A 130,055-nucleotide genomic window follows, 5' to 3' on the forward strand; every position below is an offset into this window, starting at 1 on the left:
CTTTTGCTGTTGGGTCTCCCGTCTGTAAAGGGAAGTGTGGGGAGTGGGGTGGGCTTCGACTGTGCTTCATATTTTAAACAGCCTTACAAAGAATTTGAACGCAGAGGACATTTGTCCTCTCAACACAAGAGAGGCCAACCACAGCCTGGCTGTCAAAGCAAGAGTTAAACTGCGGGAATCGGACAACTCGCCAAACAGGCCGGGCTCAGCAGTGGAGCAAGCAAATACAAGCACATTGAAAGCCATTGTCAGGAACTGGCATCTTCTGTTCCTTTTAGATGGAGACCACGTCATTTTAAATCCAGCTTCAGCCTGCCGCCCTCACTGTAAAGAGCCCATTTCTGTCTTTGATAAGTGCATAGCTAGGAGGGTTTTTTTTTTTTTAACAGCTTTTCAGATTTCCGAAATCTGATTAAGCTCCAGTTCAGTTTACTGTTGGTAACTCAATCAAGGAACCGACCGCATTCTACAAACAGACCACAGGAATGTCACATGGGTTGATCTGAGACGCCACTGTAAAGGAGACCAGCGTAATTAGGAGACAATGGGTCTGTTCAATTGATCTTAACACCAGCAGAACTGAACACTTCACATTTAAAAAGCAGTCAAATCCTTTCCTGATTTTTTTATTTTTTTTTTTTTAACAGAAAGACTGAGATGAAGTGCTATGTAAACAATGGCAGTAATTAGATCAGGCGCCAGTTAGATCTTATGGAAGAGACCCCAGTGGTTCAGTGCTTATTCTACATGACTCTGTGGAGCGTCAGAGCTGATGCATTGCTATTTTAACATTTTCAATTTGGTCACGGTCATGCATCACACACTGTACAATGTACACTACCCGCATCTGTCCTGTGTTTTGTGTTTAAACCAACAGGATGTTCGAGGGCAGAGAGGGTTTGGTGATGTTTGACAGTTCCACATCGGCTCTCGATTACATCTCCCGCAGGTCTGTCCTAAACCCTGGGCGCTGCATCGGGGCCCTTGTTGTAATGGAATGATATTTAAAAAGCCAGACAGCTCGGACTGGGAGAGCTGCTTTGATTGGCTTGTTGCTGTTCCGCGAGGGTGTGTCAGACTCAGACTGCAGTGCCAGCAGCGTCCCTGGGTGCAATAAGCCATCCAGAGTACAGGGCTTTGGGGGTCCCACAAAAAACACTGAGTCATGTTAAACCAAAACATTCTCTGATCATGCAAAAAAAAAAAAAAAAAAACTGCTATTTGAAGTTCTTCAGTAAAAAAAAAAAAAAAAATCTTTATTTTTATATAGCGCCTTTCATAGTGGACCACCATCACAAAGCGCTTTACCAGATACAAGACTAATGTCAATAGTCAATAGCCATGTCCTTAAGCTGGTGTAGCTGCACGGCTGCCTGTGCTATAATAGCTAACGGCCTTCTTCCTTTGCTTTTTCATTTTATAAATCCTGGTGTATGGATCGTTTTGTAATTGCATTTAAAGAACTCAAAGGAGTGCACTGTGCCTCCAAACCTCACATGTGCCCCTGCATGTTCTTGCATGGGTCTCATCTAAATTATTTAGGGGAACCTGCCCATTACAGTAGCATCACGTATAATTACAAGTTGAGCTGGTGCTGCTGCATGATACGCAGGGTCACCCTTAAAGGTGTCGCAGATTTAGGCTTCAGTAACAGCCTCAGCAACAAGACTCTGTGTGCCTCCGATTGGCAGGTTTCCCTGCCCTGGCCTTAACCAACCAGAAACCAGGAGTGAAGTTCATCACCCTTAGCAACCACTCCCTCTACCTTCCACACACACAGACACAAACAAGCAGATCAGACCTAGCTCCCGGCACACAAACCCGTCGCACCTCTCCTCTCTAGTGTTTATGACGTGCTCGAAACCGGCACTGCCTCAGGGCAGTATCTCTACATAGGGATTGTTGTGAAGGAGGATCAGAGATGCCTTTCGCTCAGACCCTTCCAGAAAGAATGGTTCACATTCATTTGCAATTGTCTGGAGGGGTTTGTGGGTATTGTATGTGTTCATTGTTTTACTTTCCTCGCCTGCATTGTCACAATGAAACAGGTTATAGGTGTTACATTAGGGGATTAGTGATGGGACAGAACAGCTTTTTATATATATGTATAAGAGCACAATAACTAAGAGTGAAGAAAACACTGGCACTGAGAATCGCAAAAACACGTTTTTAAAAACACGTTGCAATGTTTCGTTCTTCGCTACACAAAAGGTTACTATTTTAACCTCCAATACCTCTAATGCATAACAGCATTCTCAGATTTGCTATGCATTTTTGTAAGGTATTACAGGATCTTTAATGCTAAAATGATACCACAGTTCTGCTCGCAACAATAAGGTGTGCCTGTTCTGGCAGAACAGTGTTGCGTTGTATTCAGAGCACTACTTTATCTTTTCCAGTTCATCAACGTCTTGGGCCCTATTCACAAAACTTTACCGTTTTAAGGACTGTTAAAGCCCGTTCTGATTAATTAAATGAAGTTCGCAGGTCATGAAAGCTTTGCCAGCTGTTTTAGACAGGGTGATAAGTCTGATCTGTTTGACTTAAGAGAATGTTTAGAAACAAAAAGAACATTCCTTAAAACAGCATGTTTCAATAGCAGTATTAATTCAAGCTGTCTGAGCAGCCTGCTAGATAAATAAAAACGACCTGCACATGAGGTGCTTGTGCTTTACACTAGAATTTAGAACATTTTTGCACCAGTTTAAAACAACAGCAATGCACAGTGAAGCACGCAGCTGGACTGGTCAGCCCTGACCCTCGTTATCCTCCTAGCTCATACACAGCAGTATGATTGGTAGGATTATTATTTTTTTAATATTATCATTATTTTACTTTTGGCATCAGAGGGATGCCGTGGAGAGTTTTCTGCAGGGAAAGCAATTTGGAGCTGTCCGGTAAAACTGGAGCGAATCCGCAAACAGCAAAGATCCTGCAGCTTGGTTTCACAATCGTATCAGTTTATCGTTTGTGCATGATGTAATGGAGTGGACTTGTAATGTTTCTGGTGTCAGGTGAAGGATGAAAGATGCCTGAGGATACACATGCACCCTTGTATAATATTTCTCTGTGGTTTCTAGCAGGGTGAACTACTGGCTGTTTTGAGCTTTCTTGCAATGAATGATAATGGCAGTATATTTTACAGTGAACCTGCTCTGAATTGCAGGGTGTGATTGCAGAGCTGTGGAATTGCAGGGTGTGATTGCAGAGCTGTGGAATTGCAGGGTGTGATTGCAGAGCTGTGGAATTGCAGAGCTGTGGAATTGCAGGGTGTGATTGCAGAGCTGTGGAATTGCAGAGCTGTGGAATTGCAGGGTGTGATTGCAGAGCTGTGGAATTGCAGGGTGTGATTGCAGAGCTGTGGAATTGCAGGGTGTGATTGCAGAGCTGTGGAATTGCAGGGTGTGATTGCAGAGCTGTGGAATTGAGACCAAAGGGTTTTTAATACTTTTGCAACCTGGTTGGAAAAAATCCACACTGTATAGATTTCGTTTTGAATCATTTCCAGTGCGCCGGCTTTCACTGGAAAGCTGACTCGCATAAGAGCCTCAGGTTGATAGGGATACCGGAGATCTTTGATAGGCACATGATCGTGTCTGGGTGCCTGCTTTGTATTCAGGTAAAACACACATTACACATTGCACAAACACAGCAGCGTTATGGTACCATGTTTAACTCTGCAGCACATCCCACTTCATACCTTAAGGCAAAACCAGGAGCACTTGTGGAGAGGCTGGAGAAACAGGCATTTATGAACATCAGGGGAGCCCATTCAGAGCACTTCCACAGTCATTTCCACAATGGCCTGGAGTGAAACACTTGTGTTGCCAAGCGCTTGTGCTTTTAAACAGTCCCATTGTTACCATGCCTTCCCTTAACACTCTTATTAGGACCTGAATACCGGTTTAAATTATGTTTAATGTGACTCCTGGGAGTCCAGATACAGCAATTAAATGGCCAGTAAAATGGCCATGTTTGACTGCCATTGTAGTGTAGATGTTGCCTAGTAATTGATTGTGATAGCGCAGTGAGCCTAAGTAGCTTTGAGATGGAAGACTGTATTCATTAGTGTGCTGGTAGAAGTAATGCAGTCCTGTGCATTTATGGGTGTACTAAAGTTTTATTGACATGGTCTAAATGTTTTAGTGCATATTTTATGTCAGAAGAATTGTTGGGAACCCTCACAACAGTAACACTCTGGTAAACTGAGAATACGAGGTGTATCTGAAACATCCTCCTCACTCCTGAGACCAGGCTTGTTAAGAGAAAATGAAATTTGCCTGTGAAATGCATTAGATTTGCTTTATTGGTAGCGCAGGCAATTTCAAATGAAAAACGTTTATTATACTGAACCAAAGGACCGATGTGGCTAACTAAATCAAATAAATATTCAGCTACTGGTACAGGTAGATTAAAAGAAAAGTATTCAATTATTAACAAACAGCCTAGCCAAGTGAAATGCAGCAACATAATCTCCTTGGGTTTCCTCAACCATTCCACTGCAGATCAACATTCTTAACAGGATTTGCGGACGTGTGTCTCACCGTGCTTCGAAGGCGGGGTTTTCAAGCGGTTTGCAGGAATGGATTGAATACAATCAGTTTGAATCAAAATCCTACTGCAGCTTGCTGAGGATTACAGCGCTGAAGAATGCTTGATGTGCAGGGGATAGAGAAAGGCCCTTCTTTGGAAATGCAATTACAAAGAAAGAAAGAGATGCTGTTTTCAATAAATCAGCTCCCCAATTCAACATGGACTCCCCAGTTGAGTGAAAGATATAACACCAGTGAAGGGAACACTGTGCGCTCACTTTACTGGTGTATTTGTTATGCTCGATGATCATTTTAATTAAACATCTGTATCTCCAGAGAGTGGATATTTTTATATATATCAGTATATATCGATATCGGTATCCGAGCAGGGTGCGGCTTACCTCACAGACAGGCATAGCAAGCAAGCATATTAAAAACACATTGCAAAGATTGGTAAATGATGATAAATACATGGCAAAATCACAGGGAAAGTGTAAAATGACTGTAAAAAAATACCATGGGTTCACTTCAGCCCAACAAGACCCTCAAATTGGACGATGCTACTGTGTACAGCAAGCAGTGTGCAGAGCAGCACCTGAAGTGACAATGACAGCAGACTGCTATTTACCCAGACAGCAGAACCCCAGCACCACACTGCTTTCTGCAGCTCCCCTACTGCTGTGCCAGGTGCCCTCTCAGTGTACGGCAGACAGAGTTACTGTGCAGCAGCCACTCGTAAATCCAGCACAGAGACACCTCACTTTGATCCTGTAGCGCTCTGTATCCCCAGAGAAAAAAACAGAGCTGTTACACTGGGCTTAGATTTCAGTGCACTGTAAACATTGTGTTGGGGTGAACTTACTTTCTAATCACCCTGTAGATACAGCACGCAAAGATCTGGGAAGACATGCAAGACCGTGAAACCAAGGACTATGCCAGGCCTGCACAAGGATAAGGAAGGATTTTATGCACGCCGTGCTCCAGAATTCCAGGAGTGATGCTCGGATTCTGTACGGGATGCACGGAGCACAGAAGGAATTTCTTTGAACAAAAATGACTGCAGGATTGTTCAACTTTTCCATGTCCTTTGTATCATACTGATAGCGGCGCTGGAATTCGGCAGGCAGTCATTTTGCTGTTCACCTCGCATTGCATTCTGCACACGTGTTCATGCATGATCTTTAATTCAGACGCTTATTTCAACACACCGCAAATCCATTCACCTGCGATCCCAGCAAATCGCTGTGCCTCGCTCTATTTACCGCTGAGGAAATCCATCCTATTCAGAGGAACAGCGATTATCAGTCCTGAGGAAGCCAGGTGGCTTTTGAAGGGTCCTCACACAGTCCTACACGGAACTAAACAGACCCACATTGTAGTCACCATGCCCGGCTTGTTTTGTGCAAATCTGCTAAAAATAAATACAAAGACTGAATTGAAAATGATTTCCCTCAAACTCCAGCAGCCAGCTAATTACTATCTGCAGTTCCATGAAGTACGCAGCGCTTTGGAATATTAAAAAAACACAAAGTGTGCAGATAAATGAGTGAATACATTTATAACGATAAGAATATCATTTTGGTGTGCTTTGCTGGATGATAGATTGACGTCACAACCTGCATTGCATTTGATTAAATTCAAATAATCCATGCTTTAAATGCAAACTACAGTACAGTTTTACAGTGTTTCAGAAGGCATGCGTTTGTAGTCTGACCATCTATTTTATATTCAAAACGATTTTAAACCTCACCTTACTTTCAATCTGGTCTTGTACCTCTTTGGAAAAAGACCATCTTCCTGGCGGGATTCCCCTGTGGAAATCTTTTAAATAGATAAACAAGAATTTCAAAATGAACGGGTGAGAAATGAGGACTGGGTCAACCCTCACATGGCTGTTAAAACTGCCAGCGATACACAGGGCATGCATCAAAGCCAGGATCTGTGCGATTCTTCAGAAGAGTTCAAATGAAAAGTGCTGAGATGACAGCTTTGCGCTCCAAAAGCCGTTTGACCAATAAGGGTCTGTCTGCACATTACCCAGGAAAGTCATTAGCAAGGTTCTGTCAAATACTGGTGCCTCAGTCCGTTACACTGACGCTGTGTTCCTGCGCTGCTGGGGGAGGGCATGGACAGCCAGCGTGCAGAGAGGCAGGGATTTCACCTGGGAGATCACTGTTAGTGGATGTCTGTCTCTCTGTGTATGCAAAAAAAAAAAAAAAAAACACACAGACTCGGCAGTACATTCCATTTAATGCACATGCCTGGTTGGCAGATTGGTTCTTTTTATCCCTCCAAAAAGTTTAAATTGCGAAATTGGATTGTTTACACAGCTTTGTTCTTGCAATGGAAGCACGTGAAAGGAGGTACTGTGATTTACAAGTGGCTGTGTGTGAAACTTCAATACCCCTTCTCCCTCCCTGCTTACTCCCCGTGTTACACAAGCAAGCCACACAGCAAACTTCTGGAGTAATATTTTATTTCAAAACAACAGGTTTGACAAGCAATCGCCATTCAACCGATCATAACCAATTCATCATTCTAAATCAACAGCATAGCCTTACGAATAAATACAATTCACAAGGAGAAATAATACAGGAGAGATCTTTAAACAAAAAAACAAAACACACAACAAAAATTAGAAACAAAATGCTCTGTAAAATATCACCCCCCCCCCCCCTTCCCTTTTTAAGATGTTTTTTGTATAAAACTTCTACCCATAGAAACCACTTACTTCAGTTTTGAAAAATATGGCTACAAAAAATCTTCATTGTTCTCAATTGCTGTAAAATGTTTACTATGATAAAAACAGTAGAGAAAGTGTGCTTTAACTTATATACATCAGTTTATATGTATACACGCACACATACACACACATATATAGAATTATATTAACGTGTTACTCTATTTGCTTATACAGTTCAAATTTTTGCCAGTTGATTAGGACTTCTTCCATCACTCTGTCTGTAAATTCACCTCGCCGATAGGCTGCAAGAACCACAGCAATGTATTTCAGTCCGTGCTTGGAAAAGCAACTAATGCAGTTTACAGGTCCCGGGACTGCTGGACGCTCAACATTATTAATTGTCCTGCGTCTCCCTTTCAGAATCCTGTCCCTGCTCATTAAAGACGCACGTGAATCTGGAAACGGCACGTTCCCCAGCCCCTGCGGGATGTTTCATGGCTTATTTCACACCAGCTTTCTGAGGACTAGACAGCAGAGAGGCAGCTGTGGTTTGTTATGATATTGTTATCCCAACAGAACCATATTATCTTACAATAGCACCTATTATCTCATGTTTTATACACACACACACACATTTCAAATGTAAATGACGTATCTTTGACCTGCTCACATTTTGTATGTTAATCTAAACCATGTACTGATGATACATTACTGTCTAATACTTGGCCGTTTTGTTTTCAGTGTCTTTGTCCAATGTATAAAAAGCACCCCTTTGGACTTCCATGCCTGACATGGCTCTGTCTGTGTGTGCTTGTGTTTCCCTGTATGTATATGTATGTATGTATGTATGTATGTATGTATGTATGTATGTATGTTCACTAACTAGAGTATTCAGATGTTTTATCATTGCTCCTTCTATTCTGTTCAATAAGCTCCAACTGCATAAAATATATCCAGACAACATCAAAATGAAGAGTGGACCACTGTTTAAAAAAAAAAAAAAATTAACCATATTTTTTCCACCGCCCTGTTCCAATGCACATTACTTTTTTTGTACTGGCATGAACAGAAAACAGCAGCACAACTGTGGGCACTGTAGAATCTAGAAGTGTTTCCAGTAAATATCAAACACACACCAGTTCCCTGTGACTGCCACACTCCTCCTCCAGTAAGCTGGTCTCTGTAAACAAACAAACTCAGCTCATCAATATCCAGAAACTGGAGCCTAGAGCTTCAAGTCTAGGTGGATCAGTTTGGAGGACACTGATGTAGGATCTTTTGAGGTACAGAACCAGCATACAAATCTGCCTCTTCTGCTGCCACTCAGAGCTCTGCAAACAGGCTCACCTGCCTATAAGGGTTTGGATTAACATCCTGGGAGGGCTCCCGTGTCTCATCACAGATAGTCCTTCCTGAAATGCAACACAAACTCTCATGCAATGATCTTCTGGGGGATTTCTATGGAAGCTTTGAGGAAGATGGAATTGTCCCGGATGTAGTTCCTCTTCTTGATCTCTTCGTGAGAGATGAACTTGGGGTACCCGAAGCCCAGCATGCTCTCGTCCAGGGAGTTCCTGGTGCTCGGGGGCTTTTGGAAGTTCTTCCAGCTGGGGTCGGGGTTGAAGGTCTCCGTGATGTGCTGGGGCTTAGACAGGGATGGGTCGCTCTGGTCCAGGAGCGAGAAGGTCACCTTGTAGGAGAAGGGCCACTCCAGGAGGTTGTCGTACTCCCCAGGCAGGACTCGGATGTAGATGGAGAGGTGGGTGCCTTCCCCGCTGCCGTTCCCGTTAAGGAAGGTTGACACCTGCAGCTTGTAGCCGTACTTGTGGGTGTAGAAGGGCGGGCTGAAGAACTCAAAGTTGTTCCGTGTCTTGACCTCCTGCAGTTTCCGGGAATAGTCCGCTATCTTCCAGATCAGGACTCCGTCGTGGCTCACGGACAGCTCCTCCACCTCCCTCCGCAGGTCCAAAATCTCCAGGCGCTGCCGGCTCACCAGGCTGCACATCATGGACAGGTGGACCTTCATGGATTCATCCACGTGCCTGCTCAGTCCCACCTTGGGACACTGCGATGAAAGGAAAGGGGGGGGGGGGGGGGGGGGGGGGGGGGGGGGGGGGGGGGACACGACAAAAATAGGAACCTGTTAGACGCTAAGGAACGACATATCAAGGAACTAGCATGATGCCAATTGCCGTAGGCATCATTAGCACGGGTAGAGGGAGCCAAGTGATTAATGGCTAGATCACTGTATTACATACACGCAAGTACTAAAGCAAAGTCATGTCTTTGAGTCACTGATAATGGTCTCTACTTATCCAAGCCTTTTGCGCCACGAAACCTGGCGATGCTACAAAAACGAGAGAAACAACTCAGAAGGTTATTAAAGACTCTCAAGTCAACCCTCTGGATCTGAACCTTTACCAGCGTGCAGTCGGCTCTGGAACCCTGGACAGCTTTTATTATTGAGAGGGTGGGATGGCTCAGAGCCATGCTTACCCTGTGTTTGCAGCCAGCATCTTTAAAGGGGCACAGCACCAGGGCGCTGCCACAGCTGTCCTTCATGTGAGTGCCGAGATCCTCGCGGGCGATGTTGGGGGCTCCGCACTGGTTCGGGCACTGAACTGGGAACCGGGGACAATGGTACTGATGGCTCTGTGGATGACAAACACAAATTATTACAAAATGAAACAACCAAGAAAATATCAGCCGAGTTGCAAGCAAAACAAAGAGTTAATCTAAGAAAAGAATGAACCCACAAGCAATTCTCTGGGTTCAGAACAGTTTCCTCCCCAAGGAAGTTGATGGAAGAAATCAGCCCTTCCCTTTCCCTGTAGCCCTGCCAGTGATGCCTTGCGCTGAATGACTTGGGGCGACTGGCAGCGAGTTTAGTGTAAAAGGCAGTGCGACTCTGTGTAAAGCATTCAGAGCCAGCACAGGTGCTGCTGAAAGTGTGCCAGCGAATGCAAGACAGAGGACCGTTAGAAAGCTACCCCAGTGGACAGGAGCCCTGGCAGAGACCCTGAATGCTGCTTTTCTTTATTTCTTTACCCTCCCCCCTCCCTGTTCTCTGGGCTTGTTGCCACTCTTGTCTATAGTGTAAGCAATAGAAGGGGTCTCTTCATAAAGAAAGTGAATGAACACTAAACCCTTAAATCACTCTGACAAGTCATCCACCGATAGAGGAAAGGCTGGATAATGATCAAGCGGCATGTGCTGCATCATATGACCGGTTTGTTTTCCAACAGCCCTCTGCTTGCTATAAAGCACAATGAACAAACAGAACCTGGGAGGTATATCACAGTCTTCCGTGCATGTGTGTTAATATTACAGAATATATATGGGAAGGGAACCTCAGCACGTTCTTTATAGTAATACACTCCTATTTGACCTTACCTGGATGGTGTCGAATACAAACTCCTTGCCGCAGTACTTGCAGGGCTGGGTGCGCTTGGGGCAGTCGCTGAGACAGTGCTGGGCCAGCAGTCTGCGCATCATCCGAGCCCCACACTTATTCTCACAGTACACGCTCTCCTGAGGACAGATCCCCTGGTGATTCTGAAGAGGGAGGGAGGGGCTTAGATCTCAACTCGAGAGAAACATTCCACAGGGATGGACAGAACACCCTCTTTGCACAGAAGTTTGATCCATTCCTGGTTTTACTAGGAGTCTAAATCAGACACACTGGGGGTGATCGGGCATGTATGAAAACCTGGACTGGGTGAAACTGCTATGCAATAGGAGTCTTATTTACATCTCTGTTTTTGATGCAATACAAATATATTGTAGCATTATCCATGCCGAGTGACCCCAGGCTCTTCGTAATTAAAACTGAAAATGTGCCATCAAAAGCATGTGACTCCACCTTTTTCTAAAAGAAAACACATTCTACATGTCGAGGGTTACAGGACAGCTGAACCTTTTCATTAAACTGAGACGCTTGAGGACAGCCTGGGGCTAAGGAAATCTGGAATGGATGGAGGTATATATTGAGAAAAGAGAAATATATTTTATAGATAGAACTGCTAGAAATAGGTGACTATATCCTAAACAAACCCAATGCACCTGATATACTGTAGATTGCATGTGTTTCTTTTTATAAGCAGAGTTTTGCCTATTGCCAATTTCATGTATAAAAGTGCCCCTTAGCAAAAGCACAGTAAAGTGTGATAAAGCACAGTGAAAGCATGGGGAAGCCTCGGTAAGCATTGCAAAGCACAGAGCGCAACAGTAAAGCGCACACAAAAACAACAACATGATACACTATGGCAACAGCACAGTTAAAACTATGGGAAAGCTGCACAGATACTGTGGTTAACATTTAGAAGGGGTATAACCAGAATAAAAAAGGTTATTCTTGTCAGTACAGCTGTGATTACACTGTAGAGAAAACAGAACACCACCGCTGTGTCTAATTACAGTGTGCAGCCTAAAAACTGCCACTTGGAAAGTAAGAGTAAGTGAGTGTGCCCTATTTTTAAAGCTAGGCTGTTTTTTTGTGAATGAGGGGGAATTGACAACAGGGCTGTGGCTATGCAAGCTTCCTCTCAGAGCTCTATCAATACACCTCAGTAACCCAGCCACTCACCTCGTAAGCCTCTCCAGTGAACTCATTGCCACAAAACTCGCACCTGAGCTGGCGTTTGGGACAGTCGTACTGCAGGTGGTCCGGGAGGTCCCGCCTCGTCAGCTTGATCGGGCAGTGGTTGGGGCACGGGATCACGTTGAACGCACACGTCGAAAAGTGGGACTGGTCACGAGAGAGAAGAGGAACGTGAACATACAGTTCGCCGCCTGCCTTGTTACAAATCAGTCTGCCTCAGTGTATTCATAGTGTACTGATAAGGCCAGCTAACAGTGTGCTCCAGAGTGAACAGGAGCGCTGATGCAGAAGAGTGAGAGTCCTCCTTACCTGCAGCTGTTTCATCTGTCCAGACCAGCGGCAGCCCTCCTCGCTGTGGATACAACGGATCAGGAGACACAGGATCTGCTGCTCCAGCTCAGGGTCAGGGTAGATCTGCAGGGGTAAGAAGCACACACTGGAGTTAGAGAAGGGGATAAGGAACCATGGAGCAGCACCCCTGCCCTTCAATCCACGGCAACGCTCACACGGTCAAGGGGCTCCACGTGGACTTGTGGTAAAGAAATAATAAAATCACAGACTGCCCGAGTTCTGCGAATCAAAAGCTCTCCTCTCCCAGACCCCAAACTCCTTATCCCTGATCCTGCTCTCCCAGGACCCTCCTGACAGGAACCAGACCCCCCCTCACCGCTTTTTAAATGGCAAGAACTAGCCAAACAGAAAGGGAATTGTCCCAACTGCTGCAGACATCAAAACATCAGCTGGGTTTGAAGAAAAGAAGAAAGAAGATGCTTTCCGAGTCTGAATGTCTTGAGCGAGGCTTACAAAACACAAGAGGGTTGAAGGCAGTGAAAACAGGAGGGCAAATTTAGTGAGTCAGTGCCGTGACTGAGGGCTAAAGAAAGAGGGCATTATGTTTAATCAAGTGGCTCTTGGACGCGCCTGCAGGACAAAAGGAAGGGGGAAGGCTAAAGAAAATTAAAAATAAAAAGAAAGTGAATAGACTTTACTTTTTGTATTGAATTGTAAAGGTTGTTGGCATAGCAATTACAGTACAGTAATAGGCATATTTTATATATAACAAACTATTTAGAAATGCAGTTGAGTTTGAAAGCCTTTGATTTCAGTGTTTCAGCACCGTTCCACACATACTAGCACCCCCCTTTGCAAGGTGCAATGAAAGCGCTCTGTATAAAACACACACACACATACGTATTAAACAGGCACCCTTGTTTTAAAGGATCGGTTTCACCGAAATAAGGGCTGTTGCCATTTGAGAAGAGACCAACATGTTCTACTAAGTTCTAATTAAAGGAGGCTTAAAATATGGAGTCCATTCTGAGGAGCTGCTTACTGGCTCAGCCTTGCCAGCATGTCACCGGAGATAATAATACACTCACTCACACACTGAATGCTCTTATACAACCCTTAGCACAACTGCAGCCAAGTTTATGTTAACAGATAAGCCTAATGCCCTTGTGGGTTTTTTTACTTCTCTCTAATGGAAGCTTAGAATGCCTTTTAAGATTTTAGCTGTTAAGATAAATCTAGCCGCAAACGAGTTTGTTTGTTTGTTTGTTTTAAATCTAGCCTCGCACAGGCTATGAAAAGACGATTATACTTAAGACACAAAGAGCTCAGTCCAGTGAAAATCATGCTATGTGCCTGTGTATTTATTTTAGAGGGCTGAACGGGGAACTAGAAATAATTCAATAATGGACGTGCAATATCTCCACAACCTCGAAACTGCAGGGAAGACCTACTCCCAGAGCGATCTCATTATTACAATTACCAGAACTGTGGGGAACGACGTAGTGCCTGCAGCACGAAGGGGAGCGAGCTTCAGGAGCAGGGACAACGTCAAACTGCCTCGGAGAAGAACGAGTCGACAAGGCAACGAGGCACGGGGTGTGGGTCCAGGAGGTTGACATGTTCAGCCCCCTTTTCGGCGACTTTATTTTCATTTCCTTCGTAACCGAGCAATCCAGCAGTGGAGTTTTCAGCATGCAGTGCCGAGCCCAGTGAAAAGGTTAATAATACGAGGAAGGACGTCCCCGTCAGCCCTAGCGTATACCGCGACATCGACCCATTTATTGATTAAAAGCAGGGCCACAGAAATGATGAACTGAACTGATGAATATGTAAAGGTCTGAAGAGGGCTTCGTCTCGTTTCTTACCTTCGCATAATCGAGGGGCAGCTGGTCTTCTGGACATTTAAACACTCCTTCACTGTGAATGAAACAGGAAAACACCATGTTAGGGGTCAAACTGGAAGTGCACAGAACTCAGATACATTATTACACATCTGAAAGGTAAGCACGCTAGCTTTACTATCCTGAAACTAGACACAGCAGGTGGAAACAATATCTATCTATCTATCTATCTATATATATATATATATATATATATATATATATATATATATATATAGATATAGATAGATAGATAGATAGATAGATAGATAGATAGATAGATAGATAGATAGATAGATAGATAGATAGCAAGTGGGAAAGATTTATATATTATATATAGAGCAGGTTGAAAAAAAAAATATATATATAGAGCTAGATAGACACACTGTAACTGACTTAAGATTTTCTGCTGTTTCCCAAGGGAGATTAATAACTTCAAGAATACTGCCATATACACTCCAAGTAACACACAGAGATGAGCAGCACACAAGCCACTGCAGAACTTCACTGCGAACCACAAATCAGTGCTCCATCACATGTCAATTCTACCAGGTGATTTGTTGATGCACTATGATCTGTCCACAACCAAGCAACACCAATCCAGTTTCATCCTCCTCCTGCATCTCACCTGGTTAGCGAGGGCCACACACTAACTGCCGCGGTGGTTTTTAAAGGGATCGACGCAGCGAAGTGCGCCAACAGAAACAGAGGATTCCCGATGCAGTGGCGGCACACCAGAGCAAATCAGAACTGAAAGACTGGGAGGGGAAAGGGTTTGAGTTTGAATTGGATTATTCAAAGTCTTTCCATGGGGCTCCGAGCTACAGACGTCCTCAGTGCCCACTCTCTTCCTAAATCATGACTTCATGGATTTTCCAGGCCACTGGCTTTTATGTTTTTGCCCTTTCCCCTCCTCTCCGAGGATTGATTCCCGCAATTACAGAGTTTTATTATTAAGCAAGCCATTTATAAAAGAAATAAATAGACGGTTTCTTTTCTTCCCTTGAGCGATTTCCAAAGGTTAAAAAATAAAAAGGAAGTGTCATTGGCACTTTGTGTAGCTGCAAGGAGTACTGTGTCTCCACTAACTTGCCATTTGTTGCCTGGTTAATGCGCCACTTTCTAATCTCAAGGAACGAACAGGACTACCTGGAGAGAGGTTATGGGCTTATCTTACAGACCAGTCTGGGTCATTCATAGGGGCTCTCTCTCTGTTATGGTGTAATTTCAAACATCTGGTCATTCTTCAAGGGCTCCCCATCCACTGCCAAGGCTGTCAGTGCATTCCTACAGGGCTCTCGGGTGCACACTTCCACCCTTTGCTTTCCATGCCAGTGCCTCCCCACAGCTGGGGAACGCGTGTCACTTCAGGGCTGTGCAGCTCTTGACAGGACAGCAGCCCGAGCCCGAGCTCTAATTGGATGGAAATGTCTCCTAATTGTCCTTGTCTGACAAAGACTCAAATCATATGGTCTGCAATTGCATTAATTATCTGGGCCAGATTGAACCAAATCTGCTTAGTGCTGCTAATCAGTGAACACACAGCCGCAGTCACAACGCTCCATTCCAGTCATAGCAAATCCGCAAAATACAGCAGCGTGTCCAAGTGGGCTATGGTGTCGAAAAATATATTTATTTTTTATTTGATCACAATGAGCAACAACATTTAGGCTGTTTGAGCTTTCTGCAAGCAAAGTCTCATTCACCCGCTGCGCTCTGCAATGGAATCCGGTGGGATTGCCTGTAATTCTGCAGGAGCTGGGATGCCCTGCAAGAGAAAGCTGGAGGCCTCAGAGCTGGGGATGCTCAGCTGTCGTTTAATCAGGGGCACGATTAGGAGCTTGTTATCTGAAATAAAGCCGGAGAGGTGTTGTTTAAACAGAGTCACGTTACTCTGCCTCTGAGCTCAAAGTATAAACTAAACAGGGTCCTGAAAGCACAAAGGTGTTGTTTCCTTGACCAGATGCGCTAAAAGCTGCAGCTGACCCATTAGAGGTGAGAAAGTTCTCACACTGCCTGCCGGTCGGGGGAGCGCACTGTGCTCTGGAAGCTCAATGACCTGCTGCCTCTCAGCTGCTTGTTACCAAATGGCCTGGAGGCTGGGGCTGCTAGCTCAGCGTCTCAACACTAATCAGCACGCGACCCACACACTGCACCCCCGCTACAAGCTGGCTGTGTTACACTAGTAGCAACGGCAGAGATCAGACAGCGATCCCCCCCCACCCCCCACTTCCATGAACAGGACAGAATTAGGTCTAGATTCTGTTCAAGCATTGATACTAGCAATTCAGCAAGGAATGACCCCTTCTGAGGATTAACACTGGTAGAGCAAAGCCTGGTCTAAAGGCTCCTCTGGAGAGACGGGGGATCGCACAGCAGCAGGGCAGAGGTGGGAAAGCAGCATGACTTGAGCAGAAGGGGATCACCTTGATCAGGGCGGGCCACATTAATTAAGCAGGTAGCCTGCTAGCCAGGATGTTAGTCCTGGAAGCCTGGGTAAACGGCTCTAACACTGGAGAGGCACACAGGGAAGTGCGTTCCATGTAGGTATGTTAGTTGTGAATGTGGATGTTAAGGCAGCGATCCTTTTACCCAGCTCAGACAGTAGGATGCAATGCACTGATGATGCCTGTATTGCGGATGGTAAACAGGGATGTCGGAATTCTCTCAGAGCTGCAGCTCAGAGGATCAAAGAGAACACAAGAGTCTACCCTGCTGGGACTGAACAGAATTAGACAGGTCTGCAAAGTAGGAGTGCTACCAGACTCCTGCACGGGGAATCTAGAACAACAGGAGAGCTTTGTTTAGGGTTATTGTACACTATGTCTTAGCAGGTTATCTGAGAAAGAAGCCAAAGTGTCAGTCACATTTAAAAGAGGTTAAATTAAATAACACAGTCCTGCACAGTGAAGATTCACAGGAGGGCTAATTGAGGCATTGCACTTGGCGCCACCATGGCAATCAACATCTGAAACGCTCTGTCCACAGACCAGCTAAACACTGTTATTATCATCTCCATCCACGACATACTGCTGAGTGACATGCAGCTAAACCCTACTGCTGGAGCGCCTACTGCCCACTGAGTACAGTAGCATATTCACTGCCCTTTACCCAGGTCAACAGCCTTGCCTACATTCACTGGCTCGCTACGCCACCTATGAACTACAGTAACACTGGTGCTTATCAGAAAACTGCAAACCCAGCATGCACCCTTGAAAACATGTTCGGCAAATAAACCCAGCTGCAGCATGCATGCTCCCTTTGTTTCGAGAGAGTGGTTTCTTTGATTATCATGCATGTACATTAGAAACTCTGCAGAAGCGTCACAAACACTGCGTACACTGTATACGCTACACTGGGTTCATTAAACTGTACACTTGGCCCTTTCACTGTAGAACTGGTTTCTCCGATTATAAAACGGGGATGAATAAAAAAGGCAGCCGCTACTGCTTCTCCGCGGACTGGAATATTCCATATTACAAGACACTGTCGTTTCGCAGCCTTGGCGTAGGAATCAATTTACTTCAAACACTGAACAGCAGAGCAGTTTCACTGAGTCGGTTTCACAAGGTAAGAGCAATGCTGGAGGTGCTGGCCTGGGTCCCTGGTCACAGCAGCTCTATTTAACATTTTCAAGCGGTCAGCCCAGAAGTGAACAAATCTGAAATCTGTAACTCTCAAAACAGATTTCCTGGTTTTGAAAAGAACTGGGGTTCAATGCAAATTTCCCCGTCTTTCATTCTCCCCAACGGGCTCCGTCAGACATGAATTACTTCTTATAAAATCACGCCTCCTTCATTAGCACGCATCTGCTGGACTGGCTCGTTCTTGAACACAGAGCTCTCTACACGCTTCATTTCACAACGCACAACGCTTTCCTCCAAGCACAGGACGTTCAAATTGAAATGAATGGAATAGAGACAGACATGCTCAACCCAGTCCCAGACTAACCTTTCTCGCTCTGTGCAAATCACTAGTGCTATGAATTTTTTATGATGCAGTACCAGAATGAGAGGTTTCCTTGCGCAGGGAGGACGTGCTGGAAGACAGACTAGTTCAAGAGCTTTACTGCTTGTAATATTCTATCTTGCTTTGTTTAACTTGTGTTCATCTTACATTGCTACACCTGTACTGTACTAATCTTATCTACATGGGCGTGGAAGCAGAAAATTAAAAAAAAGAAGATCTTTTAGTGTCCCGGGATGGCATACTGAAATCCTGGGACACCTTCCTCAAAACCAGGACGATTCAGGAAAGCAGGGACAGGTGGCAGCCCTACCCACTGCCCAGTTTAGTGATTTGTTATCTGAATCCGCTGTGACTGCTCACTGGAATTGCCTTGGGAAAGACTGCAGTCTTCGTTGCGGTCCTCTCCAGGTGAAATTAAGATACTTCTGTTTCATATTTACAATCATAAAACATTTACACACACACACACCCTGTGAGGCACTGTGCTCCCAATGCAGAGTCTAAGCAAGAATGCGAAGAGTTCCAAAGCCACTCAATCTAGCCTTGTTAGGAGAGAAGACCTTTATACAGCCAGCAGTCAATTCAGCCAGAAAAAAAAAGCAGTACAAAAATAATTCATTCAGCTATAAAAAAAAAAAAGATCCCTCCCCCTCCGGCGACTGCTTGACTAGAAGCGGGTTATAAAAATATCCGTCACTCAAAACGTGGTGCTTGGTGAATGGAAACGTCTCGCCGAGTTCAATGAAAGAAACCTCCTCTTTATTTTGAGGTTTGTTCGCTGGTCCTAGCCTGCCCCCTGTTTTGTAAAGGCCCTCTTGTAAGCTGGAATCCTTATTTCTCGTTTTTCACATGCATTGTTACAGGTCTGTTGTGTTTTTATTTGTTACAGGATCTGGAACTATAGAAAAAGAAATTCCCTCTGGTAACCTGAGGGAACCGTCTGCTCCCGAGATAACAATAGAGGCCCTCAGACACAGGGCTCAGAGTGAGGGTTGCTCGGTAACTAGAGGCCTGGATTTAAAAGGAACTGTAGCCCCCCCACTCGCTACGGACCAGAATCTGGGTGCCAGAATAATAACAGAAACAAAAATATGCATCCGTGTATTTTGGTGAAAATACATACTTCCAGCCTTTCACTCCAGTGAAGACGCGAGAAACTCATTTCTGTGTTACAATACAACACAATCCAGCTGTGTTTAATTCAGAACTTCAGTTCTCAGCCTTGCCGGTCTGGGACGGGGTTTATTTCTGTAACATTTCTGTGGTTTATCCATTCCGTCAGGGGGCGGGCTCCCTCATGCGGGTCCAGGTTTGGGTGTGATTACAGAGAACAGTTTCAGATTAAAAAGCCAGCTCATTCTGAGTAGGAGTAGCAACACCAAGCGCGCTGGCACATTTCAAATCGCGGCTTCGATTCATCGGGCACAGGCGTTTTCTGGAAGGCATTGCTCACAGCAGGCCAGGGGTAGATTACAATTGGAAGAATTCTAAATTAATTGTAATTATAATTACATTTGACCCCAGGTCTGGTTCACAGGTCCTGTTCTGCAAACATGCAGATCAGTATCATTCTCTCTCTCTCTCGCAGACAGTAGTCAGATGGATAAGACCAGCGGTGGCATTGACTGCAAAACCTGTGTTTCTCACTCCTCATCACTCCCACACTTCTCAAACAGGTCATTTAAAAAAAAATAATAGCACACGCAATAAAGATAAATGTGACGGATAAAATAACATTCTTTATGGTTAGCCAGTTCACTTTGTCAACTTTCCAGTTCTGCCACCTGTTCCACAACCTATATAAATAATAATTAAACAAGGCAGATGTTTACTTCTAGACAACACAACGCCCAGAGTGAGTGTGCTCATTAGTCATCATCAGAAAGAGAGAGATTGAGAGCGAGAGCACACCACACAAACGTCAGGAGTCTTTCTACACTTTGATGGCTCACAATCCAGCACCTTCAAAACACCCCCACAAACGTCGTCTTGTACATTCTTTGCAAATTCAAATCAAAGTCTGGCCAGATCAATCCCACTCCTCTCTCTCTCTCTCTCCAAGATGCTCTTCCACCGACACTAGGAAGTGGCTGCTCTGCTCTTCGTAGGTTTTCCATGGCCCTGCCCTCAAAGTCACCCTCCAGGTGAACACCGCCCTGCCCGTCCTCTCAGAGTGCCGGAGACTCGCAACACAGCCCTGTCGAATCTGAAAGCGCCCGGGGACATCTCTCCTGTGGATTTTCTTTAGATTGTAGTGTCCTAGACAAAGCCCATCTCCTTTTTCCTGAGTCACGCGTGGGGTTATTATTCAGGAGAATGGAAAACTTCTCCAACGTCTCTCAAGTTGAAAGAGCTCTTTTGTTTTTGCCTGCTGGTCCTAGCCTGCCCGTGGTCTTGTAAAGGCGCTCTTGTAAATTCAAGCCCTTCTTTCTCGTTTTCTCATGCATGGCTACAGGCCTATTGTGTTTGTTATTTGTTGCAGGACCTGGAACAATGGAAACAGATTGTTTTCTGTCTTTTCATCTCAGGGACCCCTAGAGCACCATTTCTTTTCCTGCGTAATGTGGTTATTATTGGGCAATCAACAGACACAGCGTTGCCCGCAGGCGTTCCAGGACCTGGACTCAACTCCAATAACCAGGACATCATTTAACACACAGACAGGGTTTTTTGTATAGCGACTGCCATTATTTCAGGCAATCCCAAATTCTATTTGCAAATGCAGCAGCTATACAGGTTACTAAATTCAGGCAGACTGCATTCTAGAATGTTGCACCTATATATCACACCCAGCCTCCACCCGGTTACACAATAACAGATAAGGGAGCGTCGAGAAAGAGCACCACCACGGATAAGGGAGCGTTGAGAAACTGGAAGGACCAGGAAAGGGAAATCAGTTCACACAACACACACCAAGTGCCACGGGGATGATCCTGTAATTCAAACAGGGAAGTGAGAACTGGAATAACAGCCTTCCCTCGCAGACTAATAGAGACAGATGTGGGAATCACAGCGACAGAAGCAAATCCCAGATAACATCAGTCATTGTTGCACGTTTTTCCTTGAGCAACTTATTTTTGACCTTGAGGAGAAGTTGATGCACAAAGCAGACAATTGCTCTGACATAAATACATTATTGTTATAAATTCAACTAAAATTCTTTCTTAAACCATAATAAACTGTATTATTCTATGCTCTAGGCGGTCTCGAATTGCTATAGAGACCTAATGAAACAGCATATAAAACATTACTCAGCCTCTAGTCTGCTGAGCGCTGTGGGAACACACAGACAGGCTGACCTTTGTGTTAATCCGCTCTGTTTAAAAAGCTGCTGCAAGCTTGCTGACCAAGTGACCTAGTAGAGATATCAGACTAGCGGCTCTATGGGACAGGAGCACACTATGAATCAAACAGCATCGCATCTTGTTCGTTTGCACCCCCCACGCTGACCTGAACCTCATGATGTTGCCATGCTTTTGATTAAAAGGGAAGTGGGAAATGCTGCTGGAGGCTCCTCCTGTTCAGAGATGAGGAAAGGAATGGGGCTGGAAAGGCTTTTCTGCGAGCGGTGAACTGAAATTGAAAACCCGACCAGCCCTTGGGCTGATAAACACTGAAAAACAGTTAATACACATTAAGGAATGAATCACTTCACCTCTGCTAAACAAGGGGCTGCTTGATCCTGTTCTGCCACAGCCCATCCCTAACCACTAACCCCAAACCCTGCACCCAGCCCTCCCTCCCTCCCTCGCCCGGAGTCCCTGCTCTTTATACAGCAGCACAGCCACTTATCAAGGTGATTAACGAGGCTGCCCTCTTCCACCTGCCTTGCTGATCTGGTTTATCTGACAGCCGCTTGCATTGCTGCTGATGCTCAGATACTCAGGGGGAGCGTGTAACCGATGATCATGCATTTTGCTTCTGCATTTCACACTGAGTCATCCCTTTGTAACCCCCTGCTGTGGTTTGGCATGCGTCGGAACGGTCAAGTCACTTGTATTTTTTTTTTTTTAAGTATATAATTAAAAACTGTGCTACTCTGTTAAGCAGGATTGCTGCTCTACACTGATAAACGCACACTACTGTGGCGTTTCAGTTGATCTCCCTGTGCTTCCACACCTGCTCTCCCCACTCATCTCTCTAGAAAAACTGTGACAGGTAGCCTTCCGTATTGAGAGCCCCCTCTTCCTCTCTCACACCCAGACAGCTGCTCTCCTTCCTGGCCAGGGCTTCCCTGCATGCCTGGGTGATGGTGCAGAGGTGGGGGAGGGTCACTGTATAGCCCCAGCTGTCCCAGCTACTTCACTGATACAGATGCTGGTCACCTGGGTGTTCCTTTGAAGCTGTCACTTGTGCAATTTGATAATCTGCTGTTATTCTGTATAATGCAGTTTAATTAACAAATTATCAACCAACTCCTAACCCCCCCACCCCACTCCCCTCAATGGAAGGGTCTCCAATTTCTTTAAATGTCAGAAGGACTGAATTGAAAAAAGAACATTGAATTGAAGAACATTCTCTATGTTCTGTTCTAGTACTTTCTATATCTTATTATTAGGTTTTCCTTTATAGTTATGGATGACTCTTGCAACTCCCAGGGCAACTGCCTGTAAACATAGAAACCAGAGCAGTTTAGAAGTGGTTCATATATTGTAGAAACAGATATGCATACCCGAGGGCAGGCTGAAAGTGCCGTGAAGCACAGCTGAAATGGTTTCTTTTGTTCTCCTCTGAGGGGTTCAAAATCCTTTTCACTTGTGTAAAGTTTCAATCACAGCACAGAAAGCCTCTCCGGAAAGAGACAAGTTCAGGCTTGTTCAGCTGGAACACACTTTCTTTTTGTTTTCTTCGTCAGACACAAAAGGGCACACACAAACAAACAATCACCCACCCACACAAACACACACACACCTCAAAATGTAGCTCAGAATGACTTTAAAACTACAAGAAACACAGTTATGAAGATGAACGTTACGACTGATGCCTTTATTTTTAAGAAAACCGATCACACTGATAAAGGCATCACTCGAAACTCTCGCGCACAGGACTGTTTTTCTTGTTCTGCCACACTCAGGTAAGGCTGATGGATGTGGCATGGGCTGCTTACATTACCTGAAATTACATCGCAGGTTTGCAGCAGAGTGGAACAGAAGGGAAAGAAACACAAAGTGAGCAGCAGAACTTGAATACAGAACCTCCCAACACTAAACATCGCACCTGGATACACACCACACCTGGATCAGTAACTAGAAACTAGAAAATCCTTAGACTTCATAAGAACCTGATCAGGATGCAGGACTCCACTGAAGATCGTGTGCAGCAATACTATACACATGCTTGCGCCAATTCCTAACTGCCCAAACATTACAACCGCTGCGTTGCCGTAGCATCCTGATTGGGAATCCCAGGACCGACTGGCCCGCAGGAATTTAACCCTTCCCTCTCCATGACCTCGGCACAGGGAGGAGGGGGCGGGCTGGGGGAAGATCACAATAATGTCAGTTCGTTCCCTTCCTAATCAATGATCAATGACTTGCTTTCTGCCTGCCTCAATTCCAACACACAGACACACACACACACGCCTTTGATGGACACGAAAGCACCCCAAGCAAAAAGTTGCGGGGCAGATTTGTTGCCGCTGCCGCTGTAATTAATCATCTAAATGACATTTAGAGTGATGGAAAGGCATGCTAGACTGGATTTTCCCCAGTTCCAAAAAAACAAATGAAGACTTTTTTGGCCGGGCTACAAAACAAGCAGGGCTACAGGGAGGCCAGAGTCATGTAGGCGATCCCTTCCAGACGCAGGCATCGATGCATATGCACATATCCTTCGCCTCGCTGCTTATCTTGCAACGTGCTTCTAAACACAGGAGCGTTCAAGAGGCATTCCATGGGTGTTGAATCCTGCAGAAAACGACGGCAAGAAGCAACATGTGCCCAGTGTTCCAAAACCTCTAGAAATCACACTCCACCACTCAATACTACGACAAAAACAATACAGAACTACACTGAAAAAAACAAAAGAAAATGCTTTTTAAAATCAATTCCCAATTCGTATCATTTGAATTGATATTTTAGAGACATAGCTCTTGGGCTTGTTCAAATGCTTTTGTCTGAAGCCAATTCAATTGACTAACAAACCGCGTCTTCAACTGTTGTCATTTAACAGAATACTGCTCATCGCAATTTTGATCAACGACGTGTTGGAACTGATCAAAAGGGAACTGGAACGGGAGGGATTGATTTTATAAAGGAACTGGGATTGAAGAACACGAACTGACCCCGACCCTGGTTTCAGGTTAGAAAAAAAATAAAAGAACCCAAACAATAAATGTCAACTTGGCTCAAAGTGGCATCTGTGTACAGACTCGAAGGACATGGTCAAGGGCAGTCTCACCAAGCTTTTGAAATAAAAACACTGTGCAAGAGCCAAGGAATTGGAGAATTTATCCAGGACTACAAAACACTAAATCAGAAGAGCGTTATTTAAAAAAAAAAATAGAAAGATACCCTTAATATGCTTATCTGCCTTAACTTTGCTTCCTCGAGTATTAGTGAAGAATCAGGGAGATTGAACCAGCCAGTCAAAGCAAACTTGCAAACCCTTTGCGAAGAGAACACATACAAGAAAAGACCCGCGAGCCACTTAATCATTGCCTCTGAACAAACAGGGAGGTCAATCCCCAAATCTGAGGATGTGAGGATGCGAGGGTCGGGCGAGACAAGCTCATGAGCCCCTGTAACCCCCACCCCGCCCGGGCAGGATGCTGCAGTCATTCCCAGGGTATAACTGCATCAAGGCAGTCCCGGCACCACCTCAACGGAGGGGAAGTGAGCACTTCCACTAGGATTATAAGTAACTAGACAAACAGCCCCTGAAGTGATAGTACAAGGTGAAAGCGAACTGCAGCCGTGGACACCCTCGTGCAATCTAAACGGTGGTCTAGTATTTTCTGTTTGTGTTCTCTCTCCAGCGCTGCCAGAACCACTTGGCTTGAGCTCAGGGCAGGACACCCCCAGCAGATAATTCATCTTCAGAGGAAACGCTTTTCCTCCAAACAGGTCCTTTTGCTTACTCACAGGCCAGAGAGCCCCCACTCAGATAACTTCAAGACATAAAACACACAATGGGACTCTTGTGACAGAAGTCCATTCATTTTCCTTTAATGGACAGCGAGGGGGATGTGTGGGGATTCCCTGTACAATCGAGACAGTGACAGAGCCTTTATCTCCTCTCAATTAACTTCAATCCACCCTTTATTCTTCTAAATGCTTACATCACTCCCCCCATTATAAACTCGAAGTTTACTGCCTGTGAAAATGGGGTATTCTTTTTCAGCTGGTTTAACAAAGCAGAGCGCATTTCTCTAACCTATTCTCTACATGCCCAATGAGATCGAATTGTACAAATGAAACAGACAGACCTAAACACAGTAACAATCTATACTGGTGCCACGGGCTACAGAGCGGGCAAATACCTATAGAACTACATTGTGTTGTCATTTGAGACACACCAAATGCTGTCAGAGAAAAAACATACAGCTCTCCCTGCTTACCTAGTTGTAGGCTAGTCGATAAGGAAGCTATACAGCTTAATCATGTTCAAAATTCATTTTAGGCCATACAGCTCCAATATTGACTTCTAAACCAGTCAATATTTCTCTTTCCAGATTTTCAGCATGCTGGAATAACCCTATCCTTGTTTGTGATGTAGCACCTAGTCATTAGAAAACTACACCCACCGACTGACTTCACCGCTTAAACTCATAGTCCTTTTTTGACGTACATTTCAAACAACAAAAACGGCCGGCAATCTGCAAACCATCCAGTGTAACTTTTTCCAGGTACTGTACAAAAAAAACACACCATTCCCCTGCGTCACAGCCCAGCCCACTAGCAAGCCCGAACGCATCGCTCTCGGTTCAAGCCCTGGCAGGAGAGACAGCTCCTCTCCCAGAGTCGCCCTCTCCCTGCCCTGTGCAGCTGTGTCCTGGCTGCCACGTGAACAGCCTGCCAGCTCCAGCAGGATCATTCATGAGGGGACGATGCAGCTCAAGACAGCGGCACGGGGGCTAAGCAGCTGCATGCCATTCCCTCTGTGGTGCTGACTCCCCTGGTACACGATTAAGTGCAGCTGATCAAATAAAACGCCTTCACTTTAGCTATTCCAAGAGGAAGCTGTTTAACCCTTTACTGACAAGCACTGGTTTGATTAGCTGCCACGGCTGTTGATCAGGACTGACACTTCAGTGTATGATCTTTTCACTGAATGGAGTTCAGAGTTGCGCCACTTTCGCAAGGTTAATGGAGTGACGGTTTTGACCACTGTCCCCCCCGCGATGCAGCTCAGTGAATTAGGAAGCTGCCAAAGTGACAGCACTCCGTGGAGAGAGGAGTGGGTAAGAGCTAGCAAGCATGGTGCTTTTAGAACTTTTGTTCACAAAGCACGGCTCTTTCTGTTTTAAGGCTCTCAGCTGCGTCGCTATTTCACATCGTGTCCTACCCGTTCCAGGGCTGATCCCCACAGCTGTGCGAAGCTGCTCGTTCTCAATGCACCCACACCCGCAGAACAAAGGATTTCACACCAGCGTGGACAAACGCATGCTGATGCTCAGACCTACATAGACCTTTCTTTGAAGCAAAGTCCTTCTGTTCGGGCGATGGGGGAGAAGGGGTACTGTGCATTCTCCTATCTTAACACTAGCGCTGTGTTTATTATTTCAAGAGAACAGTACAGCTGAAAAGGGGTTCCAGTTGTCCTTGAAAGCATGACAGCTACCCCCACAGAAAGCCCGGAGATTTCACCATTCAAATCTTAACAAGTGGAGGTATTGTGCTCTGGCTTTACCCTTGGAGGGTTTCTAAGAATCAGTTCACTGCGGCTTTGTGGTGGTAAAAACCAAACACTAAAGACCTAAAAACGAGAGCATTGAATGGTACTGTCAACTATGGAGTTGAGTCTGCCAGCACAACAGGCACAATCATTTCAAAACATGAACGAAATGCTGTTAATCAGTAACTCGGTATTTCATTTCACAGGTTTATAACAGGGCTCAGTTGGGACAGAAATGTCTTTATTTGACATGGGATGAGACCGCTGCACGCAATGGAGAACGCAGCATGCCGCACGCAATGGAGAACGCAGCATGCCACATGCAATGGAGAACGCAGCATGCCACATGCAATGGAGAACGCAGCATGCTGTATGTAATGGGAAATGGAAATTGTGGCCACGGTACTATTTTTAGCTCTTGAAATAGAACGCATGCCGCGTGTCACTCATCAGTTGAGACAGTTTGTGGATTTAAAGCTACAGCACACCCAGTACAGACCAGTCACTTTTAAACGATCCTGCTTGTAGAATTCCAGCTCCCCACAGATCTGACGCAATTGAGTTACAGCAAATTTTTACAGAGCTCCTGGACAGAGCAACGTCCCTGAGACGATTAGCTGGGGATCATTTGAATATGTGAAACCGATGGGAGAAGTCAGTACCCTCTGATTAAAAAGGGTTCAGCCAGTATTTGCATGTATTCTGGCACCATTTGCATGTATTCGCACAACAGCACGATGAAAACACGATGGAAAAAACCAGCGACATGTTTGCAGTGTAAAACAAAAGAAGTACATTGTAGCAGTCACTGTGGAGATAATTATACGAATTCAGGACCTTCACACTGGACCTCAATTACTGCAGGCAACTGCACTGCAAAACAACCACACAAAGACAGGGGTTTTCAAGCAAAAACAAAGACCCTGCACTGTCCCTTTTACTCCCTACAGAACTGGGGTCCCTCAGGGCAGGCTGGGGCAGTATGACACAGAGACAGGATTCAAACAGGGATACTGTACTCAATAGAGATCAAGGACAGGTACAAGACCCAACCCCACTGCCTGTGCTTTTACAGTATTAGAACGCTTTTACAACAGCACTGTTTACAAGGCTCTGGAAGTAACTGAATGTTATGCAAGAACTTGGTGTCTTTGCAGTTATCCCTTCTGGTGCTCTTAGGCAGGAATGTCCCTAGAATTGTTTAACAGAGTGGGGGGGTGGGGGTCAATGCATTTACATTAGAATGGAGTGACTGGGAAACAGCATTTGCAACCCCCCTATGTTCAACAGGATTGGTAGCTCAGAGTGACTTCATTTCTTTCACACACACACAGCAGCACCACAAACAAGGCGCATAGTGCAAAATGAAGCAATACAACACAGAATGAAACCCTGCACTGCTCAGTGGAGCTCTGGTAACATACGGCTTTATTTGTTTGTTTGTTTGTTTCTGGCTACTCTTGTTGGGTGTCGCTGTGGATAAGAATGTGTGTACATTACATGTCTTCTATATAGAGAGCCAGAGAGAGATACACACACGCTTCGGTGTGTTTAACATACCTTTGTCTAGGCGGGAAAGTGTGCTTGAAAACAAACAGTGCAGGTACTTCTAGGTTTTCGCTGCCAATGGTAACCACTATAATGAATCTCTATTTAAAATCTATGAATGTGCTGGAGATGTGATTTACTGCATCGTTAATAATGTAACAGTCTGCTTTTCGTTTATTTAAACTGCAGGCAGCCTATGTATCCGTTTATTCCTCTATATTGTACATTAGCTTCTAAAACTACACAGGTTAGGTCATTCACATCACAAGCTACCATCCGGGACTCGTTCTTTTGGAAGAAGTTCCAAGATGGAACACGAATTAGAAATCAACCCTGTCCTCCTCTTACAGATGCTTACCTTCGGCCACTTTTTCGTTATTTTGTAAATGAATGAAACGCATTGGTGTGGATAATGAGATGCACACGGGGTGTGTGATCAGGTACGCCTTCGTTTCAAAAGATGCCTTTCATCGCTACGGGTAACCTGCAGCAGGTGGCCTAGACCACACTGAGACACACCTTTCCTGGAAGCGAAGCACCCCCCACCCGTCTGAAGGTCTCCTGGGTCAGACTCGCACAGCAAACAATCCCAGCTTTACTGCCTTGCACATTGGAACGGCCATTGCGCGAACACTCAAGAGCTGGGAGAGGCCGAGGAGACGAGCAGCTCTGCGCATCGAGAAACACGACCGAGCCGGCTACCAGACACCGCAGCATCAGCAATGCTCTCCGGCAGCGCCGCTCCACTCAATACAGCTTTACACGGTACACTTTTTATAGGAAACGAAAAACACACACACACACACACACACAAGTACTGTCCCCCTAGTCTTTAGAGGACATGAGTAGTACTGCTGAGAGAATAAACACAAAGTCTCCTGTAAGTATAAGAATAGATTTACATTGACTTAACACAGTTCTAGTGATAGGACACGACGTTGTATTGCTAAGGTTATATATATATATATATATATATATATATATATATATATATATATATATATATAGGGTATAAATTGCCTCTGATCGCAATATGCATCACTGCAGCCTAGCAGTGCGCGCTCAGGTGAGAATCTTACCTTAGGAATTCTTGCAGGCAGGTATCACAGAACCGGTGTCCGCAGGTGGAAACCTGCACCGGATCCCTCAGCGCCTTGCTGCACAGCGGGCACTGAAACCGCCGCTTGGGCTTCTCCAAAAACTTGTAATCAAACCCGGGCATAGTGGCACAAAAAAGGGATATCAGTCTTGGGTAAAAATCAGTATGTATTTTTTTTCCCAAGCTAACCTAAAAAATAATAATAATAAAAAAAAAAAAAAAAAATGAACAGCGATGTGTATTTTGGTGGGTGTTCTTCCGACAATGCAAATTCCCAGTCCAATGTCCAACGACAGCGGCAGATGGGCACCCGATAAGCCAGTCTCTCCTCTCTCTCTCTCTCTCGCTCTGATTCTCTGTTGCTGTATTTTTTAAGGTGGGCCGGGTCCAGTTACAATCGCTTAGCGTTCAACAGCAAGAGTGGTATTGGGTATGAGAAGCTGTGTAAACGGTGAATAATTCGGGGTTATTACAGAAGGGCGGATAAAGCTTTCACGCTGCCGCCCGCACTGGTTCGAGTGAAACTGGCGTCTTCGATCCCTCCTCGCCGTGCCCATCTGTTTAAGAGCAAGCCCCTCCTGCCCGTTTCTCTGGGGGGAGGGCGGGGAGGGGGGTCCAGACACACTCCAGCACTCCCGCTCCCTGCCGAGTGTGCAGTTCGCTGGGTCCTAGCGCTAGTCCGGTCATGGTTAGGGAGACCCCTATAATTTGATCAAAACGTCACTGTGGGATTGCGGTTTTGGCACTTATAAAAAATAAATAACTTTTTTTTTGTTTGTAAATGCAAAACGCTATTTCATTATTATTATTATTATTATTATTATTATTATTATTATTATTATTATTATTAATAATAATACACATTTTAATAAAGAAAATGATATATCTTGCAGGTACAGGCGTTTAATCTCGGTAATAAATTGAATTAGTGTAATGTTCCCCTTATTAAGTTAAATGCGCAGTGTATTGATTTACTGATTTTTAGTAAGTAAATAATTATATTTCCGTGATGCGAAGGTTTCTAGCAGCGTTATCAGTAATGCGCACAAAAGCGCAACTGCACGGCTGCCCCGGGATCACTGACTGGGACAGAAACGATAGTCACCGATCCTTTGTCTCCCCCTGGCGGACTCCATTAAAACGACGACCCTTTTTTATCATAGCGTATTATTTGTTTGTTAATAGCTATAAGGAATGCTGTTTTGGGCGAATGGTGTTTGTCTTGGTAGATTAACTGCCGGACCCCACTAAAAACGCAGTGAACTGAAACTCAATGGGTAAAGCTATAGAGCAGTTTGTTAAACTATTGAGTTAAACGAGTGAGTAGATTATTAGCAAAACACAGTTTTGTGGAAATAAGGAACGCGGGTGTTTACTGTTTATCTGAATAATAATAATTAACAATAACGAGAAACGCATGACGCTCAGTAACGCGGCGCAGACCAGTGAGCAGCTGTATACAGCAGAGCCTCAATTCAGCATTTCAAGGTCTGCGTTTGAAATCCCACGCAGCCCTTTAACTGGCAGAAGCTCCCGAGAACTCCAGGTAAATACGTTACAATGCCTGGGTGTGAACTGCAAACTAAGAAGGAAGAATACCAAGAACACGTACATGTAATGGTGCAATTAACATTGCTCGTAAGAATCGCTGGCATAGCTTAATTGAAACAAGCACACACACAAAAATGTGCAATATGCAGAGTTTGGTAATAAACTCCGAGAAGGCGCGGTTTAACAGTGTTGCCGAGACCCAGCGGTTGGAACAGCAGATAGACGGCTGGATTCGTGGGGGGGATGTCGTGTCTTGTCGTCGTGCACTGGGGGGGGGGGGGGGGGGGGGGGGGTCTGCAGCACGTGACATCCGTGAAAACCACGATGCAGGCTTTTGCAGTATACGAGCCTCTATTTTTTTCGATCGAGCTTAACTTCAAACTGCAAGACCTTGAGGACGGGACTTTTTCATCCTTCTTAGTCGATTAGACATCTCTTGTCCTGGCCTAGTGCACGTACAAATAGTAGTGGTGGGCGTCCATTGACGAAGTACACATTTAATTGTCTCGTGACATGAGTCACGAAGGTATTCTAAATCCGTCTTATCAGTGAGTACATATTGAATTGTGCAGCGTTTGAGAAGCAGGCAATCACTGTTATAAAAAATAAAATAAAATAAAAACAATTGAAAAGCTGCAAGGCTTCAGTTTTCCTTAAGATTTAAGGCAGGATAGATTTAAATTTACAGGTGGTCTGCAATAACCCTGTCTGAATTATAGACAGCACCTACCCCAGTGAGCTGCCCAGCATTAGCACCTCATCAGCAGGTCCTGTGATGTTGAGTTACAGAAACAAAGTTGCTATGGTGATTGACATTTTATAACCCAATGTAACTGAGCTGGAATAGGGTTGGGGGGAAAGAAAAACCAAGTAACCCCCCCCCCCCCCCCCGACTGAATGAAGTAAACACACACACACATATTTACTAACAAAGTTAAAAGCCACGCAGCGTCAATAAAAACGCTGCCTGCATTAAATTGTACATTTTTTTAATTTCATTTTTTTGCATGACCTTCCCGCTGATTTAAAACTTTAATAGCATAAAATCATGTTTAAAAATAGACTGTATAAAGGTATAACAAGACAGCACTGTAAATCCATGAACACAGGTTTCTACTATATACAATACAGAACTGACTCATCATGTTGTACTGCACGTGTCACTGAGCACAGCAGAGTCCAAAAACAACCAATGTCATGATTAATGTGGTTAACGAGGCAGTACCGAACACGGTAATGAATGGAAACCAATACACAAATACGTTCAGTAATTGAGTAAAAAGAATCTCCCAATTCTATAGTTTTTAGGAGATGCACCACACAAAGGCGGTCGAGTTGTCAGGAATGGAACGGGCACAGATAGATACTGGCAGGTTCACGCTGGGTGTGTCTGCAGATCACAAGTAGCAGGTGGAGCGTGCCAACAGAGATCACACAGGTCTTGGCGGCTCACACAGGGGCCACACACAGGCTGGGAAGAGCATCAGTGAAATTCAAACATCCCACTGAAAATCAACTACATCTCACCTGAGCTTCTCGTACTATGCAGGACACGAAGGCTCATAGGAGAACCTGGAACTGCCTTGCAACTGTAGTCTGTACAAAAGAGCTCTGTGCTCCAAGGACACAGTGTTAGATCCCTTTCGAGTAACTGTGCAGCTGGCATTCTTCAAGGGCTTCCTGCTGTGCAGAGTCTCAAGGCAGGCAAGACTGTGGAGCTTGATAAGGCGATGGGAAAGATCCTGGCTCAAAGTTAAAAGACACTGGCAGCAAGGTCTTGCTACGATGAGTCTAGGGTCACCTGGGAATGGTCTCTTCTAGTAAAGCTGCAAGGAGAACAAAACAGATCTGACAATTCAAATTCCCTTGACATAAAACTACAACAAACCCTAAAAAAAAAAAAAAAAACCTTGACTAAATTACCCCTCGTTTTATTTTTATTATTTTAAAACTTTCACTGCTGTGTATGGGTTTTCTGTTATAAACCCTCAGACATCATGGACAGCATGCAGTCGAAAGGAATACAGAGTTCTGTCTTACTGGCTGGATTCCGTTGTTTATTCTTCACTAAATCTGCTGCTATTTCAAATGGGCTGTGGAGATTTAATGTGGCCCGTGTTTCTGTAAACACTCCTTTCAAAGCTGGAGAGCTGGTTTGTGTGTATCAGGGTTTTCTGTTTGTGATGACGTGTTGATAGACTCCACATGAATGGTGCTCTATCTTTTGGGTTTAATGACTCCTGGTCAATAAAATAGTCCAGTTTTCCCCCCTCAAACACAGCTTTCTTGTATATAATAAAACTACCAATAGTCGGTTGCATTTTGTTTTAATTAAAACTGTGTCTGTGGCTTGTAAAAGACTGTCTAGGAATACTCTGGTCTGCTTGTTTGTCAGGTTTTATGTTACCACCCAGTACCTGATTAGTGCAGAGTTCTAGTCGGACTCCTACTGTGTTCATTTTATTGCTCCTTCAAAAGGAAACTTTGCAGCTTATTTTACTTCTGAGTTAATTACTTTTTCCAATACTAGCCCTTTGATATTGAGGAGAGGGGGAGGGACGGGGCCAGATTCAGTAAACAGACTGGTAGCTGTATGTATGTATGTGTATGTGTGTGTGTATATATATATATATATATATATATATATATATATATATATAGAGAGAGAGAGAGAGAGAGAGAGAGAGAGAGAGAGAGAGAGAGAGAGAGAGAGAGAGACACACACATTTCACACTGAATTAAAATGCATTAATCTCTTCATTAATAAATAGGTAAGGTTTTATGCAGAGTCTGTTTTAAGATGGTTGGTTTATGTAATGAAGATAAATAGATAAAAGATCAATAATTCTTACTCTTGACTGCAAGCAGAGTGTTCCCATGGCAGCACGCCACTGATGTTACAATGTAGGGGTGGCTCTCATCCAGCTGGACTAATTTGGGAATTCCACAGTCCTCCTCCTTTCTTCCCAGCCGACCCCTGGCCCCTTTCCCCCAGGTGTACACCTCACCCTCTGGGGACAAGCACAGTCAGATGCAGTCAGACGCACAGCAAGAACACAGTGCACATCCAATTAGAGTGAGCCCCATGCTGAGAAGCGACCAACACTGCTTCATGCTTTCATGTTGCCAGTTTAACCTGGTCTAACCTCGTTAGACGTTTGGAGATTAACAAAACCGCTAACCTCACATGTTAGTTCCGCTGCGGCTGAATCAACCTCTCTGTTTTTGGGTCACCAGCAAGACAGAGATACAGTGTTTAAAAAGATATTAGAGAGAAGCAGACTTTGCTTTGATATAGTTAATTAACAAGCAATTTTCAGAATAAAAAAAAAAGAATCACAGTGCAGAAATGCTCAGTTGGACAGTGCTGTGTTTGTAAAGTGCCAAGACATCCTACAAGGCTGTTTTTTGTTTTTTTTTCTTCTTTTGCTTTAAGAAAGCTGAAGCTGAACCTCCTGACCTGAGTATTTCTCTTCTCTCCCTTGCCCTACCCATGTAGAATGTGCCCCTAGAGTCGCAGGAGGGCAGTGTTAAGACACCAGGTCCGTTCCTGTGTTGTACCTGCTCCAATGGCGACAGTGAAGGCATCCCCGCAAGCAGCCATGGTGACTCTGACCCCCTGCAGTCCTGACACGTGGTAGGGCACCCGGCTGTTTCTGCGAGTATTGGTGCCCAACTGCCCATGCTGGTTACTGCCAAAGGTGAAGCACTGTCCTTTTTCTGTGTGTGAGAAATTCATACAAAAATATAAATAACAATGTTATAAAACACCTTTTGGAGAGTAACAGCAGATTAATTATCCTCACCTGTGACTGCAATGGAATGGGCTGTTCCGATATCAATGTCAATGATCTTTTCCACATTCAGAGGAGCCGACTGGACATGGGTGAAGGTGTGGACCTCTTCAACTTGTTCAGAGGGGTGCTCTTCTTCTGCTGCACTGATCTTATCCAAACCCAGTTTATTAAACCTAAAAAATATATTTTTTTAATTAAAAAAAAAGTTTAGATTTTTTTTTTTATATGTAAAGAGCTCTTAATAACCAATACGTTTTTAAAGATAATAATTTTTAAAAACATTGCATTTCCTGGAACATTTTCTCTTTGCTGATATTTAACGTGGAATAAAAGAACAAGGCTGTTCTTTTTGCTTCTTGCTTGGTGACGTAACACCTCACCTTGTCCCAAAATCCTGATCCTGTTTGCATAACACGTAGCAAGCCTTTGCCTCGCGACAAAACTGTTTCCACCCAAGCCAGTGGCTACAGCTAAACTTTACAGAGCCAACCACACTGCTGAAATACCCTTTCCATCACCTCTTCTTAAAGTGTAAACCCCCTAACATGTCTCACTGTATCAGAATGCAGCCTCTCTGCATTGTTCTGTGTGCTTCAGAACACCACAGGATGTCTTTAAAAAAAGAATGTTCCAACAAAGCCACGCCCTTCTTAGATGCAGTCTGTATTAAATGACTGATCCACCGAGATCTTAGATGCAGTCTGTATTAAATGACTGATCCACCGAGATGCAACATCTATGTACTGTCTCCATGCTGTATTAAGTGCAAGTCGCTAGTCAACCGAAAAATGAAAGGAGCCAGAGCCTTCTCTGTTCAGCTCCTTCCCTGTGTATGGCTTTTCCCACTAATCTTTGTGGAATCAAATCCCTGATCACATTCTAGTTAAAAACTCATGTGCTCAGACTGCTTTTTAACTAGCCCTGAGCTGCCTAACCTACCACTATTGTCCACTATTCAGTGCTTGCTTCAAAGACTCGCTATAAAATTGAATTATTATTATTATTATTATTATCCCAGTTATGAAGTAGTTAAGAGGCCTTGCTATTTGCATACTGATGTACCCAGAATTGCAAGTGCTAGTGGAATGGCATTATGGTGCAAGTGGGAGTCACACCCCATCTGTTGTATAAAGGGCTTCATTAGAACTGGAGAGCACTGTGTTAACATTATTATAATAACCAAGGCAGGTGCTGTGTTGTGTTATTGCATTACCTGTTGTTTCCACAAGCCAGTATCTGTTGTCCAGTGGTGAGGATCATGGAGCAGTCCACTCCACACTGGACCCTCTGAGCTTCGAATTCGGGGGGTACTGCCACCTGCTGGGGGGAGTTATGGGGCTCCTGAGAGCCAAGGCCCAGGCGACCTGGAGGAGAGAAGAAAAAGAGCGCTCAGCGGAGCCCCAGAACCACTCAAAACTACAAGCAGACAAACTCTTACCAGTGCCTGCCCTGGTCAGCGGATTTTGTTCTCAACATGTCCGCTTGTCTTTGTAGTTTTAAAATAACAAAATAAAACATAACTAAAGGAAAGCACCTTTCCCAGTGGGAAAGTAAGAGAACACTGGTAAGCAGGTAAGCACTGGAATACACTGTCCCGCTCCTTGCTCTTTGAACATACCATTGTCTCCTCTTCCCCAGGAAAACACTTCACGCTCATTGGTGACTGCTAAAACATGTGATGCCCCACATGACACCTGGACCAGTTCGTACCCCAGCAGGGCCTCTACTATCTTAGGCTGCAAAACCAAGAAGACAAGGTTAAAGCTGGGAACTTACAGAGGGGGTGCCCCCCTCACAAAACCCACAGGGCCAGTAACGAAGAACTGGTCAGAACTGGGGAACGGGCTGCAAAATGAAAAAGCTGCAACGTGACAAACACGATAAACATGTGATAATTACTCTCTAGTATATTCTCACCAGTCTTACTTGACAATTCAACAGAAATACCAAAGCTCACATGAAAAGACAAGTCGGCAAACCAAGGTACTATATAAACATAATAACAGGCAGTTATAGTGCAGCTCTCCCTCTCTTTCTTTATTTGAAGCAGAATTCATTATTGTAAACTGTTTTTTTTTTTTGGCCATTACTTACTTGTGTGACATCGTTAAAATTCCCATGCCCGAGACAGCCATTGCTTCCACTCCCAAAGGTCATTATTATCCCTCGGTCTGCATCGTAAAACCAAAAGGACCATGAGATTTTTTTGTTAAGAATTTATGATTTATGAGGAGTGAAAGATAAAACACTAAAGTAATAAACAAATAAACTTGACACAAACAGATTTGTCACTGTAAACTGCTGACTTTCACCCCGGTTACTACAGGAGAATTACTGTCAACACACCCCGCACACAATCAAATGTTTGAGGGGTATTACATGTTCATTGTTAGTGTGTCTGTGGCTGACATCCTGGGTGGAATAACAAAAAGATGCAATTCTGCATGCAAAAATACCAAGGCTTTGACACACACTCATTGCAGAGCTCTGCTGCAATCAAAAGACATGCCACAGTAATACCTGTCTCCTTTGTGTGTATACCGGTAAAGTACATACAGACAAGGTGTCTATTTAAAACACTGACAATCGCTCAACGTAATGACTCATAATTAAGATAACATCAGATACTGCTGCAGTGAATATCTAGGAATAAAATGTACAGCTAGTAATTTGTGTAGAAACAGGAATGCATTGTGCAGTTTCAGAGTTACATGGAAATCATTTTCTCGTACGTTATTTCCTGATAAACCATGAACTTGCGTGCCCTGCTCTTACCTGTCATACAGGTAGTAAACAGATCTCCACAGGAGACGTACTTGATGGTGACCCCAGACTGACCCTCCAGGAACCTGGAGATGAACTGCGTCTGACTGTGCCCCACAGATCCAGGCAGAGAGCCGTCTCCTGACCCCACAGACGGAGCCTGCACAAAACACCAAATATTCTCCTACGACACTGGACTGAAATACTGGCAGCAATGTGTTTCCATGGTCAAACTGAAATGGGCTCTAACCGATATTTTAAGCACAATCCAGGAGCAGAGATGGGAGACGCTGTTTTATGCACAGTGGTGAGGGTATCGAGTGGGTTGCCTAGCCTCGACCTAACAAAGCTTTGAGATTAAACAGTTACTAGGAACCGGGTGAGTACTGATGGGCTGAAAAGACTCCTCTCGTTTGTTCATTTTCTTCTATTCATATGCCTAAAGTATATCGAGTTTGTCTCACCTCCCAGGTGATGAGGCGTCCGGACTTGGTGACCCCGGTTTTCTGCGTTCTCCCCAGAGAGACCTGCATGACCTCTGTGTTGAGCATGGGCAGGCGGTGGGGTGCGGTGATCCCACTGCCCCAGGTGTAGACTGAGGACAGGGGAGGGGGGTGACCCGTCTTCCCAAAGCCAGAGCTCCCCAAAGCTAAAAAAGAATACAAAAATGTACAGTCAGATCTGATGCTTCATCACCTGAATTACTCTTTCTGGAAAGTCTTTTACAGGAGACCACACGTCTATAGTGACCTCACTCCTGAAAACCAATGCAAACATATTATTAGGTATTACGATGCGCAGAAAAGTCAAGCAGGCAAACGCTTCTGCACTGATGAAGGTACTAGTCAAAACGTTTTTCTACTTGACTTTCGTTTCTGATTGCTTTAGCTGACAATTACGATTAAGCGTTTTGAAATCATAGATGAAAAAGACATTATGAGAAGATGTATGTAAAAGTGAAAGTCATGCACTGGACTCCCTGATCTGAGAGCGTAACTTACCCCTAGATCTGGCGCTGGGCATCCTTCCTCCTGGCCGCCCGTGGGACCCTGCCTGAACTGAAGACAATGGCTTCTCAATCCTGTTAAAAGAACGAAACCGCAGACACAAGTCAGATCATCATGCTAATTACAAGACTGGAGGCGTTACGAGGGTATGGTAGAACTTATAAGAAACAAAGTCAAGTCAACAGGCATTTCGGCTAGTACACAAACTAGTTTTGATCATTACGGGATTACTTGCACGCCACGCACGCACGCCACGCACGCACGCCACGCACGCCACGCACGCACGCACGCACGCACGCACGCACACGCACGCACGCCACGCACGCACGCCACGCACGCACGCCACGCACGCCACGCACGCACGCTTTTACAGATGCTCTAACTCCCTGTTGGGTCTCCTCACCTCCTCATTTTGACGTTGCCAATGTCTGTGTAGAGGTTCAGCAGGGGCCGGATGCAGATGGGCTGGGCCATTATCTCGTTGAGCTGAGGCCGCTTGGACGGGTCCAGATTGAGTATGCTCAGGATGAGCTGTCGGAGCTCCGGGCTGTACCGGTCCGAGATTGGAGCGAAGGTGCCACTCATGATCTTCAGCACCAAGGCAGGCAGGTTCTAGGAAAAAAACGCACAAGGATTAAATAAAACTGCCTGACAATATATTACAAACTGGCAACATAATGTAGTTAAAATCCATTTTACTTCTACAGAAAATTCTATATAATAAAACACCCCCATCAAAGACAGGCAATGCATCTATATCACCTGAACCACAGGGGCATTCATTGGATTTCAGTACACATTTTGAAGTGGCCAATGGGCTGAATGGTGTTGACACCTGATAAATGCGTCCGAGATTACTGTGGACCAACAGATGACAAAAACAGCGTGGGCTTTGACAAAAGATCCGAAACATAATACGTTCTTATGGAATTACAACTATTATTATTTTTACTGGAAGTTTCTTACTGCAGCTTCGAATGCCCTTTTGAGACTGGCCAGTTCGTACAGCACACAGCCCAGAGCCCAGATATCGCTCTTCTGGTTATATGGCTTCCCTTCACACAGCTCTGGAGAGATGTAGCACGGGGTGCCGACCACCTGCACGGGAAGAAAAGTGAAGTAAAAAATATTTAGGAAAGCAACGGAAACGAGAGTGGACTTTTCATTTGCACTACAGTACTGTACTAGTCCAGTCATGAAGTCAGAAGCTGGATCAGTATCTCGCAGACTCACAGTGTAAGCCTTGCTCTTGCTGACAAGTATCTTGGAGATGCCAAAGTCTCCAATCTTGACAATCATCTGGCGCTTGTCCAGAAGGATGTTCTGGGTCTTGAGGTCCCGGTGCAGAATGAGCTTGTTGTGGACGTGATAGAGAGCCAGCAGGATCTGCACAAAGAAGTGCAGGATGGTGTCTTCATCCAGCAGAGAGTTGCAGCGCTTCTGAATGTACTCAGCCAGTGTGCCTCCTGGCAGGAGATGCAGAGAGGTTAAAAATAAGTGTTTTTTACTTGTCTTTATAAACAAAACCCGATACATTGTATCAGTGCTCAGTGCAAAATAAAATAGATTTATTTAATGCACCTACCAAGAATTGTTCATGTGACTTGGGTTTCTAACATTTGATTACTTTGAAACAAACAGGAAATATTTTAGCTTGAAGTTATCCAGCTTTTCTACAGCAGCATCCCAATAACAACCCTTTATTTGACCTAAATGTTGTGTAAATGTGCAGGTGTAGCATACCTGGTGCGTACTCCATTGCAATCATGAGTGCTTTGTCTTCCAGGAAGTTCTCATAGTACTCAATGATGTTGGGGTGGTTCAGCAGCTTCAAGACCTGGCATTCGTTCTGAGCGGCCAGTCTTTCGTCTCGGGTCATCTGTTCCACAGGGATTTCCTTCAGGATCACCAGCTTCTGGTCAGTCTTGTTTCGGCACAAGTGAACAATGCTATTAACAAAGGATGAAACGGTATAAAACTGGGTGTCCACGCAATACACTTGCTTCTCAGATGACAAACACCCCTGTGGTATAGATGCTAAAATGGCATGTACTTTACTGTATGCCATTTGTTAAGTTTAACACATGCCTCTTTTGAGATATTCTTTAGATCCATCTTAAAGTTCCACTAGATGAATTCCACTAATTCTGACACACTGAACCATAATGGTGTAAAGCAATCCCAAAATAACTTATTTGCAGAAGGGATCTGTTAAATTATGTTATTTCTGTTCTGAAAATCTTTGCCTTTGCACACCATAATAACTTTCTATTGTCTGTAGTGCTTCCCTGGGACTATACTGTAAAGGAGACTGTTAACTCTCACTCCAATTACAGGCTGTGGTAGCACAGACATCACTTCCTCCTGTTGCTTCTGCGTACAGAGCTCTATCATTATCCTTCTGTCCCAGTGTAATAATGGGACTGCTCTACAAGAAGCCACAAAGACAACAATAGCCGCAAAGCCGCAAAGTCTGCCTCATGCACTCTCTCTCAATAGAGCAGGTGCAGCTTCTTTCACATGCAAACAACAAGAATCCGCTGGCTTTTCTGTGCAAAGTATGAGACCTACACCTCTCTTTAAAGCTGCGAAGGCACATCACCATTTGTACATAGAAAACTGTACCCCTTCCATTATAATAGATGTTCTTAGGATATTGTTTGTCAAGATTTTAAAATATCTTACTTTGCTATATTTTAGTCTCCAGATTACACTGTTTTAACAGGTCTCTTTAGCTGTGGTTTATAGTAAATTTATATTATTATTATTATTATTATATTATTATTATTATTATTATTAAAATGACATTTCAGTCCCTGTAGATAAAATAGTATTTGGAGAATGTAAACAATCTAGGCAGTAAACACAGCCTTTTTTCTTTTTCTTATACAGTAGCAGTTATGTGAATTATCAGTGAAACGAACAACTCCCCCGTGAAAACACATGAATCACAGCGTTTATACAAGCCGTTGTCATGAAGTATGCAGGCTTCGCAATGGCTTTGTAACTGCGAGCTGTTAAATGAATTCCGTGTTGACACAAGTATAGCCTATAGGCCTCGCTTCATTTATTCCACATCGTGCTTATATCTGACTAGAGACGCTGACGTGCAGTGCGCTCATGTTTCGCTTTTCAAAGACTTAAAGTCAGGTAACAACAGCTTGTAAAGTAAACCACCTGAAAAGAGAGCTGTAACGAATGCAGCAAATGCAACATTTCTCCAAACATTTTACCCGAAAGCGCCCCTGCCAACAACTTTGATTTTTTCATATCTCTCCATGACTGTCTGACACAAACCCCGGTCTCCAGGCAACACGTCCCAGGCTACTACAGGAGCGCCGCTGGGACAAACCTCGTAGAGGGGCGAGAATCGCAACGTTGAGAGATAAAGGATTGGTGCAGCGTTTTGCTGACGAAGGTGGACGATGTCGTAGTCAAGCAAAATATACATTGACTAAACATAACATGTCAATGACAGCCCTATAGGAAACACTGTTAGCATGTCTAGCAAATGCAAATTGTATTGTATTAATACAGTAAAGCGATGCAAATAAGACACACCTGACCTTGCTACCTGTACACTGTGTCTAATCAAGCTCGTAGTAAAACCTGGAATGGATGAAACTGCTATGCAATAGGAGTCTTAATTCCACCCCTTCAGTATAACATTAAACTGGATTCATTTACTATGCTTCACGACACTGTTAAAAACATGTTGTAATTTAAAGGTAATTTTACCTGGGAGCCACACAAGATGTTTGCAATGTCAAGAAAGGTACATTTTCTATGACTGTGCATTCCTTCAGTCAGCGCGGTATCACTGGGTAGGAAATGCATTTTGGTGTATTTGAATGCAAATAGCGAGGATACTGTATGAAACCAAAGTGCCCAGCTGCTCAATGCACACAACATCCGGCTGTGTTTGCAGAGGAAGCTTTGTGAATGGACACCAATGAAAAGGGTTCTTACACTGTGAATTCAAACATGTGCTGCCCTGCGCTTCCTCTGGGAATTACTGTACTTGGCTGTGCTTTGCAATGCCTTTTCACATTGTGCAATGCTTTTGCACTATTTTACTGAAACAGATGTCAGCTGCCATGTCGTAACGTGGTATCTTCTAGAGCGTCCTGATTCCTGGATTAATGAAATCGTCTTCTCGTTTCAGGCTGGGGTCAGAAATCTAGGAGGAGGTGAGACTGGGTCAGTCTTTTGCTTCTATGCTATCTCTGCTCAAGTCAACTAACAAATAACTTGTAGTGTTCTGAGGTAAAATGGGACGGCCCAAATCAGAGGAATGTTTTAATCCGATGGGCTCTGAGCCGGCTCGGTTCAGAGGCGTAAGTGTAAAAGGTATGAGGAAGCTGCTGGCACTGCTACCGCTGAGGTCACATTTCCAATGGGAGAGAAGTCCCTGCTGCTCAAAGCACCTTCGTGGAATGCCACCAGACTGGTCTCAGCTGAAGTTATGCGAAAGCAAAGCGAAGCTATGGAAGAATGCAGATAATAATCACCATATCAGATATCAGACTGGGCAGCCACTGCAGCCCCTGAATTCACCTCATTAGTGGAATCTGTGTAAACTAGGGATCAAGCTGTGTTTTTGACAAGAGAAAGCAGGTTAATATTTAACTTTATAATCTGCCAGGCAGGCTGTCAAGGGCAGAGTCCTCAGAAGGTAACAGTTTGCACGCTGCAGCTAACTCCTTGGCTCTCAGCACCAGACTGCTCTTAAGTATTGCCCTCTTTGACATCAAGCAGCAGGGAGTCACTGGACCGGCTTACCATGAAGGGGGATAAACAAACAGTTTTCAATGAGGCTCTCACTCAGCACCAAGGCAGTGTGCACTGTGTGATTAGGGCTCTGAATGATTACATCTGACAAAACAAGGTCTGAGATAACAGGAGTTTCGTCACTTGTTTGGATACAGAACCCTAGCAGGGAACTCGTCCCTACAGAAAGGGTTTGTTTTGTGATAAAACCATTTGCTTATTCACTGAAAAGAAGAGCCGCCCATTTCAGGGGGTTTTGTAAGAGGAACTCATTGAAAACTGCAATTATCCCAGTTTTAGTGGGCAATAAAAGAGCTCCTTTTGAAATCGTGTGACGTCAATTAGCCTTTATGACACGTCCACGTGTAAAGTTTACTGGTCTCCTATGGTAACAGTATACAGGAGCTAAGTGTGTTTAATTAACCTGTAATGTTACAAAACTGACAAACAACAATGTTTCCTTTTTACACGGAAACATCAAAACACAACTTCACATTTGAGTCGACCCTTCTGGGCATTCTACTTTATCAGCCCTAGTTCACAGTCCAGTTTGTTTACTTTCCCTAAAGGTATTTTCAGCCCTTTGAAACCTGCCTGGGTGATACTATACCTGAAATGCTTGATCACACATTCACTAAGCTTTATTGCACTTTGACCAATAATTTCAACAGTGCCGGCAAATAGTATTGGTCAGTTTTGAACTGGGATCACCCCCATGATCTTGCACTCCAATGTCAATGCAATGGTTCTTTAATAAGCATGGCAGCACAAGGCCAGCTACAATGGGATGAGGCTGCTACAGTGGGAAACATTTCACTACACAGAAATCAGGGATTTGGGGTAAAGGAGACAGTGATCCACCCAAAACAAATGAAGCAAGCACACATGATACTGAACCAGTGTAGAGAAACATGAAAACATACGATCGAAAAAAAAAAAAACTGCCACAGAAAACTAGATAAGGAGGTGCCAAAAGAAACTCAGTAACGCAGAGAGGGTGGAGACTGCAGCCCTAGAGAGACAGAAACACACAGGCTGGTATCGGTCTGATGATAACATCTCGACAAAACATGCAGCAACTCAACTCAGGTAAAGCGTGTGCAGCAAAGCAGCTCCTCCTCTGTTAGCATAACACTGTGACGAGTGAAACGGAAAAGCTGCACTCGTAATCCAGCTGGACTGCTCACAGGTGATAAGCTCTGGGGCGCGGCTCTTCATTTAAGGTGGACTCGGTGGGGGGGGGTCTCCTAAGAGGCTGCTCAAGCTCTTGTTTGACGATCTGTCAGTTATGTATCTATGGATATCCCTCAGCCACTTATTAACCCCTTTCTCAGTCTCAGTATACAAGCGCAAATATTCAAATACAGCTTACTTAATATTAACAAGTGCTATGGGGATTTGCACAGAACTGTACCATACTGCACTGTGGAGCTCCCCAGACGAACGGAATGACATGCCTGAGCTGGGATCGGAACTCAGAATAACCCCAGAATTCCCTTCCATTGTAGTTCAAAATTCTGATTCCTTCCACTGCTGCCAAGCATTAATCAAGCCACCAGCTGCACAGAGACACTGGATTGTCAGGGTGAATCCATCTGTAGGTCGTCATAGCAACAATGTGTGGGTTGAAATCAGCTGGTGATGTCCGGCAGGTAAAGTCACTGATAACAAACTGATTAGCTGTGATTTCCTCAATCCCAGCCCTCTTTATATAATGTACTTAGAATCACACAGATACACCCACTCACAGCCAACCTGGCACTGCCCTCGACCTCCTGCTGCAGTGTGACACATGGCAGTGAGGTGGCAGTGAGATGGAGATGGCTTCTCCTTTGGGGGTCAAAGTAACACAAGAAACAGAACAGTATCACAAAAGGGTTTTGTTGGTAACTGCTGCCCTCTTGTGAATCAATCCAGGTATTGCAACAACATGTCCTTTATGGCCTTTTAAGGAACAATGGGGCTGATTTTTACAGTGTCCCGTTAAGGGCAGTGGAAAACAAATACATAGAGATGCTGTCGTGTGGAGATGACGAGATCCATGATCGCAGGATCTAGAAGTATGTCCTCAGTGAGCCACTGTAGATTTTCAAATCGTTCATGCTAAAGAATGTGAACTAAGCAACCTCACATGGCTCAACAGCATTTGATTGAAATAGGCATTGTGATTGTTTCTAGTTTTTAAATGCTAACACGTGTCTTTCTTCTGTTTCATTTACTCTTTGGGGTAAAAGGTCAAATTAACCCCCGATGACATCAAGTTAACACTGCAAGGGACCCCTGGACCCCTGGACACTGCGGAGCTGCAATCAGCAGACTGCAAAATCAAGACTAAAGACATTTTATTAATCAGCAGCTAAAAGGGTCTCCATTCACGAGCTGAGCTCCAGTTCTGAATCCGTGGAAGCTCTGCCAGATTTAAGAGAACTGCCGAATGTAGAAACGCTGAGTTACTGAAAAGCAATCCTTTGAGAAGAGTCAGAGTGCGAAAGGTCTCTCTAAAACCTACACTGCACAACCCCTCTGCTGCTAGGTATAGTAAGAACGCTCTTCTGTTATAAGATGCCAACACAGCTCCCTGCTGGAGAAGTCCTAGGCGTTTTTCAGGGCCATGGGAAGTCTAGGTATGCTTTTCTTCAGAAGGTTGGAGGGCATGAGTATTTTGCTCTTGAAATTGAACTATTCCACATTGTAAAATGGAATGCCATTCCAGTAAGGTAGAAACATAGAAAGACAGATAGATAGATAGATAGATAGATAGATAGATAGATAGATAGATAGATAGATAGATACTGTAGAGAGGTGATCGATCTCTGTTGTGCTCTATGATTGGTGACAGTAGGCAGTAAATGCAAACACACAGCTGAGGGTGAAACTGTGTTATCGGTTGGACAATATGCAAAACCAATAGCTGTCTGGATCATCATCTTCAGTTTATACAAAAAAGCCCATTGGAAAAACAGAGCAGTTGTTTGCATAGAACAGTATGACAGCTTCATTTCTGGTGCTTTACCACCTCAGACTCTGCGTCTCTGATACTCTGATCCACAGACAGCTTAATGGCCAGTAGATGTGCACAGTGAGAGAGCCCAGCGATATCTCCATGGGAGAAACACACAGCAGGATTGTTGTTCTCTGCCAGAGACACTGGCGCTTTGGTCATGTCTATTATGCAGAATGTGTTTCTGTGAATGCCATGCATTCTTCATTAGGAAGGGCTAGCCCCGCTCTCTCCCTTCTCTCTCTTTCTTTTAGTCTTTCCCTCCTTGCTTTTGTCTTTTTGTTTGTGCTCCCTCCCTTTTTCTTTCCTCCTCCTCTCTTTCTCTCTCTCTCTCTTCTCCTAAACTCACTGGGATGATCAAGTATTCAAGCTGGATCTGCTTGTGGGCTGTCCCAGCAGCAGCACTAGCCTACAGCAGCGGCTCAGGAAGTGAGAAATCTGAGAACTTCTTCTGCTGTCGTTTTCAAAGCTGGGGAACTAGAGCAAGTACAGGACTTGGAAACAAGTTTGACTTCGGAAAAACTTATACACCGACACACGCCCAGTCAGCGGAGACACAGAGGCGGCACGAGGGGAGAGGAAGAAGAAGAAGAAGAAGAATATGGAAGCACTGCGAGTTGTACTGCAGAAGTACCCCACCCTGTCTGTGCTTGGGTTTGCTGTAGCTTTCAGGCTGGTGCACAGGTTGCTTAGGGACTTGCCTATTCCAAGGCATGTAGAACAAGACAAAGTGAAAGCCTGGAGATGGAGGAACCTGACTGTGTCTCTGGTGCATTCCTTACTGACCGGACCCTGGGCTTTGCTATGGTAAGTAACCTGGAAGGGAGGGGTGTTGAGAAACTGCCTAGAGTATAATGAAGCTGAAGCATTACGTTTGACTTACTTCTAGTTTTACAGTTTGCGACTGGGAGTTTCAAGTTATGGATATGATTTGTGTTTCTTTTAAAGACCGGGGTAACTTTTCAGAGAGGTTTCCTCGCTCCTTGTGGCAGCCCATGCATGGCAGGCCTATGGCCTCTGGGTCACCAGCCCTGGTCTCAGCACAGGCTCCATTCTGGTGCATTGTGCCAGCCTGGTTCACCCAGCTACCCAGGTAGTTCTTGAACACACACACACACCTCTGATCCTGTTCAGATCGGCTGCTATTTCAGCCTGGGAGTGGGCCAATCCAGGGATGGAAATATCCCCACTGTATAGCAGTTTGATCCATTCCTGGTTTTACTAGCTTGTTACAGTACCTCTACACTGTGGCCAATCAAGCTTGCAGTAAAACCTGGAACGGGTGAATCTACTGTTCAATAGGAGTCTTATTTCCATCCCTGCAATCTCTGTGAAAACCTACCATGGCCCCTCTCATAAATGTCTTCAATGAAACTACTTCAGTGCTCCTACCTCCTAATAAAGGCGTGGTAATGAAGGGTTTGAAATGAATTTTCTAATCTCTTATCAACTTGATCAACAATCTCGCTGTCCTCTATTGCACTGAAGTTTTTCAAACCGGGCGCTACAGATCAAGTTTAACATTCCTCTTCCTGCTATCAAATCCGCTTCTGTGCAGCAGGTCACATGGTTTAATAGATTAGGAAGTGACCTACAGCGCAGGAAGTGAAAAAAAAAAAAAACCTTCACAGGTTGTCAAAGTCCAGATCAGCACTATATTTAAGGCATCCGTTTTATATTTGTTTCTGAGATGTAATCGCGCCTGTTCCTTCACTGACATTCCTGAATTCATCTAGAAACCCGTTTATCAGGTTGGGTGTAGGTTGGGGATATTGAAAACAGGAGTGCCTGTGCGTGGGCGAGGTTAGGTTTAGGGTTATGAGAAGGACTTAAAATACAAAGAGGCACGGCCAAGTCACCGGTTTAATTGATGGGGATTTCCAATGGCGCACAGCACCACCAGGTGGTAAAGTGTTGGAGCTGCAGCTAAAGGAAAGGGAATGGGGGTAATTGTCAGGAAATGTGTTACACATGCACTTCACCTCGCCAGTGTCTTCGGGCTCAAAGCAGGTTACTGGCTGAAAGCACGTCAGTCAACAGGGGAAGCAGCTGGCTGGGTAAAGGAAAGCCGCTGAAGGGAGCTATTGCAATGTTTACCAGGCACACCGCTCACACCAGGGGGCTGTGATAAAGCTGTGGATTCCTCTTCAAAGGAATGTGGCGACGGCGGCAGCAGCAGCAGCAGCACCTCCGAGTAACTGCCTGGCTTCTCTTTCCCCAGCGTCTTTTCATCTCCAGAGATGATATCTCAGATCTACTCGTCCTACACCACAGTGGACTACCTGCTGGTGTGCATCTCGTCAGGTATGAGAGCGCTCTCCACGTGCGGCCTGGCCACAGGGGCTCAGGCGTGACGGTGAAGGGTGGGAGAGAAGTGTGTTGGAAATGAACACTGAGTATCTGTTATTCTCATCTCAAGCAGCTTGGATACAGACTGATGTGTTGTAATAGTAAGGGAGGCCTGTCATATTACCTGATTGCAAACAACAAAATCAAAACAAACATCGCGAGGAGTTTTTTTTGTTAGCAATCTGAGCTCTACAGCAGATTGCAATACAGACGCTTGCAATTTATATTGACTGCATTTTCCTATTGAAAGAGCCTGGGAAATGATGTGCTCTGCCATTATATAAAACTGCGTAAAGAAATATAAATTGCGATCGTAAAACATTTAAAATACAACATTAAAAGATTAAGAAATCACAAAGCCTTTTGAACTGTCGTGCTGCTGTTGTTATTAACAAGCAGAGTGCCTCTGTCCTTCTCAGTCTGTTTCCATTTATTTTAGTGGTTGGAAAGGAGACCTGTTAAAAGAGTCAGCCGGAAGGGTGCATGTTTAAATCATTCACAGACTGTTTGACTACTACTGGGCAGGGTAGAGAAAGCACATCCAACCCCCATGCAAACGGGGAGCAGCCTCATAAAAATCATTCTTCTGGCTGATATGCTGGCATGCCCAGCACTCTTAGTAACTGCAATCCACTCCTCCATGCCAGAGTCAACACGGAGGGGTCCGCTATTGTCTATTGTAAGATACAGATGTCAGCCTTGGGGGTTGAGTTGATCAACCTGTCTGCCGTGTGGATGAGCCACGGCTGGATTTGATTGGAGTATTTCGGTGGATTGCATCATCGCCTGCCTCTCCCTGGTTTACCTCCGTTGTGCTGATGAAATCCAGGGTGATCCTCCAGTGCTGTAAAATGCTGTTCAAAACCCGGCCGTTGCTTACCGTGATGTGGTCTAGGTTCAACAAGCCGACCCCCTTGTGCTGACACTGTAATAAGAGCACATTGAAGGTATGAAGAATATTTACTCTTCCATAGTTATTTCTCTTTGGAATAATTCCTAAAAGAACAGCACTCATCCCATGACTGGTAATAAATGCAGTGTCTAGCATCTCTAATTGAACAATGTCCCGGTTTGTCTTGTCTGCTGCAGGGTATTTCGTCCAGGATGCAGCTGACATCATCCTCAGCGGCCAGTCGAAGGCATCTTGGGAGTTCTTGGTGCATCACGTTATGGTAGGTGAACACATTACAAAGCTAGCCTCTCTCCATCCTCTGCTAGCAAGTTAAAATAACACAGCATTGAACTGGTGAATAAGGCAGACCAGATGTATTTGTTAAATCGCAGGATTTGTAGTTGTTTTGTTGTAATTGTCGCGCAGATCTGTAATTGAGCAGATGTAATCGGCACAACCTCGATGGCATTTAAAAATGTCAATTAAAATCTTCAGTCAATTAACACTTTGCTTTACAGATTAATAATATTGCTTCTATAGAGCGAAGTGGCTCCCTTTCCATAGTGGGTTGAACTACAGGTCGTATGTCAGCACAAGTCTCTCTGTATCGCTCTTCCAGTTCTTTTTTCTCCACACGCACACGCACAGACGAACAAAAGAGCAATTTAACATGCCTTCTGCAGTTATTCATAAGGCTTTGGCTGGCGGAGGTCAACGAACGATAAATCCTGATTATTGTCTCAGACACAATGGAGGTATTTTTGTTCTTTTCCCGATGAATGCACGCCATGCATTTGTCAGAACCACCGTTTCTATTCCCCCTTTGCTTGAAAACAAGACGGCTTTTGTTATGCAGTGTGAAGGTGACAGAGGATGTCTTCTGTGACAGTGCAAATCGCTGTTTTATCAATGGTCCTCGGTTGACCGCTGACTGATGCCAGAGGTTGCAAAACCATACTTGCTAGTTTAGGAATTGAAAGATTTAATACGAAACTGCTGTTCAATATCTGTAGGTAGGATGCTCAAGGCAGAGAATTGAGGGTGAGATCCTGGATTAAATCCTATCCTCATATTAGTCCTTTGTGTTTTTGTCTAAGAGTTGTACTGTTACGATATGAATTTTCTCTCAGAGCTTTAATGCAGGAATCCAGAAGAGCGAGGTTTATCTACTTGACTGGTTTCATAGCCCCTGATCAGTCTTAGGCTACTTTACCTGAAGTAACATGGGTTAATCCAGGTTTAATGATAACCATCCATTCATATCCACTGCCCGCTCCTAAAGCGTGTGTCTGTGCGCAGGTGCTCCTGTGCTTCATGTACGCAATCTACTCTCACCACTACGTGGGCGGCACGGTCATCGCCCTGCTGGTGGAGGTGAACAGCGTCTTCCTGCACACGCGGCTGCTGCTCAAGCTGGCCAGCGCCCAGGACTCGGGGCTCTACCGCGTCAACAAGTACTTCAACCTGGTCACCTACGTCACGTTCCGCCTCAGCACGCAGTTCTACCTCACGTGGTACATCGTGCAGCACTTCCACGCCCTGGACCACGCCGGCTTCTTCCTCTTTGCCATGGTGTTCATGGACGGCATGATCCTCGTTTACTTCCAGCGCCTCGTCCACACCGACTTCCTGCGTCCCCAGAGACGCGCCGCGCACTGCAAGGACAGCGCAGCCATCAACAACGGCGCCAAGTTCGTGTACGACTGAAGAACTCCCCTTGACCTCAGGAATACCCCAGACCTGCAATATCTGTGCCCTATGCCTGACGCATCGGCTAAGGTTGTGTTTCCAGCAGTACACTACGCTCTGGTGCCTTTTTAAAGGACGCTAACCACTGTAGCAAATGAACACCCCCATTGACCTGCAAAATACCCGTTTCTGATGCCATTCCCAGGACCAAGTGTTACCAGCACTGAAGACACGTCACATTATTTCAAGTAGCTTTAGTCTAGATAGAAAAAGACTAAACTATACAGTATTGCCATTTAAAACAGTAGAGTGAAAGTAAGTTACAAAGCACACAGGACAACAGATGCATGGAATAGTACAGGGGTGGCAATAAGACTCCCATTGCACAGCTGTTTGATCCACTTCTGGTTTTACTAGGAGTTTAGTAAGACACACTGAGGCTAATCAAGCTGGTAGTAAAACCAGGAATGGGTGAAACTGCTATGCAATAGGAGTTTTATTTCCATCCCGGTAATAGTTTACCAGGTAAGGTAATAGAGACAAAAAGCAGTCCTGTTTCTCACAGGCTGATATTACACTGCACTCGTCCCTTTAACCCCGTGCTGCCAACCCTAACACACATCCTAAAGGACTCTGCAAGCTTCATAACTGTGTGTTACAAATAAGCAACGCTCGCCTTGCGCCCAGTAAAACGTACACGCAACACATCAAAATAAGGAATTGAAAATCATAAACAAACGCAAATATGTGTGCTCTGGTAATCACAGTATAGAAGCTGTTTGACGTACCTTGGGCAGTATAGGGTTAAACGTACTGTAACCACGTCACAGCAACTGTTTAAACCGGGGATTCATTTTCAAAAGCACCTCCCTGAACAACACAGCTGATGACAGAGACGTGCATACTGTGTGTGGTACAATTGTTACATTGTGATTCTGACTGTGTTATTATGTCTGTTTATCTTGTAATAAGCTCAGAGAGGCGATGCATTCCATTGGTGGTTATTTTACAATGTATTTGGTTATTTTAAATTGGACATTTGTGTGAGCACACACACACAAAAAAAAAACAAAAACTTTTTTTTTATATATTTGGTCATAAATGTTGACATTATAATATTGCACACAATACATTTGATGTTACTGGGACCTGAAACGCAAGACGAATTCTTGGTTCATCTATGTCATTAGATGCAGGAGTTTTCTATACAAATGTACAGTATGTTCCGTTTTAAGTGTATAACAGCTCTAATGATTCTCCACCCAGAATCTCTGCATTTAAAGGATTTGGCCTCCAACAGCAGCATTTGCACTCCAGCATCCTTTTAATAGGAAGCCTGCTTCTCTGCCAGCAGCTGCAGGAGGGAGCGGGTTCAGCACATCACAACACTGCATGTGTTTCCAGCCAACCCAGAGGCTTTCGTAATGAAAGGAAACAGCAGTGCCACAGGGCTCTCAGCACAGGACTATTCCCCACATCACACTTCATTGTGAACCAAGGTAATCACAGTATCTAAAGCTAACAAGAGCTTCTGTTTGTAGATACAGTAAGGACAGGATTTAACAATGCCACCCTGGTCTCGTGCTAAAAACCTGGATCCGCAAACTGCTAGGCTATGCAAGTCTGATTTGAATTGAATTGCCTACAAAGGAACCCTGCTGAAAAATCAAGCCTGAACCAGTAAAACAAAAGGGTGATTTCTGGTTACAGCATTCTTGCAAATTATAAGAGGGCCCCTCCTAGTACCTGGTTTGGTTGTTTTTTTGGGGAATTGGATAAGCATGGCAGGCACCGACATGCCTCTTCATAACAGCTATGTGTGCACAGGACTATGCTACTACATGAGCAACAGAATATTTCATAAAACCCAGTGATCCCTTGGCTACGGTCTAGAGTGCAGTTCAATCACTGACAAGGAGAGAGTTAAGTAAAAGACACATCATCCCATTACTGCAACTTCAAGTCTTGATTGTTAAGATGAAATCAACTGTGTTAAGGTTGTGGGGAGGGTTTACTGAATAAAAGCTTTAATACAAGACTGTGTGTACTGTCTTGCAAGGTATTTGAAACTGAACAGTTAAGAGCATCATAAAACAAGCATAGGAATATTACAGAGCAAGACAAACCAGTGTAAAAAGCAGCGGCTGTCTTCAAAAGTAATGAGACAACCCATCATTTTATTGGCTCCAGCAGTTACATTCAGGATACCAGTTACTCTACTGAATAAGAGGAGCTTCAAAAATAAAAAACTGCTTCTTCGAATGAATCATTATTAAATGTGTGCTGAAGGGAGGAGCAGCACAAAGACTTCTTTATCTGAATCTGCTTCTGCAGGTCAGCAGGGCACTCCAGCACTAAAATGAAGCACTGGCTGGTTAGACACGTTCAGCCTCTGCTGCCCTCTAGTGTACACACTTAGTTTGGGACACCATAACCTATGTTACACGTTATATGAAAATATGTATATAAAGGCAAACCTATTCCGTAATTCTTAGATGCAATTTAAGTCATTCCTAGTAGCCAAGCAATTAAACAGCTGGTAGTGAAGACAGCCCAGTCTTGAGAGGTATTGGGTTAATGCATAGGGACAAGTTCTTGATTACTGCAATACTGCTGGGAATGCATCTCAAAGCAGGTTAGGTGCACTGTACACCCCAGCAAAGTGCAAGGCCAGGTAGTCTGTAACCCTCTACTAAATCAAACCCAGGGTCCGGCAGGCTGCCCATGTGTGTGCCAGTTACACTTTACACAAAACACTCAGACAAGGCCCATTGTGAAACTTCTATAAACTTTATTTTTATCTGTACATTCCATGATGGACAGTTTAGATGATGCCAATCTGAAAGCAAGAGAAGAACCTCGTTAGTATTGTGGCAGGAAACCTGGAGACACTCAGTAACATTTCCATGTAGATACAAATCCAATTTGCATTTGAAAAACACAATGATTCCATATTGCGTATCAGTGGTTCCTTTGGAAACACCAGAATTTAATCAGAGACACTGAAAGTTTATTAAACAGGAATGCCTAGGTTCTTACTAGAATTGATAACTCAGGCATGTGCTGCTACACTTAAACCAGATAAAACAAGCAGACAAAGTGAACACAGTCCTGAGAGGGATACGATACCAACAAAGAATTACACTCTATAATCAAATGATCCATCACTAAAGTGGCACTAATGGGAGAAAAGGCGTATTTGTCTATACTAAATTTTCAACAAGTTACTTTTTTGCTCAGATTTTATGTTTCGATTATTCTTTTTTAAATGCATAACTTACTTTGTTGGCAACATCCAAAGCATCGTAGTCTGGAGCAAGACGTACGTAAGCCTTCTTTTCACCATCAGGCCTGTGGAAAAAACAGTTCATGAAAAAAAACAACGTACATTTAACAAGGACCATTACTGTGCTAGATTTAGTGCATCAGTGGTTCCTTTGAAAACATCAAATTGAAATCAGACGTTAAAAGTTTCCATCAATTGCACATTAAGATTGGAAAACTAGAATATAATGTCAGCGACACTCCTAGTCATCAAGCTATAGAAGCAGTGTAGTACCTGATCAGTGTGTTGACCTTGGCCACATCAATGTCGTACAGCTTCTTGACCGCATGCTTGATCTGATGCTTGTTAGCCTTGACAGCTACAATGAACACAAGGGTATTGTTGTCCTCAATCTTCTTCATGGCTGACTCAGTGGTGAGAGGGTACTTGATGATGGCATAGTGATCAAGCCTTTAAAGAAATTGGAATGATCAAAATCAATTGCAGTTCGGGAGCAACTGGGTAGTTCTTAAACATTACAACTGGGAGCCTTAATTCGTACATAACTCGCCCTTCCTTAAAACGACACCTTCTACGGGTTTAAAACTAAAACAGTAAATTCAGGGATTAGGAAGAATGCTGAAAAATGTCAGGGGTGCATCAGTATCCAAAATTCATAATCACAGTGCATCATGCTTTGATCGCAATACCATCATTTGCACCAACGTAAAGAAGAAAGGATTTCTCAATCATTTATCTAGGTGAACACATCAACAGTCATTGCAGCTATTTGGCCAAGTGCGTAACGCATCCATGCAATCTTCCTATTTCAATCTGAAGTCTGCTTTTTGCAAATCGACACCCAGACCCACTGCACAAGCATCTTTGATGCTGGAGCCTATAAAAGACTTCAGTACAGTGGTTCTACAAACATGGCATTGGTTATTTTACATTTTGAAATCTATAGTTCTAGACCCTCAAGTGCTGTCTTGCAGATTCAAGGTGAGTGTCGAGCTCCGGAGTGAAAGGCTGCACTGCAGTGGAATGCACACATACTTGTTCCTCCTGGGAGCACTCTTCTTTGGGTACTTGGGTTGCCTCCTCAGTCTCAGTGTCTTGGGTCTCCTGAAGGTGGGGGTCGTGTGGATCTTCTTTTTCTTGTGGCTGTGCACTCCCTTCAGCACAGACTTCTTCGCCTTCAGGGCCTTGGATTTGGCCTCTGTTTTGGCAGGGACAGCTGGAAGGGTTAAAAAAAAAAAACACACATTAAAACTGCAAATTAAAACCTATTTGAAATAAATAGTGGTGTCCCTGCATAAACCCTAGCAGTAAGTCTGGAATTCTGTAGAACCCTTTAAAACTACAAAACCACTGATAACCCCAAGAGCTCCCAACTCCAAAAACCTGCCACATCACTGTCCAGAGACAGTGATCAGGGAATATGACATGAGCTCCCCCCCATGTATAATCCTTCACACCAGACCCAATACAATAAACCCCTTGTTTCTGAATTTCAAGACCAAAGCTTCAATACCCCTCCAACTCAGTAAACAGAAGCAGAAAACAAGAGGCTGCACCTCCTCAGAGAATCTGTCCTGCTTAAATATCAAGGAGGTATCAACAAACTCCTATTACATTTTGTAATACTAGATTCATATATTTAAAACGGTGAAGGTGCATCAGTAGGTTTAAGTTATAATCACAGCAAGTCATTCTTTGATCGCTAATACCATCATCTGCACCTTAACCCGAGTACAATACCAGAGCCTTCTAATTGCAAACTGTACTGTACACGCAGGGTCATGTATTAAAGACCCTGATCACTTTACTGGTTATGTACTGTACTAAAGCAAGCCTTGATCTTCAGATTAAAAACATGGACAGATGTATATAATGGTCATGCCTATATCTATAGCAAACTCAAAATATAGGTGTTGGACAACAAGGCCCCCCCCCCCAACTGCCAAATTCATTGACAATCACTCATGACAATCTACATGAAGCAAGACGAGGCTGGAATTCGTGCACACGTGTAGCTGCTGCATTAACAGAATTAGCTTTAAAGATCCGTTTTTGACTATCAGGGATGCAATGGTCTTAATAAAAAAGCCACAGAACGCCAGCAAGGCATGACCACGTTTCTCTTTTGTGTTTGTTAACAGAGGCGCTCACATTTACAATCTACCGGCACCGGATAATGCCATTAGAAACGCGAAATCTCCATAAATAATCAGGTTATAATATAGCAACTGTGTGTTTGGGGGGGGGAAAAAAAAGACAAATCGGATGCATTTAAAATAAACACGTACGTTTCCTAACCCAGGCCTCAATCGTGTTAACCAGACACGAAATCATCGTCATGAAAATTATTTTTTAAAGGTATAACAAGCCGATTAGCCCTACATAACAGGCACAGCGTAGTGCTGAAGCGATCACAGCAGGTAACGCGTGTGTGCGAGTGTGCGCTGCGCTTCACAGCTCCCCCGATACAGACTCACAGGCAGGCATGGGAGCGACACACCAGCACCACTGCAACTCCACCCGCGGGGAACCTCGTCATTTCAACACATACTACTCTGCTTTGCACATCTGTGTCACTCTGCGTTGTTCTGCTTTAACCTTCCGCCGCTAGAGACGGAGAAACGCTCGCATTTCTGCAACATTTTCGCATATTTATGTCCCGGTCCTACAAACCTTCCTTCTTCGCCTTCGGAGCCATCTTGCGGGAAAGGGAGGTCGGACGGGGTTTCTCACAGTATATCACAGGGGCTGGAGAGGAGATCTCGCGAGAGTACACATGTAGGCGATCGTGAAGGATCTTGGGGATTGTATTTTTTTAAATCTGCAAGACAGCTAATTACGAAAATACGCTGTAAACAAACAAACAAACTAAATAAATTGCTGTTTCTACACACAAGAAAAAAAGTGCACATTTTTTGTCTAAATAAATGACCGATACGTTGTAAATATATTCTAAATATACATCTAGAAATTTAATTGGACGAGACACTCGTATTTAACACGGAGTATAAACCCATATATATATATATATATATATATATATATATATATATATATATATATATATATATATATATATATATATATATATATACTATTTTTATCTTCTTTAATAAAATATAATTGATTGCCATTACTGTACTTGTAGTCCAGCAGTGCGTTCTGGTCGGCTATGGTGTTTCACGACCAGCTGGGGTCCCTGTTTCGCTCACAGACATGAATCGCAACTCATGCCCCTGTCCCGTTTGGTTGACTGGGGAAGGCTGTATTGTGAGGAGAGGGCAGAGCCGAGACAGCGCTTGCTGGAGTCACCCGCTTCTTCCCTAATCAAACCCAGCTGTCTGCAGACCACAGGCATGCAGCGGACCCTCCTTCCTGCGCTCCTCCGTGATTTTCAGAAAGGGTGGACGCGTTTCTTCTCATCACAAACAGCAGACACTGGGATTTCTCTTTTTCTTGCACGGTATAGAGAAACGGATTGCTAAACCTGCAGAAGCGTGTAGAACAGATCTGGATCTGTGTGTGTCGAGGTAAGCGGAGTAGCTGGCAAAATGCAGACAAAATAAAAATGGATCGACTGTTTCTTAAAACGAACTGGTGCGTCTTTAACTAAACGCGACTTTTAGTTTATTTTTGTTAAACGCACATTAATTTTCTTTTTTTCAATTCTATTTTCTTTTCCAATGTGTTTTTCCTTCGCCATTGACCAGCTAGTGCCGTTGTTCCTGGCTCAGTGAACCGGTATTTTCAGATTGAAAGTAAACTGTTTTTAATAGTTATATTTTAGTTTTGAACAGTAAAACAACACAGTTAAAAGTGCTCTTTATGGGTATAATTTGTTTGTTTGTTTGTTGTTGTCGTTTTTTAAACATGTTGTATCGGATTAACAGCATGGGATTTTAAAAAATCCCAAGGATTAAAAATAAATAAATAAATAAACAGACCGCCAGACAGACTCCATTTTTTTAGTTAGCTCAGATGCCAGTATTGTGCAACGCCATGGCAGCTGTGTTATTTCCAACGTAAAATAGTGTTTGCAATCAATACAGACTGAATGTAAAAGCATTCACTAAAAAACTTTTAAATTTTTTTTTTAAAGCGACCCATTGTGGATGATGATCACCGAATGCGTTATAGGACTTGAATAGTTGAGCCATGTACAGATAAGACACCTCTGGAAACAGACCGCGTTGACCCCCCAGTTTGTTTATGTTAGTCGGATAGTGCACTGCCAGTATTCCCAGCGCGGCTGCTTGTAGAGTGGGTGTGGCTTTGCTTGGCGGAGGGTCGGGCAGGCAGGTAGAAGGCACAGGTAGACACTGGAAATGCTGCTGTCAGTCAGGACTCTGGAATGAAGATGCACTACTGTACACAAGAGACCTTTAGTAAAGCTGACCTGCAGAACAGGAAACTGGGCCTATGTTGAAGAAAGTGCCAAGCAGAGGTGCCTAAAATAAAGGAAAACTCTATGGAAAAACAGTTCTCTCAGCTGCTAGTTTTAAACCGTTCCATTTGTTTCTTTTCAAAAGCCAAAACCCTACCTTCGCTGGTTAGTTACTAGGTATCCCCTTCTAACACACAGTCACTAAGTGGACAGCGAGTGTTTGTGTTGCCAGAGACTCTGTGTTATCTTGCAGTGACGATAGAGAGAGCAAGGGAAGTAATACAGAGCTCCCTCCCTCACAGGGGAGGCTGGGAGTGCTCTGTTAGGAATGTTCATACCATTCAGAGTATGAAGCAGGAAACTGTGGCACAGACAGACAGACAGACAGACAGACAGACACAGAATAAAAACACTCTGTAACACAGCACTGAACCATTGTAACCCCTGCGCTATGTGCTGATGAATCAGGCAGTGTCTTCTGTAGCATGTTGTCACCGTTTGGAAAATCCTGGTAATGCTGCCTGGAGCTGTGTGGAGCCAGGATTCATTTTAGTATGGAATTGGACTCTGCACCTTTGACAGCACACTGGGTGCTAGGAAATGAGCCCGCATGTCAGCAGATGTTCACACAGCCACCGTGCCTGGCATGTCTTTACAGAAGTGCACTGTCAGGTTCTCGTGTTTTGTTTGTCTTTGCTGCACAGAGAGTCGGACAGCCCTCTCAGTGCACAGTGTCCGGGGTGTGTTTGTGCCGATTCGTTTTCTCTTTGCAGAGACGCACTGTGGTTTCTTGGATAGCTTTCTCACCCCACCGTTGGCTGTGATGAGCATCCTTCCTCCGGTCAGAAGGGACAGGGTCATTCCCCAGCTACCGCAGGTATTCACAGCAACTGTCTTGTCTCTAAAGCATCCCCTCCGAGTGAAGCGACTGGAATTGGGAATTGATTTTAAAAAGGACTGGACCCTCAACCCTGATACAATACCCTTGCTATGCAATGTAATGCTACTGCATTCCCGCCAGCCTGCTGTAATGCTCTGATGCTCTCTGAAAGGTGAGAATGGTTTTGTGGGTTTGTGTGCAGTTCCAGTCCAGGCTTGCTGCACACTAACTGCACATTCCAGCTCCCAGAGCGCAGCCCCACCTGGCAGACCCAGACAGAGCGGCTGCTCCCTGTGTGGTGCCCCCCCCCCCCCCCCCCCCCCCCCCCCCCCCCCCCCCCCCCCCCCCCCCCCCACCACCCCCCCCCCCATGTTTCTATGGGCTTCCTTTCTGAGAACATGGGATTGGCTTTCAAGGCTGGAATAGTGCAGGAATCCTGTTTCCTTCTCTCTCTCTCTCTCTCTCTCTCTCTGGGAGTTCTTTGTTGTTTCTGGATTAATTTCAGAGTTAAAACAGCTGGATCTTGCAAGTCGATTCTTTTTAATCTGATCTGTTATTAGTGCATTCATTTTAGTAAAGTTTTTTTTTTAGGAACTTGGGTAAATCTCTTGAGGGAACAAAGTCAAGCAGACAACAAACTTTTTTTTTCCAATAAATCTTTATCAATAAAGGGTTAAGTAGCGTAAGTGCTTAAACACAGCTTGTGTTTCACCCCTGTCCTGTATATTGACTCAGCCCTGTGTTCCAGTGTTTCACGAAGGAAGCCGCCCTTCACACCAAAGGCTCGTTCCATTCCAAAGTGAAGGGAGCCTGTCAGGAGCAGAGGACTGGGACAGTGGGGTAAGTCTCTGCTTTTATCACCACAGTCACCTGCAGCACTCACCGTTTCAATCTTGCACTGAATAATCACTGGAACTGGGGGCTCTGGAACCACAAGAGGATGCTCCTGCCTTCCCCAGCCCCCAACCACATCCACTGTCATCACGGCTGCTTTAGGCATTGCACCGAGTTCAGACACGCAGGCTCTTGGTGTAGAGCTGGGATTGCATGGCTGTGCAGCAGCAGACCCTTCATTAAGACAGTCCAGAGTCAAAGACAGTTCTCTTTGTCTATAAAGTGTGCAAACAAGTCCCGTTGTCTCCTGGCACCCCCATCGTCTCATCTCATCTCTAACCCTGCTTCATGCATCGGCTCATCTCATCTCTAACCCTGCTTCATGCATCGGCTCATCTCATCTCTAACCCTGCTTCATGCATCGGCTCATCTCATCTCTAACCCTGCTTCATGCATCGGCTCATCTCATCTCTAACCCTGCTTCATGCATCGGCTCATCTCATCTCTAACCCTGCTTCATGCATCGGCTCATCTCATCTCTAACCCTGCTTCATGCATCGGCTCATCTCATCTCTAACCCTGCTTCATGCATCGGCTCATCTCATCTCTAACCCTGCTTCATGCATCGGCTCATCTCATCTCTAACCCTGCTTCGTGCCCCTTTGGAACTTGTGCTTCGTGTTTGTGTTTGTTTGCCTTGCTGAGCTACTGTGTCTGGAACCCCGCTGTTTGCTGGTGTATGCTGACGGCACAGTTGCTATGCCAGCTCTGTGTAAACTGCTTGCAGAAGATAACTAGGGCAGCGTCCTTTAGCACCCGTATCCAGGCAACCACTGGCAAGCACAGTCCTGCCTCCTCCACACACCAGCAGGGGCTTCAGTGTTCTGGAACACAGTGACACACCCACATCTTCAGTGTTCTGGGACACAGGGACACACCCACATCTTCAGTGTTCCTCAAAAAAGAAAGCAGCCTCTTTACTGTGTTTGGGTGATGCCTGTAAGTGAGGTGTTTCTGTAAGAGCGCACCTTGAGCTTCCACTTCTCATGACCTGTATACACATTCAGATGATCCTGTGGAAATGTATTGCCCATACAGATCTGTGCTGCCCTTGCAGTGCGTCAGCAATGCGGTTTCAGGGGAAGGTTACAGCAGGCTTCGCGACCTGCGTTATCTCCCTGTTTCATGGTGCTCTTCAAGTCATTGAAGGGCCCTAACAGTACATGTTGGCAATTATTGCCTGTTTTCTCAAACAACCTCCTTTTTGTTTTTAATCCTCCCAGCAGGTTTAAGATTTCAAAGGTCATCGTCGTTGGAGACCTGGCTGTAGGGAAAACATGTCTGATTAACAGGTGAGCTGAAAGAACTGCAGGTGAATAACTAATAAAGTGGAACATTGATTAACAGGGGAGCTGAGAGAACTGCAGGTGAATAACTAATAGAGCAGAACATTGATTAACAGGGGAGCTGAGAGAGCTGCAGGTGAATAACTAATAGAGCAGAACATTGATTAACAGGGGAGCTGAGAGAGCTGCAGGTGAATAACTAATAGAGCAGAACATTGATTAACAGGGGAGCTGAGAGAACTGCAGGTGAATAACTAATAGAGCAGAACATTGATTAACAGGGGAGCTGAGAGAGCTGCAGGTGAATAACTAATAGAGCAGAACATTGATTAACAGGGGAGCTGAGAGAGCTGCAGGTGAATAACTAATAGAGCAGAACATTGATTAACAGGGGAGCTGAGAGAGCTGCAGGTGAATAACTAATAGCAGAACATTGATTAACAGGGGAGCTGAGAGAACTGCAGGTGAATAACTAATAGAGCGCTGACCTGTAGTGGTGAGAGAGCTTGAATGATCTGAGAGAACAGGTGAATAACTAATAGAGCAGAACAGGTGATCTATGTAGGTGGTTCACAGGGTCTGTCTGCTTCTGCTTGTTTCCCCCTCCAGGTTCTGTAAGGACGCCTTCGACAAGAACTACAAGGCCACCATCGGGGTGGACTTTGAGATGGAGAGGTTCGAGGTGATGGGGGTCCCCTTCAGTTTACAGCTGTGAGTTTAATGATGGATTCAATAAATCTGCTCACTACATCTTTTGAAATCATCAGACAGGTCTGTTTATTTAACCCTAATACCGTCACCATTGCAGTTTATATATAAGCCTGATTTGCGAGGGACCTCAGTCGGGTCTGTTTTTTATTCCCAGTTGTAATGTTAGTAAGTGCAGCTCGATTAATCCAGGGTGAAGGAGCGCTGATGTGATTAACAGTTTGGAGACTGCACCAGGGTTATGAGTGGATGTGCATGTCCTCCTGTGTACTGTGAATAACCCCTTTGTGCTGTTCAATAGATGGGACACTGCGGGACAGGAGCGCTTCAAGTGCATTGCATCTACCTACTACAGAGGAGCACAAAGTACGGGTCCTGCTTCACTCATTGGTTGGTTTTACAGTGCTGCTATGCTTCTTGTGCACAGTGTTAAGTGATCCCCTGTCTGTTTTCTCATTGCAGCAATTATAATAGTGTTTGATGTGAATGACGTGGCCTCCTTGGATCATGCAAAGTAAGTCGGAAATCAGGTTTGCAAAATCGCTTATTGGACTAGTCTTGGCTACAATACAATACAATACACATTGCTTTTTATATAGCGCCCTTCACACCATGACATCCCAGAGCAACACCACCAGAGAGCGCACGTGTGCAATTCACTGCAGCTACAACCGCAAATAACCGCTATAAAAGCACATTCAAAAAATGTCTTTTCAATTTTAACTTGAAAAGAATCCAGTGTTTCAGCTGGATAGGCTGTCATTCTACTCCAGAATGCCTTTTAGTCTGTAGAAATCACACGGCTTGGTTTTGAAGAACGTTGTGTTAATGATCGATTTGTATTTTTTTAGACAGTGGCTTGAAGATGCACTTAAAGAAAATGACCCGAGTTCTGTGCTGCTGTTTCTAGTTGGTACTAAGAAAGATTTAAGTGTAAGTGTGTTAAAGTGTTGCAACTGCATCAAAAACTATTTTTAATACAGAAACCAGGGTGGAAATAAGACTCCCATTGCAGAGCAGTTTCGCCCATTCCAGATTTTAACACAAGCTTGATCAGCCACAGTGTGTATAGGTAACAAGCTCAGGTGTGTCTTATTAAAGTCATCTTAAAACCAGGAATGAATTAAACTGCAGTGCAATGGGAGTCTTCGTTCCATCTCTGAGACAGAATCAGACAGTTTAAATCTGTTTCCCGCAGTCTCCTGCCCAGTACTCGAAGATTGAGGAAGATGCTATCCAGCTGGCAAAGGAAATCAAAGCTGAGTATTGGGTAGTGTCTTCACTGACAGGTGAGAGGGAAGAGGGAGGGGGCTGGCTGGCTGATATCTGGTTGAAAAGATCTAGGTAGAATTATTCTTTTCATCATTCACTCCTCGATAACTTAAAAACATTCGGAGTGCTTAGTATTGAAAACCTGGTAAGTGATTGTAGCAGAGTGGCCCAGCATGTTGCTGAGTCTGTCTGTCTTTGCTGCAGGAGAGAACGTCAACTCCTTCTTCTTCAGGGTGGCGTCTCTAGCGTTCGAGGCCAGCGTGCTGTCCGAGCTGGAGAAGACCAACTCCAGAAAGATTGGAGAAGTCATCAGTGAGTATTTCAGCTAACTGCTGTGCCTGGCTAATTGCAACCAGACTCCTTCCGTGTGCAAGAATCCTCTCTGCAGGGTTTCAGTTTAAGGCCTGTGAGCGCCATCTCCTGGCAGCAAGTACTAATGCATGTATTATTTTGCAATGCTGTAATGATGCCCGAGGTTAGTCAGTTTGCCCCTCATATTCAGTTTGAAGTGTTGAAAATACTCATGTACGTTTGCATTCCTCTCCCACAGGGATTAATAGCAATTCTGACAACCTGTATGCGACTTCCAAGAAGAAAAAGCCCAGCTGTTGCCAGTGAAGAGATACAGGGGGGTTTTATTGCACTATGCTGACTTGGTACCAAAGAATCGATCACCACTCCAGAATCAACCCGACCGGAACACTCCGAACAGTGATGCAATGTGGATGGAATTGGAAGCAAGGGTTAGAGTTTGGATTGTTTCAGCTGGTCCTGAAAGTTGATCAAAGACATGTGATCGGAATGGTCTGTTTTTTTTTTTTTTTTTTTTTTTGCATTGATAAAATGTGTGTTTTCAGCCTACACATTTAAAATGCAGCTTTCCGTGGCTGCTGTGTAGACTCGTGTCTGGTTTAGAGGTTAATGCAATGTGGCTGCTCTCTCATGTATTGTAATCTCACTGGTACTGCCCTCAGTTGTTTGTGTGTGAGTGCTTCAGCCCCAGGCCAGCTGCTCACAGTGCAAGGCTGTGACTCTGCATGTTTTAAAATAAACACTGAAAAGAAAAATTAAGTTTTTAGTTTCTCTAATTTGCAAAAGCTGAATTTGTCTTGAGAGAATCCCTTAAGTGGCAACTCAAATACATAAATAAATACAAATGAGCCTTCTTAAAAACGGGGGGGGAGTTCAAATATTATAATGTAAAATTAGCTGGAAATGCAAGTCGTGATTAGACAGGACGGCGGTACGTTAAGACTGCCGTTCCCTGCCTGCCTGCGCAAACCATATAGAAAACAGAAATTATCTTTAAAATAATTACAATGTTTGACCACCAGATGGCACTGTGGCCGCATTTTAAATCTATTGCATGCAATGTAAACAGTCTTAAGCAGAGTGATTTTGTAACCACAATACCAGGAGTTGCATGTTTGCAGTAACACAGAGGCTTGTCCATACAGATAGATGAAACTTTGTATGTTCATTAAATTAGGTATTTATTTACAAAGCTTTGACTTGTGAGTTTCTGATAGTGCTGGTTTTATAGCCCTTGTAACAGCCATTCATTTGAAATTGAATATATATTTAATTGACTGACTTTGTGAATCTGACCTATTATTGCATTGGCTTTCCCCCATGGGGAGCAGAGACACCTCCAATAAAGCACAAGCCGCTCGCTCGCTCTCTCTCTCTCTGTAATAAAGACTGATCCATCGCTTCCCCGTGGCTCTGCCTCGATCCCTCTCCCCGGCAGCGTTCAGAGGCGGTCGTTGCTCTGGAAGGCTTGGAAGGACTCCAGGCTCTGCTTGTCGAACTGGGGCTGCAAATGAGCAGGTACACAGTGGGAGTGTTTGTATCGCTCCCTGATCCACTGCCCTCCCTCGCTGTTCTCAATGCACACAGCAGCAACACCTGCACAAGGAACAAGGGACATATGTGTCTCACAAATAAAAGAAATGATGCTAACTTTCTTATTTTTGCAAGGAGGTAGGAGCACGAAACAGGGTTGGATCAGGTCATCCAAACGGTCAGTTTCCTCCTCGTAACACAAGCGCCCAATTCCTTGTGTTCCTCGCGTGGTTACCAGTACATGCAGAATTGCTAGATTTGTAATGTGAGAACTGTTGAAATTATATACGATTTTCTTAACTTTAATCGCTCCACCTAGTGGAGCTAACTGCATGGACGTGGGCTGGACATTGTAATGGCAATGCAGTGTCCAGTGTTGTGTGTGTATATTATTTCACTGCAGACGGTGCACAGTAGCTCACTCACCCACTACAACTGCACCTTGCTGCTCCACCAGTTTGATCGCTGCCTTCATTGTCCCTCCTGTCTCTACCCACTGGTCCACGATCAGGACACGCACCCCTGCAGCCGGGAAACAAGACCATTCTTAAGGAAGGTGCTGCGGTTTTTACACGCTGATCCTCACACTAAATAGAAGCTGTTACTTCAAGGCAGAAGAAGTGCTAAACATTACCCACTGCCTGGCTGTAAAAGACTTGGTGTGTGGTTCTCAGTTGAGTGAAAGAGAATCTGACCTGCTCTGATCAGACTTGTGCTATAAGACTTCTCGATGCTCTAACAAAACAAAAACGCTTCACACCAGCAAGATCCCGCTCAAATGCTATTGCAATAAACTGGTACTCCTTTTAGTCGGGACCTTTAAAAACAACTACGGCTGGTTTTTCACAGACCCTGATTAGCACTATTCTTGGACTACCTGCTGTACTGGTGCCTGTCTTAGTTGCGGTCTGTAATCAGCTGTAGATATCTTCTAATGGATGCTTGGATAAGTGACAGAGAACGTTCACCTATAGCATGACCTGGTAGATAATGGAAACTCCTGCAAGCCTGCACCTGCTTTTAAGATGTCAGTGCGGACCTCCAGGGCTTTCTCCCTCCCCGTGTAGTCAGTGTAGTCCTGGGAGTGGGTCTTCACACACAGGTGCCCTGACTTCCGAATAGCGAGGAACCCTTTACCAAGAGAGATGGCAATGGCAGAGCCTGCAAACCCACAGAGAAACGGCAAAGTGAATCGGTCCCATTCGAAAACCACATTGTGTGGATCCTGTCCATTTAGTTTCAGATTCACGTCTCGTCACAGCGTTTGAATCTTCTCCCAATCCTGCCTCAGACCTGATCCTCCTGTCCTTGTCTTTACCTAGAATGAATCCCATGGCATCAATCCCAGCCACCAGGTCGATGGTCTCTCCTTGGAACGGTTGAAGCAGGTCTTCAATGCAGTCTTGCAAACCCTTACAGAGAAAAGGAGCTTAGGTTGCAGGACTTGGAAACAAATGCATGCAATCTTCTCCTTTCCCTTCATTTTTTGCACTAACTGTACATGTTAGCAGAGGGTGTCAAGAGGCTAACCCTTTTCAAATGTGACTGCGGTATAGTGTTGCAAAGCATAGTAAAGCTGTAGTACAGTGCAGGTGCTGTAAGCTAGGTGAACCACACATGGTATTACTTATTAACTAAGATAAATGCTTGGCACAAATAGCACAGGATACAAGCATGGGAAAAGAACAGCAAACTACACAATGACTGGATAACTTCAATTCCAGAAACACAATCAAGAAGTGGATTAAGCAGTAGTCTTGGTCTGCCCCGTGCTAATGCAGGAAAGGCAGTCCAGGATTAGTGCTAGTCAGGGTGTGTGAAACCAGCCCAGGGTGTAATGCTGGCTCTGTACCTGTTTGTTACAGTACAGTCTGGAGGGATCGAGCCAGGCGTATTTAGGTCCCTTCACATTCGGTGCCATGAGGTCCAAATACCAGCCTTTCTCTCGCTTTGCAGGTACTGTCCACACGTCCATTCCAAGGGTAAGCACTGCTCAGAGATGAAACACACCCACGCACGCACACACACCTAGTAAAACCAGGAATGAATCAAAGTGCTGTGTGATGGCAGTCTTATTTCCATCCCTGTTTTGTAGTGTAATAACGTTTCGTTTCTAAAAAGGAAATATGAAATGTTTTCAATAAAAACCCTGCGAGACTCCTCTCCAGAAGCAGTGTTCAAGTTTGCTGTAACGATGCTTGAAAAAGCTACCCTGGCGTGCGGAACACAAAGACTTTTTAAATTTAAAAAGGATTACACAGTGTCAGACCCGTAGCTGTGCTGGTTTTTTTTTTTAAATCAGCTCGGTTTGTTTTCTTTTAATCGCATTGATTAAGAGCCGAATGCACTGTTCCACTTTGTAACAGTTCACTCATTCGCCATGTTGACACTAAAACTAAACATAGTCCTACTTTCCTATATTTATGTTGATGTGTAAAATCAGATCGCGAAATAGTGACACTAAAAAAAAAATTCAATTTTCTTTGCACTGTGTTGCCAGGAAGCATAAGAGCGGACAGCTGCGTAATTAAACTAACAGAACAGATTTCAAGAAACTTACGGTTGTTTTTTGAGAGCTCTGGTCAGGGAGAATGATCGAGAACCACATGCCAGGACTCCGCGAAGACCTCCTAAAATAGGCGTCGCGCAGCTGGGGTACCCATCCACCCCCGCTGAAACCATTACCGCTCTGGATATTTAAAGAGACAAGCAGGGCACTTAATATCACTTACCGCTTTCTACCAAGCGGGGGTGAGACTGGCAGTCATCATTGTTCCTTGGTTTGCTATTGCCACGGCAGCTCTGGTGGACACGCACCTCTGCCGGGAGCAGTAAAGAACTTCAAACCAAGGGTTTAAAATCCATTCTCTCACCTCTTAGTAACATTAGCTAAATTATTTTTCTTTTTCAGTATAATTGACTGTTAAAAAGTTACTGCTGCATCCTGGTACCCAATCATTTCCTGTGCTGTAGGTCACACGATCTGAAAACAGGTGGAACGTTGCGTACAGGGCACGAGTAGATTCTGGAAGCAGCGCCAGCTTTTTACTAACTGTCGCATTAACTCTTTTTTATTTTATTTTAAATCTGTATTTAAAAAAAAAAAACTAAGATAGTCAAAAATAAGAGAGGAAAGTGGGCACTTGAGATGTGTTGCTGTTGCAAAAATGTCTCAGTTATTTATCACAAATGAACTAATAAACGTTCTAGCAATAACTCGCGTTATGCTTCTTATTATTCTCTGACTCGTTCTGTACGTGAGATTCCCAGGAGCAATGTTTAGAGAAGGTTTCACTGGTTTTATCATCATGCCAGACTCGCCAGACTTTGTATTTGCTGATTTATTTATAGAATGACAAGGAAAGCTCACTTGGCGTGCCATGCGTGTATGGGTGCTTGTGTGTTGCTGTTGCTGCATCAGGGAACACAGTGTTGAAAGTGCCTGCACACACTGCTCTTGCTGCTAATCTCCCGCTGCAGTGTTGCTCTCTGTCTGTAGCTGTGGGACGGGCTGGCTGCAGTAGAGAGTGGACAGTGCGCGGTTCTCGGGGATGTCATTCTCCTCGTCGGGGTGTTCGTGGATAGTCCGGTACGAGGGCGCCTGCGGAGGGAAGATTCCACAATGAACTGCTTCTGGAAAGACTCCTCATCGCCTCATAGGTTTTTTTTTTTTTTTTTTCCGAGGTGGGGAAGCACATTGCCGTGCCACTGCGCACTGAAGCCTGCGCAACGCTGATATTTTCACAAGACCTGTACATTCCCTACCTTTGAAGCAGGCATGTCTTCTAACCAAAAAGGAAAATGTGTTGGCGAGGTTAAAAACAAACCAAAAGACAACGAAGGGGGTGACCTCCAGATGAAAAACGCAACGACAGGGAGACACTTCAGATTGCTTTGAAAGCGATGCAGTCTCCGTGCTGATAAGCAAGGGCCACTGTACCACTAAGCTGTGTGCGAATATTAGGAATGGATGAAGTGCTAAAGCGTGGCCCTGAATGTCTATGGTGTACACAGACCAGTCTGTAGGGAGCAGGGTTTGTGTGTCTGTGTGAGTGCTTTACTTACCACAGAAGACCTTCTCTTCAATCTTTTGGGAGAATCCCTAATCAAGCGCAACTCCTCCACTCTGCTCAGCGTTTGAAAGATTGAAAAAGGTCTCTGCTTGCTTTGCAGTGCTGAAGGACCACATCCCATAAAGCAATGGGAATATGACGAATAGGTGGGGTTTAAAAACATCTGCATAGGTACACCTTGTGATGAAATCTCTCCCCCTGTTAGAACAAGACTATTGGAAGAACGCTCACACAAGCACAAGCATGCTGAAACTTCCACTCTACTGTGAGCTCCCCCAGTGCTCTGATATCACAATAGCAAAGTAGAAGGCTCTACAAGGCAACACAACTGCCAGTGTTCTATATGATCACATGCCTTTTGCTATGCCCATTAAACTGGGGCGTTTAACTTAGAGTAGCCTTCAAAATACATTTACCATTCCGAGTGAGTTTAGAAGCCGCTCTTCAATTCTAGCTGCCTGCCATAAACACGTAAATGCGAGAGCCATCTAGTGCACAACAGTGTAATGCCAGCAAAGCAAAAGAGGAACCCGAAGTGGCAGATCACTAGATGACGCCGGTTCTGCTTTACTAAAGACGCAGATCTAATGAATTGAAGCGGGTCAGTCATCGAGGCTGCTGCTGCTGGTGCATGTAACGCCTCTGACCTGTTGAAGGACGCCGCCTGTGTAAAGAAGCGTCATTCTGCTGGGTTTTAATGCTCTCTTCATGTCGGAGGGAGCCTCGGGCACAAGCCTTCCAGGTGACTGCGCCAGCCCCGCGCCCACGCCACATGGAATCCATTGCTGGTTTATTCGGCGGGTTGATGTCTGAATTGTAAATGTGATTCGCTTGGGCAGCCTGCTTGAACGCGAGAGGTAATAGAAATCAGCATGCATTGTTTAATAGGCCGACGAACTCAGGTAATCCCCCACACCAGCAGGCAGCCTGATTGTAAAAAGAAAACATGAAATGAACAGCTGTCTGGAATTAAACTGCAGACCGTGTTAAAGCTAAAAGGGAAACTCTTTTCACATGCTTGCTAATAACCAGCCTTCGAGTCACAAAATAACAACACCAACAGAGCACAGCAAAAATAGATATATTTTTTTTAAATCATAGGAATAGATTCTGTGCAAAGAAAGAAAGAAAGGACAGGAGTTATGCAACAATGAATCGATACGGTTTTTATTTTACCAGCCTGAATTGAACATGAATTGATCGATTATCGCCCTGATGACTAACAGGCATGTTTTCGTTGGTATTTGACGGCTTTCTTGCAGAGTGTAGCTTTTTTCCTCGAACGCATTTATTACATAGACATGTATCCTAACACACGCATGCATATCGATAGCTGGATTTGCAGACTCTTGCGAAGCGCATGCGCATTTTGCTTGCTGCTTGAAGTGATCTCAATGCATAGACTATTGACTATCATTGCCTTTCTGATATACAGTGAAGACGTGTTTTGGTTGATACTCTGAACACAGGAAAGACAGAAAGAAAGCTCCCAGCTATTGCGTGAATCGGTTTCAGATCCCAGCAGGGGGTTAAGAAAATACGAGACGCTTTTCTTTTCTTCTTTTTTCTTTCCTTTTCTAACCCCCCCCCCCCCCCCCCCTTTCCTATAGGGAAGTCAGGATCGCCTGCTGCATCGGATGATTTTGCATCACCTTCTGTTCTTCCCCCTCCCTCTGGCAATGCCTGGGTGCTGAGAGCAGGCTTCCCAGCCTCCTAGCAGAACACAAAAGGGATCCCACGATACAAAGAAAGGGGCTGAGCGGGCGCGCTGAGGGGGCCTGAAATGAAAGCATGACAGGCAGGCATTACACTACAGGAAGAAAGGGATGAACGGCGTGAGCAAAGTGTATCGGACCCCACAGCTTCCCTATATGAGAAGTGGTCCCCCAGATATAGCCTTCAGTAGCTCAGCCATATCACTGTCAGGGCGGGTTACGAGCCACGGCACATACATTTACAGCACGTGGAACAAGGTCTTGTAAGAAATTGGCAGATAATCTTTTGGAACCTTTGCCAAGGAAAGCCCGTACCAAGTGTCTTCACAATTGCATTCGCGACTCTCAAGATATAACTAAATTAGGATGATGTTATTTTTGAGGGCTTGGATTCGTTATTAGTTTTCATTTTCTTTAGTGCATAATTATCAGTAAAAAAGTACCGAAAAACCAACACATTTCTGTGAAGCATTACACTTTCAATATAATTTAAATATAATCAAATTTCAATATAATTGCATTTATTAAAAACTTTTTTCTTTTTTTTTTTTTTTTTAAATGAGACGTCTCATTCCCTCTGTAAATATCTTTCTAAGCAATCAGATTTAAGGGACATTTTCCAGCAAGTTTTGAAGTTAGATTGGGATGTCATGTTCTTCATCTAAGAGTCACGAAAGTGAAATGACATTTTACAGAAGATATGGAACGGGCATGTACATGCGCGACCAGTCACCCAGCTTCCAGCTCTGCCTGAATCTGAGCGCTTTTCCATTCCGAATGTCTCAATCAGGAGAGCCCTTTGTTCGGCGTGAAAGTTTGAAATAGGTCACCCCCCCCCCCCTCCCCCGGCACCAAAGGAATGTTCTCATATTGCTTACAATTATTTCAAACTGAAAGACAATGAAAGAAAATCGGAGAACCGCTCAGAGGGCAATTTGATAATGCCCGGCGCTGCACAACAAATCTCCCGAAAGATGCCCAATCTCGTGGGTCCTTAGAATCACCCCATCTCCTGTTACCATGGAAAGCGTGGCAGTCCCGCCTCCTTGGGACGTCACCGAACTAAATCTTGAGTTTGGGGGGGGGGGGGGGGGGGGGGGGGGGGGGGGGGGGGGGGGGGGGGGTGTCTCGAGAGGTAACTAGCGGTCAAAAGACCCGAAAGGAGGTCATTTCCACCACACTTAACCATTTTTTTGCCGGTAATATTTTGAGATTGATTGGTATTGATTGTATTATTTATTTATTTTTTGAAAATATCTTTGTTTTTATTTTCTTTGTGGGCTATATGTATTTATTTATATGTGTATTATTTATATGTGCATTGTAATATATATATATATATATATATATATATATATATATATATATATATATATATATATATATATATCTATATCATAATGGTATACAAATAGACCACAGTTATACCTGTTCTGTTCAATATAAATAGTATTTTAACACAAATATTGATGTATGATAATATTGTGTTTGATAATTATAATTAATAATATTAGATATAATAATAATAATAATAACAACAACAGACCAGCCACAAAAAAACCGTTAAGTCTTATATTATGAACATTAAAACATGTGGGGTCCCAAACGCAGGCGATGATCCCATGTGGATCGGTAAGTAAAGGGTTAATTTTCAAAGAAACCACTCCCTCGTGAAATCTGACAGTATTAAATAATCAGACCACCAGAAGAGATGCTTTATAAAGGACCGGGAGCGAACAGGCTCTCGCCGCCGGTTTAGGGGTGCTGTCCGTGACTCGTGGTGCTGAAAGCACGGTGCGGTCATGTGGTCAGTATTGTTCGTGTTCCTGTCCTACCTGGACAGAAACTTCGTGAGAGGCGAATTCCTCAGCCCCTTTCTAGCTGCGGAGAAGGACAGCAACGGGTTATATAACATGCTCAACGGCACGTTTTGCACAAAGCGGTCCAACATTGAATCAGCCGAAGGGTTTAGGCTACTGCATCAGGTGTCAGACGGCGTTGAAGAGGTCAGGTCTGTGCGCGACCAGGCGGGTGTGCTGGTCGACTGCTCGATAATCAGCGACCAGATGCAGGTAAAGTCGTTCATGCACCTGTGCAGGCTCGGACTCAGCGGTCAGAGGCACAACAGAAGACTCGGGGACGAAGCGGAGGCAGAGGCGAGTTCCGTTGATGTTGCCGCATCCAAATCGAACTGCCTGTCATTGCTCAAGGTCAAAGGCAGGCGCAAAAGCCAAGACAAATCCTCTCCGGCCCTTAAAGAAAAGGAGAAAGGATCAGAAGGGCACGCAAAGGAAGAGAAGGAGCCCGGAAAGAGTCTCCACCGGACGAAACGGGGCTTCACCTACCCGGGTACTTTGTGGTGCGGAGCTGGTAACAACGCCGACAACTATGATCATTTGGGTAAGTCATGTCAAAATGAAGCCATAAAGACAGACGGTGTTCTACAGTAGTGGCACCTTCTGATTCCACCCCTAAGTATAGCAAGCGATACACGCTTGGGTGGAATGTTTGTTTTTTATTTATTGCGTGTAAACTTCAATGTTTTAATATCTAAACGAGCATCACTTCATTAGAAATCTACCTAATCGAAAGTTAATTACTCCTTGTAATGTGTTTTTTTAATAACTACTAACATTCTGATAAGCTAAGTGATTGACTCTCTTAAACTGTAGCGTGTCGAATGTTCCTCGGGGATAGAACACGCCATTTAATGAAATGTTGAATTGTAATTAATGTAGCAAAATAAAATATTGTAAGATAGCTACAGTGCGAAAAAATCTGAATATGGTTTGCATCTATAGTTGTGTGTGTATAGAAAGAGCAGATTCCTTTAATGTGCATGCAAATTATAGACCTTTGCAAAATGAATGCATGTTTCAAAACAGAGCACACCCGGCTTGCTGCAATACCAGTTAGCAGCAGATCAATCCAATTCGCCAACTGTACAAACACACCTGTTTTGTTCTTTGCATTCACAGGTGAGTTTGCAGAAACGGACAAGTGCTGCCGTGTGCACGACCACTGCCAGCACACCATCCAGCCTTTCAGCTCCAAATATGGCCTCAGGAATTACAGGTGGTACATGATCTGCCACTGTGACTGCGACAACGCGTGAGTTTACAACCCATTTACACCCGGGAACGTCCAAGGTGTAGCTGTAGGGTTAGGGTTACACAAGCGTCTAATATGAAACTTTATTTCCGTTTTTAGTGGATACTGCATTACATTTGTATTTGAATACAGTAATTGATCTATCTATATCGAGAGAGAGAGAGAGAGAGAGAGAGAGAGAGAGAGAATATATCAAATCAGTAGCTGATTGGTCTACAGATGTTTAGCATGAATTAAGCCAAACCCTCCTCCCTTTGTAGCCTGCACCCTGTCCATAGCTGCAGTATGTCATGTACTCTGTCTTCCCACAGGCTGAAGGAATGCTTGAGAAAAGTCAACGATACGGCGTCCAGAGTGATTGGCCAGGCTTTCTTCAACGTGATTGAGGTGCCATGCTTTGAATTCAGATACGAAGAGCAGTGCGTAGAACGCGTGTGGTATGGATGGTGAGCATTCTCTCTCTGTCTATAGATCTGACAGACTCTCCCAGGCTCATCATAAGAGGACATGATGTATATTGCAATGATGTAATGTTTGCCTAACATCTCAATCCATCTAGATCCAGATCTCTCCAAACAACCCAGGCATGCGCACTCACCTGCATTGCTTGTAATCTATTTCTAGTTAACAGTTTCTAGCTGACTGGGTTTTTTTTTTTTTAAGGTGTAATAAATACGACTTGGTTGCGGTTGCAGAACTGAAGTCATCAATTCCCTACGACTTTGGCAACGTTGATGTGATTGACGAGCTTACACTGCCACCTCCGGTCCAAGGGAAACCTGACGAAAATGCAAAACACGGCACACCAGACTCACCCACCTCTAGCACCACTGTGAACACGAAGAACGCTGGCCCGACCAGGCCAAGCAGCGGCGGTGGCAGCACCAGCACAGCAACGCCAGAACAGCCATCGCTAGGCAACGTCGTCACAGCAGCAGAAGACTTTATCAAAGTGCTGGCCACCGTTTCCACCTCGCACACAAGCTCAACTGAGGCTGCCAAGAAAGACACGGCTAAGGCTGACAAGAAGACAAAGAAGAAGAAGAAGAAAGTCAAGAAAAACAAGAAGAAAAACAAAGGCAAGGGACTGAAAAGGAAGAACAAACTCCAGAATCGTTTTGAAAACCAGGAAGCAGTGTCCGTCGCACCTAACGCGGTGGGAGAGGTTAAAATCAACATTTTCTTGGGAGAGGACCTCATGAAGCAGGACAAGGGAAACTTCAACACAGACATAGTTAATGAACTGGCAGGGAAAGAGTCGGACCTGGGTGGGAAACAGGACGTCTTTAATGACGTGTTGAATGACGAGCCACCAAAGGTAGCAGAGACCAGAACCCCAGATCACAAGGAACCTGTGGTCAAAGTTAAAAAGAACTTTGAGTCAGAACCACGCCCAGAACCTGCTTCTGAGCCAATAAAAAGGAAGAGGCTAGGGCGAAAAGGTAGAAAGAGAGTTGAACCCCGAGTCCTTCCTCCACCCACACGCCTCTCTGCTTTTGGAAACCGTACCCAGGTATATAAGTCCCTTACCTAGGCGCGATAAACCCGAGGTAGCTTGGTCTCCCTTGGAAGACTGCTATGATGTCATGATGGTTAGTCATGTTCTGAGGAGCTCTTGAAGTGTGAACCGAGATACCGTTGTTATTGTTTTGTTATTTTTGGTAGTTAGTGACATTTTTTATCTTCTGCAAACAATAATAAAAAATAGAATTGCATATTAAATAAGTTGGATTGCATTTGTTTTGATGCATTTTTATAAAGGAATTGAAAGGATTCACATCCACAAGGGGAGTGGTCCTGCTATACGTGCTATTCAATACAATACTTCATACAGGCAGCAGCAGGCACAAGGCACTAACATTATATTCCCTTTATGTGAAAATAAAAGGTGTAAATCGGACACATGCCATTGGTCTAAGTAACAATCTTACTGTCATTACAAGCTCTCTCTCTCTCATTATATATATATATATATATATATACACACACACACACACACACACACACACACACACACACACACACACACACACACACACACACACGCACTGTTGTAACTGTTTCTCCCAAAAAGGGTGTCAAAGTCCCTTTACCACACATACCTCCAATGGGATTATCCCATAAGGTCAAGAACATTGGCACATTCCTTAATGAAGGATAATCCCCGTCCTGGACATGCATTCCAGTCTTACTTGCACTTCCTAACACCAGGCACCATGCTGTATTTAAACCCCAAATCACCTGATCCTCACCTGTTATTTCAGCAATACACTCCCTTACAGGTCATGTCTTGCCATTGGATTCTTAAGGTTTGCTGTGCTCTAGAACACAAATTAGGTTCTTAGAGGAGCAGCAAGGTTCTACATCAGGGGTCTCCAACCCTGGTCCTGGAGAGCTACTGTGGCTGCTGGTTTTCATTTCAACCAATCTCTCTTACTTAATTGAACCAATTATTGGCTTAGTCAGGATGAACAGGTGTTCCAGATCTTTAGCCACTGATGATGTAAAGACACCTGTAAAACCAGCTGGATAGGGTCGCTCCAGGACCAGGTTTGGAGACCCCTGTTCTACAGAAGCATGGCATTTAAAAAGGGGTCTAAGAGAACCACTAGGAGTTACATCACATGGTGCTTCACATATGGAAGTGCACCGCTCTTACCGACCCAGCAGGGATCACATTAGGATGCACGGTCCATCCCTTTTCTTTTGCCATGACTTTAAAGAATGCAATTAAAAATATTTTAGGAGCGGTAAAAACATGACTTAACAGTATGAAAAATACATCGATTCAGAAATCTGCATGAAGGGCTTTATACAGCTAAATGTACACTCAATTCAATGAATGCCAGCACTGTGTACACATTTTCCCAGGGTAGAAGACAATGAACAGTCATTCACTGTGGTCAATGGTGGGAAAAATGAGGTATAGATCCTTTATTGTAAAGCAAGACCATTGTGCCCTTTACAAAGACTAATATAAAAAAATAAATAAATAAAAAGTCAGTCATGCTTAATGGCTTTATTCATTGAGAAACATACACCCTGCACCACTGTATGCTGACATGAAACAGACTGTAGACATTGTAATATAGATTAGTAGTCAAGGTTAAGGTTTTAGTATGCTGAAGCTGGTAACATTAAGACATAACAGTGGGTTCTTGAACTTCAAAACGATCACGCAAGAGTGATCAACATTACATATTAAAACCTTTGAATTACCCACAGTTGCTTAAAAAGGATCAGATTACTGCCAGGGCAATTTGAATGCACAGATCCCTTTTATACTGGTTTCTGATCATCTCTGTGTTAACATATTCCACATTGTACCTTAGACACAAATGAACAGAAATCTGAAACTGTTGGGTTATTTCACTCCAGGGTTTGCTTTAGGCCAGGGGTGGCCAAAGCTGGCTCTTACGCTCCTGATCTTTGCTCCAAACCTGTTCTAAATCGTTTAACTGAATCAATTAAACCTGCATCCAGAGACTGAAGAAGTTCACCAACAGAGCTGTTAACCCTGGAGTGGAATGGCCCTGCAGGACCGGGAGTGGACACGCCTGCTTTAGGCCGTCGATATGGAAACACATTGCAAGGACAGGTTGAAGAAGGGGAGGCAGGGAGACTATTTTGAAAAGTAGAATTTTTACTTTTATCAAAAGGGGGAAAAACAAACAAACAAAACATGACAGCAGTAATATACCACAAACCGAGTCTCATCAAGATTTCTACCAGCACCACATGCAGGCAGCAGTTCCTGCATTAGTGAGAAGGACACGCTTACAGCTCATGTGATTACAATGGGAATGCAAACGGAGGGAACCTCGGTGCAGACAGCATGAACCATTTGCAAGCCACTCCACGTCGCTCCTCATCAGGGTTTTGTTGAGTAAACTGAATTTCAGATAGGAATTCTGATCAGGACGTTAAAGCTTCAAAATGCACGTTCGAACGCACTGATAAAGAACAACGCAACTGGATGCCAGCAGCCTCTGTACTGCTCAGTACTGTTTGCATATCCCCTTTAACTTAAATACTCACAAGGGTTATATAGCCTTTTCAATGCAAGGAAAACATTTCTGAAATTGTACAGCCCACAGGGTGAAAGAAGATGGCTTTGAAAACTTGTGAAAACCAACAGCCTTGTCGTTTTTAAAAGCATGCCTACCTCATACTGTGAAAACAATAAACAAACAAAAAAAAAAAACATTAAAATGATACAGGTTTGTAAAGTCAAAAAAGCTGCTAAGCGTCCTTTACTACTGATGCAGGGAGATCTGCCCAAAACCAAGACTCAACCGATATGCAGCCAAGTCTTATAAATTAAAATGTCAGCTGTCAGAAGACAGAACGAACTTAATAAACCCATTTCTTCCCGTTTTCAGGGTCTTAAAAAGGGTGTTACTATGACAAGCAAAGTCCCAAGATGAACATATACTGAAATTCTTTTATTATTAGTTCTGATGATGCATGCACGCAGACCCCCCCCCGAGGCATGTTCTGCCTCTTTCGGGGAAGCGCACAGGTGGTTGTTCTGCTGTTTTTTCGGCACTTTCTATATAGCTCAAGGTGACACTGATTAGGAAACAACAAAATAACGCACTGCAATTCAGCATTAGCTTGTTCCATGTATGTCAATTGTTCAGCATTCCCATTCTTATTAAAAAAAAAAAAAAAAAAAAAAAAGTTATATTCTCTCCCTTAAAATAAAAACTAAGCAAACCATATTCCAGTGACACTCTATAGCGGTCCGGTGCCAGAAGCCAGTGCTTGTTGGTCACTGATGATTTCACATATTCTGCAAAGTGTTTAAGGATCAGAGCCTCAGTTCATTGCTGACCGCTCCTCACAAAATAAAGCCGCTTTAGTCCTGAGGAAGCAGTCCATTGTGACGGCGACACCCCTGGGCTCCCCTCTACCGGTCCATCTCGTCCAGCAGGGGCGTGGCATCCCCAGCGATGGACATGGGCGTGCTCTCGATCATGGGGCTGGGAGACGGCCGCGGGGTCACCCTCGTTTTCTGTTTCCTCTTCTCCGCCTCCTTCTCTTGCAGCCACTGTTCTGCCATCTTACCCCAGTCCACGGCAGTATGAGAGTTTTGTCTAGGGGAAATAAGTCAAATATAAATAAATTGGTTCTTTTAACAATTCTTTCAAAATCTGCTCCCATTTTAAAAGTACTAATTTGTAAAGTTCACCTTTGATTTTGTAACTTAACAAATCAAAAAGGTGTTTAGTGATTGTGTTTAGCAATACAAAGATATGCATACTAAATCAATGCAGCAACAGCACTACTAGGTGCTTTCACATTCTAAACATGTTTGCATCAATCCCTCTCCCCATCCAATTGAAGATACACATTAAATCTACATTGTAACTCTCCACTGTTCTAGATTACACTTATACTGAATGAAAAGGGGCCGCTGCACTGCAGGTTTAACAGGTACAATGATATAAAGAAACTACTTCAGGGTGTGGCTGGAGCTTTCATTCTGAGCAAGGACCAGGAGTGGAAGAGCCCACTATGCCCACGCCTGCTCCAAGGACTCACTTTGCCTGCTGCCTGTGCCTGGAGGAGGAGGTGGATGATGATGAGGAGGAAGGGGGCCCGTGGGAGGACTGGGGGGTGGTGTTGCTGGGGTACTGGGGGGTGGTGATGGTCTGCTGGCTGGGGGTGGTGTACGAGTAGCTGGGGGTCATCAAGGGGGTCGCCACAGGCTGCTGTGCTGGAGTGGCAAACACCTGCCGAAAACACACACAAAAAAAAAAAAACACCTGTGAGGATCAGGCAATAACCAGAGAACGAACACAGAGGATCAATAGGATGTAAAATCGTGCATTCATAATTCTACATGCTAAACTACACAGAAGAGAACGGGGGTGGGGGAGGAAAGTGAAAGTGACGTACATGGTAGGCGCTGCTGCCCCCCCCGCCGCTGCCCCCTCCACTGCCGCTGTACCCGTACTGACTGGAGGACCACTGCGCTGGCGTGGCGTTGGGGTTCTGACTCTGCCCCGTGACAGCCGCGATCGCGCTGAACATCTGAGACGTCATGTTCTGGGGGAGCGCGTTCACAGCGCGGGTCAGGTCTGAAGGAAGAACAGAAACAAAGACATTCCCTATTATTAATACTGAGGAAGGGCATGATTCAGTGCTTGAAGTTATGGATGGGAAAAAAAATAAATAAAAAAAAAAAAAAGGGGGTGAAACAGAAATACGAAGCTGCTGTTTGGAGATCTTGGGATAAGACAAGGATATGTGAACTAAAATCCCTGCCGAGCCATCAGAAACTTTTCCATGCTTTCCTTGGAAAAGATTCCAGATCTCTCAATGGCCAGTCACTATCAATATCAGGTTCAGAAAGGTCTTCCTAGTGCTATATAAACTCAGTTGTGGGTTACTTGCCTGCTATGTTAATGTTGGCTGGAGTGGTGCCCATGGAGGCTGGGGTTCTAGTTCTGCTGCTGCTGCTTGGAGTAATACCTGCAGGATTTTGTTTAAAAAAAAAAAAAAAAGGGTGCGACAGTTACACACACATGTGGTGTAGAGAACAAGCAGCACCATCATAGCTTTACAAAGGCTATTCAAATCTTATCAATGTGTACAGGCGTGAATGGTACATTTGTGCCACCAACATGGAATGCAATTTTGCTGCAGTCTCCTGGCTCTTGGAAATGCGTTTTCTCTGAAGTTCGCACTGACCTGGTACAGGGTCCTGGTAGTGATCTTTGAACCAGCGGAAGAGTCCGTTCACAGAGGGGAATATCTGGGACCTGTACCGGTATCCTTCGGGCGTGACGGTTACAAACTCTATCCTGCAGCGAGACAGCGACACGCATTCATTCATCAGCCATCGAGGCGACACTTTCATAGACAACAGGATTGCCAGCGTCACAGACACAGTGACTCACCTAGGCTTCCCACGAGGCTGGTACCCCAGTAAAAATTTCCCAGGCAGCTCTCTACAGGCAGACATATAGTACGGGATGAACGCAGGCTTCTCCTTTTTGGCTTTTATTAGAAGCTCCTCCATTTTCTGCAAAAGAAACAGAATGCAAAACAATTATATAAAAAAAAAAAATCACCAACAAAATCCGCCCAACCAAAATACACACACCCAAAACCGCTCAAATCTTTGACGTCAAACACGCAGCATGGTGCCTTTAAGCATTAACCCTGTTTAGTAAATGCCTTACCTTTCTCTCTCCACCATTGCAATCGTGGAAATACTTGTGATTTAGAAGATCACGTGCAAACGAGGCCATGGGCTGCACGTAACGAGCCGTGATCTCATCGAGATCCTCGAACTCCTGCAAGAAGATGGATAAACGAGGTCAACTGGTTCCCCGCGTGCTTCCGCGAGACCCTGAGGAGGAGGGTCAAGGCAAGGGAACGGACGGGAAGCTCACCTCATTGTTTATCCAGAGCGTGTGCCCCAAGCTGAAGGCGTTCTCCTTGCCCTCCTCCCGGACGTCCACGTGCTGGTAAATGCCTTCCCCCACCTTCCAGGTGATGGTCAGGTGGTTCTCCCCCTTGCTGCTGGGCCGGATGATCACGTCACCCTGGTCCATGGTCTCCATCATCTTCTCCGCCTGTTTGAAGTTGATGTTGTGGAATGACGGGTGAGCGATCACTCTCTTTATGTAGGCTGCAGAAATAAAGACAAGACGTTAGGGATACCTGTACAATACATGGATAAGCCCGATTAACCAGTTCAAGCATTAGATGTAAAGCGACACTGCCACAGCGGTTCTTACTATTAGCCACAATGTAACAGATTGAAAGGAGACACTGGGTTTTATCAGGATTGTAACGAAGCCACCCCTCAGCTTCAGGGTTTCCATCATTACATTGGTAGTGAATCCTGGCTATGCCATGGGTTTATTTCCATCCCTGCTGCTGCTGCAATGATCCTGACTCACTTGTGCGCTGCTGTTTCTTCTTGGCGTCCTCTTCCAGCTTCAGATCCTCTGCCTCGGCGTCAAAGTCATAGTACGTGTCTTTGGGCAGCTTCCACTCGTTGCTCTTGTCCATCAAGTCAGACGTCCGGCACGTCAGGTCCACGCTGAACTTCTCAATATCTATCTTCATTATCCTGCAGTGCACGGTCATTCCCACCTACGCGGCACAAAGCAGCAGCCTTAGCGCTGGCTTTTATTCATTTAAAATAATGATTATATACAGATAAAACCGGCGCTGCTTACAAACTGAGTTTAAATGCTGCGTGGTCATTTCTTACCTTGACTCTTTCCTCAGGGTGTTTCACCACTTTGTCACTGAGGAATTTGGTTGGTATAAACCCTGTAACGCCATTATCCATTCGAGTCCTCACTCCAATAGCCTGGCCGGGACAGGACCCGCTGTCAAAGTGATTCCAGACCTGCAGAACAGAAAAAGGGGAGATGCTGGGACACAGGAAACATCACTGCAGGAGTCACATTCCTGCAGGTCTCCCGCATGGGCCGTGGCGTTGGAGGATTGGAAAGATAAAAAGGTGTCCGATTCTTTGTGCTAGTTAAGAGCTGCGCCGGCCTCACCTCACTGAGCTCAGGGAAGTTATCCTGCTGACAGAAGGGGCACTGCCACAGGCCCGTCTCGTCATTTCTGATAGCCTGGTCGTAGCTCTCGCCCTGGGGTCGCCTGTGAGCTATGCCTGTCACGATGCTGGTGATCAGTTTACCTGCAGGGGGAGCCAGCGAGCAAAAAGGGTAAAACACTAAAACAACAAGAATATGACACTTTGTTTCAAGAGGAGTTTAGCTATAGGAATATAGGATGCATGTGTGGATTTACAATCAAATCTAAAAAAAATCTAAAAAAAAAAAAAAAATTAAATTACACAAGGTGTTGAACTCCGAAAAGAAAACGCTACAGCTGTTAAATACTCTCTGGTTACAACATATCTGATCTAGCTTCAAATTAGACAGAACACACACATTGTATAGACACATCAATATTGAACGGTTTTCTCTTACCTATATAGAAGGTCTCTGGCGTTTCCTTAGTCAGCAAGTTAAAGATCTCCTCTGTGTTAGGAGGCCGGTACGTGGCTCTTAGATCCTTGTACCTGCAGCTTAGCTCAGCACGGATATCATACAGTGTTATACCCTTGTTCCCATAGCCCTGTTATAAAGAGTGCAGTCAGAATATCAAACTGATTAACCATTGTCAGCACACACTGTATATTCAACCTGTCTAGCTGGCTTTAAAGCAGCCACGCAGGGCTTGCACCCAGTGCAGGCTTTCAGAGCCTCCCTTAACGAGGGAGTATTTATGAAATGACTAGGTGGCAGGAGTTTGAGACTTGAGGGCTCTGCTAATGGGTAGTCATGAAACACGGGTGCATGGCTAGTGCGAATCATCAAGCCCCACCAATGTGGGGTGAAGTCAACGCAAAGCGGATTTCGGAAACGGAGCTGCATGAAGCTGAAGGAACTCCGGCCCGACACTGACCTGCCTCTCCAGCTCCTCTGCGAAGGCGTCCAGGTCCAGATCCTTCAGCCTCTCCGGGTTTTCCAGGATCTCCTCCAGGGCCCCGGCGGGATTGGCGTCCTCCGCGGACTCGTCGTACTCCAGCGCGTCCACCGCCATCTTCCGCGCCCACTCGTAGGTCTCCGGGTGCACCCGCGAGCCGTCCAGCACCTCGATGTACGAGTCAGTGCTGGGGGGACAGGAGCCAATGAGAGCAGAGCTGGGACTGCACACAGAACCCCAATGCTGTGTGTTCTACTGCTCTGCTTGAGACTGCAGGAAGCTACAATAGGCAGACCACGATGGAAATCAGCTTTTCCTTACAGCGAATGCAAACTGTTACTTTGGAGACATCAAGGCTAAATGCATTTTTCATCAGTACATAATCCCGTGGTCTGTTTTATATGACAGACAGTTAAAACAACTCTCACCTGTCCCCTAGGGATGCTGTATCAATTTTGATAAAGCCCGCACAGTTGATGAATACTTTTGGTCCCATGTGGCACATTGTGACGAGCTGGGTCCTGTTCTCCAGTCTGGTGTTATTCTGCTTCAGGATCTGCAAATAGACACAAAGGAGGTGAGATCAGCGGGTACAGAGAACTTGCACTGGACTGTGCTGTTCCTAGGGCACCAGGCACCAGAGCGCTCATTTAAGACTCACTGGCCTGGTCCTCACCTTGATGAGATGAGACCCTTTGCGAGACCCCAGCCCGCAGACATACTGGACCAGGCTCTGAGTGTATGGGTGAGCGATAGCCCGGTTCACATCCACTCCCACCTCGTTAACTCTGTTTATAAACTCGCAGTACAGAGCGCTCAGAAGGTCCTCCTTCACCACATGTTCCTAGAGGACAATGAAAAAGACGAATGAAAACCTGGCATTCAAAAACATGTTAAAACAACGTAGGGGAATCCTGCCACAAAAAGAATATCCTGAGAATTAGTTTATAGATATCGGATATATGTTCAATACATACTGTACGGTGCGTTTTCCCATATACATTAAAACACTCACTTGTTAGACTGACCTCATCAAATACATCACCTACTGCTTATCAAAAGTAATAGTCATTACTAATAAAAGCAATAGTTACCTGAAGAGGGTGTAGCTTCAAACACAGAATATCCTCATCCGAGCTGCAGACCTGGGCATACTCCACCAGAGGGTCCTGGATCTTTCGAGCGATCGATACTGCCTGTCGCAGCAATGGAGGGTAGTCTCTGAAGTCATTCTTGAATATACAGAAAGATATAGGACTTGTGAGAGGTGCACTGGTGAACAGCTGTTAGCTACAATTTTCCAGGAGATATTTAAATAGAACGTAACGAAGGTGGAGCCTTAAAATCTTACATGTTTTGAGATACGACCGCAAACTGGTCTATTATGGTCGATCACGAGGAAACCTCTCGTAACGCAGGCGTTGCGAGAGTCCAAGTAGCAGCGGCAGCAGCTTTATGAAAGCACCCAAGCTCCCTTTGTTTTTTTAATTAAGCATTCCTGTGAATTAAAAAGCAGCTATGTGCACCGCCTGTATACATGTTAAGACATGTAGGGGCCCCTAAAACTCACAAGGGAGGCAATGAAAGATAATCCTGCACGAAAAAAAAAAAAAAAAAAAAAGCATTTTCAGTATTCCCTGCTGTGTCGTGACTGGATATACGGCAGATCCCTATGCACTCCATGTTGGCTCAAGGGGCTCCACAGCTAGACTATGCTGGATCCCCAATGGCGTCGGCTTCAAAGCCACCCTTTTTAAGCCTGGTGTTAGACAGCCTGCTCGCTCACCTCTGATTTCCTGCTGTTCATGTACAGCACAGCCAGTTCACTGTCGACCAGCTCCACGCCGATGGTGGGAATCTGCTGCTCCTGTTCCAGCTCGTTGATGGTTCGTTTGATATCTTCCATGATCATATGGGCATCCCTAGGGATTGATACAGAGAAGCACGAAGCATTCAACGAACAGGCTGCTGCCCAAAACATCTGCACTCCTTTAAAAACAGGACCCTGCACATTTAAAATCTAGAGATTAATTCAACTTTAAAGATTAGTCTGACATGACTCTGGCAGCCAGAGAAGCAGAACCTTAAGTTAAAGTAACAAACTGGTTCATTTCACAACGGTCTGCTAGTCCTTTTTTCAGAGACACTTCTGAACTGCACATACAGATTTACATTTGCTCTTACCTATTTTCTCCTGCAACAGCAACCACGTGCGGTTTCTTGCTCAACAGGAACTTTTTCAAGGTTTCTAGGTCTTGCAACTGGGAAGTGCAAAAAAAAAAACACATTACCAACACGTGAGCCTCTCTTGAAAGATACCACGACAGAAAAACCTGTCTGCCGATCACACAAGCCGAACTGCCCACAGTAAGGCAATGCAGTTAAATCAACGTTCACCTTCTTTTCTCTTTCTTCTTCGCGCCACGCATTCCTTCTCTTCAAAAAGTATGGCAAGCGCAGGAAGTCAGTGGCTTCTCCTTCTCCGTTAATGAGGGAGCAGAACACAGGGGTATCCCTGCAGAGGGGGCAGACAGACGTTACCGGCATTTATATACAGCAGCTACAGCAATTCAGACACGCAAGCCAGCATTGACAGCTTAACCGACCTGCCTGGAGCGAAGGCCACTCCCATCACTCTCATTCCTTTGCCCGGATTGTCGTCCATGAAATCCTCGTCCTCTTCCACCTGCTGATCCGGGCGGTATGGAGCAACTTTCAACCAGTTATACAGCTTTCTGCTGCAGCCCTGGGAGTCAGGAGAGAGGAGTTACTGTCTATTACAGGGGACTAAGTAAGGCTCCTATTGCATAGCAGTTTCACTCATTCCAGGTTTTATTACCAGCGGGACTAGGTAAAGCTAACAAGCTCAGGTGTGTCCTAATAAACTCCCAATAAAAAAAAACAAACAAACAAAAAAAAACAGGAATGCTATGCAATGGGAGTCTTACTCCCCATCCCTATATTAGCAGCTTTCTGTGTAGGCTGTCAGAATATTCTTAACTCTGTACTTCCAACCACATTTCCTTTATATTAAGGGTACCTTGATGATGTTCTCTTTAGCCTCGGAGATCAGCTTGTTCTTGAGTTCTTTGGCCATCTGCGGGTAGATGAACTGCTTCAGTGCTCTCTCAATGGCCAGGGTTCTCTGCCTGTTCCATTCCTGAACCTGGTGACTGAACTCATCACGGTAATAGAACTGCTTGATCTCGTCGAAATACGTCTGCTCGCTGTACCTGAAACAGCGCAGCGGAAGAGTGATATATTAAAGGGACAGCAGGGAAGTGCTCTGGCAGAAGCGTTGCAATGATTAGCATCTCATTTGCAAGCTTTATAAACAGCAAGCTTGTTTGCATTGCAGCTTAACAGCAAGCCTACCCTTTGACTCCCTTCATATCAATGCAGATGTCTATGGCCAGCAACGCCTCCTCTTCTGCCAGGCACATTTTGAGAAACTGGTCTCCACTCAGCTCCTTCACTGGCTTGTTCTTCAGGTATTTGAATGAATAAGCATAGTGGGCTTCATCCACTTCCTACAATTAAACAAAATAAGGGTTCAACCTCTAAACATGATTCTTCACACAAATGGCTCTACTCCAGCTCCTAACTTGAAAGAAATGCTGTGCCTGCACCCTCTCCACTGGGACTGTGATTATGCTGCTGTTGTTGCAAAGGACATGCACATAGAAATCACTGTCAATGTGGTTAATCTGAGAGCTCTTACCTTCTTGCCCTTCTTGGTGGGCTTGATGTTGATCTTGGCTCTTTCCTGGAACGTCTGTCTGAGCACATGTCTAACCAGAGGCTCCCGAGCGATCTGCATGGCCACCATGTAACGCGCCCCCTCCAGCACGGCCTCCGGGCTTGAGAACTGACTGGAGAAGCAAGGATCTGGCTGTCAGATTTACAGGATGCTGTACACGAGGAAGCAGGGCTGAACCTCCAGTAACATCCCAGGGGTTTGTTACAAACCAGAACCCAGAGAGGCAAGTTTGGAACTAATTCTGTTCTGAAATTGCCTTTGCTTACTCAGTTTCAACTGTAAGTTTTAAATGATCTACAGTTTCAGGGATGGAAACAAGACTCCCACTGCATAGCAATTTGATCCATTCCTGTTTTTACTGGGAGTTAATTAAAAAGACACACCTGAGCTTGTTACCCTATAGACTGTGGCTAATTAAGCTTTAAATAAAACCTGGAAAGCGTGAAACTGCTGTGCAATAGGAGTCATTTCCAACTCGAGCTGGTTTCTCACAGACCACGATCAGCACTGATCACGGACTGGCTAATATTAATGTTTAGATCGGGGTCTTTGGTTTGGTTGAATCAATACAGAGTAACTACGGTCAAACACCCCTCAATATTCATCTTCTTTGCGAGGGCAGTTCAGTGTACAGTACGCTGCAGCCTTACCTGCAGACGTAATCCTTAGCCAGCTCCAGAGGCTCAGCTGGGAACTGCTCCGTCTCGTGCCGCTGGTAGCTGTCTCGCAGGTTCTCACCAAACTGCTCCGGAGTCAGACCAAACTTTTTGGCAAGACCATCTGCGCGAAAACAAAAATGGGCCGTGTGAATAAAAAATAAACAAAACTGAGTTTAGGTTTTCAAGACAGAAACAGAGTGGTGGGGACTTACCCAGCCCTGCAGTCTGACAGATCGAGTACATGTCTCTGCGAGAAGCCAGCTTCAGATCAGGTCCTTTCCGTCCCTCCTCCTCCTCTTCCTCCTCTTCCTCTACCTCAGCATCCTGCTCACCTGTAGAGAGGAATCCCTTTTAACACCACGAGCAGACTGCATGGAAACAGCACCAATTCAAACGGGCGAGGCTTGTACCCATTACCTGTGGGCGGCTTCTACACCTGCAACAGTACTTTAAAACACGTGGCAGAACTACACATGTACACACAGCATCTAAATACCGAAGACAGAATGAAATCCATTTCATTTTCACCAGAACAAAAATTAATTTTCCCCCCTCCGGGCTTACCATCCTCTTCGGAAACTTCCTTGATTTTCTTCAGTTTCTTTTTACTGGCTTTTGCTGCATTCTGCATCTTGGGAATGTCACGACCATAGTACAGCAGGAAGTGGTTGTAGACGTCTCTCAGCTCATCAATGGACTGGACATCTTTTAATCTGGAAGATAAAAAAAAAAAAAACGATCTACTGCAAGATATAGACCCAATAGTACAGATTCAGCTACCCTAGCAGTGGCTCTAAACAGCACACTGCTGGAGATGCACATACATACACAGTATATTTGATATATTATACCGAAACCAGGATCACATCCACAACATGTAAAACACCATCCAGCAATACATGCCTACAATGACACAGCTACCCAGGCGTCGGGGTTCTCAGCTGTGGCCCTGCCAGCAGTAACATTCCCAGCTTACCTCTCCAAGTCTGCAGTGTCGAGAGGTCTGATCCCATCTGCCAGCGGTTTGTCTGGATCGGCGGAGATCTGCTCGAACTGGAACGCCTGCATCTTCTGGAACAAGCGGGTCAGGTTCTGCTTGCGGGTCTTCAGCTGAGTCCACTGTGAAAAGCAAGCAGGAGATATTGTGGTTCCGTCACGCAGGCGTGGGTTTGGGTGGGTTTTCACGCAGTTTTAGTTACCTTTTCATCCCACTGCCAAACTTTCCACAGATCGTTGATATTGAGCTCCGGTTCCACATATTCCTTTCTGTAGAACGCAATAAATGGGACCTAGTGAAGGGAAAGAGAACCAGGGCAAGGCTTGTTTAAACTTGAGCCTTTAATACATTCAGTTTTAAAAAGGCACAATAAAATGTGACCAGATCATAAAACTAGCCTAAGACAAGCCCTTAAGCAGAATGTGAGCCAGCCCTGATCGTAATAACCAGTGCAAGCATCACATCATAATCGGACAGCTCTTGAGGAAAGCACATGGCTACGTGTGTGTCTGAACCAAGCCTCTAACAAAGCAGTTGCCACACACCAAGATAAATATTACAGGATAGAAGGATCAGCACAGATAAAGCTATGAGCCTTTAATAAAACACACCTGAGCTTGTGGCTAATCAAGCTTGTATTAAAACCTGTAGATTTTGCAGAGACGTTTTGCAATGTGCACAAGAGCATAAATTCTGAATGAAAGCAGGGCACGTTTTAATCAGCAGCTCAGTTATTGCATTAAACTCATCCCCCTACCTAGCTTAAAAGTTCATTGAACGTCCAGAGACCGTGGCTGGGGACAGGCATACCTCAAAGTGCTGGTTCCTCATGAAGTTGAGGGCTTCTTTGATCTTCTGGATAGTGCTGGGGCCTTTCCTGCTGAAGTTACTGGTTGTGCCACGATCCAGGTAGTCCGAGCTCTCCTGTAATACAGAATTAAATGAACAGAGAGACTCCACGAACACTCAGCATGAATGTGCTCAACATTCAAGACAATGGTTCACAATTAACACAGGTGCTATATAGCAGCAACTTACTCTGGACCCAGATTAAAAGCAGTACCAACTGTACCATTACCTGTATGGAGATGGTAAGTGTGGAAAAGGCGTTCCTGTAGATCCAATCAGCTTCTACCTCCAGCTCGTCATCTTCTGCTGGTTTCACCGGTATCGTTCGCAGCTGGGAAAGAAGCCATTTCCAATGAGAAAAATGCAGGGAAGCATGCATTTTAGCTGAAGTATGCATTTAGATTCACAAGTATGAACTGTCTGTACAAAACACAGCAAGGCTTCTCCCTCATTGCGCACTAGTCTGTGAGCAGTTGGAGAAGATGAAGGTAAAAGAAGATCAAATATTCATAACCTCAATGCAGAAAGCCATGATGTGCCCCAGTCCAGAAAGTATAGTACCTGTCCCCCTGTGTCATTTTGCAAGGATGGAAATAAGATTCCTATTGCACAGCAGTTGCACTCATTCCAGTTTTTAGTACGAGCTTGACTAGCCAAAAGTCCATAAGTAACAAGCTCAGGTGTGTCTTAAACCCAGAATAAATCCAGGAATGGATCAAACTGCTATGCAATGTGAGTCTTCTTTCCATCCCCACATTCATCAGATCCTACCTGATTTGAGTGTTTGAAGTTAGAGGATTACTCAAAGTAACTTCACTGCAGGTCTTCTCCCTTCACAGGACGGCTCCCTGACACAAGCTCCTGAGCACACAGACACACCCACCTGGAAGCGCTCAGGCATGTCCGTCGAGCGGATCTCATTGTCCTGGTCAGTCAGGTGGCTGCTCTCCAGCTCGCTGGGCTCGTAGATCTCGAAGATGCTGCGGCGGCCCACCCTCTTCTTGGTCTGTTTCTTGGGCCGGTCCCACGCCTCATCCTCGGGCTCTTCCTCTTCCTCCTCCACATCGTCGTAGCCCTCGTGCTCAAACTCTGTGAAATCAAAGTCCCCGCCGAAGATCTCCTGGGCTTCTTGAAGAGCCCTGCAGAGAGACGAGCATCTCAGAAAAAAACTGCTGCTGCCAGGCTAGCGCTGGACTCACTCACACACAGACAGGGGCAGCTACGAAGGGCTTCCCGGGCAACACGAACGAATAAGAGTACTCTTGGGCTGTTTAAAAGTGTAGCTCTAGCACTGCGCACGAGGGGCACAAGGCAGGCACGTCGTTGAAATCTAAAGTGGTAAAAGTCACTTGTACTTACGCGTCTGTGTATCCTGGCAGCTTCTTTCTCCATTTTGGCTTCTTTAGGGGTTGGCCATCATCATCCACAATGAAGTCATCAATATCTGAAAACACAAAAGGTAGAAATGTTTTCACCAATAAGCAAAATGTGATGGAAGATTGACAGCTAACGTTTTGCAAACCATGCTGCAAAGCAACGTAAATATATGCCCTTCAGTCCCTGTATACAATTTTACCATGTTAATTTTCTTACCTGTGTATCTATTTTATAAGGCATATATGTTTTTTTCAAAGCAATGGCAGGGTAACTTCTAGAAGTGCACAGAGTTCACACAAACTGGTTTCAAATTTCTAAAAATGTCACGTAAATCGTGATCAAAGGGGATTTCTCCCAAATTGACGCTGTACCGGATTCTTCGTCTTCCTCCTCCTCATCCTCGTCGTGTCCGTGGATGGGCCCCTCGATCACCTCCCCCTCCTCCCCCTCCGCCCCCTGGAAGATCTCCTCTGCGATCAGGTCCTTCTCGTGGCCCTCACGGACTTCGTCTTCCTCCTCATCCTCATCGTCAGACATCTTTCGCACACGCCGGAACTTCTGCTGCAGGAAGAAGCAAGCGGAGGATCACCAAGCACTTCCTGGATAGACACAACAGCTGGAAACGAACCCTACTTCTGCTGCAGGAAGAAGCAAGAGGAGATCACCAAGCACTTCCTGGATAGACACAACAGCTGGAAACGAACCCTACTTCTGCTGCAGGAAGAAGCAAGCGGAGATCACCAAGCACTTCCTGGATAGACACAACAGCTGGAAACTAACCCTACTTCTGCTGCAGGAAGAAGCAAGCGGAGATCACCAAGCACTTCCTGGATAGACACAGCAGCTGGAAACGAACCCTACTTCTGCTGCAGGAAGAAGCAAGCGGAGATCACCAAGCACTTCCTGGATAGACACAGCAGCTGGAAACTAACCCTACTTCTGCTGCAGGAAGAAGCAAGCGGAGATCACCAAGCACTTCCTGGATAGACACAGCAGCTGGAAACTAACCCTACTTCTGCTGCAGGAAGAAGCAAGCGGAGATCACCAAGAACTTCCTGGATAGACACAGCAGCTGGAAACTAACCCTAGCCTCAGGATTCAATACACACTATTTAATACAATCAGGGAGTTTGATGCTAAGTTGTTCCCACCTTATAGCTGCATGAACGACTCCTATTAATAACCCTACAACCTGAGATATAAAATATCCCTGTACGGATAGTGGAGATCTGTTCAAGGAAAGGGGCTGGTCAAGCTCTGGTCATGCTCCACAATATGCAGGTGTATTGTCCCTTTCATGCAAATACTTCTAATACTACGCAAAGTCAGGATGTACTGCAGGGCTATGCAACTCAGCCAGAAAAAACAAACCTTTGACAAACCACACCGCACCTCATACATCATTTTCATACATAATCCCAGGGCGCTGGTTATTTGACAGGACGTGTCAGGGCTGTATTCACAAGCAATGCTTTCTGCAGGATTTTCAATGTGCCCTTGCTTGAGCCGTTACATAATCCACAGCTGTTCATAAATTTGCAATTCAAGTTAGATAAATCTGCCAAATGCACCGCTGTTCTGAGCGATACAGTGTGGACTGCACTATTATTTCAACTTGAAATACCTACACCACTCCCTTATCCAACCGCATATAAAAACTACATAGAAACACATACAATAAATGCAACAGTAAGAGATGTATGGTCCCTCAGTCACCAATGCGTCACAAAATACAATCTGCTCTTACCCTTTTCACTTTGACTCCCAAATTTTCCTCAATGAGGTCAAGATCATCATCATCCAGGCGATCAAAACCTAAAAAGAAAAATCATTTTAAACATATAGATATATACAGAAGGAGGAGATGATACAGGCACCGTTTTTCTTTAAGTGGGAAAAGGGGTTTAGGAATGAACGAAATCTGTATTTGCAATACGTCTGTTAAAAACACGTCTAGTTTCACACAAATCCTGGATGAGCCAGTCAATGGTTAGCTTGTGCTACTCAGGATCCGTGAAGCCAGCCGACACTCCACTGGGGTGACAGCTTTTCAGTGCATGCACAGTGGAGCCTGGCAGAGGAACGTACTGCGTTTTCTCTTCCGGTGCCCAACCTCCTCCGCAGAGTCGCTGGCTCCTTCATCATCATCTTCCTCCTCCTCCTCCTCCTCATCATCCACGACGTCATCGTCGATCAGCCCCCGGAGGTTCCCGTGCTCGTCCTGGTCTTCTGGGTTCTCTTCCTCCTCCTCCTCCTCCTCCTCCTCCTCTTCTGAAGAGGACACACACGGTTCAGCGTTACATCAGGACTCTCAACACACACGGTTCAGCGTTACATCAGGACTCTCAACACACACGGTTCAGCGTTACATCAGGACTCTCAACACACACGGTTCAGCGTTACATCAGGACTCTCAACACACACGGTTCAGCGTTACATCAGGACTCTCAACACACACGGTTCAGCGTTACATCAGAACTCTCAACACACACGGTTCAGCGTTACATCAGGACTCTCAACACACACGGTTCAGCGTTACATCAGGACTCTCAACACACACGGTTCAGCGTTACATCAGGACTCTCAACACACACGGTTCAGCGTTACATCAGGACTCTCAACACACACAGTTCAGCTCCCAAGTCGCAGTGCTCAGTACATTCTTACCGTCCACCCTGCTTCAGCTCCTAAGTCACAGTGCTCAGTACAACCTTACCCTGCACTCCTGCAAACTTCTTGGCCCTCCTGGGCTGAACATCGCCCTCCTCGTCGTACTCTTCCTCTGACTCCTCAGCCTCGCTCTCTACGAAGGCTGACATGCTGGCGGGTGCTGAAGAATGGAAGGCCTGTGCGTGAGGTTTGTTTTTGCAAAGCTACAAGCACACAGCTGTGCCTTGCTATCCACCCCTCCCCCCCAGTTATAAAATGGTAGGTCTTGTACTTCCAACAACAGTAAAGCTTACGATTGAGACTGACTGTACACAACCAAGACAAATGAGTTCAGGAGTGAAAATAAGACTCCCACTGCAGAGCAGTCTGATCGTTCCTGGTTTTACTACGAGTTTAATAAGACACACCTGAGCTTGTTGCCTATACACTGACTGGGTGGAACTGCTATGCAACAGGAGATTTATTTCCATATTTCCAGTTACTGAAATATGTAAGATACCAAAAAATGCTGTCTCGCATGCACTTAACCCTAACGCAGAATGAGGTTTAATTAGGGCTAGATCGCTAGGATGGTGAATTTGTAGAAGGGTCTTGATCGCAGCAACAATGGAGTCGTATTTCTGACTTAACAGAGCACATGAAATGTACAGCTCGTGGAAATAACACATGCCATAGCGTGATGCTGTACGGTTTCCAACGATTTATGGCACAATGTACAGTGCTTTCTGATAATGAGGTTATTGGAGAATACGGCGTTATGATAACATTCAAAGGTACTTCGCAATGAATACGGGGGTGATGCACAAACACACCCTGCCCGTGTCAAGCGAGTATCAGCAGTGAAGGTCGGGCTCAGGCTTCACAAGCAGGAGCAGCGTGTGTGTTGTACGGTGTAACACCTCAACGCGAAGGAACTGCGCACCCAGCACTGAATAATATCTGCAACTCGGATTTTCACTGCGAGAAAGGACGGGGCAGACTAAATAAACGGCAGGCACGCAGCGGCGGCATTGCTCGCACAAGACCACCCTCACGCCCAATGCGCTTTATTTTAGGAGCTCTCTGGCTGAGCGGTGTGGCGCACACACATTAAAAACGAGCAGAAACTGCCTCGACCGTATTCAAACAAGCTCCTTCTTCTCCCCCGCCACCGGTACAAAACAACGAGGCCTGCTTTGCGCAATATCCACCACGAAAACAACAAGACCCACACATCACGCCGTAGGATTTAGCAGCGCCCGTCCGCCTTGTGAGTCAAAAAAAAAACAACTAGCTGTATTATAACACTAATCGTGGAGCCGTGTTGTATTTACCTTGTGCGCGACGGCTTGCTAGTGGAAATCAAAACACAAACCGCAGAGCGATTTCAGAAGCAACAGCCCTGCACCGCCGACACAGATATTGAAGAAGAAGAAGAAATGGCTGCCAGCTTCAGCGGGATGAGTTTATTCCGGGAGTGAAGAACGCAACTTCCGACCCCTGGACCCTGCGACTGGAAAAGAGGAGGGACGCGCCACCTGGGGGCAGGCATCGGCAGGGTCGCAAACAAGCAAGCAAGCAAGCACACAAGCAAGCAAACAAACAAACAAACAAACAAACAAACAAGCAAGCAAACAAACAAACAAACAAACAAACAAAAGCAAACAAACAAACAAGCAAGCAAGCAAAGCAAGCAAGCACACAAGCAAGCAAACAAACAAACAAACAAACAAGCAAACAAGCAAACAAGCAAGCAAACAAACAAACAAACAAGCAAACAAACAAACAAACAAGCAAGCAAGCAAACAAACAAACAAACAAACAAACAAACAAACAAGCAAACAAACAAGCAAACAAGCAAACAAACAAACAAGCAAGCACACAAGCCGAAAATATGTCATTTTTGGTTGGTCAGTAATCTTGGGCTGCCTAATGGTAATTTGGACGAGGCAGCTGCACGTGAAACGATCGCGTAAACTAAATATAGTGTTATATACTTTGGTAAACAAACAAACAAACAAAAATAATAAAGTTGTACAGTGATCCACACGTACCGTTGCATGCGTGCTTAATTGTACAAACTTCAAAATATGCAATTTACAGTTTGTGGTGTGCAGTTTAGTATGCCGGACCAGGAGATGGTGCTGTTTAAAACACAGCGATTTTGATTGTGTGTGTGTGTGTTTAATAACTCCCCGTCTTCCTCCTCTCCGGTTTCGTTTCCAGTGCTGCAGTCTGTTTAGTTACCCGGCGAGTGCAGGGCGGTTCTGGGTCATCATGGGCTGTTCTGTAAATCAGATCCAGTCCGTGTTCAGCGCGCTGCTGGTGTGCTGCTGCCTGTGTGCTCTGTCTCAGGGCACAGAACTCAGATCCGTGACTTGCGGTTCCGTGGTGAAATTACTCAACATTAGACATAACGTCAGATTGCATTCACATGATGTCAGGTACGGTTCTGGTAAGTAAAAATGGAATTATAAAACACACTTTGTGATTGAGTGCATTTATTATTATTATTATTATTATTATTATTATTATTATTATTAATAATCATCTGTTCTCTTTGGAACCCAATCCGTACACAGACGTGTTCGTAACGCGATTATCTCTACTTATTCCGAATTCTCCACAAACTGCGAATCAGTTAGTTCTCATTTCCTAATGCCCTGATAATGGGTCTGGTTGTGTTCCAGGGAGCGGTCAGCAGTCGGTGACCGGAGTGACCACCGTTGACGACAGCAACAGCTACTGGACTGTCCGGGGGAAGAGCAACACGGTGTGCCAGCGGGGAGCCGCGGTTAAATGCGGACAGACCATCCGGCTCACACACGTCAACACCGGGCGCAACCTGCACAGCCACCGCTTCACATCCCCGTTATCTTCCAACCAGGTCCTGTAAACACACGCCCTAGAACACGACAGGGTTAGAGGCAGGAAACAGCCTCAACTTTCAGGGTCAGAAAATTACTTAAAAAAAATGATGTTTTCGTATTCTTCACTAGTCACTATTATAGCAGAGCACAGCACCAGTCAATACTTCCTAGTTTAACTGATTCATAACTACAGTGTATCAATCCTGTTTTCAATACAACACACAGGTATTATTTTCAGGACCTGAATGATTAAACTGTTCTTGGCGTGGAAGGTAGATGCAGAGGTTTATCTAACTAATGAACTTTACCTTTTTGGATATAACTAGTTTGAAAAGCTTTTATTTCAACGAGCTTCTACACAGTGAAAGTACCGGTAGGTTGTCTGCGAGGGAGGGAAAGGGATCTCTTTTTCTGCTCCTTTGCTCTTGGGCTCTATAGATCTGTGTTTTTGGGTCGCCCCAAACAAGCGGTATTCACAGTGTAAGAATACAAAAGGGCAGTGAAAGTGGAAACCAGAAAGAAAAAGAAATCAGAGGGCATGCTTCAGCTCCCTGCTGTCTCCTGGCTGTTTTAAACTCTCAAATCTGCAGTAGGAAGGAAAAAAAAACAATTGGCCAGCTACCCCCTTTGGGAGAGAAAATAAACTCATTAAAAGAGAGCTCCACTTCTACTGGTCTGTGATGCTTGTAAATTCGGATTACGATTTCCTGTTTTTTTTTTTTTTGCCTAATTGCCCAAACTTAACATTACAGTGGGACAGTGCAGCGTTAAAATGTGTATTTGAGATAAATCCAGTCGTGTAATTCGTTTTTGCTATTCTGTGTAAATGTACACCCCTTTTCAATTAGCTTAGTGTTTTAAAAGATATCAAAATGCAAAAAGCAGACTTGTTTGGTGGGTTACTGGCGGTGTTTGTGGAGAGCTTAGTAAATGCGTCAAAGCCACCTGTCGCCTGTCTCCGAAGCTTGCTCCCATTCTCACTGCTGAGTCCCGTTTCAGGAGGTGAGTGCGTTTGGGGACGAGGGCGAGGGGGACCTGCTGGACGACTGGACGGTGCTGTGCGCAGGGGAGGTGTGGGAGCGAGAGGAGGCGGTCCGGCTCAGGCACACTGCCACCGACGCCCTGCTGTCAGTGACCGGCGAGCAGTACGGCCGGCCCATCAACGGGCAGCGCGAGGTCCACGCCATGCCTCAGGCCAGCCAGCACAACTTCTGGAGAGCCATGGAGGGGGTCTTCATGAAGCCCAGCTTGCAGCAACTGAGGGCGAGCGCTGCACAGCTGCACAGCGAGCTGTGATTTATCTTCTGTAAACACTAACGCGGCCGATCTGCGCTACAGAGAGAGGCGGCCAGCCCTGCATTCAAGAGCAGCAAACTGGATTTTGTTCCGACCTTTCGGTGGTTATAAGAAACGGATTTAACACCTCGATTGCGATTTTGCATGTTACACTTTTGACAAAATTGTCCCCGCTAGGCTGTGGTGTTCAACAATTGTACAGTTCTTTTATTTTTTAACAGATGCTGACGTGGTCCGGGGGGTGTGCCGGGGGGTTCAATAGCTAGCGTTGCCAAGTGTTACAGAATAACTCTCGATTTCCATTCTATCAGTCAGGGTTCTTTCTAAACACAATTAAACACTGGGGATTTTTGTGATTCCATTAATAAATCAACTGTGGGATTTGCTCTGGAAGTCACTGAGCCTGACCCAACGCACCAAACTGTCATCAGAGAACCAGGTTGCCTTCAGAACATCCCATTGCAGTGCGATTCTAAACAGAAACCCCTCTCAACAACAACACTGCAGAGACTGTAGTTGCCTGTGACTGGCAGTGTACACTAGCTGTAGTTGCCTGTGACTGGCAGTGTACACTAGCTGTAGTTGCCTGTGACTGGCAGTGTACACTAGCTGTAGTTGCCTGTGACTGGCAGTGTACACTAGCTGTAGTTGCCTGTGACTGGCAGTGTACACTAGCTGTAGTTGCCTGTGACTGGCAGTGTACACTAGCTGTAGTTGCCTGTGACTGGCAGTGTACACTAGCTGTAGTTGCCTGTGACTGGCAGTGTACACTAGCTGTAGTTGCCTGTGACTGGCAGTGTACACTAGCTGTAGTTGCCTGTGACTGGCAGTGTACACTAGCTGTAGTTGCCTGTGACTGGCAGTGTACACTAGCTGTAGTTGCCTGTGACTGGCAGTGTACACTAGCGAGAGACACAGTGTGGTGCTTTATCCTGGCTTTTGAAATTTATTTTAACCCTTCACGAAAGTGACTCCCTGCACGCCTTTTACTTGATTTACCTTGACTTTTAAAGGTAACATTAGAAAGTGTTTTTTTGTGAAGTGTCAGTATATCTAAACAGTGTTGGAGGTTGTTTGAGAAACACACACAGTGTTTATCATTTATAATAGTGCAGCCCAAGTGCTGTTGTACTCATTGTAATAAAAGCATTGATTTTTATAGTTAGGGTTCTAGCAGTAAGTCACACCAGTATCACAGACCAACAGTGTCTTTACTGCTGGAAATATAGCCTGGAACAAAATGTCCTCTTCACTGTTTATATGACGCTCTCGTGTGTGTGTGTGTGTATATATATATATATATATATATATATATATATATATATATATATATATATATATATATATGCATAAACATTTTTGAAAGATGCTTGTTACAAAAGTTGATTGCCAGACCATTTAATATAGTGCATTTTGAATGCCTCAAATAAATCCTATTATTCAAGTTGTTTCCTGTATTGTTTTATTTGTACCTGCAGGTTAAATATCTATTTTATTGACCATTTCTAAAGAAGGTCCAATACTGACACTAATACTCTACACGGTGCTGTATATTCTTAAAACTGTTTCAAAAATAATAATAAAAAGTTTTCTGACAGAGGTGTACACACCAGCGTTTCTCCAGTATTTCCTTTGCATTAATCTGAGTGCGGAGTTTCTCAACCTTACTTTTCAAAACGATTTGCATCTTCAGCCCAGCCGTGTGGCTTTGTGTGTGAACATAACCCCCGGGCGTGAAAAACGAAACAAATTCCTGGGCTGGGGAATCAATAGAAAATCCATTTTGCGCATCAGTAGAAAGCGGGGCTTGTTGTGTCATGTAGAAGGAAAGTCAATATATTAGTCAGTAGTTCTGTGTTTTAATCAGTATTAGCAGCACAACAATAAACACAGTTTAAAGTATAAAGACAGACTCGGAGAGAGATTGATTTTTTTACAACAGGGCTGCAGAATGGAAGGGATATCTGTGTTAGTGGGAGGTGCTTGTAACACACTGACCAGCTGTGTGAACAAGGACACACTTTGGTTACGACAGCAGGAGGGGTAATAGTGCTGCGTAGTGCTCAGTCTGTTCAAGTGGGGCCTTCCCTTAATAAAGTTTCCCTTACTAAAAGCAAAGCCAAGTGTGATGAAGCACAGTGAAAGCATGGTAAAGCATAGGGAAGCATTGCTGAGCCCTGGGAGGTATGGTAAAGCATAGGGAAGCATTGCTGAGCCCTGGGAGGTATGGTAAAGCATAGGGAAGCATTGCTGAACCCTGGGAGGTATGGTAAAACATGTTTAAAGACATGGGAAAACTGCAGGATCACTGTTCACATTTACTGTGCTAAACTGTTAGAAGATCTGTTTATAGGGCTCCCATTTCTACCCGCATTCCCATAATAAAGACACAGTTTGCAATGCAGCTGTGTTCTGTGAAGTGTTATAAAGATGGGCCCTGGATTGAAAAAAAAAAAAAAGTGAGTAATAATAATAATAATGATGATGCAGGTGAAACTGTTGGGGTGGGGGTTTCTCATATCCAGAAGGTTGAAGCAGCATCTCTCTCTTGAATATCTTGAATATCAAACTGCATGGTTTGGGTTTATTTTAAACCTGGTAGCTAGCACGCACGTACATGTTTTTGTAAACTGTAAATCAGGACAGTGTACAAACCATACTTTGACAATTGTGAAAGCAGCCAGTAGGTGGCGTTGCTGTTTTGTGTGAAAGGGATGTTCAGCTAAAGAGATCCCACCAATGACACTGTGGAAGAGGAGGCACAGCATTCTCCTAGCATGAGAACTCAAGAATTGATATGAAAGAGAAACTGATCTGATGAGGCTAGGTGAGCAGGGTGGACCCTGAAGAAGCTACGCCCCCCCCCCAACCCCATTGAGGTAGTTAAGTGCAGGCTGGGGACAAACATAAGGGGGCCCTGCTCTGCTTTCTTATTCTAGTTAAAGCAGTAAAAGTGGAGTTGAATGCAGTTCAGGATGAGGACAACATGTAATAATCATGGGGCTAATGCTTCCTTCTTTCAATGACCTCGTCTCTTGGCTATTCAAGGCTCTTATAGATTTAAGCATGGCGCCATTGTGTTCCTCCCTTACTCAGTTATTACAGTAAATGGCCTACCTCTTTAATGTGCTGCTTGGGATCTAACCTGTCTTGAGAGGTCAGTGGTCTATAAGAGCGTTTGCAGAGAGAGTCTGTTGCTCAGCATTATAAGATGTGATGAAAATCAAAAGACGGCGCCCACGTTAAAAAGAATGGATGCAAAGTAAAGAAAACTAGCTGAAAATGAGAAGAACTGCTCAAGCTGCCCGCGTACGAGTCGAAACACTCTGGGGCAAAAAGAAGAACCCACGTTATGCCACCGCTCGGACAGCGAGAGAAGCTTTCAAAGGCATTCTCCGGTATCTGTTTTTTAATTGAGTTTTTATTTTATTTCTTTGTTGTGCTGGAGATTGAAAAAGCAGCCGTATTCAAGACTGTTGGCAAAACTTTGTGCTGGGATCAGGGCTTCTGTTTTTATTGCTTCCCTCAGCGCGCAGCGGTGCTTCGGCTAAGTTCCATGAATCATTTTAATTGTCGGGGATCAGAGAATTAACTGTGCCTCGGCTCGCAGTCCCTTTTGGCTTTCATTAGGCGTACCACCAGCAGCTGCTACTAACAACAGCCACCATTGTTTTTTAAATGCATGGGGAGTTGCGTTGACACTTTAATCAGGAAGCCGCCCGCAGCTCTCCTCTTCTCTGGCCTGGTTACACAGTACGTGTTCCAGTAGAGGACCATTCAAAAAATATTTCTGCAAGTAACCCCTTGAGTACCTGCTAGCTTAGCATTCCTGTTCCCATGGACTGCAGTGCCTGCTGCCAGTGTCACAGACGGTGTGACACACAGCCGACCTGGCTTCCAGCAATGCCGCACTCTATTTAATCTGGATCGAACTTCTTGCTTCTCCTTCCTGTAGGAGAGCTATTGCCCCAGAGCCCCCCCCGTCCCGTCTCTTTATTAAAATGTAACCACGCATGATTCCTCTCTATATTTAGTGCCGACTCATAAACCCAAGCCCCTTGAAAGGTTTTTAATTAAGTTTTCTTTAACAGTAATTAGTCTATCAAGCTACTTTGACTCTATTCAAGAAGATATCTTTTCCCCCAGCTGGATTTGTACATTACCCTGCTTCCCTACTGCTGTCTGTGAGATTGCCCGCTTGTGGAACTTGGTATACAGGCCTCCTTGTGGGTAAGCATGGCATGACCTCCCCAGATTCCGGTTTGCCTTGTAAATTACTGTGTGAAACTCTTCAGCCATCGTGTCACTATTGCTTTATTCTGCACAGATAAATACAGGCTTGAAACAAGTGCTCTTTTAAATTAGAGTCAAACAGTTTTTTTCAACTCGTTTTAATGCATTGTAAAGCCGTCTTTTGCAAGGGCAGATCTTCTCTCGCTGAAGCCTGCCTGAAAGGTGGGCGTTTTTTTTTGTTCATCTTTGCATTTTTGTGACAGTCTGCTCAACAAAGCTTCTTAAAGCCCGTTTAGTTTTCTAATAGATAAAGAGCAGTGATGGGCCGAGCTTGCTGGAATCCCAGGATAACCGCAGACAGGTGGTCAGTGCAATGTACAGTGCTGTAAAATGCTCTAAAAAATCCACCCGTGGCTTAATCTGGCCGACTATAGGTTGATCAAATCAACCTCCAAATGAAGTTTTTTTTTTTTTTTTATTAGCAATCCGTCAAGACAACATAGAATCCAATAGGATTAATCTATCATGGGATTAATCTATCATGGGATTAATCTAACATGGGATTTTCCACTACTTGCAAACAGCAATTCTCTACAGCAAACTTCGATGTTGAATTTAATTGATTCTATGATCCAGATTGCAGAACATAATGGAAGAGGCATGCTTTGGCAGGTGGCAGAAAGACAAGGTTACTGAAGAGTGAAAAGAAGCATGGCGCTGGCTGAAATCATTAGAATTGAAGAGACGCTCATATGCACTGCAAGAGAAGCGTGAGCCTCTCAACACACCCTTTTAATAAGACCACAGTGACTCACAGTGAGCCTTCGTTCGAACCGACTCTTGAATCTGAAAACGAAAGTGCAGGGTTTACATCCCAAGCACAAGCAGGTGGCGAGGAACCAAGGCTTCTGCAGCTGCTTCAACCTCCTAACCTGATTCCAAGGTTGAGTGGCCATTTCATCTAATCTGGTACACTGTGCTGCTGCGTGTATAGCAATGCCCATTCTCATTTATTTAGCAATTAGTTATCCTGGGGTAGCGGCTCGGTAACGTTGCTCAGTGTTGATGGAGGAATGACCTGCAGCTGTAAAGCTCTCTAAATCAGATCAGTCTCTGCACACAAACTGAACCCATCTACAGCACCCCTGGGTATAAGCAGGGCACTCTTTCCTCAGGAGGCTCTTGGAATTAAATGTTTCAGTCTTTTCTGAGCCCAGTCTTGACTTGTGAATGTAACTGTTTCCTTTCTTCCAATCTTAGATACAGTATCAATATTTTTCAGCTCCAGTGTTAATCGATGAAGCCGTCGTCTAACTGGGACGCTGCCCCGCTGGATCATTCGGAGGCTTACAGCAACAAGCCTGAGTCTGTTAGTGATGTCAAGTAAACGTGTGCATTCTCCTGGAGTTGCAGATTTGACCAGAGCCTTTTCAACGGGGAGTGATAACCGGCTCTATTTTCAAAGTCTGTGAAACTGTCGTGGTACATTGTGGGGGTCTGAAAGCTAGGGTCCCAGAACTTCAGTGGCGTTGGAGCCTTTTCCAAAGAACCACACTGGACACTGGTGTGAAATAATAAAGCCCACTTTATTGTTGGACTTGAGTTTACACAGCAACAATAGAACAATCCAAACGCATTCGGAATACCAGAAAATACAATTCATTATCTCTAAGACATCTAGGAAAATCCCAAAAGGGGAGAAAACAACAGGAGCAAATATACACGTGCTGCTCTCTCTATCTCTCTGATCAACCACAACCTCACAGGCTGAGTAAGCAGGCACAGAGTCAGTATTCTCTCTGATATACCCCTTATCCATACAGGGATCGATACAACCTATTCATTTTTCGTGATAGTTTTATTCAGTAGCGACAGGGCTCCCCTGGGTTCTGTACTAACGCCCGTACAGAACAGGGAAAGCCAGGCTGGGGTTTTCAACAGGGACGGATAGATATTTTGCTTGTTTTTAATAAAGTCCCCTTGTCTTTAAACATGTAAGCCGAGTTCTCACTGTGTTTCCCTCATACCCTCAGGTCACTGCAGTATTGTCTAAATGAAATCCTCCAAGCCCTGGTGCAATGTTTCCTCTCAGTGCTCTGAATAAATAATGCACTGACTGTTCAGCCTTTCCCTTCCCCCTTAGCCCTGACACCTTCAAAGCTTTTATATTGACATGTGTAATATTTGGGGGCCGCTGCCGTTTATTTCATTGGAAAACAGAAGATGTGATATTTTGTCCTGTTGTCTAACATCTTTATTGCATTTTAAATGGGTTCCCATCTCCCAGCCTGGCTCTGCACCGCACCAGCAAGATCCCAGTCGGAAAAGCCAGAGCCACAAACAGATCAGCCTTTCCAAGAGTTGACATGGAAACTGAATCCAGGCAACCAGGCCCCTTTGTGCAGCCCGGATCTGGCCCCTTCACTCTTTTTTTTTTATACACTGATGCATTGACACACCGAGGGATAACTGAAGTGGGGAGCCAGCACTTGTGAGCTGATTAAATCTAAAGCCTCTGTGCTTCACTGCATGCAGTTTTCACAGGCAGTGCAGATTTGGAAAATGCTTAGAGATACACTGTAGAAGTTTGCATTTTTAATCAGCCTGTTTTTGGAAGGTTGGTTAGTGGGTCCCGTAATAAAGACATCTTTGAAAAGTCTCATATGAGACAATGTTGTCTAGATTCAACAGTCCCAAATCTAAATAACATTCATGTTTAAGTTTTAAATTGGGACCTAATCAAGAATACTTTGTGAAGAGGTAAAATACACTTAGGAGACACACACACACACACACACCAATGGAGAGTGGTTGTTATTATTCTCATTGTTATCATTAGTATGTGCTGTAGCTGTAACTGCAGTCAGTCTCATTCCTCCTGTGAAACCCAGATGGTTTAAGCAGTGGCACTGTGGAGCTGCTATACAGTGCTCCTGGAAAGGGCAGAGGGCTGCAAGGCTCCCAATCCTTAAACAAGTCCAGCGAGGCGAGAGTCAGCAATGAGAAGTTCATGCTGTTCTTTCCAATCTATTCTTAAAAGGTCAGCGTGCCTCTGGAATCTTTTTATTTCTGTCTTTCAAATAGAGAGACGGCATACCGGCCTCGGAAATGTCATCCTTTGAATATTTTATATGGGCACCTTTACTCTGAGGCTAAGGTACCGGTATGCATAATTAAAAGGAGTTTGTGTTTCTGCTGGCCCACTCTTATACGGTACAGTTATGGGATTGCCGCCCCCATTCTGAGCCTGACTGTTGGACTGTAAATATGTTCAGGATGCAGACAATGAAACCACTCTTCTCCCAATCACTGTGTGTTGAAGCGGTCATTTTACATTGTGGGGGGTCTTTGAAACCCCTCCAGTGAGAAACCCCTCAGTGAGAAACCCCCAGGACTGTTTAGTCAGATCCCATTGAATGCTTGTTATCCAATGGGCTTGCTAGATTTTCAGGCACCTTCTGATTTCCCTGTATTAGGAGCAATGAGGCTGTCTAAACAATGATGAATAAACAAACCCATAGATGTAACAATAACCCCAAAACAACATTAATGGTATTCTCCTAGCGCTCTGCTCAGGATGAGCTGCACCCATTCACACTCTGTGTTAAAACGCTGCTCCAGTATTTGCTCTCGACAGTTCTCAAACAAAATGAAATATTCAAGCAGTTTGGGATGATGCTTTAAACATTAATGCCACAGGCTGTTACAACATTTATGAAGAGTGCGATGTCTTGCTTGCTTGGGATATTACAAGACAGCGAGGGCTGGATGTATCTCTTCAGTGCAATTTACAAAGCTAGTTCAGTTTTTCAAACCTTTCCCAGCCCAGCTTGAGTTGACTTCTGCACAAGTTACTGATTCAGTTCTGTCAAAGTCACTTTAGCTGTATTTTTGCAGCTCTAATCTATTTCAAAGCCCTCCATTCTGCAGCAGTGAGTACTTGCCATTCGAAAACATTTGATTTTTGTTCCCAGATAGAAATGAGATGAAGTGAAAAATTGCACATTACTGAAGACTACCCCCTGCTGGTGAAAGGCAGAATAACGAGATGCAACCCATTCCCTGAACTCATGCTAGGCAATATGCAATATTGCATACAAATTGGCAAGATAAAAAAAAGCCTCGCCAGTGCAGAGGGACAATGGGATTTGGTCAGAATCCATCTCATACACTTATTTATGGCCACCAGCTGTACAAACAAATAATTATAATGAGACACTCAAAGGGAACATGTTGTAATTACAGCTTCTGAAAACACTGAAAGACGCAGTATCTGGTCTGGATGTGTGTTAAACGAGGGGCTGCTCATTTGCTGCTGTTAAAGACAGATGTCTCTTTTCAGTTCTGCACTTGGAGGCTGGCCTTATCTGCAACCCTGCAGAGATTGAAACTGCAATTAAACTGGAGATGCTCTGAAAAGCTGCAGGACCCAATTCCACCCAATTCCACTTTGCAGAGTACAGTACAAAACAGCAGCGCCGTTTATTCCCATTCCTCCTGCTCTGCTATGCTGTATCTGTCAATTGCATCCAATCAGATCACTCTACCCAGACAGACAGCTACAGTCTCAGTGCTGCTCAGATTGCTTTCCTCATTCTCGTATTAAAATTGATGCTTCAGAAGACCAGCCATCACACCTGTCTAATTCAGAGCTGTCCAATTCTGGTCCCCTCATATTTTCAGTGGATAACAACAGATCATCTTCTGTATACACACCTGCTTGATTGTGGTGATTACAGTAGAGGATGCATTCTGATGCAGGTCGGCGTGCAATTACACATGTGAACAGACTGGAGAGAAGAGGTTGCGTGTCACAGCTGCTCATTAAGAGGCATTCAGAAAGGTGCATGGCAGCAGCCACTCTTTGAATCTCGTCTGTTGTGTGCTTGCCTCCCACGCCGCTAATGAGAGCTCGTCTCCCCTTTATATACAGCAGAGCATGTTGAGTGAGGTAATCAAGCACTTGATTGGGCCAGGCCGTTTCCCCTACCAACCTGAGCCCAAATCAGTGGCTAATCACGCCATTGGCTGCTCCCATTCGACCCTTAGTGAAACCGTGAATTTGTTGATGCAGTGCAAATTAACCCTATATCTGCTGCAGAGGAAGAGAAAGACAGGCCTCGGTGCAGGACCTTATGGAGGGTCCCGGCCTTTATGTAATACTTGTAATAAACACTAGAGGGTTAAATCTTTAACAGTATTCTATTCTCAGAATGCTAGCGTGCGTGAAACAGTATACGACCGCATGTAATAAGAAGCTTCTGTACTCACCTATTTGAACTCACACACACACTCAAAATGTAATTAAAATAGAAATTAGTTATTAGTTTTTGCAAAGTCATCTTGAAACTAATTAAAAACTAAAAACACAGCATTTCCACTGAAGGAAAAAAAAAAGAAATTGCTTGACATGACTTGTAGTAATTAACTTTGAAGTGACAAGTGGAGAATAGAGCTGTCACCTACCAATGCAATATAGAACACAAGCAGCTTTTCAATGCCTCTTGCATCCAGCTTTAATTACTGTGCTGTCTTGCCCTTGCTGGTCCTGCAATGGCTGTTTAACCCTAAGGTTGCGCTCTTGTGAAATAAAATGGCTCTTTAAACGTTTGAGGAATTGATCGAGCCAACCCTTACGGAACGAAAGTATATTTTAATATAATGTAATACATTGATTAATGCATTTCAATATATTGAAGATGACAAAATGGATTATAGAATATATGCCAATACCTTTAAGACGGAAGGAAGTCTATCTGTTAAAACAACATACCAGTGGTCCGATTTCTGTTAAAGGGTGCTCATTGCACAGGAATGCATTCCTGATCATTTTGAACTACATAGTGCAAGTGTTGTTGCATAGAGTTACTTTTTGAATCTCTTTGTAGAATGGCAAGGCACGCTCATTCAGGATCTTTTATTTATTTTCTGTTTAATAAAACGCTGGGAATTGGTGTGAAGACATTGTAGTATTTTCTCTCCCCTCTCTGGGAGTTTCTGTCAGGAGCCTGATTAATGGGATCTGTCATTACAGTGGAGGAAGATGAATGAAAGGAATAAAAGATTGCCACTGAACGAGCGATCAATCTGTGTATTTGTGCATCTACCATTAGGCTAATAGCGTGTTCATTTACAGGCCATTACTCATTTAATAAAAGGGAAGGAAAGGGGAAAAACACCAGAATCGGTTAAGCATTTTGATTGGCTCCTCCAGTCCTCCAATGACATTTCAGTGCCAGTCGCAACAGCAGAGCATGTGTTAACACTTTAAAACATGGCCTGTGTGTGTGTGTGTGTGTGTGTGTGTGTGTGTGTATATATATATATATATATAAAAAATACAGTGCAGTGCTTTGCTTCGCTTGTGCTTTGGGAAACCTTTTAACACTGAGGACTCTCATGTCAGGTTTGCTGCAGTGATAAATGTAACCTGCAGCCTGGCAGATCTGTGAATGGCTCTTCTTGTCAGATATTGATCACTGAGAATTGGTGAGATAATCCCCCAAATCCTCCACATTTTGTGTTTCCAGTGTTGACCTGTTTAATGTAATTATAAGCTGCTGCAGAGGTAAAGGACTCAGTTTGTTTCTGATCAGTATCAGTCTCGGAGGAAGTGTGACAAGGAGTCGCTCTGTGCCACCTGACCAGCCCTTCTAGAGGGACACGCTGGGTGGGAATGCCCTTTCTAACATATACAACGTGGCTTGAGATTTAGTTTGAGTTGTCGATTGAATTTGTTTCCGTACGTGTCGTGTTGTGGCAGCCGGAATATTCGCGATGAAAGGCAGTGCTGGGTACTGCAAATTCACCAGGGCTTTCATTAGGAACAGCACTGTGCCAATCTGCTGTCTTCATACTGACACCAGGTCTTCTGATGAGTCTTTGAACAGGGAGTTTAGCATCTGCAGCATCGCTTTCCTCACAACAGAAAACACTATATGATCTCTTGCCAACTACATCTAATTTGCAGTCATGGGGATACAGCATGTGCTCATGACAGCTCTGTGATTCTTAGAGAATGCTCTGCATTGCACGTCTGTGAAGGCTGGCGATCAAGACACATGTAGATAAGATGTTGATAAAGTTTTTTCTGCAAGACTTTTTTTTTTCCCCCTTTGCAGCTCTTGTGGGTTTTTATTCTTCACGTGTGATTGTCAGATAATTGAAGGATGAAACCCAGTGTCGACCCAGCGCCTGCACGTCAGAGTGGATATAATGACAGCAAGCCTGTTTGTTTGGTTGACAAAATAATGTTTGATACGCGGCAAGCAGCTTCGTGTTGCACTGCGGAAATACGAATGCAGCGATCACGTTGCCACTTCGTGTGTTTTCTATGTTTAGTCCCGCTGAGAATGAATCCCATGTCAAAACTTAGAGGGTTACATTAGAGGGATGGAAATGAGATTCCCATTGCATAGCACTTTGATCGATTCCTGGTTTTACTATGACTTTAACAAGACAGACCGGGGCTAATCAAGCTTATTACTCTTGTGAACAAGATGCCCTTTTTATTGAACCTTGAGACTGTCTTGATTTATAACGAGAAGTCTTGCCCCCCCCCCCCAGGGCTTTGCATTTCCAGTCTTAATTACAACTCGCTGACTGATGAATTCTCTGCTTGCATTTACAGTTAGGGATGCTGTATATTCAAACAGAAAATGTTACATGAATATCCCGTAATGAGTCTCTAGCAAATTAAACCAAGTGGAACATGAGTTTGCCACCTGACTCTTTCCCCTCCATCCATTAATATCTGGTGCCATGGCAACTGTTGCTTTTTGCAGCTTTGTTTGTCCCCTCTTCTTCGGCACTGCCTACAGGTTCCAGACAAGTCTCATTAAGCCGAGGTCACAAAGAGAAGAGAGTGATGCAGCATTAACTATCAGCATGCTTGTCATTGATGAGAGAGTGATGCAGGATTAACTATCAGCATGCTTGTCATTGATGAGAGAGTGATGCAGGATTAACTATCAGCATGCTTGTCATTGATGAGAGAGTGATGCAGGATTAACTATCAGCATGCTAACTAACTATCAGCATGCTTGTCATTGATGAGAGAGTGATGCAGGATTAACTATCAGCATGCTTGTCATTGATGAGAGAGTGATGCAGGATTAACTATCAGCATGCTTGTCATTGATGAGAGAGTGATGCAGGATTAACTATCAGCATGCTTGTCATTGATGAGAGAGTGATGCAGGATTAACTATCAGCATGCTTGTCATTGATGAGAGAGTGATGCAGGATTAACTATCAGCATGCTTGTCATTGATGAGAGAGTGATGCAGGATTAACTATCAGCATGCTTGTCATTGATGAGAGAGTGATGCAGGATTAACTATCAGCATGCTTGTCATTGATGAGAGAGTGATGCAGGATTAACTATCAGCATGCTTGTCATTGATGAGAGAGTGATGCAACTATCAGGATTGATGAGAGAGTGATGCAGGATTAACTATCAGCATGCTTGTCATTGATGAGAGAGTGATGCAGGATTAACTATCAGCATGCTTGTCATTGATGAGAGAGTGATGCAGGATTAACTATCAGCATGCTTGTCATTGATGAGAGAGTGATGCAGGATTAACTATCAGCATGCTTGTCATTGATGAGAGAGTGATGCAGGATTAACTATCAGCATGCTTGTCATTGATGAGAGAGTGATGCAGGATTAACTATCAGCATGCTTGTCATTGATGAGAGAGTGATGCAGGATTAACTATCAGCATGCTTGTCATTGATGAGAGAGTGATGCAGGATTAACTATCAGCATGCTTGTCATTGATGAGAGAGTGATGCAGGATTAACTATCAGCATGCTTGTCATTGATTGAGCTCGTAGGGTTTTTCTTTGCTGCGAGCCTCCGAACACACAAGTTTCATTAAGACTGACAGAGATAGATGCTTAACTGTTTGTGAGAACCTGTTGAAGAGCGTTTGTGTTGCAGTAGAGCGAGAAAGCCCTTCGTTCTTAAAAGTGCCATTACCTTTCATTTAGTAATCCCTCCTGCAGTTCTAATGGGCAGCGTGTTCCCTCAGCATTCTGATTGACGTCATGGATTATAGATATCATCTCTCAAAGCATTTTCTCCAGCCATTTAGTTAATTTTTTTAACGAGGGAATAAACAAACAACTAAGTAAATTAAAAATGTATCCTGGATACTGTGAAATCGGTGGCCTTGTTGATCAGACACGAATTAGAATACTTCTGCATGAAACAAACTCATAATCTGCAAGATGAGTACAAACCAGGGATGAAAGCAAGGCTGCCTTTGCACAGCAGTGTGATTCGTTCCTGGTTTTACTAGGAGTTTAAAAAGACACACCTGAGCTTGTTACCTGCACACTGTGGCTAATCAAGCTCGTAGTAAAACCTGGAAAGGATTAAACTGCTATGCAACAGGAGTCTTATTTCAACACCAGTAGCGTTTTTCAAACCCATTTTAATTATTTAAACAGCAGCTGTGTTTAGATCCACGTGCCTGCTGGACCAGTCGAAACAGACGGCCCCCCAGGCAGCAAACTCAGAGAGCTGCCACGTGTGAGACAGTCCCAGAGTGTGGCGAAACCCTTAAAGAAGCTCTCCTTCCACTGTGAGGCGTTAAGGGCTGTCAGATAGTGCTGATTGTCTATAAAAACCAGCAGAGCGGGAGATGGCTTGATGCGCACGCAGGGAGGTATCTTTGAAGCTGACACTGTGTCACTCACTTCTGAAAACCCATTTATTTGGTGATTTAGAGCCTAGTGAAGAGAATTGCATTACAGAGGTAGGTCCAGAGACCGTGGAAAGCATCCCGCTATTGATTAGCTGTCATCGGCCGTCATTTTGTTTGCTTTTTAACTCCTGATACGATGTTCTGCAGAAAACATTAAAAGACTAGACAGCAATGCAATAAAAGGATGCTTTCCTCGCAAAAGCTTTTAGGTGTCAGCAACGCCTTTCATCCCGCAGCACGGCACTCGGACAGCTTTTATCTTCAGGGTTGATTTGTGTGTCGTTTTACTTAGAAAGAAAGAAGAAAAAAAAGCTTCAATCAAACATTAGCAGAAAGTATGCCTGTAAATACATTTTCACTTTATTTGCACTTCAGCAAGACTGTTAATTGTATTCCTTTCCCTGCAAAAATATCTCATTTGAAAGGAACCAAGTTACTTGCATATTGAATCAGTACAGGGGGGTGACAGTACTGCGCATGCAAGACTTTCATAAGTGTTTGCTGATACAAGTAAGTACTTACCTATGCAAGTACTGTACCTACAGTTCACAAGCGTTTCAGTTCATCTCACCTCCGAGCTTTCAGCTGCAAAAACTGGAACTAAACACCTTGCACTGTAATGTGATCAATTCAGGGTTGTGTGAATTCCCCTGTGTACAGTCTGTCACAGAAATAATAACAGCATCTCCATATGCGTTGGTTATATGCCTTTGGAACCATACCAAGTGCATGGGTCAATAGACAACATTGTGAAATACAATCTCCCTTCAGGCTGATTTCCTGACTGCACGGCTCTGCTCTGCTTTATTTATTGGTCCTGCTTCACTTTTGAGTGCCTCCCTCGGGATTCGATCGGCACTCGCTTTATTCCCATAACTCAGCGAGCAACCGGCCGCTGAAGCTGCAGTGTAAACACACGGGTACAAAGGCACAGTATCCAGGCAGAGCTATAATGCTCTTCTTTCAAAGAAATATCTGAATTAAAATGAAGACTTCACAACAGGACATCTGCTGATGAATCTAGACAGGGATGGAAATAAGAGCAGTTTCACCCATTCCAGGTTTTATTACAGGCTTGCTCAGCCCCATTGCATATAGGTGTGTCTTATTAAATAAAACCAGGAACGGCTAAAACTGCTATGCAATGGGAGTCTCATTACCATCCCTGCTGTGCTACATGAGCAGTTTGCTTGAGATGAAATAATAATTGCTCAACTGGAAGCAGGCCTATCCAATACAAGGCACGTGAATATCTTATTAATCAGCTATGGGTACTGTGTACCTAGCTGTAACACAGTGTCATGTTTCTGAGATTGAAATCCTATCTGAGTATGTTTACCAATCTAATGCACTGGTTACCGTAATAGCATTGTAATTGTGTGTAAGTACACATAGATTTACCAGGTGATTACTATGAAAATGCACAGTAATTAGAGACACTGAATGTAAAGTGTTGCCATTGACTCTCAAAAGTAACCAGGCATCCTGATGGCGTTTGCTTCAGCCACACATCCTGTACAGCCTGTTGCAGAAGCTGCCATAAACAAGGCATTCTTCATGTCTGTCAGGGATCTACATCGAAATGTATATCTTATTAAAATGTAATACTCCATTTCTGGCGGCTTATCTGCATTGGCTTCAGCTGTCTGCTTGCGGAAAAGCTTCCGTCTCTGTCTCGTCAGAGGTTATTAAATTCAGAGTTTAATTTCCTTCAAGCTGACCTCGTTTAGGCTTCCGGAGAGCTCCCCCGCATTTAGCTCATTTCAGTTCTCGGGTGAGTTCTTGTCACGCTGATCAGAGGGCCAGGCCCTTGTCTAGAAAATGTTTTTCGGCAGGTGATGCAGAGAGAGAGGCAGTAGGCAGTAGTTCACAGGAGAGAGTCGTTTACTGATGCACTTTTGTACTGTGTGTTGTTTCTATTGAACCAGGTTTTGAAACCCTGCCTGACTTCTTGAACACCTGGAATATCAGGTCTCTTAAACAAAAAGATTGCCATGTTAAGTAATTGTGTAAGTACACGTGTATTTACTAAGTAACTACTATGTAATTACACGGTAATTAGAGGCACAGTGTGAAGTGTACCCCAGAATTCCCGAGTTTACTGTTCTTCCAGTTTTAATCTTCCTCACAACGATCTGCATGATCGTTATTCCTGTTAGAAGAAAGGGGAATGTTTTAATGAGATGGCTCATGGTTACCTCCATCCTGCGTGAGATGCTGTAGTCCTTTATCATGGGATGCATGGTTGTATGATGTACATACACATACAGTTCAAATCTAAAGAAACCAATAGGTCGTGAACATGCTGTTTTCATTGCCAAACTCACAAGCTGCATCAGCCCTGCTGCGTTTCACACGAAATAGTGCGATTAGCTATCTGGCAGCTGCCACATAGCATTAACGATGCAGTGGGCTACAACTAGGGAAGCAATATCCAAGCCCCGTGCAATTAAAGGAATACACTAGAGCAATACATTAAGTGAAGTTTATCAAAATGTTGAAGCTGTAAACGCTGGATTTAAATAAAGGAATAAGTTACTACCCTTGTGTCATATGCATCAAAGACTTTAAAGATGAAAAATGATGAGCAAAGCCTCGCTGCTTTACATTTTGCATGATGACTTGTCAAGAGTAACATAATACCGCTTTTAATATGACATGAGTTATAGCCTATTTTAAGAAAAAGAATAAATAATCTTGGGATTTTATTATTGAGCTGAGCTTGACTATGAAGATTTATGACTTTATTAGATTATTAGCGGATAAGAATACCCCGCAGCTGAAATTACTTTCGGCTTCATGCTGATTCATAACAAAATGCTGGGTAAAATCTCACTGCCTTATGGGTATAAATTTAACTTTGCCCGGCAAGTAATTGCAGAACTATGGTCTTACTTTAAGGGAATTTCTTTTTTGTTTCAGTTGATCAATATGAGAAGCGTGTGATTCCTGAAGGGGTTACATTTCCTCACGAGCTCCGTCTGGAAACTTCTTTCACTTTGCAGAACATGACCTTCTCAATGACGAAAGAAGAAACAGACACATTAGGCTGAAGGCATGCCCAAGCCATGGTAAAATCACTTCATTTCATGGCTATAGAGTTCTCCTCACTCCCCACCAGGCATTCTAATTCTCTTATTCTCATGAAATGAAACGCTATCTTACCCGTCATAATAAGGTTTCTGCAAAGCTTCAGATCTATGCAACAAACCTCCCATCCAAACATCAAGGCACTACCGTTGTGCTAATTTAAGTCTTGAGAAATGTGCAACACTTTATTCTTCATGCCTTTTCTTTAGCAATGAGCCGACGCTCTGTAGGTATGAAGCAGAGGGGAGGCTCTCATTTCAGTGGACTAGAATAGGAAGAGTTGACCTGGTTAATTCACAAACTATAAAGGAAAGTCTTGCAGTAGCTGAGGCAGGCACTGCATGACTGTTAAATACAGAGGGGGTTGGTGAGAGCATGCAGTGTGTGTTTAACATCATGAAAATGATTCATATGTACAGTGATGCCCAAGTGACTCGCCTAGCATTAGGATGACCATTCACACCTGGCCGAGGGCCCAGAGAGCTCAAGCGGACACCTGCAGGGCTGCCGTTTGTCCTCCAGGGGCTGGCAGCTTGCTGACATCCGCTGTGGTGCTCCTGCAACGCATGCTTTTTTAATTTTTTTAATTGAAGATAAAAACCTATTGATTCCAAGCTTAATGAGATGCATTTGTTTTCAAGTCATTTTGTCTTCCCAGCTGCTGGTTTCCTATCAAGGACACTTTGCGGTGATAATGCATTCTGCTCCTGATTCCTTGAAGATGATTGCTTATTGAGAAGAGCAATATAAATGAGCTGTGATACGTGATGTGTGCTGCATGCTCGCAGAATCTTATACCCACAGCACTAGAGGCGAGACGTGCTGAAGCGCTGTCTCTTTGTATTCCTAGCTGCTTCATTGTCCTCTAATAATGATGTTGCTTGAGGGATACCGTTCTTGGGATGCCAGGTGTCTCCATTCTGTTCACAATTAAAACCTGGCTTTTGCGAAATATATCTGGCATGCTATAGAAATAAGGCAGTTGTAAGAAAAAGATGCCGACTGAATGAATGAACATGGTTTGCCTGTATTCCTGTGCATTTCCTTTGCATTACCTGTGAAATTTGCAAAGTCTTGAATGAGGAGCAGTGTCTATGGTGTGCGTGTGTTGATAAAAAAGCCTTGCATTTACTAACTCTCTTTACTTGAAATCTTTTATAGCTGTTATGGTATATAACAGTTCATCTAATAAACAGTACGGCTTCTTCAAAGTGACCTCTGCTAGTTTTAAAACTGGTTCCATGTTATCTTAAAATGCAGAGAAACATGTGTTAACGTCCCCCCCCCCCCATAGAACATGACAAATGATGTGTTTAAAAACTGTTCTGTAAAAATAACCCAGGCGTTGCTGTATTTGTAACTGACACTTTCTCCAATAAACAGCCCTCTAAAAACAGGATGCATCTGCTCAGGTCAGCTGAGGTCAATATTTCAACTTCAACACAGCAGTCATTAGCTGCTGCATAGCTGACCCCAGCCAAGGCTAGGTGCACGGAGCCGAGGGTGAGAAAGAGAAAGGGAACCTCGCAGTACGATAGATTGTGGATTGTTAGGAGAAGGTTTGAAATGCTGGGAGGGACCTGGTGTGTCAGCAACGGTGTCTCTAACTGCCTCCCTCACAGCCAGCTCGCTAATTGCCCCACTGCTTTCAATCTTCATCCTCATTCCCTGGTCTCTCCGGGGTGGTTGGCAGCGGCAAGACCTTGCGTCGACCATTTTTTAACCCCTATAAAATGTTGTTTTTAAATCGCACAGAGCTGCAGTACAGCATGTGAGAGTTCACATACTGATGGTCGCTCAGAAGGGTCTCATTTCATTTTGTTTTCTGAAGGTCTCCACTCCTCTGCTCATGAGCGTATGATAGTTCCCCATGTCTCCTGTAAAGGTTACAGCACAGGGTCAGTAACGTCAGATTGAGATGTGAGAAATCCTCGCGGAGCTCTTAAAGGAGCGTGCAAGCTTTAATTGCAGGAAGAGTTCAATCTGGGAGGTCAGGCAGGCCTGTGATTGAGAGGTCTGAGCAGCAAAGGAAGCCGTTAATCCTGTGAAATAACACAGCAGCCTGGAGAAGATAAAGGAGTAGCTGTTAAAAACTGTTACAAAATCATTCTATTTGGCATGCAGCAATCCGAGAGGTGTAGAATACGTATCTCTGTTTGCCACCTTTATAAATCTGTGGCATTTGGTAATGATCTGTATAAAAAGCACACACACTCACAATGCAGACTTTTCATTTTCCTGATTCTTCATTTAGCCCAGCCCTCCCTTAAGGATATAATATCTGAATAGCCAGTGAATCCTGGCAACACAAATCCAAACACCGTGTCTGGCCAAGATAAATTGACAATTTAAACTGAAACGTAAAGACAAATTACTCATTAAATGTGCTCTGTACGTTCTTTCAACTTTTATTAGGAAGCACAGATCTTGTTGAGAATACAATTATCTTTCCCAGTTCTTGACAAATCCCCCGGGCTGCAGTCTAGCTTCACTGTGAAGAGATGATTTGTGAAAGTCACATCTTAAACGGGAGTTCTTCTTCTTCTTCTTCTTCTTCTTCTTCTTCTTCTTCTTCTTCTTCTTCTTCTTCTTCTTCTTCTTCTTCTTCTTCTTCTTCTTCTTCTTCTTCTTCTTCTTCAGCTTAAAAACATTGCATTTCTGTTCCACTAACTCATTCAAGTCACGCTTCACAACGGATAATTGAGTTTTAATGAATGTGAAACGTTAACTGTGCAGTACAAGGGCCTGTGTTCCCTGAGCTCCCGAGTCATTTGAACGGGGGATTGAAAGAACCAGGAATGTAAATTAGGGCTGTGAGTTGAGAGAATGCACTAAGTAGTGTAATTCCATAGAACCGCAAAACCAAATCAAATACAATTGTGCTACACAAATACATTCTTTCATTCATATTTCAGAAGTCCTGGCCAATGAAACGTGACATAATTAAAGTATATACATATTCATATAGTAGACCCTGATATTGATGTGATTCAGCCACCTGAAATGTCTTTGTATCAGATGAAAACAGACTCTCTAGCACCCTATTAAATTTCCTATCTATCTATCTATCTATCTATCTATCTATCTATCTATCTATCTATCTATCTATCTATCTATCTATCTATCTATCTATCTATCTATCTATCTATCTATCTATCTATCTATCTATCTATCTATCTATCTATCTATCTATCTATCTGTCTATCTATGTCTATCTATCTATCTATCTATCTATCTATCTATCTATCTATCTATCTATCTATCTATCTATCTATCTATCTATCTATCTATCTATCTATCTATCTGTAGTGTATAAAAGTCCTCTCTCCGGTGCCTTGGTTTATGATTATATCTGATAACATGATGAATGATTTTTCATTAAATACAAGCACTGTTGTGCTCCCCTGATTTAATAAGATAACATTAAGAGGCTCTCCGCTCCAGCCGCAAGCACGTTTTTTACTAGTTCATGCCCAGTGCTTCCGGATCAGTAGCACATCACAGCAGCGTGGATGTGCGTTTCAGACCACTATTATTTGAGACTCCTGTGCGGTGCACCTACATCAGTGTCTGACAGGGAATCTTTCCTCACCTGGGGCTTTCGTCCCTGTGCACTCTGTCACAATGCCTCTTTTTTAATTTGGGTTTTTCCTACCTTGTTTGCAATCAAAGACACTGATCAGCATGTTCAGTTCAGTGGTGTTGCTGGTGTTCATTACCACAGTGTTTCCAGAGCCCTGCTGCTAATGCAGAAGCAGCACACGGCTTTGGGCTTCATCCAGGAGGATTTGGAGCTGATATGAAAAGTGCATTGAAACCTTGATTATCCGAACTTCGATTATCCAAACAGCTCTGCTATCCGTACAGTTCCCTGTTAACCTATCAGCTCTGTTGACTAAGCAAGATCAAAATCACTGTCAGAGTTTATTCTTTTGGTGTCCGGGTGAGGGAGGCTCCACTCGCGGTTCTTCAACCCGACCTAAGAACTTCTCTAAACCCAGTTTGTGAAGGCCGAACAACATCAGCAACCTCGCAAAGCCAAACTGGAAAGCTGCCAGACGTGTTTAAATGCTGCCTATTCATACCAGACTCCCTTTTTGTCACCTCGTTTCTTCCACCACTTTCCCTTGGTCCACCTCGCCAGGCTTGGTCTCGAGGGGGGCTGCTTATCACAGGCTCCCTGCCGGACTTGTTTTGGCAACAGAAGCACTGAAGATCCTCTCTGCACACCAATGCGCCAGAGAGCACAGAGCGAACGGAAAGCAGCGTTGTTTAGAAGTGCAAAGCAGCAGAGCCAGTGAAAGCGCACAGACTGGCTTTGCCTGGACACTCTTCATTGGGACTGCATTGGAGAAACAGTTAGCAAATCTTCAAAAGTGCCACACAATTGATGCAATTATAAGAGATTCACTGTTCTGAATGAGGAACTCCTTGCAGGGTTATTTATCACTGTGCTCAGCCAAAGTGCTTATTATTACAGTTGATTAATGATTTACAAGACACCGTTTGCATTAATTAACAATTAGTGTCATTATTTTATTTTATGAAGTACTCATTGTCACGAGCTACGCTGGATAATGAGTGGAATTAGAATGTTTAATTAGTGTTTACCCCTAACCTGGTTCTTTTTAACAGTGGCACGTTCATTTAGTTCCATTGATATAAATACACTCCCTACAAATATTACTCGTAAGGAGGCCTAGACGGTTTGACAGACTTTTAGGGCGCGTGGATCTCATGGTAACAGTTTGCATGAAGTACCTCTCAATGACATCTAATCGCATTGTAATAACACAGCAATTATAAAGATGATATCTGACAGCCTGACACAACCATGCAAATCGCATTAGTATTCAGATCTAAACTCCCTTTAAATTATACTGGACTGACTTCAGCCAGCCAGCTTACAATGGGGCTGAGCACCAATTCAAATTCATATTCCCGTTCCCTTTGAATCTGGCCTTTCCCATGAATTCGGAGACACGTCAGAATTAAACTAAGGAAGCAGTGCGCAGACGCGTCGACACTGGACAACGGCTAGTGCAGTGGACTGGAAGTGGGCAAGGCTCTTGTTCATTGAAGGTCCTTTGAAGGTATCGTATTTTATAGTTTACTGCATGCAGTCGATTGCAGGGTGATGCGTGGCTGGCAGTAATTTATCACATTGATGGAGCATTCAGAATCTGTAATAGTTAAAGGGGCACCGGGGCCATTGCTGTGCTACTTAAAAGGAAATCCCCAACGGTGGACTCCTGTGTCAATCATATAACAATTATGGTAATTGAATGAGCTCTACAAGAAGGCACTGCAGACAGAGGAGAAACTCTCCAAACATGCCAGCGTGTAGCACATGGTGTAGAGACTGAACTTAATAATTAATAATAATAACAACAAGGTACTGTTGCATCCTTTCAGGGTCTGTGTTATATTTTTAGTTATATTTTAAATGATGTGCATTCAGCACCACACCTTTATTTGATTTGCGCATCACTGCTTTGAAACTGCGATCATTTATTTTAAAGCAAACTCCTCAAGTCTTATATAGGACGCCACCTCTTTTGCATGTCCTTGCATACGTGTAACTGTTTATATTTATTCTATATCTATTTATTTATGCTATTCCTCACCATGCAAACAATGGGACCTGATTCTGCTACGTGTGTTTTTTTTCTGACCTACAAATCTTGCAATGTCACTTTAGTAAAGAAAAATCTTTTTAATATTAAAATATGCAGGCAAGATTTCCAAGGGAATGTAATATTTTTAAATATTCATGAATGAAATGTCATGTCAGAATACTAAATAATTATGACTCTCCAGCACAAATCTTGCTCAACCTTCTGCAGGTCACATTTACATTTAACATTTCTTTTTTTTTTTTCTCCCAGTGAATAATTCAAGAGCAGAAGATACGAGAATGAATAAAAGTAGGCTCCACTTGATGGATCAAAGTTGCCTCAGGTAATTGAGCTGGTCAGGTTATTTATAGTGCCAGAGCATCTACACAGAGTGCTATTAATAGAGTACTAACCAAGGATTTCAAATCCATTTTCTTCGCTCTTATTAGCAGAAGAAATATTATTGCTGACCCCTCCCAATAACCATGCAAATCCCATTGGTATTAGCATCTAGACTCCCTTTAAATTTCACTGCACTGACTTCTACTAGATCTTGAGCCAGCACACTTACAGTTCACTACAAAGGCTGCCTTTCTGATGAATTCAGAGAGACATCCATAAATCAGAATAAAACTAAGGAAGCAGAGACAATGACTTTAAGTTTTACCTGTGCTGTAATTGCTATTGATATTGCTGGTGTGCTATGCTGGTATGTTTAATAATATATATGTATATATATATATAATAATGATTGAAAATTGCTACTGTTGTGGCTGCCAGTAAAACGAATCAATCCTCAAAGTTCAATGCAAATCAATCTTCTCATTCACTCGGAGGTCTAGGATCAGCACAGTGTCAGGTCCAGAGCCTATCTCTCCCTATCTGGAAAGTAGAAACAACAATTAAATCCTTGTGGGGGAGATAAAAAGATTGGGCTTGTCAAGGAGCGAGATTACTGTCAAGGTCATTTGGACTTGATGAATAATGCACGGTTTTCTAAGTGTGGAAGGGTGAGTGGGAAGAGAGCTGGCGGGGGCTCAGTCTTTGGAAGATTGCGGACAAACATTTCTGATGATGCAATCCGTTCACTCGGCACAGGGAAGTGCTGGGGCAGGAACGTTGCACCGCAGGCCTGTCTGTCCGTGGCTTTGTTTAATGCATGTTTAAATGGAAAGTGACTCGCGTAATCCTTGTTTTAAAAAGTTTTTAGAATCACAAGAAGCTGAGGAGCGAGAGAGGTAAAGTTCCACGCTCCTCTTCTCACTCCACACAGAGAAATAGCATCAATCAGAGGACTCCAGGAAGCGAGCTTCTACTGCATGCTGCAGAACTGCATTCCTTATACACTGTGACAGTGAGGCTAAAAGAGGCGCGGTAAGGCTGTGGCCAGTCTGCAAGTAAAGTACTGCATTTAAAACCGAAGAAAGCACATACATGTTAGTACTAAGTAGTTGCTTAGTTCCAGGTTTCAAGATGTGATCATTTCTAGATTAAGTCAATTCGGTATACTTTACATTAAGAATCTCCTAGTTACTGTGCATTTGCATAGCACTTACTAAGCAAATACCTGTGTACTTACACATAATTACAATGTCATTTATGCTTACAATGCACCTGATGTGTAAATCTTTTTGCACGATATATACCCAATTGTACCACAGAAGGGTTTAGGGTTATATCGTGCACAGAGGTTTGCACATTAAGTTCTTGCCCTCCAAGTTTGTTCACAATGCATTGTGTAGCCATCATTCCACACTGAACTCAATGTTTCTGCATGCTTTCTATAAATGTGAAACACAGAGAGCTCAAACCTAAAGTGATCAAAGTCCCACAAAAAAAAAAAAACATGAACAAAAAAACCCCTGTAATTTGAGACGAGCAGCCCCTTTATTCCTCTGTTCTTAAGCGACGGCGAAGCTAATGGCAGCTAATAACACGTCCCCCCAGAGACCCACTGTGTGATCCAAAATCTAAAGCGCTGTCTGTCATACAGGAGATAACAGTCTCACCTCAGCCTCTAACATGCCATTGTCTCGGGAGGCAATTTCATTAGCGCTGACGGAATCACCCACAGGGACAAATACTGCAGGAAAAAGAAAAAGACACATTTCTGGTATCTGTCTTAGAGGCCTGTTCTGAAACTTATAACATGTTATTATTATTTTAATATCTTCCCTTATTACCAATTTAAAGATTATTGATTGTTTTTAAACTAAACCGATGGGGTGATCGTTTGCAATAACCAAGCTGGGATTATTCACAGTGATTCATGATTGAATCACTGCAGGTTGCGGGGCTGCAGGTTGAGGCACACGATACAGCTGGAAAACTATTTTCCATGTAAGTTCCATGTTTAATTCATCAGTCGCTGATAGCTGGAGATGCTACAATGTTGTAGCTGCAGACAGTTTTTATTCATCAACAGCAGTTGCCTTGAGGCCATGCGGCTGGTCTCCTGTCTCATTCACCACTCCACCTGCTCTTTGTATAAATGTATTTGTATTGGATTTGTGTGTTTCTCAGAGATGTTCTCACCAGGTACAGCCGCAGTATCCTGCCTTATTGTTGCTGAGTTTTCATGAACACGCTCTGATAACCCCCTCCTTACCCCACTTCTTCAATATTCTTTGGACCTGCTGGGTTTTTTATTTCCACATTTTCAGCTGATTCTGCATTGCCTGATTGCTTTAACCTTGAGTCATGTCTAAAAAATGTCATGTCTGGAGTCAAATAACTTTACTAGAGCTGACAAAGAAAGAAAAGTTATAGATTGTCCCTGAACAGCTGTGACATCATATTTATGGAAAAGTTTTGTTTGTTTTTTTTCTGCAAGAACTGAATGAGACTGCTAAAGAATGGATCTGTAGAGAGGGAGAAAGCCTTTGTTATATTTGACATTGTACTGAATTCTCTTTTGTTAATGCCCTGTGCGCCATGAATTGGATCATGATGTTGAATACAGCATGGCTTTTCTTTAATCAAAATGATATGTATTGAGGCTGCTTACCTGTGTTAGTGCTGTTATGCATTCTTTAACAAAGGAGAAAAAATCCTGTTAATGAGAAGAGAAACACGCTGAAAGTGCTGAAGAGAACTTCAGGTATTTAACTTAGTTGTTTTGGTTCTAGTTTTGTAAAAATGAGCAGATGATTTAGCTGTTAATTAAAGTAAACGCTTTGGAAACGTGTCCCTGTATCTTATGATTCCTGTGATTATGGGTTCAATTCAATTAGCCTTTAACTGGAGTTTCTCATTGTTCACCCTGTTTAGCGCAAGCATTAGTATTATTCTAAAATGCTTTTTCCCTGGCTAAAAGTTAATTGAATTGGGATCTAAGTGGCTGCCATAATTCCTGTAACAAATCGTAGTGAAGAGAAGATCTGCATTCAAGCTAAGATTACCCGATGAATGGCTTGTGTTCATTGATGTCGATTCCAAAAGCACAGTGCCAGTTTTCCTTACAGTAATTTTTTTTTTTCATCTAAAAATACAATTAAAATTACATTTTTAATTAAAAATAGTCTTGTGTCCGGGAAGCAGCAGGAAATGCAAATGATATTTATAATCTTATTGAAGTCAATTAAACACTAGTGCCTTTGGAAACGGTGCCTCAAGATAAAGGAACTTGATTATGAAAGATGCATGCATTGCTGAATTGTTTCAGAACTTGAAATCGCATTTCTCCTCATCCACACTTTTATTATAGACAACAGACACATTGTACGCTTGGAATGCTCGGCGATACAACATATTTAATATATGTGTTATCTTGCATATATTTAAATATAGACTCCAAGCTCCGGACAAAAGATAAACCAACTATATTTTAAATAATATCTCCATACAAATCAGTAACAGTGAGTGGATATGTGACTGTGTTTTGTCTTGGTTTATGTTGCACACTGAAAGAATATTATATAAAAACATGGAAAAATATCACATATTTAAAGTGCTGTGCTGGAGAAGCTGCTGCTTCTTATAATCCAGCAGCTGTCCAGTCTGCAGCAGAAAGAGATTCTGATTCCCACGTTCGATTGCTCTGGATCAGGCCTGGCGCTGACAGAGCATCCCAATTCTACTTGTCTGTTTATCATGAAGAAACACAAAAGCTGTCTGGGAATAATAGCAGCCGCTGTGGTCCAGTTCATTCACCCACATGGGGGGGGGGGGGGGGGGGGGGGTGAGTATTTATTTCCAGTGAGGTACTTTGTAGAAATAACAATGATTCTCTGCAACACACTGTCCAGACGGTTGCCCTCCAGAAAGCTGGGATTAACACATAAGCTAATTATAGCAGGTACAATAGGAACTTTAGCTGCGGTAATCGCATTGGAATAGCTGCCCTGGTATGTCTTATTAATCCGCTGCCTTCAGTCCTTATTTGAATCAACCGAGGTAAAGCCTATATATCTTTTTTTTTTCCATTACTGAATTAAAACACTGCTATGTATCTCCAAACCGCAGGGTAATTGGAAACACTAGTGCATGCTCCAGCTCTCCGAACGGGAGATGTTACTGATGTTGTTATTGTTTTGATGTCTCCTTTCACTGGGTAATAAGCGTCTTTGCTTGCATGGTGTTTGAACCGCTCTCTGTACTTCATGAAATAAGCTGACAGAGAACTTGACACTGTCTATTAATTTCAATTTCATTTACAATAGGATTCATAAACAGCACCCCACAGAAATATACAATGACATTATTAAGTAGGTAATGGTGGCAGAGTCTGACAGTATCCTCCAGAGAATCCCTTGGTGTCACATGATCGTTCACACCGATGCGTAATCAATTGGTCAGTTAGTTATTGCAGCTCTAGATTAGCTGTTCAGAGCAACTGCAACTATGCAAGCGATTGCAAGATGGAAAGGGTACTTTAAAGGGTTAAACAAGCATGTTTTGGGAATTTTAGAAATAAGCACAATCCTGTACAGCTATTTTCTTTTGCATGTGTCTAAGCATACTGTATCAAGGCAGCAGGATCAAATGGTGCGTGCCTTACAGGTTTCAGTATACAGCTTGGAGGGGTTAAGAAAAATGACGCTTCTCGATGCGTTTCATTTCGACCTGGGTCAACATTAAGGATCTTTGATATTTTAGCTGCATCAAATACCATTTTTCTATAACAAATTGCCATTGTGATGTTATTGTGCAAAATTGAAAAACATCAATCGTTTGCCTTCACCTTTTGAGCCAGAATTCATTTCTTGAAAACAATGAATATTGCCATTGCAAAGGTCAACCCCTCTGGGAAACAAAGAGGCAATGGTGTAAGTATGAAACAGTGAGCCGTGCCTTGACAGCTTGATCTGGAGTTAATCTGTCCCCTTAAATAAAGCAATATCGCTTTCTGCATAATTAGGTCAATAAAACAACGACGTTAGAAAAAGTGAAATAAGTAGTTTGTAAACGTACAGGAGAATTATCATTTTGCATATCGGCTCCCCATGTCGTGGAATTGTTTTAGAGGACCCCCTTGTAAACGAGGCCTCTGTCTCAATGGGTAAATCTCCTGGTTAAATAAGTAAGTGGTCAGAGCGTGTTCCTTATTCACTTTACAAAAGAGATGTCTAAACAGCTTAGAGAATGCAACCCCTAACTTATTTCCATGTTGTCTTTTTGTTTTGTTGTCTAATTGTTCGTACCAGGCGACCTGATGTATCCCAGTCCTTTTCCACACCACCATGCTTTGAGGAGGAAGAGAGAGAGAGAAGGTTGTAACTGTTTGTATTCCAGTTCATTCTGCCTCACAGTCTCTCTGCCCTGTTGTTGTAGGGTGTTTCTATTTTACACGCAGAGAAACTGGTTCCAAAGCCTTGCCTTGATGTATTTATCATCAGTATCTCTTTTTTTCTTTCGTGCTCTGGCACTCCTGTCAGAACTTGTGCTGCTACAGAAATAGATTCCTCGCACATCCCGATGTTCTGCAGAGAATCTCTCAGATCCGAATGTGTTTCATCTTGAAAGGTCTGCAGCTCTACAGCCTGTGACCTTTAAACACATCCCCTGTCGGGCGGCAGCATTCGGTACAACCAGGATCATTAACTCTTCATTTCAGAAAGACGGCTTTTTCTACAGGGGTAACATGGATGCAGATTTCTGAACCCCTGTTTAATTGCAAAGCTGGTATCAGACTGACATTTTCCTTCTTCAAGTCTTCTTGCTGTCAATGATGACATAAAACCTACTTTTGATGTTGTCATGTTTCCTTTTATCTGGATGGAAATCTTTCATCTTGTATTGAAAAGCCTCTTTTTTAGCACATTTTTTGTCATGTTCCATCTTCATGAGCCTGGCGAACAGTCTGTGTGGTTCAAACCCTGACTATATAGAAGATGTGTTGCGCAGACAACGTCAAAATTAAAAAATGCTGCGGTCATTATGCTTGCCTGTCATGGTAAGGATCTCAAACTGCAGATTACTCAACTTGATAACCTTTGCAAATTGAAAGATATTATCATTCCGAAGCGATTTTGCAGTCAATGTTCTCAAGAGTGCGTGTTTGGAAGGAGTGAAGGTGTCTAGGGCAATCTAATGAAATATGACGCTTAGGGGGATTGGAGAGGGGTCATCTTTTATTAAATTAAGTGCAATCATCCACTGCAATGTGAACTGCAACCACTGCAATGTGAACTGTAATCAGTTTACACACTGGGGTCATCATTAAGTACATTGTAACTATGCATAATAACTGGCACAACATTTCAAAAGCCAACTGGGGTGCGAAGGGTTAAAAACAACAAAGAAAATAAATGAAAGGACGCCTCGTAAAAGAAAGACTTTATTGGTTAAACTCCGGACGTGTTCCAGCTTAGCATTGCCTTCATCAGGGCACAAAGCAGACAAAGGACTGGCAGACTTGTATCCATTCCCAAACCATATGCAAACTTAGTGTTCATTAGTTTTTTCTCTGGTTTTTAAATTAGCTTGCATTTTCTCCAGCACAGTAAAGCGTGGAATTCAGCCCCTCGTCTGTTCACAGAGCAGCTCAGGAATTCCCAGCTGTGCCCAGAGCTCACAGTGATAGATTAATGCAAACACAGTTTGTGACAAAGATGAATGGGGAGTTAAAAACCCAACATTAAAATAAATGACTTTTTAAAATCTGATCTGTGCAACCTTTCATCTGTGATTAGGCAACTAAATCTGTGCCTCTGCAATTAAATTCCCTCTGCAGTAGAAAATGAACTCTGAAACAATGCTGCTGTTACATTTTAAAGAGATGCGTGTTGATTCACTTGCTGCCCACTTCCCAGTTTGAAAATCCTCTGACTGTTCCACTAGACGGTTATGCATCAGATTAGGGAGCACCCGCTTTTTAGATCTAGACGAAATATCCGAATGACTGAGAGCTGATAATAATTAACATGCTTTTATTAAGGCAAGGCGTGGAGGGAAAGCCACCATTAGAATCTAGAGTCCTAGTTCCCTACACTTTCTCTGTGCAGGAACTCCCACTAACTCTCTGTCCCTAAACTCCAGCCTTTGCCTGGTATAACTACTGGTGTAACAGCTATAGCCTCTGACATGCTGAACAAAACCATGTGTGCTTTAACCTAATCTAACTGCATTTAATATGTGGGAGCCCCCTAGATTGGGTGAATATATCATGAACAGGGACCAAGCCTTCATGAACAAAGGGTTGCTAATATGAAGTGCTTTATGGATTAAGAATTTGTTTACTCCTCGTAATGTTTCATGATTTAATAATAACTCATGCGTGATATATAATGACAGCGTTGTGTAGCTGCAGCTGACACAAAGGGCCTTCTTGTCTGAACACTTGCAGTACTGATTTTGTGCTCTCGAATAATCTTATGATTGCAAGTTATGCACTATTGAAACATCAGTTTGCTTATTGCTGAATACAGATATGCATGCTGTCTAACAAACGGCATCCTTAGCTGTCCTTGCGCAAGAGCACAGCCAGGATTGAATACAAAATGACAGCTTGTGTCAGCTTGTCTTTTATCTCATCTACGTGCAAACTTTTTTCACTTTTCCACTTCATCATTTTTCTGACAGCTGTCTCTCATTATCAAGATAAACGATGGTCCTCTTCAACCCTGCTTGTCCATTAACATAATGTTATTAACCAACTCCACTCGTCGGGGGGATTTTATTTTTTTCTCTTCTTGTCCACACGAAAGGGCTCTCGGAGTGTAGTGAGTTGGCAAAATTGGTAATAATGGCTCTATTTTTCCCTGGCTTTTTAATTTTTAATATGTAATCCCTCCTGTGGTTTAAAAAACTGTTGTGGAATTACAATGAAATGCTCAGTGGCTTGTCAGTAAAACAGAATTTATTATCATCTATAAAACAAAAATCCTGCAATCACCGCTTCCTCACCAAACACATTGCTAATGTTCCACAGCTTTTATACAGACTTCCTCTCAGCAGAAACTGATTGCAATTGTAACGACTATGTTTGTGTGTGTGTGTGTGTGTGTATATATATATATATATATAATCTCCACAGTAGAGACGCTTACTGTAAAGTGATACAGAGTAATGTATAAGGGATTTACTACTGTGATGCTACTGTGTGTTTGATGGTGGAGTCGCTAACTGCATTGTAACAACACCATAATTACATTGTGGATAACATTGTAATGATATTGTAATAACACAGTAATTACACACACAGTTGTGTCTTGCATTGCCACAAGATGTTTAGTTTCAGAGTGAAAAAGGTTGGCCTGCTGATAGCGCCTCTTGTAGGTCCACTGTATTTACACCTGTTTTGTGTAATTACAATCTCAT

At 44.0% G+C, this 130,055-nt stretch overlaps 9 protein-coding genes and 3 non-coding genes across 20 annotated transcripts; 4 read left to right on the plus strand and 8 right to left on the minus strand.

Annotated features, from left to right (window-relative positions):
* Positions 1-6,991: 6,991 nt before the first annotated feature.
* Positions 6,992-30,045, minus strand: traf4a (tnf receptor-associated factor 4a). Its single transcript, XM_041241396.1, has 7 exons — positions 29,418-30,045; positions 13,972-14,023; positions 12,125-12,229; positions 11,801-11,962; positions 10,609-10,770; positions 9,712-9,867; positions 6,992-9,280 (listed from the first exon to the last, which is right to left on the minus strand). The coding sequence occupies exons 1-7, from the start codon at positions 29,558-29,560 to the stop codon at positions 8,648-8,650; spliced, it is 1,413 nt and encodes a 470-aa protein (XP_041097330.1). The 5' UTR covers positions 29,561-30,045; the 3' UTR covers positions 6,992-8,647.
* A 1,884-nt stretch (positions 30,046-31,929) lies between these two features.
* nek8 (NIMA-related kinase 8) lies at positions 31,930-44,858 on the minus strand. Of its 4 annotated transcripts, none has more exons than XM_041241392.1 (15): positions 44,698-44,858; positions 40,299-40,504; positions 39,789-40,021; positions 39,522-39,653; positions 38,959-39,167; positions 38,550-38,629; positions 38,013-38,197; positions 37,561-37,708; positions 36,880-36,956; positions 36,404-36,521; positions 35,999-36,149; positions 34,795-34,958; positions 34,550-34,708; positions 33,841-33,999; positions 31,930-32,814 (listed from the first exon to the last, which is right to left on the minus strand). In XM_041241392.1, exons 1-15 carry the CDS (start codon positions 44,826-44,828, stop codon positions 32,786-32,788), a joined length of 2,181 nt encoding a protein of 726 aa, XP_041097326.1. In that variant the 5' UTR covers positions 44,829-44,858; the 3' UTR covers positions 31,930-32,785. The 4 variants fall into 4 exon arrangements, with proteins under 4 accessions (XP_041097326.1, XP_041097329.1, XP_041097327.1 ...); XM_041241395.1 differs by lacking the exon at positions 44,698-44,858 and adding an exon at positions 42,294-42,394 and having other exon boundaries at positions 31,931-32,814; XM_041241393.1 differs by lacking the exon at positions 44,698-44,858 and adding an exon at positions 41,789-41,863 and having other exon boundaries at positions 31,931-32,814.
* A 1,803-nt stretch (positions 44,859-46,661) lies between these two features.
* tlcd1 (TLC domain containing 1) lies at positions 46,662-51,696 on the plus strand. The gene is made up of 4 exons (XM_041241386.1): positions 46,662-47,133; positions 48,548-48,630; positions 49,765-49,847; positions 50,867-51,696. Exons 1-4 carry the CDS (start codon positions 46,928-46,930, stop codon positions 51,272-51,274), a joined length of 780 nt encoding a protein of 259 aa, XP_041097320.1. The 5' UTR covers positions 46,662-46,927; the 3' UTR covers positions 51,275-51,696.
* Positions 51,697-54,027: 2,331 nt separating this feature from the next.
* rpl23a (ribosomal protein L23a) lies at positions 54,028-57,323 on the minus strand. Its single transcript, XM_041241390.1, has 5 exons — positions 57,216-57,323; positions 55,578-55,758; positions 54,816-54,992; positions 54,538-54,607; positions 54,028-54,095 (listed from the first exon to the last, which is right to left on the minus strand). The coding sequence occupies exons 1-5, from the start codon at positions 57,238-57,240 to the stop codon at positions 54,081-54,083; spliced, it is 468 nt and encodes a 155-aa protein (XP_041097324.1). The 5' UTR covers positions 57,241-57,323; the 3' UTR covers positions 54,028-54,080.
* Positions 54,677-54,743, minus strand: LOC121308780. Its single transcript, XR_005948556.1, has one exon. It is a non-coding gene; the product is annotated as a small nucleolar RNA SNORD42 (small nucleolar RNA).
* On the minus strand, positions 55,176-55,244 carry LOC121308782. The gene has a single exon (XR_005948558.1). It is a non-coding gene; the product is annotated as a small nucleolar RNA Z17 (small nucleolar RNA).
* LOC121308781 lies at positions 56,195-56,264 on the minus strand. The gene has a single exon (XR_005948557.1). It is a non-coding gene; the product is annotated as a small nucleolar RNA Z17 (small nucleolar RNA).
* A 366-nt stretch (positions 57,324-57,689) lies between the features above and the next one.
* rab34a (RAB34, member RAS oncogene family a) lies at positions 57,690-65,351 on the plus strand. 2 transcript variants are annotated; one of them, XM_041241383.1, is made up of 11 exons: positions 57,690-58,072; positions 59,700-59,803; positions 60,555-60,646; positions 61,924-61,992; positions 62,596-62,697; positions 62,996-63,060; positions 63,157-63,208; positions 63,546-63,627; positions 63,893-63,983; positions 64,171-64,278; positions 64,517-65,351. In XM_041241383.1, the coding sequence occupies exons 2-11, from the start codon at positions 59,750-59,752 to the stop codon at positions 64,582-64,584; spliced, it is 783 nt and encodes a 260-aa protein (XP_041097317.1). In that variant the 5' UTR covers positions 57,690-58,072; positions 59,700-59,749; the 3' UTR covers positions 64,585-65,351. The 2 variants fall into 2 exon arrangements, with proteins under 2 accessions (XP_041097317.1, XP_041097319.1); XM_041241385.1 differs by having other exon boundaries at positions 61,927-61,992.
* Positions 65,352-65,442: 91 nt separating this feature from the next.
* zgc:174895 (uncharacterized protein LOC100126024 homolog) lies at positions 65,443-68,642 on the minus strand. Of its 3 annotated transcripts, none has more exons than XM_041241387.1 (6): positions 68,372-68,642; positions 67,664-67,800; positions 67,130-67,223; positions 66,826-66,972; positions 66,238-66,333; positions 65,443-65,874 (listed from the first exon to the last, which is right to left on the minus strand). In XM_041241387.1, the coding sequence occupies exons 2-6, from the start codon at positions 67,784-67,786 to the stop codon at positions 65,720-65,722; spliced, it is 615 nt and encodes a 204-aa protein (XP_041097321.1). In that variant the 5' UTR covers positions 67,787-67,800; positions 68,372-68,642; the 3' UTR covers positions 65,443-65,719. The 3 variants fall into 3 exon arrangements, with proteins under 3 accessions (XP_041097321.1, XP_041097322.1, XP_041097323.1); XM_041241388.1 differs by having other exon boundaries at positions 67,664-67,839; positions 68,372-68,470; XM_041241389.1 differs by lacking the exon at positions 67,664-67,800 and having other exon boundaries at positions 68,372-68,641.
* Positions 68,643-73,312: 4,670 nt separating this feature from the next.
* proca1 (protein interacting with cyclin A1) lies at positions 73,313-76,432 on the plus strand. Its single transcript, XM_041241321.1, has 4 exons — positions 73,313-73,999; positions 74,578-74,710; positions 75,022-75,156; positions 75,374-76,432. Exons 1-4 carry the CDS (start codon positions 73,402-73,404, stop codon positions 76,242-76,244), a joined length of 1,737 nt encoding a protein of 578 aa, XP_041097255.1. The 5' UTR covers positions 73,313-73,401; the 3' UTR covers positions 76,245-76,432.
* Positions 76,433-77,714: 1,282 nt separating this feature from the next.
* supt6h (SPT6 homolog, histone chaperone and transcription elongation factor) lies at positions 77,715-95,955 on the minus strand. 3 transcript variants are annotated; one of them, XM_041241316.1, is made up of 37 exons: positions 95,807-95,955; positions 94,540-94,653; positions 93,912-94,094; positions 93,571-93,638; positions 92,195-92,381; positions 91,806-91,890; positions 91,330-91,585; positions 90,676-90,777; positions 90,408-90,521; positions 89,800-89,889; positions 89,577-89,719; positions 89,165-89,313; positions 88,813-88,932; positions 88,592-88,721; positions 87,903-88,053; positions 87,557-87,711; positions 87,222-87,414; positions 86,788-86,927; positions 86,579-86,696; positions 86,366-86,442; positions 85,968-86,103; positions 85,276-85,413; positions 84,858-85,025; positions 84,610-84,737; positions 84,161-84,368; positions 83,683-83,830; positions 83,245-83,387; positions 82,947-83,087; positions 82,630-82,825; positions 82,117-82,355; positions 81,904-82,017; positions 81,619-81,743; positions 81,410-81,522; positions 81,113-81,190; positions 80,615-80,796; positions 80,258-80,448; positions 77,715-79,809 (listed from the first exon to the last, which is right to left on the minus strand). In XM_041241316.1, exons 2-37 carry the CDS (start codon positions 94,640-94,642, stop codon positions 79,623-79,625), a joined length of 5,199 nt encoding a protein of 1,732 aa, XP_041097250.1. In that variant the 5' UTR covers positions 94,643-94,653; positions 95,807-95,955; the 3' UTR covers positions 77,715-79,622. The 3 variants fall into 3 exon arrangements, with proteins under 3 accessions (XP_041097250.1, XP_041097249.1, XP_041097248.1); XM_041241315.1 differs by having other exon boundaries at positions 92,195-92,384; positions 93,912-94,091; positions 95,807-95,954; XM_041241314.1 differs by having other exon boundaries at positions 92,195-92,384; positions 95,807-95,954.
* Positions 95,956-96,670: 715 nt separating this feature from the next.
* sdf2 (stromal cell-derived factor 2) lies at positions 96,671-100,082 on the plus strand. The gene is made up of 3 exons (XM_041241371.1): positions 96,671-96,927; positions 97,163-97,359; positions 98,342-100,082. Exons 1-3 carry the CDS (start codon positions 96,750-96,752, stop codon positions 98,636-98,638), a joined length of 672 nt encoding a protein of 223 aa, XP_041097305.1. The 5' UTR covers positions 96,671-96,749; the 3' UTR covers positions 98,639-100,082.
* Positions 100,083-130,055: the final 29,973 nt, after the last annotated feature.

Source organism: Polyodon spathula, unplaced genomic scaffold, assembly GCF_017654505.1.
Source record: "Polyodon spathula isolate WHYD16114869_AA unplaced genomic scaffold, ASM1765450v1 scaffolds_766, whole genome shotgun sequence".
NCBI classification, from domain to species: domain Eukaryota; kingdom Metazoa; phylum Chordata; class Actinopteri; order Acipenseriformes; family Polyodontidae; genus Polyodon; species Polyodon spathula.

Excerpts from the sequence above, each read along its gene's own strand:
- traf4a (XM_041241396.1), bottom strand. The coding sequence starts at position 29,560 with ATGCCCGGGTTTGATTACAAGTTTTTGGAGAAGCCCAAGCGGCGGTTT. Across the intron at positions 14,024-29,417 it reads TGCCTGCAAGAATTCCTAAG|TGAAGGAGTGTTTAAATGTC; the intron begins GTAAGATTCTCA and ends TTTCATTCACAG. Across the intron at positions 10,771-11,800 it reads TCACTGGAGAGGCTTACGAG|AATCACCAGGGGATCTGTCC; the intron begins GTGAGTGGCTGG and ends CTCCCTCTTCAG.
- nek8 (XM_041241392.1), bottom strand. The coding sequence starts at position 44,828 with ATGGAAGGGAATTCTGGGGTTATTCTGAGTTCCGATCCCAGCTCAGGC. Across the intron at positions 36,957-37,560 it reads GTTTACTACCTGTATGACAG|ACCGAGGGATAATAATGACC; the intron begins GTAAGAGCAGGG and ends TTTACGATGCAG. Across the intron at positions 32,815-33,840 it reads CACTCTGCTTGCAGTCAAGA|CTTTACTAGAAGAGACCATT; the intron begins GTAAGAATTATT and ends TTCTCCTTGCAG.
- tlcd1 (XM_041241386.1), top strand. The coding sequence starts at position 46,928 with ATGGAAGCACTGCGAGTTGTACTGCAGAAGTACCCCACCCTGTCTGTG. Across the intron at positions 48,631-49,764 it reads GCTGGTGTGCATCTCGTCAG|GGTATTTCGTCCAGGATGCA; the intron begins GTATGAGAGCGC and ends TGTCTGCTGCAG. Across the intron at positions 49,848-50,866 it reads TCTTGGTGCATCACGTTATG|GTGCTCCTGTGCTTCATGTA; the intron begins GTAGGTGAACAC and ends GTCTGTGCGCAG.
- rpl23a (XM_041241390.1), bottom strand. The coding sequence starts at position 57,240 with ATGGCTCCGAAGGCGAAGAAGGAAG. Across the intron at positions 55,759-57,215 it reads TCCGAAGGCGAAGAAGGAAG|CTGTCCCTGCCAAAACAGAG; the intron begins GTTTGTAGGACC and ends TAACCCTTCCAG. Across the intron at positions 54,608-54,815 it reads AAGGTCAACACACTGATCAG|GCCTGATGGTGAAAAGAAGG; the intron begins GTACTACACTGC and ends TTTTTTCCACAG.
- rab34a (XM_041241383.1), top strand. The coding sequence starts at position 59,750 with ATGAGCATCCTTCCTCCGGTCAGAAGGGACAGGGTCATTCCCCAGCTA. Across the intron at positions 59,804-60,554 it reads TCATTCCCCAGCTACCGCAG|TGTTTCACGAAGGAAGCCGC; the intron begins GTATTCACAGCA and ends CCTGTGTTCCAG. Across the intron at positions 61,993-62,595 it reads AAAACATGTCTGATTAACAG|GTTCTGTAAGGACGCCTTCG; the intron begins GTGAGCTGAAAG and ends TTCCCCCTCCAG.
- zgc:174895 (XM_041241387.1), bottom strand. The coding sequence starts at position 67,786 with ATGGACGTGTGGACAGTACCTGCAAAGCGAGAGAAAGGCTGGTATTTG. Across the intron at positions 67,224-67,663 it reads GACTGTACTGTAACAAACAG|GGTTTGCAAGACTGCATTGA; the intron begins GTACAGAGCCAG and ends TTTCTCTGTAAG. Across the intron at positions 66,973-67,129 it reads TGCCATGGGATTCATTCTAG|GCTCTGCCATTGCCATCTCT; the intron begins GTAAAGACAAGG and ends GTGGGTTTGCAG.
- proca1 (XM_041241321.1), top strand. The coding sequence starts at position 73,402 with ATGTGGTCAGTATTGTTCGTGTTCCTGTCCTACCTGGACAGAAACTTC. Across the intron at positions 74,000-74,577 it reads CGACAACTATGATCATTTGG|GTGAGTTTGCAGAAACGGAC; the intron begins GTAAGTCATGTC and ends TTGCATTCACAG. Across the intron at positions 74,711-75,021 it reads CACTGTGACTGCGACAACGC|GCTGAAGGAATGCTTGAGAA; the intron begins GTGAGTTTACAA and ends GTCTTCCCACAG.
- supt6h (XM_041241314.1), bottom strand. The coding sequence starts at position 94,642 with ATGTCAGCCTTCGTAGAGAGCGAGGCTGAGGAGTCAGAGGAAGAGTAC. Across the intron at positions 83,388-83,682 it reads GCCAGAGACCTTCTATATAG|GTAAACTGATCACCAGCATC; the intron begins GTAAGAGAAAAC and ends CTCCCCCTGCAG. Across the intron at positions 81,191-81,409 it reads CTACCAGGACCCTGTACCAG|GTATTACTCCAAGCAGCAGC; the intron begins GTCAGTGCGAAC and ends AAAATCCTGCAG.
- sdf2 (XM_041241371.1), top strand. The coding sequence starts at position 96,750 with ATGGGCTGTTCTGTAAATCAGATCCAGTCCGTGTTCAGCGCGCTGCTG. Across the intron at positions 96,928-97,162 it reads TGATGTCAGGTACGGTTCTG|GGAGCGGTCAGCAGTCGGTG; the intron begins GTAAGTAAAAAT and ends GTTGTGTTCCAG. Across the intron at positions 97,360-98,341 it reads CCCCGTTATCTTCCAACCAG|GAGGTGAGTGCGTTTGGGGA; the intron begins GTCCTGTAAACA and ends GTCCCGTTTCAG.